This window comes from Pinus tabuliformis, chromosome X, assembly GCF_031772625.1.
Source record: "Pinus tabuliformis cultivar Carrire ecotype Pingquan chromosome X, CPIR1, whole genome shotgun sequence".
In the NCBI taxonomy this organism is placed as follows: domain Eukaryota; kingdom Viridiplantae; phylum Streptophyta; class Pinopsida; order Pinales; family Pinaceae; genus Pinus; species Pinus tabuliformis.
In genome coordinates, this window is record NC_142308.1 from 108,521,589 (window position 1) to 108,665,767 (window position 144,179).

The 144,179-nt window shown below is 39.4% G+C and overlaps 1 protein-coding gene across 1 annotated transcript; it reads right to left on the reverse strand.

Annotated features, from left to right (window-relative positions):
• Window positions 1–143,185: 143,185 nt before the first annotated feature.
• Window positions 143,186–143,629, reverse strand: LOC149138646 (hydroxycinnamoyltransferase-like). Its single transcript, XM_089450438.1, has one exon. The coding sequence runs from the start codon at window positions 143,627–143,629 to the stop codon at window positions 143,186–143,188; it is 444 nt and encodes a 147-aa protein (XP_089306564.1).
• Window positions 143,630–144,179: the final 550 nt, after the last annotated feature.

Consider the following 144,179-nt stretch of genomic DNA (forward strand, 5'->3'; position numbering starts at 1 on the left):
ATCTTGAGGTGAGGATTCGTAGGGAGGTTGTCTCTGGAATTAAATGGCCCTTCCTTGAAATCTCCACCCTCAACTCCGAGCTCAACAGGCCACCAAAACGAATCCTAAAGGCATCCGAGCAGCTTTGGGAAGAGTGACTGTATACTGGTAGTTTGAATAGCCGAGTCCCTTGAACTAAGGAGGGCTGCTAGTCCCCTCGTAGTGTATAAATAGGAAGGCCTCAGCCTTCGTAGTTTACTTTTGGAACTGTTGGGCTTTGCACTATAGTGCTGTCATTTTCTCGGCTCGTTTTCTTGTAGCTACTGTTGTATAACTTTCTTGTGATGATTATTTTTTAGTAATGAAAAGCAGCTTTACTTGGCATCAGTTCTGAGTTCTTTATAGGAGCCTGTAGCTCTTGGGGTTGGGCCCAACTCAAGTGCCAAGGCCTCCTTATGTACTGTTATTTGTTTTTTATGTCTTTGCAAAATAATTTCAGTTAAGTAGACTAAAATCTTGCTGATTAACTAGGTCACTGTTGATGATTAGAAAGATTTTTGATGTTCAGATTGAGTTGATAGGTTATTAACAGGGACAAGCTTCAGAAAAGGGCCATCAAGCACCTCTGATTTCACCTCTCCCTCAGTGGGATCAGGCGCTGGGATCAAGGTGACCTTGCTGCCAACAAAAACACTACCTTTGCTTCGCCATGAAATCATTAGTGTTTGATTTTGATTTGTAGAAGTTTGTTACATGTTCAGATTCTTGATTGCTTCGTTGCATAATTAGTATACATGGTTTCATTGCAATTAGAACTTCTGTTCATTCTCTTTACTGTTAGCTAGATCAGATTAGGTCAACGTAACTAGGTCTCTGATTTTACAAGTCTTCATTGGTTCAGTTGGAAAAACAACTTGCAGAGCACCTATACCACTTCTCTATCTGCCCATACTCCATCAATCCCATCTCCTCCATCCCCTAACTCGGATTCTTGCCTCACGTTTGCCACACTTTCTCACATAACCCTAATTTTTGTGCAACATTGCTTCATTCCTCCTTGAACAAATCCAACCATATTCATCTTTCCTCAACTCCATCCACCAAGTCCTGGACCTCCTCACACCCCTGTCCTACCTCCATACTCACTCCTTCACCTTTCTCTCTCCATCCATCCTCCAAAATCCCATTTCTGAACAACCTGTAGAAAATTACAGACATCCTGTAGAAATTCCAGAACATCCTGTAGAACCTCTGCAGACTTCCTGTAGAGGCTCATGAATGAGGTTTCTTGATAGCCAAACTCTGTGAAACTCTCTGGAAGGGTGTTAGGGATCCATTAGGCCCTCTCTGAACCTTCCCGACCTCCTCCAAGCATTTCCTCTCACCAATCCACCTCTGCACAGTAAAAAACATTTAAATCGCATGCATGATAATTCTGGCAACTTATTCAAAAATACAAAAAGATGTTTTTTTTTTTTTTTCAGATGTTACTATAGAAGTAGCTTAGACACATGTATTTTACCTTCCTAGAATTCAATGGCATCTCTTTAAGTAGCTTGCATCCTCTTTCTTGCATCAGTAGGGCTAGCTGGTAAAATTAGGGTTTGCTAGGGTTTACGTTTCCTTTCAGCTTTCCAGTTTCTTTCTGCAAGTAGATCAGCCTTCTTTGAGTTAGCTTTCGTCCATCAGATAAAAAGCTTCTTCTTAAAGCTCATAGAAGTTGGCTTAAGCTCCTAGCGGACTTGTGCCAGCTGACCAAGTGACAGCTGCGGCAAGAGCTATTACTTGTGCATACAACACCGTCGCTTCCAAGTTTGTTACGAACCACCGGGTTGATAAAAGTAAAGAAGGGAGTCCCAGGAGTTGGAGCATTATTGCTGCAATACTGGAGCCCACCAGATAATTTGCCAAAAATAACTTGAAGCATGCTTAGTTGGATAGTTCTCTTGCAGAATGTTCCAACAATATATGAAATGATATGATTCCCAAGGAATGTAGAGAAAACTAAGGTTGAAGTTATGAAATTTCAAGCATGGTTCTAGCTGGTCATGGTTCTAGCATGGGTCCTTTCCCACCAGTTTGATGCCACACCATAGAATAAAAGCTCAAAGAGGAAGAGCGTTGGGATGGAAGCCTAAGGTCACAACCATTATTCACAAAGTGATAGCAGTTAATGCCCAAGTGCTTATCAGATTGCTCAGTCCATTCGATGCACAAACAACTAAAAGTGTGGTGAGAAATAACTAAGAAGCCCTCGGTCCCACTCTTTGGTTATAAGGTGCTAGACTAAAGGGCCTAAGTGTTTAGCAACCCCCAAGCCAATTTGAGTGCACAAAGTAGTAATAAGCATTGAGTGTAGGTCAAGATGACGTGTCTAGCCACGTAGTTATGACATGGGAAACATGAGTTGGCAAGCCATGTAACAATGAGGTGATGTGGTAGCGGTGATAGATTGTGTGGCCTCGACTCCATAACCCTGGCTAGCTAACAAAGGAATGGCTAAAATATTCACCTAGGGACACTAGATCAAATTAATGTGGCACTCAGGTGACATGGTAGTTTGATGTAGCAGATAAGTGGCAATGATGTGGTAGGTAGCTAACATGGAAAACTGTCATCACGACATGTCGTAGGTGGATTCAACTGTTATGGGTGGAAAAGTGGTCTATTTTTGGGTGACATGTGGCATCACCCATAGGATGCCACATGATAGAATGACATCAATGATGATGTAATAGGTGAAGTGGAAACATCATGGGATTTGGATTGGGGATCAACTTTTGCAAAGGTTTTTAATGTTAATGTTTTTTGTACTTTTATGGAGGTTGGGCCATGGGCCACTACCCACTACCCATTAGCTTAGGAATGAGCATCGAGGACTCCACCAGTGGCAGACTAGTGAGTGGTGATTGATCTCATCTACTAATAATGAAGAATAGTAATATCCTTGTCTATTGAAAATATGTCCTGCTATCGGGGACCTAGGGGGAGTTAGTGGATGAAGATACTCGAGACTCAGTGGTAAGTGGTCAACCATGGAGAACTAGTCACAACTCTTAGTCATGAATGTTAGACATATAAGTTGTAACGACCCCTAGTTGATTTTCCATGTAAATAAAATAAAACCAAGGTCATGGGACATGTATCCCAAGCTGAATGGTGGGTAAACAATTTAGTGGGAATCACTTGTGGTTTCTTTATGGCTATGGAAATTGGAAAAGGCATTGGCAAAGGCAAAGTGGGAATAAATGGAATTTAATTATGAAAATAAAAGAAACTAGGAGAAAAGGAAGGTGAATAGACACAAATATGCATGCAAGGGAAATTAGAGAGAAAATGAAGGAAAACAAAATAAAAAGGAAAAAGGAAAGGAAGAGACTAGACATCAATGATAAAAAGGAACCTGAGAAACAATTGTCAACGTTTTCCCAACTTTTGATCACGTGTAGCAAAAGAGAGAGAAAAAACACTTGTACAAGCAAGGAATGGAAAGCAAGGGAGTGCAAGAGGAAGCTTGGACAACTCCAAGTAAGGATAAAAATTAGCTATGGATTGCAGGTAACAGTGTGCATGTGATACTTAGCATTCTGGGATTTGAATGCATGGTGCATGCATTGGTTATTTATTTATGTTTGCAGTCATTGGCATGATTTTTTCCTAGATTGACTGTGGTTTCAACCTTTCCTTGTCATTTCCTAGATATCCATGGTGTAGTGGGTTCCACATTTGGTTTTTTGATTAGTTCTCAGGTTTCCTATGGGTGTGGATTCGGAAAAATTCTTTGGAGCCCTGAAATAGCTTGGATTCCCTGGAGTCTATGGGTTGATATGGGAGATCTTTGGAGCCCTGTAATAGCTTGGGTTTTGTGGAGGTTATGGGTTGAGTTACTAGTTCTTGGAACCCTGGAAAACTTGGGTAGAGACCAATTTGGTTGATGCTAGTGATTTATGGACCGTATAGGTGAGATCACTATGCTTGAAGATTGAGGTGGTTTGGCCTCTAGAAGCTCTGGTTGGTTATATTTTGTTTTAACCCATATGACCCCACATTCATGCTTGGAATATGGAACATGGGTGATTGGTTGAAAGAGAGATTTGGTTCAACCCAATCTATGGTCGGGTGGTACATGGAAGTCCCTGACTTGGTTGGCATTTTCATATGTTAATATGAACTATTTCCTACTATGATCCATGAGCATTTGTATCAATTATTATGGTGATCTTATGGTTGATTTTCCATGGTTTTTATTCTCGTTATATACATGGTTCTATGATGTTCTCTAGCTATGCATCGTGTTCATGATTTGATAAATTATTGAATGGTTGATGAATGCATGGGATAAAAAGTGTTGTTGCAGCTAGCTTGAGAGGTCATAAAGTCTTCTTGGTGATTTTCAGATGAAGTTCAAAAGTTTATGATCATATATGCATTCATGACCTGTAGATTCTATGTTTACTATCTGTTTGACGAAATACCTATCCTGTAATAGGTAGGTTTTGGTTAAGATCTTGCTTAAGTGTTGATTTTTTAGCATTATTATCATCATTTGCATGATTCTGGAAAGTTACAGGCAGTAATGGGTAGTGGTCTAGAGGCTAGCTAGAAAAAGTGGCATAGATCTCGTGACCACATGCACGGAACAAGGGACTTTGGGTTATAACTACATGGAGACAAGCTTAAACAAGGGAACAAAGATAAAAGTGTAAGGGAGAAGAGATAAAATTGGAAGCAAGTATAGTGGCGGTAGCAGAGATAAACAAGGGAGCAAAGATAAAAGTGGAAGCAATTATAGTGGAGGTAGCAGTGGATGAAAGTGACAATAGGTGTAGTAGGAAGCATAAGTTAAAGTATGAATAGTATAGTTGATTTGTACTAGGGGACTGAAGACCCCTTTAGATTGAATCTGTAAACTCTTCAGGAACCACTGTGGATTCTTGTACTTCCTTCAAGCTTAAATGGAAAATTGTTGTATATAACCCATACATAATGCAAAGCCTGTTTTGAGACAAAATTCTTTGTGTAAAACACTTGATGTGATGAAGTTTCCATTTATATTAATGCTATGAATGTTGAATTAAATCTAACTAACCAAGTATGAAAATAATAGGAATTACTGATTCACACCCCTCTAAGTATTTACAACACTACTCGTGGTGCAATCCAGGTCATTTTTTCTTATTCCAACTTGAAGAAAAACCACTCATCTCCTCCTTTATTGTTACTGTTATTATCATTATTACTATCATATCTCTCCCTCAACTGTGTTGAATTAAGGGGCTCATTACAATAATGCCACATGAAAACACGTTGGTCATTGTTACCTATCATGTATAGCCACTGCAATGAAGAAAGAATCAATTGGCACTAGTTTTCACTTTTGTGCGTAAACAGGAGGCCATATGGTTGCGAAAGGAAATTCAATACAAGTTACTTGAATGTGGCTTGCTGGAGGAAGAGGACGTGGAGAAAAACTACAAGGATGTACCTATAAGTTTGAATATTTCTTTCATTGCATCCAAGGCTGAGAAGAAGAGGAATTGAATATTTACAATCTATTTTTAAAATTGTAACTAAAATAATGATATAATGAATCCAAAGGTTTTAACATCATTCAATTGAGTTGTGCTACAGGCTCTGTTAGGGTTTCTCATGGTTTCCATTCTGCACATTGCAATGGAAATGTTAGGGGGGGCTCAGACGCCCCCTCCTTTCGAGAAATAGTCATGGGAGAGTGCAAAGAGCCTGAAACCTCCTTCTTCATGAAACTTACCACCTGAAATGTATATAAATCCTCTAGGAAGTCAGCCACCAATCACTCAAAGAGGGAGGGGTAGGAAAGAACTTGGACCAGAAGGGAAACTTGCAACAAATAGGTGTAGGGGAGAAAGCACAAACTCAAACTCAAGTGGGCAGCAACAGTAAGAAAAAAACAAAGAAAATCCCAATTTTTGAAATACAATACCCAGATGTAGAAACATACATATATTTCATGCAAGAACATGCCATTATCTGCAAATTTATGGGCATCTGACACTCAGAAAAAACCCTGAACTAGTGGATACAAACCAAGTGGCATCCAAAGGGGGATATTTGGCTTTAGCTGGGATCTAAAGGATTATTTATGATAATTTTTTATCTCCTAGAGGATTAGGATCACATTTTTGAGGGAGGTCCTTACTTCCTCAACTCTACAGGACTCTACATGAGCTATTGGAAAGAAAATCGCACACCAGAAAAAGAGGACTTCACCAGGGTACCCATCTGGATGAGGCTTTACTCTCCTCCCATGGATTATTGGTCGCCCTCAATTATCAAAGGAATCATAGATGAAATAGAAGAGTATATCAAAATTTTGAGGGCACAAGAGTCGGCCATTATGTCTCATATGCCTGCATCTGTGTCTATCTAAATGTCTCAAGTGCACTTCCGGAGGCCATACAGTTCGTGTTCGTGGATGAGGTATAGCTCTAAAACATAGAATATGAACACATTCCCTTCAGGTGTAGGAATTTTCACGAAAATGAACATGTCTTCATATATTGTCCCCATAATGCCTCCCAAATTGTCAACCCTAAAGCTCAAAAATAGACTAATGAACAAGACTTCACAAGAGTAGCTACGAGAAGAAGGAATAACAAAAGAAATCAATGGAAATAAGGTCAAAAGCCTCTATCTAACAAAAAAAATTTGAATTAATAAAAGAGGAGCAAGTAGGAAAAAGCATAGAATAAATCACTGTAGAGGAAGGTGAAATGATGCATCAACAACACACTCACCATGAATAGAAATAGGAGACCACTCCCATCCAGAACCTTAATGAGAACAAAATGCACTCAGAAACTGTAGACATGTATTAAGAAAATAAAGAAGATTCATAGGAGGAACAAGTTATAGAAGACGCTCTAGGAGGTGTCAATCTCAATGCAATAAAAAAAGTTTGGGAAAAAATAGTCTCGTTACCATCCCAAAAGAATACATTGAAAAAATAGAAGGAGCATATCTAATCCAAGAGGAACTAAAACAGACCAAAACAAAGAGACATCTAGAAGATCACATCAACAATGGAATATTATCCAACATGCCAACTAACTAGTACAACCTTAAGGGACTAAGACGAAAGCAAGGCAGGAAAATAAAAATCCAACTCCTACAAGAACTAGGCACCAAATTGATCAACGAGGGAAAGGTAAGAGCCCTCACTTTAACCCCAAATATTTCTCAATGAATTGCATTTCATGGAACATCATAGGCTTAAATGGCCTTAGGAATAAAAGACTTCTAAAATAGAGGATAATGATAAACAAGCCAGAAACAATGCTCCTCTAGGAAACCAAATTGGTTATGGAAGATCTCCCATCCCTACATAAACAATGTTGCAAATGCTGCAATTATATAGCCAATGCAGCACGCGGTATGACATGAGGCCAATTGATCTTATGGAAGAATTCACTTTGTTATTTTATTTCCTTAATAACAACCATAAGATCAATTATAGTATTCTTGAAAGTCACATGAACCTCTGAAATAATACGTGTTACCAACATCTATGGACCTCGTAGAGTTGAAGAAAGAATCTAGATGTTGAATTACCTAAAGAGCATCAATGAGGAAATACCTCACCACGATAAAATCATTGGGGAGACTTTAACATGATTCTCAACCTTTCAAAGAAGAAAGGAGGACTCAACAAAATTACACAGGGACATAGAGGCCTTTCAAGAAGCCATTGACCTGATGAGACTTATGGATATGAAAATGGTGAATGGAACTTATATATGGAACAACAGACAAGGAGGGGATAGACAAATAAACTCTCAACTATATAGATTCCTCATCTCTGAATCCATCTTCCTTTCCTCTTTAGAAACATAATGTTGAATCCTTTATCAATGAAGATTAGACCATTGGCCTATAACCCTGAAAATTCACATCTCCACAACCCCTAGGAATCGGCCCTTCACGTTTGAGGATTTATGGTTGGATCATCATGATTTCCCAAACAACATGAAAAAATGGTGGGAAACTTATCCTCTTCAAACAAACACCCAAATGTACCAATTCCAACAAAAACTAAAGGATGTAAAGAATAAGATTAAACAATGGAAAAAATAGGTATTTGACAACATAATTAAGGACAAAAAGGAGTTGGAGAAGGGAATGGAGGACCTCCATCAAAAAATCATCCATCAAGGCATCACTGATCAATTGAAGTAGGAGGAAAAGAACTTGGAAAAAAGTTGGGACTAAAGGGCCAAACAAGAAGAAAAGTTGTGGTAGCAAAAAATCTAAGGTGAAATGGCTCAAGTGTGGGGAAAGAAACACCAAGTTCTTTCATCACTCCATGATTCAACATAGAAAGACTAATAGAATTATCAACTTAAGAAAAGTTGATGGGGGAATGACTAGAACTCATGAGGAGATCTCACAGGAATTAAATAGATTCTATGGTAGACTCCTAGAGGAACCCCACATAGATCAATCCTAGGATATGAGATAAATTAGTAGCAACATTCCCACCATCCTAAATAAGGACCTGTTGAAGCCCCGAAAATTGGGTCGACAACAAGGGGGATACCCACCCGGTCCGAACCTTGGTTGGCAGCTCCTTATCCGTTTGGTATAGCGGGTCCGACTGGGGATAATGGGACCAGTTTCCCAATCTAAGGGGTGTGTGTGTGTAGAGTTGGATGATGCTGATCTAGGAGTATTTAAAGCTAATTTAATTCAAACTTCTAAACTAACTCTATGCTATTGTAATCTAATGAGAAACAACACATCTAATCTACGCTAACCGGGGGTGTATTTCTTCTATTATGCGATCTAAAGAGATTTCAAACAATAACTGGTAATAAAGATCATTCAGCTATCATAAGAATAGAAATCAATTAAGATAAACCACTCTGCATAAAAAGTTAAGCAAAACAGTTGTGAACAGCATATCGCATAATAAGTTATTCATATATCAAACACAAATAAATGACTCCACCGTACAGAAGTGCCAAATGGTAACCCACATATTCATGCATTAACATATAAACAACTGAAAACTGTATATCACTTTAAGAATATAAGCAAAAATGGTCAAGAGATAAAAGTACCATTTATGACTGGTTCCACTCATAAGCTTCAAGCAACAACGATTTATCTCTACTTGTTCTAACATCTACTAAGAGTACAAAAGTGCAACATCAGTAGCAGACATCAAATGCAAACATCGATAAATCTCGATCCATCCATTCATCAAAAACCCCCTCCGAGGGTGCAAAAGTGCATGTTCTGAGGACAAGTTTTTTGACATATTTCTGGACCCTTCTCCGAATGCCTGAGAAGGGTTTAAATACTGCTAACTAATTAATCTTAATTACGTAAATTTAGGACACGGTTTTAAATGACCACCCTTCTACTAAAGCAAAATTATTTCTAAAACTTGAATCTAATTTCTAACCGTTTCTGTATTTGCTCCTTAGTGTTGTAAGAAATGCAACATCTGCCTGGGAAGAGTTGGCTGGTCGTCTTCTCCTTTTGTTTGAGCTACGAAAATAGAAATAACAAGCGTCGGCACCGCTTTCTGGCAAACTAGAAGATATTTTCGAAAATCTTCCTCTGGCTTGGTGTATTCACTGTGTGTATACTTGGTAATAACCCAAATTTCTCTCAAACTGATTGTGCTTTTGCTATTTCGGTTTTCGGCCTTGCGAATGACTGAATAAGTTAGGGACTTTGCTCTCTGAACAATTTTCTGTATTGAAAACTGCCTCCGTTCTTTGTTCCAGGATTTTCTGGTGCGTTTTCCCTCTTTAGCGCCTTTTTCTTTTTGCTTTACCAGTCTAGGCTTCAGGATCTTTTGTAAACATGCTGCTTTTGTGCACCTTTGACTCTGAGTTTTGGATGGCCTATTGACATCAGTATCTGTTGAGTGATACTCTGGAATCTGTGGTCCTATTGCATGCGGCATCCGTTTGCGAAGGCATCTCTTCTCTGTTCTCCGAGTATTGACGCTTTCCCCTTTTCCTTAGATGTTTCCTGCACATTGCATTATGTTAGTTGTTGTCTTACAGTTTACACAAAGGAAAAGAGTAATGATGAAAAGATTGACATGAAAGCTTTAAGCTCTAATGAATGCATAATCATGACACCCATAATGAACTGACTCTTCGAAAAACACAACACAAATCCTTCTTGGATACTTTGGCGTACAATCATTAATTTCTTTTCAGGCACGCGCCCAATTTTGGTCTACAGACAGCTTTCCTTGAATACTATGTTGAGGAAATTTTGCGATGGGTGATTTCTGTGACTCGCATCGCAGTGTCGAGGATTGCGTCGTCAAGATGTGTCATCGCAGGAATTGATGATCGCATACATCGCAGATCGCAACATCGCAGATCGCGATATCGCAGATCGCGCTTAGTCATCCAATCATTGTGTGCTGCTTATGCGATGTTGCGATATGCGACGTCGCATATCGGCCGTCGGAGATTCCTTAAGTTTTTTATTTAAGAGTGCTTCACCATATATGCGATGCGATGAATTTCGCGTCGCTTCTTCGCAGCTTATTATGCGCATAGGGAAACGTTTCACTCTCTTCTCGTGATGCGATACAGCTTTAGGGAGTTAAAATACAAAAATTTTGATAAAATGTTTTTTTGGATTTTTTATTAAGGGTTCCCATTTGCTTGGTGTTATCGCTAATACCAAACAAAGAGGGGGGTTGTTGGTGGCCACAACAATGGTGATTCACTGTGAAGAACCAGTTATCTCTGCTTTTCTATTGAATTTTAACTTCTGAAGCAGAAAAATTTTCATATGTCTAAATTTTGTTATGGACCGATAGAGTACATTACGCCTTATCCTATCAATGATATTTTGTCTCAACTTTTTCATATTCCAATTGTTTGTTTCCTCGGGCTTAGTCCTTGTATTCACACCAGACATTACTTGGTCTTTTAAAGATAAAATAAGGTCTTCTCTGCGTGCTGGCTTTTAAAATATGCTCATTTGTCGTAGGTAGAGCCTCTGCTGCCCGCAAGTGTCCATAGCCTCGACAGGGTTACCTGTTACCCAGCAATGATCCTTTATCCTGCTTAAGGCTATTTATAACTTTTCAGAGAAAAACCCCTTTTAACACTTTTTCCTTTTTTATTCTCTAAAGAACAATGTCTTGGTTTGGTGGCCAAATTATGACACAGTCATTCACTTGATTTACACTTTTGCTGAACAAGCTGGCTCATGATGAGACCCCTTGTCTTTTGATTGCAACAATCTTGAGTCGTTGCCCTGTTTTGGTGAACAGTATTGGCAAAGTCAGCAAGTTATAATATCTGTGATCATGATAAGCCGGCTCGTGATGAGACCTCTTATTCTTTGAGATATAGTGTTTTCTCGGATTGTTCCTCTGAATGCTGCGATTTCCTTTAGCAGGGAGGAAGTCATTGTTTTTCCTTAAGAAAGCTCTGGACGACAATAATAGAGTTTGAAAACAACGGTTTTACAGAGAATATTTATTTTATTATTGATACCTTTCATTGTGCTGATATAAAACAATTTTTTCACCAAAGGTTGCTTTCATCAAATTTTTGAAGTTGAAACTAGTATCATATTTAGGCTAAAGTTAACTCTACCTGTCAATAATAAAGATCAGATTTTTCGAAAAATTTTGCTACTTGTACAAGCGAAAAGCTCAAAATCTGATAGAGAATTGGTGTCTTTTTCATGAACCCCTTTAGTAACCATCTACAACTGGTTTTATTTATAAGAAAGAGAAAAAAAAAAAAAACAAACAAATAAACTAAAACTATCCTACAAAAATAGAAGAGTGATCTTCTATGGAAAATATATTTTAAGGATCTGTCCGTTAACAGGCAAAGAATCCCTTCTACCTGCTAAATCCTGCAACACAAACGTTGATGGGCCTATGACTTCTACAATCTGAAAAGGACCAAGCCACATTTTCTGAAATTTTGTATGTTTACCCTTTTCTTCATGAGCCTTATCCCATTTCAAAACTAAATCTCCCATCTGAAAATTCTTTCTGGTCATTATGCTTGAGTCAAAAGAGGATTTTATCAACGCTTGGTGATGAGCATGGGTTTTCTTAGCTTGTTCTCGTCGTTCTTCTAATTTAATTATTTCCATTTGTCTTAGTCGTATGGAGGAAGTAGATACCTCATCGATGTGTTGTACTAAAGACAAAGAGGGGATGACTAAGTGAGTTGGAAGAACCACTTCTTTCCCATAAACTAAATTAAAGGGAGAAGTGCGATTGAAGCTTTCTTTGTTATTCTATCTGCCCATAAAGCATTTACCAATGCTTTGTGCCAATTCTTTTGGTTCTGGTCAATTGTTCTTTTAATAATCCTGATCAGGTTTTTATTTGTTGATTCAGCCAATCCATTACCTTGCGGATAGTAGTTGGTTGAATATTTCAGTTTGAACCCTCTTTTAAGTGCAAACTCAGTCATTGTATTTCCAGAAAAGTATGAGGCATTATCAAACATTAAGGCCATTGGCAATCCAAACCTAGTGATTATAAATTGATCTATGAATTCAATAATGTTTTCAGAATTAGCTGTCTTGAGAGGGACTGATTCTACCCATTTAGTAAAATAATCTGTTGCCGTGAGGATGTACCTATGCTGCTTAGAAGAGTGAGGAACGATCTCACCTATTATGTCCAAGCCCCACTGACTGAATGGTTGCTCGATGTTTACCGGCTGTAGTGGCATGGACGGTTTCTTTTGTTTCCCTGCAGCAGTCTGGCAGATTTGGCATTTCCTCACGTAATTGTGTGAGTCTTTGAACAGCGTGGGCCAATAATATCCTGCACGTAAGATTTTATGTGCAGTAGCATCTCCAGCATAGTGTCCGCCCGCTGGTCCATCGTGGAGTTCCTGCAAAACCTTTTCGGCTTCAATTTTCTCAAGACACCTAAGAAGCACATAATCGTAATTCCTTTTAAACAGAACATCATTTATGAGCTGGTATTGTTTAGCTTTCAATCTCAGAGCTCTTTTCTTGGTGTGATCCAGGTGTGATGGAGCATACCCGTTCTTAAGAAAATAAATGGTGTAAGCATATAATGACTCTGCATCGTTTAGGCTTACCTCATACGTATGTACCTCTTCAGATGAATTCTCAGGAATTTGCGATGCTCCAGCCAACATTTTGTAGAAGCCTTGACCTCTTACAATGTTTGCTGGTTTGATCTCAAGATCGTATTCTTGTAAAGCGGTGATCCAATTTGCTCTTTTTTTGCCCACATCTTTCTGTATTAGAAGGTTTGTTACCATTGGAAACGGTACTATGACCTTAGTATGGGCTTTAAGTAAGAAAGGTCTGAAATATTTGATCGCTTTGAAAACAGCATATGCCTATTTCTCTATGTCTCAATAGTTGAGTTCAACACCTTGTAAATTCGAGCTAAAAAATGCGATTGGAGCTTCCGCTTTCTCTTGATTTGCTTGAGTTAGAATCACGGCATAAGATTTCTCTGAGGCAAATGTGTATAAGATAAAAGATTCTGAAAAATTCGGGGTTGCTAAAGATGGAGCGTTAATGATAGCTTGTTTGATCAGGTTGAATGCTTCATGCTCATCTTGACCCCATTTAAAATTTGAATTCTTTTTAATCATGTTTTGCAAAGGAGAAACAATACGTGAAAAATCTGGGACAAATCTCTTCACAAAATTGATTTGACCAAGGAAAGATTGCATGGCTTTTTTGTTATGAGGCATGGATATTTCAGAAATTTCTTTGATTCTGTCAGGTTCAATGTGAATACCAGATTTTGACACTATGAATCCTAGAAGTTTTCCTTCACTTAATGCAAAAAAAGATTTCTTTAGGTTAAGTGAAATCCCATACCTTAAACATCGTTGAAAGATTTGTTTCAAGTCTTTGAGATGGTCGCTTCGCTTCTTGGAGTACACTGTTATATCATCCAGGTAAATCACTACAGATTTATTGACTAAACCTTTGAATGCGATGTCCATGGCTCTCTGAAATGTAGCGTCGGCATTGATCAAACCAAATGGCATCTTCCGATATGCGTATGTGCCCCATTTAGTTTGGAATGTGGTTTTTAACTGATCATCGGGATGTACCAGCACTTGATTGTATCGTGAAAATCCATCCAAAAAAGACATTAATTCTGAGCCTGCTACTGCCTGTAATATCTGCTCCATAGGTGGGAGGGGAAAATTGTCTTTTTGACAGGCTTTGTTGAGATTCCGGAAATCGATACAATTCTAATATCTCCGTTTTTCTTTCTAACGGGTACCATATTGGAGACCCATTTGGAATGTCTGACGGGGAAAATTATTCTGGCTCTCAATAACTTATTTAGCTCAGTTTTTATCTGATTTTCTAAATTGGGGTGGATTTTTCTGAGTTTCTGTTGGACAGGTTTTTCATTGTTAATCATAGGGATAGTATGTTGAATGATAGAAGTGTCGTATGTCTTCAGCTCATCGTAATTCCAGGAAAAAAAAAAATTGTATTGTCTCAAAAGACGGATATACGCTAATTTTTCTTCAGGGGCTAGGTCGTGGCCTAGATTAACGTTTTGTGGTTTATCGTCGGTTCCTAGGTTTACTAATTCGTAGTTCAGAGTTGAACTGTAGAGCTTAGAATTGGTAGACCTTTTAAATCGACTTTTCAAATCATATAAGTCTTCTAACTTAACCACCGATTTAGGTATAGCATTATCAGTGCTATTTTGTTGTATTTGTCGATCATGATGGTCTTCGTCTATTATTTGATTGGAGTAGGATCCTTCAGAAGTGAGGAAATTTACAATGTCGGGATCGTCATTGAATACTCTCCAGTTTGTAATGTTGTCAGGGATGGACGATCTAAAGATTAATTCTATTGAGAATCTATCTGGACTAAAATCTTCGGAGGGAATAAGTCTAGAGGCTACGTTAGCTAACAGGTCTGCGCTCGCATTTTGGAGTCTTGGGATTGACGAAATATTGAATGCTATGAAATGTGCAGTCAGATCTTGTACTAAAGATTGATAGTGTTTCAAATGACCTGATAGGCAATGTATGGTGTTACGTACCTGTTTGACGACAATCTCAGAGTCTCCGAAGAATCGAAGGTACTTAACGTTCAACCCGATTGCTTTGTATAGGCCTTGCACCAAGGCCTCGTATTCCGCTGTATTGTTTGTGCAATCGAATTCAAGTCTGCACGTAAGCATGGTCTTATTTCCGTCTGGGCTAATCAGAATGCATCCTGCTCCTGCTCCCTCGTTAGATTTAGAGCCATCAAAATATAATTTCCAAAACAAAGATGTATTTACAGGTTTATCTAAAAAATTAACACACTTTGAATTATCAGTTTGGGAAAAATTTTCGACTTGGGACAAAACTGAATTTTCTAAGTAAGGTGAGGTATGAGCATTGAAATTGCCGAGGAAAGAATCTACCGAGTAATTGCCTATGATACTGTTGTTGTATGCTATTGCTTCATTTTCTCCCTCCAATTCCATTACTATGTACTTCTGATGTAACTCTCGTTCAACCTTTATTTGATTCGGTTTACCATTGTAGGGTAACCACATGTGCGACCAGTCGGTTGAGAAATATCCATGGAGCTTTTCAGATCAATCCCTGCTAAGAATCAAGCCATAGAATTCTGGGATATCAGCTACTAGAATGTCAATAACTTGACATACCTTCGGGTTAGACGACAATCTTATGGTCACTTGATTAAGTTCACCAATCACTTCGACTTGAGATCGATCAAGCTCAACTATGCGCACTGTGGATTTTTGTGGTTGAACATTCAACTTGGCACATTTTGATCTGGGTAAAATATTCGTTGAAGCACCAGAATCTACCAAACAATTGTGCACATTTTTATTGAAAATTTCATAAGTGAGAAGAAAAGGGGGAGTGTGAGACCTTGATCTTCCTCCAATCAAGGCGATGTCATTTGGTCAACTTTATTGATCGTGTTGGTTGGAGGTCTTCCCATGTTGTGGGAAGCTACAGCTATAGGCAAAGATGTAGTAGGCACGGCATGTAATTCTTTCATCATTATCCTCTGTTGATGTTTCAATTTTTTCAATTCATAAAGAGTGATATTAGCCCTAGTCTTTTTCATGTCATCAATAATATTGTACTCCATTTCATCCGACACAATCAGTGTTCTTGATGGAGGTGTTTGATCTGATTGGACTGGGCTAGATTGAGTCGCTTTAGCGGTCGTTTTCTTTGTTGCGACTTTATCTTTTGCTGCAGGGCTTGCACCCTTCTGCTTAGGGGTAGTTTGGGGAGGATCAAGTTGATTTTTGCTTCGTGTGCTAACCGGAAATGCTTCTTGATCTTCTTCTTGCGGGAGGATGAAATCCCACATTCCTTGTAGTTCCACAACTTCTTCGTCATCGGTCTGCCCTTCAGTGGTATTCTCTTCTTCTTCCTCTTCTTCGGATTCGACGTTTGAGATAGCGTTGGGTGGTTTCACATCCATTGAAGGACTTCTTTTAAAAGCTCTGTAGGGCTTTTTTGAAGAAGTTTCTGCCACTTGTTTTTTTATGTCAATCATCTCATTGGACATGGTTTTTAACACTTTTTGTAATCCTTCCAAATCGAAAGGGTCTTTCGTTTGTTTCTTCTTGGGTTCTTCCTTGAAGGAGACTTTCTTAGATTTGCGTTCCTCTATCGCAGATCTTTTTTCCAGGGCTACTACGCGTTTCTCTACTGCTATCGCCTCTGTCAAGTTTTCAACTAAGGTTGTCTTATTTGTCCTATCCACGAAGATTGCCAAGTTTGATGGTAAGGCTGTAATATACCATTCACATCTTACTTCTTCGCTGGGCTGGGAAGCAGCGGGAATTTTGTTGAGGATTTTATTGAACCGTAAATTAAAATCTTTGATGGGTTCTCTAGCCTCGGCTTTAAGATTGGATAGGTCATTGATTAATGTTGTTGTTGATCTGTCATCACCAAACTTGGTAAGGAATTGACTTTGAAAAATGTCCCAACTTGTGATAGACCCGAAAGGTAATGAAAAGTACCATGACCCGGCTGTTCCTTGCATTGTATAGGGAAAAAGCCAGACGACAGCATCCTCGTTGGTAACTCCGTTGAGATTGACAGAAAGCATGAAATTATTAATATGCTCTTCAGCTAGCATGCCTGCTTCTGGATTGAATTTGGGTAGCCATTTCTCAGGATGGGCCGGTATTTGGCTCAGGGGTGGAGGCATTAAAACTGCCCCAGGATTGTTCCATGGAGACTGGGCCATCGTTGAGCTGCTGGTAAATGAAAGTGCAGAGGATGTTCCCTGATGTTGGGAAGATGAAGATATTATGATCTTTGATGATTGAAGAGGAGAGGTTGTGGAAGATGGATGAGTGGTTTGGAATGAAGATGTGGGTGGCTGACTTCGCGGTGAGGGAGTTGAAATGGACGACGTAGATGAAAGAGTCTCACTGTCAGACTCTGGAGGTGTTTTCCTTGCTCTTTTCCTGGTGGGGAGAGGGAATTCAGTTGGCTGGATGCCAAATTTTTCACTCTTTAATCTGGTCAGGGGATGAGCAAGATTGTACTGCGAAGTCACGCTGCTTTGAGATTTATCAGACCTCTGTGAAAGAATAGAAAATCCCTGGAGTTTGCGAATCAGAGTTTGAACTTCAGGGGGTCAATGGTAAATTGGTCTGAAATATTAGGGTATGTAGCAGCGGTTGATACTCGAGCGACTTCTGACTCTGGATTGAAACGTACTGGGGAAGTCGGGGGAGTTGATGAGGGCGATTTACTCTCAGAATGGTATTTAGATTTTGATTTAGGTGTCATTCATAGTTCGGGCCCTCCTTCTAGCGCCAAATATGTTGAAGCCCCGAAAATCGGGTCGACAACAAGGGGGATACCCACCCGGTCCGAACCTTGGTTGGCAGCTCCTTATCCGTTTGGTATAGCGGGTCCGACTGGGGATAATGGGACCAGTTTCCCAATATAAGGGGTGTGTGTGTGTGTAGAGTTGGATGATGCTGATCTAGGAGTATTTAAAGCTAATTTAATTCAAACTTCTAAACTAACTCTATGCTATTGTAATCTAATGAGAAACAACACATCTAATCTACGCTAATCCGGGGTGTATTTCTTCTATTATGCGATCTAAAGAGATTTCAAACAATAACTGGTAATAAAGATCATTCAGCTATCATAAGAATAGAAATCAATTAAGATAAACCACTTTGCATAAAAAGTTAAGCAAAACAGTTGTGAACAGCATATCGCATAATAAGTTATTCATATATCAAACACAAATAAATGACTCCACCGTACAGAAGTGCCAAATGGTAACCCACACATTCATGCATTAACATATAAACAACTGAAAACTGTATATCACTTTAAGAATATAAGCAGAAATGGTCAAGAGATAAAAGTACCATTTATGACTGGTTCCACTCATAAGCTTCAAGCAACAACGATTTATCTCTACTTGTTCTAACATATACTAAGAGTACAAAAGTGCAACATCAGTAGCAGACATCAAATGCAAACATTGATAAATCTTGATCCATCCATTCATCAAAAACCCCCTCCGAGGGTGCAAAAGTGCATGTTCTGAGGACAAGTTTTTTGACAAATTTCTGGACCCTTCTCCAAATGCCTGAGAAGGGTTTAAATAATGCTAACTAATTAATCTTAATTACATAAATTTAGGACACGGTTTTAAATGACCGCCCTTCTACTAAAGCAAATTTATTTCTAAAACTTGAATCTAATTTCTAACCGTTTCTGTATTTTCTCCTTAGTGTTGTAAGCAATGTAACATCCACCTGGGAAGAGTTGGCTGGTCGTCTTCTCCTTTCGTTTGAGCTACGAAAATAGAAATAACAAGCGCTGGCACCGCTTTCTGGCAACTAGAAGATATTTTCGAAAATCTTCCTCTGGCTTGGTGTATTCACTGTGTGTATACTTGGTAATAACCCAAATTTCTCTCAAACTGATTGTGCTTTTGCTATTTCGGTTTTCGGCCTTGCGAATGACTGAATAAGTTAGGGACTTTGCTCTCTGAACAATTTTCTGTATTGAAAACTGCCTCCGTTCTTTGTTCCAAGCTTTTCTGGTGCATTTTCCCTCTTTAGCGCCTTTTTCTTTTTGCTTTACCCAGTCTAGGCCTTAGGATCTTTTGTAAACATGCTGCTTTTGTGCGCCTTTGACTTTGAGTTTTGGATGGCCTATTGACATCAGTATCTGTTGAGTGATACTCTGGAATCTGTGGTCCTGTTGCATGCGGCATCCATTTGCGAAGGCATCTCTTCTCTTTTCTCCGAGTATTGACGCTTTCCCCTTTTCCTTAGATGTTTCCTGCACATTGCTTTATGTTAGTTGCTGTCTTACAGTTTACGCAAAGGAAAAGAGTAATGATGAAAAGATTGACATGAAAGCTTTAAGCTCTAATGAATGCATAATCATGACACCCATAATGAACTGACTCTTTGAAAAACACAACACAAATCCTTCTTGGATACTTTGGCGTACAATCATTAATTTCTTTTCAGGCGCGCGCCCAATTTTGGTCTACAGACAGCTTTCCTTGAATACTGTGTCGAGGAAATTTTGCGATGGGTGATTTTTGTGACTCACATCGAAGTATCGAGGATTGCGTCGTCAAGATGTGTCATCGCAGGAATTGATGATCGCAGATCGCAACATCGCAGATCGCGATATCGCATATCACGCTTAGTCATCCAATCATTGTGTGCTGGCTTATGCGATGTTGTGATATGCGACGTCGCATATCGACCGTCGGAGATTCCTTCAGTTTTTTATTTAAGAGTGCTTCACCATATATGCGATGTGATGAATTTCACGTCGCTTCTTCGCAGCTTATTATGCGCATAGGGAAACGTTTCACTCTCTTCTCGCGATGCGATACAGCTTTAGGGAGTTAAAATACAAAAATTTTGATAAAATGTTTTTTTGGATTTTTTATTAAGGGTCCCCATTTGCTTGGTGTTATCGCTAATACCAAACAAAGAGGGGGGTTGTTGGTGGCCACAACAGGACCACAACGCGATGCTTCTCAAGGAAATATTTGTGCAAGAAGTGGAGGAAATGGTGATGATTATGCCATTAGGTAAGGCCCCCGGGCCTGAAGGGTTTACTATAGAATTATTCAAATTCTAGGGCCTATTATAAAAGAAGAGTTCCATGCAATAGCGAAAGAATTGAGCATAAACAAAATTGTGTTGGGAGCCTTCAATCCCTAAGGAAGAAGAAGCGGATTCTCTGGATCGTTTCAACCCTATAGCCCTCTGCAATGTTATCTACAAGATCATCTTGAAGGTTTTAGCTATCAGACTCAAGTCACTAATACCTCTCCTGATATCATCCAACCAAGAAGGGTATGTTGAAGGAAGGCATATTCTAGATACAATCATCTTCTCACATGAAACCATCCATTCGTTCCAATCCTTAAAGAAGCCTAGAATGCTGATGCAACTTGACATATTGAAATCTTTCAAAAAAATAAGTTAGAAATATACGTAGGAGGTACTCAAGGCCTTCAGATTCCACTAGGATTGTATTGACTAGATTATGGCCCTAGTCATAGGTGCCTTATTTTCCATCCTACACCCCCAGCCAACCATTTTTTCCCACAAGAGGAATCTGAAAAGGTGATCCTCCTTCCCCATTCCTTATTATCCTCATGGTGGAAGGCCTGGGAAGGTCTCTACAAGTTTCTCGTGTCAACCACAACCTAGCTGGTCTCAAGCTTCACACATCTTCCCCTCGTTCTACCCACTAGAAATTTGTAGATGACACCCTTATTATGGGTATACCAACAGTTGATGAAGCTTAAGTCTTCAAATGCATTCTAAACCTATTCTATGAAGCATATGGAGCCTCAATCAACCATCAAAAATAAAAAAATTCATTTTCAATACCCCATTACCTATCCAAATAAATTTCATAAGAATATTGGGATTCCAGAATTTCTCCTTGCCCTCAAAATACCTAGGTGTGCCCCTAACACATAAAGCCCTAAGAAAAACAACCTCAGAGGACCTCCTCAATAGGTTGCACAAAAAATTATCAAATTGCATGTTCTGGTCTCTCAACTAAGTTGGTTGTCTCATTTTGGTCAATTCCATCCTATAAGTTATGCCCCTCTACCTCTTCTATTCTCTTACAACCCCAAAAATTGTTACAAATTCCATCCACAACATCCAAAGGATATTATTCTGGAGGGGTTCTGAAAAAAGGAGGAAATGGGCCTTAATTGGATGGGACTAGCTATGCAAGCCAAAAAATGTAGGAGGGTTTGGTCTCAGGGATCATGATCTCTTAAGGAAGTACCCAAGGGTTAAAACATTGTGGAGGTGGCTAGATAACCCCAACAACCCTTGGACCCAGCTTTGGAAAGTGAAATATGCCCCCAACCACAACCACAAATATCTTATCATGCTCTCAGGTCAGGCTTTGGGTTTTGCCATATGGAATCAAGCTTGGAAGAACAAAGAAGTGATACAGAGGCACAACTTATGGGAGATACACAATGGGGAGAGTGCCTTATTTTGGGAGGATGCTTGGTAGAAGCTCTCAACCCTCAGTGATGAACAACATGCCCCTCTCTAAAGTTCCATGCAAGCAAAAGGAAAAATTCAAGTAGCTCACTACTGGAAACCAACTACTCAAGCCAGTAGATGGAGAGAATGGCTGAATAGGTAGGAATGGTAGCCCTTTCCTAAAACTCTAGATTGGGACTCTTTTGATGAGCTCCTTAAGGAATGTCAAATTCTAGTCGATCACGAGGAGAAAAAATTAAGGTGGGGGGAAAAATATGTAAGACTTTTCAAGCTGAAGGAGGCATATGGGTGCATTGAAAATCACAAACATATGGATTAGAATCAAATATGGATCACTTTATGGGGAAAACAACAATGGCATAAAATTACCCTCTTTATTTAGCTTGTCCTCCATAGTAAAATCCTTACTTAGGACAATCTTTAGCGAAGAGGTTTCTCGTGACCTTCCAAATGTTGTCTGTGTGAAACACAAGAAGAGTCCATCAGTCACCTTTTGAATACCTGTGACTTTACTTCCAAGCTCTGGGAATGGGGGCCTAAAATATTTAGGAAGATTGATATGAACATGGCCTCAATTCATATCACCCTAGACAATTGGAGAACTAACATGTCCCCTCACCCGGTAGTCAACTGGGCTTGGAATCTCTTACCATGATCCATTTTCTAGGTCACCTGGAAAGAGAAAAATGCTAGAATATTCAAAAATGTTAAAATTTCATGGGACATTATTCTCTTTGTGGTCAAGTAGATAATTCAAGAAACCGTTTCAATATCTAAACTTCCTACTGTGCAAGGCCCTCCTTATGTAACCGATATTCATATCCTACAACTTTTGGATCTTGAAAACATCTCCACTGCTACTCCCACGCCCCTTGCCACCCTCTCTTGAAATTCCTAATACCTGGGCTCCAGTGGAAGGAAATGTGTTGAAACTAAAATATGATAGAGCCTCTAAAGGAAACTCGGGCATGGCATGCTTTGGGGGATTCTACAGAAATCATAAGGGTGATCGCCTATGGGTCTTTCATGGTAAATTAGGAATCACCACCAACACCGTGGCGGAGCTCCAAGCCATGGAGTATGGGCTAGAAATAGTGAAATATGAACGCTTAATCCCACTAATCATGGAATGAGACTCCAAAATGGCTGCTCTTGTTGCTCGCAAGCTCCATCATGGACCCTTGGTCAGCAAAGTAATTGAAAATTGGAGGTTGGAAAAAACTCTACACCGCATCCAACAACACATCAACGATTTGGGTGGGATCCACTTCCAGGTGGTCCGAAGGAAAGATAATTCCATGGAAGACCATATTTCAAATGAAGGAACAATTGGTGTTAGAAAATTATATATATTATGGAGAAATGGAACACATAAATATTGCAGAAGTATAAACACAGAAAACGCATAAAACAAGAGAGACATAGATATACGTGGTTCACCCAGTTTGGGCTACATCCACGGAGAAACAGCCAGTCCTTATTTTATTATATTATCCAGTAAACTGAAGAGATACAACCTACAAGAGATCCGCTGTAACACCCTCTTCGCTCTCAATCTCCTCTCTCTTCCTCACTCAGAATACAGATCTACATAGACGCAATAAAATTCCCTCATATATAGTGAGGGGTTGCCTTCTAGGGCAAAAAAACCCTAAATTAAACATAACTTATACCATCAGATCATCTTCCTAATGAACGAACCAGATTGACTAGAAATTACTAGACTTTTACAAGGCAATTTTACATCTATTTTTAGCTTCGGGGGTGCTGCCCCCGAACCCCTGCCGAGGGACCGTTGCCCTCAAACCCCTGCCGGGGGACCGCTGGCCCCCGAACCCCCCAGCCAGGGGGGGGATCTACCTCCCCGGACCCCCGCGGGGGGGACAAGTCTCCCCTGCGTCAAGGGATGTACAGTCTTCTTGGGGTATACATCCGACTGAAACCTTTGAATACAGAAGATAATCAGGCTACACACCCAACAATCTCCCACTTGGAGACTGATTATAGCAACTCCACCACTACTTCATTTGCTAGACAATGGCTCCACTTTGGACCTAGCCGTTTCTTATCTTCTTCATCATTTCTCAGTTCTCTCTCCTGGTTACAACTTTTGTTAACATATCTACAGGATTTTGGCTAGTGTGTATCTTTTCCAACTTCAACTGTCCATCTTCCAATGTTGACCATATGAAATGGTACTTGAGCTGTATATGCTTAGTCTTGGAATAAAATGTAGAGTTCTTTACAAGATGTATGGCACTCTGGCTATCACTGTATAACCTGCCCAACTCCTGCTTCTTACCTAATTCATCTAGAAACTGTTGTAACTAAATCATTTCTTTACTAGCCTCTATAGCAGCAACATACTCTGCTTCTGTTGTTGAAAGTGAAACAACACTTTGGATTTTTGAAACCCAATTGACAGTTGTTCCACCTACAGTAAATACATATCCTGTAGTTCTCCTCCTATTATCTCTATCACCTGCCATATCTGCATCAACATATCCCTGTAGAGCAATGTTTGAACCACCAAAACATAATGCTTGATTTGTGGTACCTCTCAAATACCTGAGAATCCACTTCACTGCCATCCAATGTTCTTTTCATGGATTGTTCATGTACCTGCTTACAACTCCCATTGCATGTGCAATATCAGGCCTTGTGCAGACCATTGCATACATTAAGCTTCCAACTGCTGATGCATATGGAACTTTAGACATATGAGCCATTTCTTCCTGAGTCTTGGGACACGCCTCCTTACTTAATTTGAAATGGATAGCCAAAGGTATACTAAATGCTTTTGCATTCTTCATATTAAACCTTTTCAACACCTTTTCTATGTACTCACTTTGAGACAATGTTAATTTGCGATTCTTCCTGTCTCTAGTTATTCTCATACCAAGGATTTGTTTTGCAGCACCCAAATCCTTCATTGGAAATGAGTTTTCCAATTTCCTTTTGAGCACATTTATTTCCTGCATGTTAGAACTTGAAACAAGCATGTCATCTACATACAATAACAATATAATATAGCTTCCATCTTTTTGCCTTTTGAGATAAACACAATGATCACAGTGACATCTAGTATAACCTTGTTTAGACATAAACCTGTCAAATTTTAGATACCACTGCCTTGGAGCCTGTTTTAATCCATACAAGCTCTTCTTCAACCTGCACACTAGTTTCTCCTTCCCTTTTACCTCATATCCCTGTGGCTGTTGCATATATATCTCTTCCTCCAAATCCCCATGGAGAAAAGTTGTCTTTACATCTAACTGCTCAAGATGCAAATCTTCAGCTGCTACTAGACTTAGAATAGTTCTGATTGAAGTAACTTTCACAACAGGAGAAAATATTTCATCAAAATCAATACCTTTCTTCTGTGCAAACCCCTTCACCACAAGTCTAGATTTGTACCTTTTTCTACCTCCATCTTCTTCCTTCAACTTGTAAACCCATTTATTCTGTAATGTTGTTTTACCTGCAGGCAACCTGACTAAGTCCCAAGTCTGGTTATGTGCTAAGGAGTCCATCTCTTCTTTCATGGCTTGCTCCCACTTCTTCCTGGTTTCTACCTGCACTGCTTCTTCATAACATTCTGGTTCACCAGAATTAGTCAACAATACATAATATAATGAAGGAGTATCGTTCAGGGGGTCTACTTATCCTGGTAGATCTTCTAACACCACTTTCAGGTGTTTGAAGTGCTTGTTACTGTTGTGGTTGTTGTTCTAGCTGTTGATCATTATGATTTTCAGGCACCATCACTTTTCTTATGATATCATCAAGCACTGTGTATTCTCTGTTTTCTTTTTCCTGTTTCTTTTCTTGCAGCTGATCCTTATACAAAAAATTTTCGTTGAATATTACATCTCTGCTCCTAATGATTTTGTGATTCTCATAATCATATAAGTGATAACAAAAATCATTAACACCATATCCAATAAAGGTACATTTCTTTGATTTTGCCTCAAGCTTTGTTCTATTTTCTTTATTAATGTGGACAAAGGCTTCACAACCAAAAGTATTTAAAAATGAGTAGTTTACCTTTTTACCTGTCCATGGCTCCTCTGGAATACCACCATCCAAGGAAATTGAAGGCCCTCTGTTTATTAGATAAACAACAGTGTCTATAGCATCTGCCCAAAATTGTAAAGGCAATCCTACATGCAATCTCATGCACCTTGCACGCTCCATGATTGTCCTGTTCATCCTTTCTTACACACCATTTTCTTGTGGTGTTCCTGGAACTGTCTTCTCTCTGTGAATTCCATTCTCTAAACAGTATCTATCAAACTCTTTGCTGCAATATTCACTTCCATATCTGATCTGAGACACTTCAACCTTTTTCCTATCTCATTTTCAACCAAAACTTTCCATTTCTTGAAAGTATCAAATACATCATATTTATTTCAAATACAATAAATCTAGGTTTTTCTGGTTGCATCATCAATAAAAGTAACATAATAATGAGAGCCACCAAGAGATGATACCTGAGAAGGTCCCCATACATCTGTATGCACAAGCTCTAATTTTCCGCTCTTCTTTTCTTTCCCAACTCTAAGGAATCTGACTCTCTTCTGTTCTCCATAAACATAATTCTCACAAAATTTTAAATCAACATGCTTCAAACCTGGCAACAAATTTCTTGAGTGAAGAATCTGCATCCCCTTCTCACTCATGTGCCCGAGCCTATGATGCCATAATGCCATATCTTCTCCTGTAGAGGTTAAAGCATTAAAAGAATTAGAAATACTATTACATAAATACAATGTACCAACCTTTGCTCCTTTCGCTATTACCAGGGATCCTTTAGTGACCTTCCAGGTTTTATCTGTGAAATAACTACACAACCTTCACCTCTCAACTGCCCTATTGAAATCATATTTTTCTTCAAAATTTGGAACATGCCTTACCTCCTTCAATAGCCATTGATTTCCATTCTGTTGTTTTATGAAAACTGTACCCATTCCAATGGTTTTACAGGGTTTATCATCACCCAATCGAACCTGTCCAAAATCTCCTTGAACATAATCATGAAAATGTTTCCTATCAGGTGTGGCATGGAATGAGGCCCCTGAATCTAACACCCAGGCATCAATAATATTTTCTAAAGAAAGAATCAAAGCATCTTGCAACACATCAGCTGTTACATTTGCTTCATGATTAGTTTCTTGCTATGCGTCTCCCTCTTTTCCCTTCCGAGACTTGCAGTCTTTCTTCAGGTGCCCTTTCTTCTTGCATTTCCAGCACACTATCCCCAATCTGGACTTGGATCTACCTTTTATTGACTTACTATGATATCTTGGGCTCTTGCCTCTTTCCATTTTTCTTCCCCTAGTCTCTACAGTCAAAGCATTACCTGATGTCTCACCGAAGCTTTTCCAATGCATTTCCTCACTAAGGATTGCACCGAAAACATCATCAAACTTTAAAGTACTAGATCTAGAGACAGAGTTACTAATGTCCATAACTAAACCATTCCAACTTTCTTGCAATGAGCACAGAAATAACAGAGCCCTAACTTCATCATCAAAAGTTACCCCTACAGAACTTAACTGACTTGTAACTGTATTAAAATCATTTAAATGATCTACAACAGATCCACCTTCTGACATCTTCATATTAAATAAACGCTTGATAAGAAATACCTTATTTGAGGCTGAGGGATTTTCATATAGTTTGGCCAATGCCAAAATTAAACCCTGTGTTGTCATTTCATTTGAAATATTAAACGCTACCGACGCCGCTAGGCGCAGTTGTATTGTTCCAAGTGCCTTTTTATCGAGAATATCCCATTTTGTGTCTGTCATACTCGTCGATGTCTTTGTCTTTCCACTCAATGGTAGATACAGATCTCTCTGATACTGATAATCTTCCATCTGCATCTTCCATAGCTGGTAGTTTTGGTTGTTGAATTTTTCGACCCTAAACCTACCATCTTCCACCATTGCTTCCACTCGAACCAGGAACCCTTCTCTCCTGCGAGTTTATCAGCCAAATAGACCTTTGGCACTGATACCAGTTGTTATAACATTATATCTATTATGGAGCAATGGAACACATAAAATATTGCAGAAATATAAACACAGAAAACGCATAAAACAAGAGAGACACAGATATACGTGGTTCACCCAGTTTGGGCTACATCCACAGAGAAACAGCTAGTCCTTATTTTATTATATTATCCAACAAACTGAAGAGATACAACCTACAGCAGATCCGTTGTAACACCCTCTTCGCTCTCAATCTCCTCTCTCTTCCTCACTCAGAATACAAATCTACATAGACACAATACAATTCCCTCATATATAGTGAGGGGTTGCCTTCTAGGGCAAAAAAACCCTAAATTAAACATAACTTCTACCATCAGATCATCCGCCTAATGAATGGCCCAGATTGACTAGAAATTACTAGACTTTTACAATGCAATTTTACATCTATTTTTAGCTTTGGGGGCGTTGCCCCCGAACCCCCACTGGGGACCGCTGGGGTATACATCCGACTGAAACCTTTGAATATAAAAGATAATCAAGCTCCACACCCAACAATTGGAAGGGATACGTTGTACTCCCATGCATGGAGGGATATCAGGGAAATCCCCCTTTGCCATGATTGTGAAGCAATCAACATCAAGGACATCAAGGGTTGTAGTATTAATGAGCCTTACACAGGCCTGCAAAATTCTCTTGCTCAACTCGTACAAGCCCTCTAAATCCATGCAATGCACTCTATTCCAAGAATCAAGCCTCATAATTTCTACAAATTCCCTCAGATATCAATCATGTCTTAGGTTATAAACCACCACCTTCTTGGCCCAAGTACTAGTAAGATTCTTGAATCCTCCACAAGAATTTATTGCATAGATCAAGATAGATTTCATGGTTTGATTACCATTATCATTATCCTCAGCAACCCCATCTCTCAGATTCCATATGAATACCCCTTTCCCAATTCTCTCCTCCACCATTATTTCACCCCTTGCACTCTAGCATTCCTTCCCACCTTCTCTCGCTCCCCTTGACACAAACCTCTGCATATCTCCCCTAACGACAACCCTCTCCTCTTGTATATCAGTATGGTTCGAGCCCCCTGCCCTAGCAGTGGCCCTTCTACCAACCTGCTAGAGGCCAGAACATGGAATGTTGGCACTAAGCCAACCTGAGCCTGAGAACTAGAGCATAATCAGTTGTAAGGTGAGCCACCCTGAACTACACAATCGTCCTACAAGTTACTAGGAATCAGATTGTTGACCTGGAGAACCAAGCTAGAGAAATCAAAAGAAGGACTAGTACTGAAAAAGTGGATGCCTAATTCGAGTGGATTTCTAACTGATCAGGTGCTCAAAATTAGGCTCAAAACTCAAAGTGTCAGAATCTCTATAAACATAGCTTCAGATCGAAGAGCTCATCATCCTAATTCCAATGGTGTGAATGACACTCGAATTCGAGCTCGTATGAAGAAGTTAGAGCAAGTCAAAGTTTAGGTTTGACTTGGACAGATGGTAGGAAAAGATGATGTGGCAGGGCTCTTCAACGAATGGGGAAGCGCCAAGTGTCAGGCCGCCATTTGCCCCCACATTTCGCAAATCGCATGTCGCAGGTGGGTCAGCATTAAAAACCAGCCCTAGAACAAGCCAAGGTGTGATGTGATAATCGCAATCTCACATCACAACAGGTCAGATAGAAAGGCATTAAAGAATCAGTCCCCGAGCAGGGAAGGGTTGTGATGTGATAATCGCAATCGTAGATTGCAATCACACACTGCAGAAGGCAGAGTCCTGCATTATGTTACCCTCTGGTTCTCCACCAATTACGATTTGCGAAAGGATCCTAGATGTGATCTGTCTAAGGGTTACATTTAATAGTACTGTCGGGTACGCCATATCACAATCGCACATCGCCCCACCGCATTCACAAACCATAAGACCGTCGTTTTTCCGCCAATTGAGATTTGCGATGGGATAGTTGGTGTCGATAGATTATGTACCATCGCGTCGCGAAATTTTCGTTGAGTTATCTCTTTCTGGGAGCTAATTTGTAGGATCATGCTGGAAATGGGGAAATTTGTGGAGCAAATATTGAGAAAACAAGGAGAAGTCATAACTTCTTCAGTTTTCCACCAAATTGGATGAAAAAATAGGCTAGATAGCCATTTTTGGACATTCTAGACTCACTGGAGTAGGTTTTAGAAGCATTTGAGCATTGTAAACACACTTTTTTATACTTTTGAGCATAATAGAGAGGCCCAAGCCATTGGAAGTTGGACCAAGGAGACATAGCCTAGGAGGGGTGAACTCCTTTATCATGTTCTTGTTGTGATATGTTTTTGATGATGTTCTGTACATGTTTATGTTGCTATTCAGTATCTTATTTATGTTAAATTTCTCATAAAAGTGACATAAAAACTCATTTTTCACTTGAAAAAATTCATGAATCCCTAAGCACAATGAAAGCATTTTGTTTCTAATCTGAGGAGGATCTTAGCACAACAATATAATATTCTAAATTAGATCATTTTTTGGTATTAGAGCTTTATGTTTTCTTTGTGAAAGAAGTATTTAATTGTTTGCAAGTTTATGTCATGCTTACAAGGTTAAAACTCAAAAGAGGTGAAGGAAAGCTGGTTGGAAGCCCTGAAATTGGGTCAAGGGGAAGGAGAGCAAGGTTGCCACAATCTCCCACACTAGTTCAGCCTCAAGTTATAGTTGAGACTCTAGAGATCATGTCTCATGAAGGAGAGCCTACAAACATTACAAAATATGAGAAGACCTTCAGAAAGGATTTCTTTTATATGATAGAGATAGTGAAGGTCCTCTATGAAGAGAGGAATACCAGGTTGCAAGGGGAAAGTTCCAAACCTCCCAAAGGAGAAGGTTCTTCAGGAGGAGGTAATGGAAATGGAGACAAATCTCCACCCTCTCCACCATCTTCTTCATCTTCTTCTTCACAAAATTCTTCACCCTCTTCCACTAACACAACCCTTACTCATACTCATCATCATACTTCAAAAGGAGCTGGTAAATCACCTTTTTTAAAACTTGATGTTACATTTGAGCTTCTCATGTATAATGGTGAAGTGAATGCAGAGAAGCTTGATAATTGGATTCGTCGGTTGGAGGTCTATTGCAGGATTCAAAACCTTCAAGAGGATGACATAAAGATTCAATTAGCTTCCTTGAGAATGGAGGGTGCAGCACTAGTATGGTGGGAATCAAAGACCCAAGAGGAGATTAAAAAACATGCTAAGATCTCAATATCTTAGAATGATTTCATTGCTGCAATCAAAAGACAATTCTACCCTCTAGCTTATATGTAGAAAGCCATCATGAATTGGAAGAACTTTAGACAACTAAAAGATCAAAATGTGCAAGATTACACCCAAGAATTCAGAAAAAGGTCTTTGATGTTAGGTGTAGATTTGCAATCACAAGACACATTGCTGAAGTACATAGGGGGTTTTCACAGTTACCTTAGGCATACTATCTTAATGTTTAATCCCAATAATCTAGATGATGTGTATGTGGAAGCCACTCATCTTGAGGCAAGAGGGAAAAACACCCTAGAAGAAGGTAGTAAAAATCCATTTAAGGGTAAAGAGAAAGAAAAGGGTTTCAAGGGAAAGAAAAATTTATCCATTAAAAAGGAAGGAGAGAAAGAAATATGTAAACATTTTTCCAGGGACGCTCATGATGAAGCTCATTGTTGGAAGCTTCATCCTAAATGAAACCAAAGAAATTCAACAACAAAGGAAAAGAAAAGACAACTACTATCATTCAAGAGGATTTGGGATCCGATTCGGGCGATGAAACTAAAATCACAGCCATGCAGTTAAAAGGAAAAGAATCCATTGCTAGAACTATGTCTTCAAACTCACAAAATGAAACTCTAAACGAAAAGAGGAGAATAGAACTTTTTCACATAAGGGTGATATCAAAACACAACAAGATTGATATGTTGTTCGATAGCGGCTCTCAAGCCAACCTTATCTTTGAAATCATTGTCAAAAGTTTAAATTTGGAAACCATTCCACATCATAAATCATATCCACTTGGATGGGTGTGTGACAATGCATAATTATAGGTTATGAGAAAGTGTAAACTGAAATTTTCGATTATTGCAAATTTCATAGATCAAGTGGAGCTTGACGTTAGATATCTGTGGCATAGTTTTGGGCAGCCCATACCTTTATGACAAAAAAGATATCTTCCATAGACATGAAAACAAATATAATTTATTCAAAGGTGGAGAAGAATATATTGTGAGAGCTCATAGCAAGGAAATAAATCTTTCGCTTGTAAATGCAGGGCAGATGAAAAGATTAGTGAATTCGAGCAAGAATTTTGTGCTTCTAATGATCAAACCCATGAATGATGTTAATAATGAAGCTTTTAAAGGTTGTGATTTGAATTTGAAATCTAGATTGGTTGACATAGTTAACCAATATGATGAGATGTTTCAGGAACCAAAGGGATTATACCCCAAGAGAGGAATCCAACATGAGATACAGTTGCAGCAAGATTGTCCTCTTCCTAACATTGGCATGTACAAGATGTCAGTGATGGAAAGCATAGAAATTAAGAAGAAAATCCAGGGATTGTTTAATAAAAGGATCATTCGACCTTATCCTTTACCATTTAGTGCACCTCTTGTTTTGGCACCCAAGAAGAATGGTAAGCATTTCTTTGAATAGGATTCAAGAAGTGGTTTTCATCAAAGTAGAGTTATTGAAGGAGATATATGGAAGACAACTTTCAAAACCAAGCAATTTTTGTTTGAATGGATTATTATGCTTTCCGGTCTTTTCCATGCTTCTACCACTTTCCTGCATATGAAGCAAGACGTATTGAAGCCATTTATAGACATGATAGTCTACTTGGATGACATTTTCATTTTCAGAAAATTTCATTAGGAACATGTCATGTGTGAAAAAAAAATACTTGATGTCATATGTCAAGAACATTTGTTTCTGAAGATGTCAAAGTATATGTTGGATAAAACTTCTTTGATGTACTTGAGCCATGAAATTGGTTCTTCCAAGCACGATACTATAATTCTAGTGAGTGGGATCTATGGAAGCTGTAGATCTGTCACTCTAGGCTCCGTTCCAGTAGTCTGCTTGGCTATAACAGTCTGTGGTGGTATTGACTCCATTCCTGCTAACACAAGTGAAAGAATTATACATCCTCGTGAAGCCGCAGATGCCTTTTCTCTACTCGCAATTTATGCAGGAAGGTTCAAGATAGTCATTTGGATAAGGGGTTTTTTGGGAGCAGCCCAATGTTGGAGGAGAGATTTTGTTAATTTTTGTTCTATTGTAGCTCATTTGCATTCGTTAGCAGTTGTGCAAAAGGTCTTCCAGTGGGGAGGAAAACAACGAGAGGCATTTGATGCTTTAAAACAAAATATTAGTTCAACCTTTATACTTACTCTTCTAAACTTGAAAAAGTCATTTAAGTTTCAGGTTGATGTATGTGACTATGCCATGGGCGCAGTCTTTATGCAATGTGGTAAGCCCATTTCTTTTCATTAATAAATTTTCAATGGTGAAGTGTTTAAGTTGCAGCGACAAAGGAACTTCCATTGGATGGGTTTTCTTCTACTATTCCACTCGGTCAATAGGTATAAGAAAGGTATAAGCAATAAGTTTTTTGATGTACTTTCTAGGCCTATAGTTTGTATAACTATTTTCCTCAAGCATAATTTTCTTTTACATGAAAGTTATGTTCAGAAGAATACATACTTTCAAGATGTACATTCAAGCTTGAGTCAAATGAATCAAGTGGAGGAATTTTTTTACCATTTTCATCATAATGTATTGTGTTATCTTGGTGAGAATGATGTTTCTACTAATAGTAACATGGAAAAATCGAAAGAGTTCATTGAACGACTCCAAATGGTACATCAAACAGTGCAAGAAAAACTTGAAAAGGGCAAAGGCAAGTACACAGCAAGGCATGATAACAATCATGCAGATCATAGGTTCCAACTTAGTGATAAATGGATCGAGATTGGAAAGGTGAGGGAACTGTACCCTCACCTATTGGACAATTGAGAGTGATCCTTTTGGGGTCCAAAAGGCTTCCAGTGGGGAGGAGTGATCGAGTGCTCAAAATTAGGCTCAAAAATCAAAGTGTTAGAATCTCTATAAACTTAGATTCATATCGAAGAGCTCATCATCTTGATTCCAATGGTGTGAACGACACTTGAATCTGAGCTCGTATGAAGAAGTCAGAGAAAGTCAAAGTTCAGGTTTGATTGGACAAATGGCAGGAAAAGATGATGTGGGAGGGCTCTTCAGGGAATGGGGAAGCATCAAGTGGCAGGCCACCATTAGCCCCCACATTTCGCAAATCGCATGTTGCAGGTGGGTCAGCATTACAAATAGGCCCCGAAACAAGCCAAGGTGCGATGGGATAATCACAATCGCACATCACAATAGGGTGGACGGAAAGGCATTAAAGAATCGCCCCCGAGTAGGGAAAGGTTACGATGCGATAATCACAATCGCAAATCATAATCGTACACTGCAGAAGGTAGAGTCCTGCATTATGTTACCCTCCAGTTCTCCGCCAATTGTAATTTGCAAAAGGATCCCAGATGTGATGCGTCTAAGGGTTACATTTAATAGTATCGTCGAGTACGCCATATTACATTCGCACATCGCGCCACCACATTCACAGACCATAAGACCATCGTTTTTCCATTGATTGTGATTTGTGATGGGACATTCGGTGCTGATAGATTATGGATCACTGCGTGGCGAAATTTTTGCTCAGTTAGTGATTTTTGGGAGCTAATTTGTAGGATCATGCTGGAAATGGGGAAATTTGTGGAGCGAATATTGAGAAAACAAGGAGAAGTCATAACTTCTTCATTTTTCCACCAAATTGGATGAAAAAATAGGCTAGATAGCCATTTTTGGAAATTCTGGACTCATGGGAGTAGGTTTCAGAAGCATTTGAGCATTGTAAACACATATTTTTACACTTTTGAGCATAATAGAGAGGCCCGAGCCATTGGAAGCTGGACCAAGGAGACATAGACTAGGAGGAGTGAGCTCCTTTATCATGTTCCTATTGTGATGTGTTTTTGGTGATGTTCTGTACATGTTTATGTTGTTGTTGAGTCTCTTATTTATGTTAAATTTCTCATAAAATTAACACAAAAACTCATTTTTCACTTGCAAAAATTCAGGAATCCTTAAGCATAATGAAATCATTTTGTTTCTCATCTAAGGAGGATCTTAGCACATCAATCTAATATTCTAAATCCGATCATTGACCCAGGGCTAACGAGAGCTATTGAAAATATGTATAGCAAAACAATAGATATTTCATGGAACATGAAGATAATTTTGGGTTTTCCAATGCAAGAAAATATCCAGGCCAACAAAACCATGCAGGAAAAGTTGGATAAGATGATTTGTCACCACATGTGATTTGTCACATGTGATTTATCACCAGGGACTCCATGCATTTTTCCCTGATCAAGTGGAGGACAGAGACTTCTCAAGAAGGGAAAGAGATCACACCAAAAATCAAGAGGGAGCCAGGAGGCACCTCGGCCAGCTAGCCGACCAATGAGGGAGCTCTTACAGTATGTACACCAGAGAATCCCATCACGTTGGAAGAGGACCACTCTTTTTGAATTGAAGGAAAATACCATGGGTTGATACCATGGGAAAATACCACTGTAAATACAATGGGAAGATTCCATCTATTTTGACCATATCAAGAAAGGGAATATTACAAATCCTCCCTCCTAAAGATTGCTTTCCCTCAAGGAATCCACTTCTATCCACAACAGAAGCATTTGTACATTGATACCAGGATCCCCTAAAAACCAGTGTGTTATCCCATGCCTCCATGCTAAATGATCCTGAATGGATCCTTAGATACCTAGATCCCAAACAATTCTCTAACTAATCCTACTCTCAATAGATCCACCTGGATCCCAATGCCACCTAAGTCCCAGGACCTGTGGGTTATGATACCACCTTAATTCTCCATCACTTCCTATGCTTAATGGTCCATGTTATGATAGGAACTTGGCTAAGAGTGTCCTCCTTAGAATCATCCAATAAATATAGTACCAAATCATAATCTCTTGCCAATCCATGTTGTGGGAAGGATGAATACTTGCACAAGGAATAAAATTATTATGTTGATTTTGCTCAATGCCCCACTCAAGCTACTCCACCCAATCACTCAACATGATCCATCTAAAGAATTATGCCATGTTCTCCCCAATGTATAAAGGTGGGTTGGTAGTGTTGCAAGCCTTTTCTATGCACTCATGTAGAGGGATTCTCTGGAACTCTCAACTGTATTCCTCTTGGTTCCTTGTGGGGGATTTGAGTTGTTCCTTAACACTAGACAACTTGGCCATTGACTTGACACTTACCCCTATGAGCTCTTCAATTTTCCTATTCTCTTGTAAGATAGCGTGTCGGACTTTCTAGACTCTCTACTTGAACATCATAAGATCTGTCTTGAAATGCATGATTTTTTCCCGAAAGTACTCTACTGGAAATTTTAATGCCCTGTTGAATGCCTCTAAATTTTTTTGCACCAGATTCTCAACTATCATAGCTCTAGCTTGAACCTTTGAGCGACTCTCTAGAAATGGTTCATCCTACATACTATATTGTCATGCTGCCCCTCATGATCGTGCTCATCATGCCAATTTATTAATACTGGCTCCTCATTTGATTCTCCTTGAAAGTCTTCTTCCTGGCCTTTTCCACGTGTAGGGAAAATATGTTGTTCACCCTCTCTGGTTGTCAAGCATGGACGTACTGGAGGACTGTTATCTACACCTCATTGCTCATACTCTTCATGGACGTCCTCCTGGATATATATGGACTCAATTGTACAATATTATACCACATCATCAGGAGGAATTACCTCCTTCCTTTCCCCGTGTACTTTGTCAAGCTAACTGATTATCATCGGCTTGTCCTGAAAGTCAATCTGAAAAACATTGTGATGCTGCTCACCATATGTACTTGACTGCTCAGATCCTTCATTTGTGCTCTCCTGAAAACTGATGAACCCAACTATGGATGAATCCCCATGATCTGAAGGAGTCTCCAATTGTTTTTCCCTCGTTTCCTCCTTATCACCTGGACATGAATGGTTAAGTTCCCAAGGTCCCTTGCAGAGAAAACATAGTCCTCTCCTTCTTAGTTCATTCTTTCTGCAAGTTTTACTACCTTTGTTCTTGCTTCCTCCATTAATCATTTTAAGCTCCTTCCCAGTCAACACCCTTTTGAGAAATTTTATGTTTTGCATAACCAACTTCTAGACTAGTTCATAGGCAGTTGGAGATACAATTAGTTCTTTCTCCAAATGGTCAACAATTTGGATCTCAGTTTCTTGTAGATGTCAACATATCCTTCTAAAAAAAAAGACATAATCTTCTTCATGCTTGTTGTGATACTATCTGGATGAGTTGATGTAATGTTGGTGTAAAATTTATGGAATATCTGAAAGATCAAGTTCTCACATTCCAGATTCAACATGAATGTGCCAAAGCTAAACTTTGCCATGAGTTCTAAGATTTTGTGTCACTTCTGAAAGGTAGGAAGCATGATGTTTTTTAACCCCTGAAGAGATTCTACTATTAGTTTCAATACCTCTCTCATGATATCATTATTGTAAGGCAGTAGTGGGAATATTAAAGGTATGATCCTGCTGAGACAATAAGAAATTGTAAACCTAACCTCTTCACAAGGATTTTCCCAAAGTTTGGGTTGTATCAACACACGCATGGGTGGATTGAGAGCCCAACTGAGTTTCTTCCATTCTGGATGCCCTACCCTGGATAGACACTTCTCTAATTCCTCCAAATTAAGAAGTTCTATGACTGACTTTGTTCGTTGTAATTCAGATCCAAGTTCAAATAGACACTTGCTTTTTACATCTTCCTTCTGGATATCCTTTGATTACTGAAGGATAACATGGACCTTCCGAGAGAAGGGACTGGTGTTCTACTCTTTCTTATGATCTGTAAGTTGTTTACATTTTTTATTTGCAAAAGTATTGTGGCCCAGAGAATCAACTAATGTATTACTATGTTGATTCTTGAAGCATTTCCAAAGGTAAAGTGATGACATTATGGATTGGAATCAATGGATCTTAGTGTTTAGCCTTCCTTCTCTTTCAATAAAATCAATTTACAACCCTTTGAGACACTAATATCTACTAGGATTGAAAGGAAAGAATTGATATATCTTCAATCTCCTTGCAGTTTGGCCTTTGAATATAATCTTTTCCATTAAACACAAAAATTTGTTCCCTTGAATTCACTCCCATTAATTTGAGGATGATATATGGCATACATATGTTGTGGCATGAAGAAATTAGACGAAAAATATAACAAATATCTTCCAAGATATTTTATACCCAAATTTTATTTTTATCTCACTAAGATAATAACCTCACTTTATTTTAATAAACCTCTCCAATGCATAAAACAATTAAACATATAATGTACCACACTATAAAAGGGCAATAAATTTCTTTATTTAATTATAGCGACCCACCACGACAATTCAACTTGAATTTTACCAGATTTTAAGAGCTCTGAATGGCTATGCATTCAAACCCCTTATGCCAGATGAAAGACAGACCTTGGCTGAGTGATGCGACCCTTCGCCCTGAAGCTTGACCTTCACGTCATGCCCCAACCCCTTGTCGTATCTGTGTTTTTCTTGGTATCAGTTTGGACCATGGCTCTAACTCGATCAATGGTAATAGCCCTTGGCATAACTACCACATGACTCCTTGTGGCCTCTCCATCTACCTGCACCCTTGTCTCCATGCAACGATTTCCCAATGGCTCCCGGATTTGACCCCTGTCTATGCACTGAGACATTGATCGCACTACCTCCACAATAATGCACTGATGATGGATCGGATTTCTTACGACCTTGGTGCACTCCCTTTTCCCTCAACTCCAATGTGACTATTGTATTGCTTGACCTATGCATAATTGATATGATGATTCTTATAAGACCCCTTTGTGTGTATGTACAAAAAAGAAAACCTTTCCTTGTAAATCCTAATCTTACAAAAGTGCTTCGTCCATAGGATTCTTTGTTACTGGTCCCCTAATTCAAAGCATAATGACCTCTGTGTAATTCGATTTTGGCATTAATTGTGTCAGAAGATAAGGGATTTTGTCCCCTCCCAAATAATCATGAAACTCGACCATTCAATGGAGTTCCCCAAAATACATTCTACTTTGAAAATTATTTTCTTGGCACGTTTCTCACCAGAATTAGATAGGCAACCAAACCCCTCTACTTGTGGCATGATTTGGTGGTCCCTCGGTCAATTTCAGTAGTGAAAATTGATAATCTAATGGATGTGACCTTTTGGCATTTTCACGTGACAACCAATCTGTGATAGTGATGCTTGCAGTAATGACTTTGACTTTGAAATTCCAACACGACTGACCTCTCGACCCTCCCACAGCCATCGAGCTCCTGCATGTCTGAAATTATTTCATCGGTCCAATAGTTGGCCTAGTGCTAAGAAATATGGTTCCTCAACCCTACAACCTCCACACGAGAGTTTCTTAGTGGTGACTATTATTCAATGGTCCCCCAAAACCTCACAGTCTCTCCTTTTACTAGTGCATGGTGTTATCACTTAAGAAACAATTTCTAAATTGTTCACATTAGTTCGATTGTAAAGGTTAGGTGTTAGTCCAGGTTTAATTTTTCCATGTTTGCTTTAGTGTCTAAGTCCTAGGAGTCTTGTTGGTATGTTTAAATAAAGGTCAACACTCCGTTTTCATCCATCACTGGTCTAACATCACACCTAAGCTCCATATGTCAATCCTATTTCAAAGTTCTTATGCGCTACAAAATCGGGGATTCATGCTGATCCATAGAAAATCTAATCCAGCTGTCAAATTTATCAAAATCTGTTATATTTCTACATCATCAGTTATCAGCCCATACACTTTTCCTATCAATTCAATCGCTTATCCTCATCATTGGGTCATTAGGTGTCTTGGTACGCATAGGTTGCAAGTTTTGAAAAGGAGCCGAGTGTTCACAATCATGATGATGTTTGGGTTCATACATGGGAAGAAAATTAATAGGCTTTCAATTTAAATTCTTTGAAGATCAAGCGAGGCATCTTTCCTCATATATTTGTGAAGTCAAACTACACTATAGAGACTATGGAGGCAGAGCGGATTTCTGTTGATCATGTTGCACACCTAAAACCCTCAGATGGAGGCTCAGTTGCTACTCAATTGGCTGCACATCTAACCGGAATTCATGGTGCCATAAAATTGCTTAACAGTCGTATTAGAGTTCTTTATCATTTCTTGTCAGCAATGAAAAGAGGTGAAATTCCATACGAAAATTCTTTGCTTTGGCAAGTTTCTAGTCTTCTAAGAAGGTTGTCTGCCATAGAATCCCCAAAGTTTCAAGATGATTTTCTAATGGAATATAACGATACACTCTTGATGGCTTACCTAGCTATGATCACAAATTGTTCCAGTACCATGAGCGAACTTATCGACAAGTTCAACACATATTTTGATAAACAAAGAAGAAGAGGAGGGCGAACTACTTTTCTTTAACTCTTAGTCTTAATTTAAGATTTCTATACTGAATTGAGTTGGTTTACATCTCATTCAATACCCGATGCTTTTCTTCTGCTGGCTGATCACAGATTTCATTTGGGAGGAAGTGTATGTTTACTCTGGGCGGTTTTATCTTATTTCACTAAAGTTTTTTCTAAAGGTTGCTCATGTGGATGATCAATATTTTTTCAGTTAGCTGCATGATACCTGAAACTGGCTACAATATTTTCCATATGCGATCAAAGTGTTGTCAATTGCAGTGATCATTGTCAGCGTTAACTGATTATTATCATGATATGGTTTTCTTGTTCCATGAATACCAATGAGATAGAATATTCACGTTGCGGGAATTCCATGGAGGGGTCAAAATTATGAAGAGGCAAATGGAAGATCACACAGCAAGACCAAGTCCTAAATTTTGATGAGTTACCTTTTTACTTACCTTGAATAATGGTGTCCATATATTCACTTTGAACAACTTCATCACAGTTGAAAAAGCCATTGCAGAAAAAGGAAAGACTCAAGAAAGTAAAATTTTGATCCTAAGCTATGTTTTTTAAAATTACACAGCAGTTTTGTAGCGCGGTACGAAACTACTGTAGGTGATGCCTAATGCACAGCAGTTTCGTAGCGCACTACGAAACTGCTATAGCTGCATAATATAACTCAATCGACCAATTTTGAGTGACCAAAGGGAAATATTTTTGAAAGGGAAATCTTAGAAAATGATCATTTACAATATGCAAGCATCCAACAAGGGCAAAACAAGCGGAGGAAATCTAATCTTTTTGTTATACAAATGATCACAACTAGTATTGTCCATGATATTTCAAACAGCTTTGAAGAGGTTTTGTCTTCATACGAGTCTATGGGAAGGGTCTAAAACACATGAAGAACGTGGCACTCCAATACATTTCTAGGTAATCAAAGAAGAACAGCATGGATAATTGATTTCGAAAATCCTTGAGGAGACCAAAAGCAAAAGAATAGGGGCAGTTTCCTACTTTCCAAGAGCAGTAAAGAGATGAGAAATTAAGGGCAAGAATTGAGTTTTAAACATCCACCAAAGCTAAACTGAAGGAGACCAATTGTCAGAGAACGAGTTTTGATTATAATAAATGCTATTACCAGCATGATGTGGAGTTAGACTCGTAATTGTCTTAGGTCTCTAAAACTTCCAGTTAGCAGTTTGTTGGATTTAATAGTTAGTTAAAGTTTGAGTAGGTGTCATAGCAAGCAGAATTCGAGTTCCCCTCATGTTGGAGGAGGAATCTTAGCTATGTAAAGAATTCTATATATAGGAGATAGAGCAATGTACTCAGGGGTTGGAAATTTATTGAGAAAAGCTTTGATATTTGGCTTTATGTAAAGACTCTGTTTTTAGTAATACAACACTTTGGCTTTGCTTCTCAAGAATCAGAAGGAATTTGATGCTTTGAATGTCTTGTATTATTCTCTTCCTATTATCTACAGTGGTATGAATGTGTGATTACTTAGAAATCACTAACAGTGCTCTAATTTCCTTCATGCATTTGTAAACTATATTGGCCCTATGTGTTTTTGGTATATTCTACATGCATTGAGTTCTAAATGCCCTGACTTCTATGTAAAGCTAACCTTACTGTCAATACTGAAGCATATCTGACTCCATAAGCCCAATGGATACTTTCTAATTGTGTTTCCACCACTTACACTTTTACATTTGTTTCATAAGAGTTAGCCATCTTACTCATAAGCAAAAATCATTAATCCTTTGAGAGAGCCCTCTCAGGTTGAGGAGGCTAAGCCTCAGCCAAAAGTAGGTTTGAAATAGTTACTTAAGGTCTACCTAATCAGTAGCCTATCAGGAACTGATTTTGAGATAACATTTTGGTGCGTTTGCCGGGAGTCTGAAGATTAATCATTCCCGAAATCAAGAAGATGAACTTCTGAAGGTAGCAGGAGCTCAGAAATCTTTCGAGGTTGCAAAACTACCTTGGCGACTCCATTGTTGAAGAATTTGAAATTCATATATTCATGGTGATTCCACTGGAGTTATGAAGAACCCAGATGCTACCGGTATTATTTCAAGGTATGCATGCATAAATTTTTCAGGAATTCATGGTTTCCCAAATCATTTTCCCAATGATACATATTTTCTAAGGAATGGTCCAAAATTCAATGGAGAAGATTTGAGTTAAAATTTGGAGCATATATCATATTTCTGTGATTTTACCGAGCTTCTTAGAGTCAAACATGAGGATGTTTGCATTATGTTGTTCTATGATTCATTTCAAGGGAAATGTAAACTGTGGATTGAAAGCTTTCCTGCTAAATCTATTAAGTCATTTGAAGACGTTTGGTTTATGTTTTTGGAGGAATGGATAGATAGATCAGATTTGGTGGAAAAATCTCCTTCAATTCAAGGTTTCAAACAATGGAATGATGATCATATTAATGAAGAAATAGATGAAATTTTTTCTTTGTCCTTGTCTTCTTATGTAAAACCATTTGAGTGCAAGACAGAAGATAAGATGAAATTTTTGGATGAAGTTGCTAAGGACATTGAGAAAGACATTGAAGGTTTACAAGGTCAAATTCAATCATATAGTCTTCATGGTCATGATCATTCTTTTCAAAAGATTTCTATGGCAGAACACAAGGAGAGGGTGTTGCTTCCTTTCTCTTTCATGATTGAAGAAGAATACACTGTTATTGAAAATCAGTTTGCACAACTAGAAAGTTACGAGAATCATCAAGATGATCATGTATTCTGGGATCCTATAGCTAAATACATGGAAGAGTTTTACTCTCCAGTGTTTCAGTTTTTCTATGAAGATCAGAGGCAATTTCAGTGGCAGTGGTTATCACAATATCATATTTTCTCTAAACTCCGATGCAGTCAAAAAACTCAAATATCAGATAAGACAAATGATTGGCTACATTGGAAATTTCACATTGATTGAGCTGAAAGAAGTTTGAAATTGATAGGGTAGGTAGGTAGGAAAATGTAAGTAAGCTCAAGGTTGACTGAGCGTTTTCAGTAGATATAGATTTCTTTCTCCTACAGTGATCATCAAGCTTAAGTCCGAGGTGAAGGCCCAAGAAGTTTAAAGGGAATACTTGTCAAGCAAATTTTTGTTTTTCATAAAAAGATAAAGCACTGGACCTGCGAGTTCTTAGTGTACTACAGGAGCACACTATCCCAAGTGGAGCCACTGTTATCACTTAAGAAACAATTTCTAAATTGTTCACATCAGTTCAATTGTAAAGGTTAGGTGTTAGTCCAAGTTTAATTTTTCCATGTTTACTTTAGTGTCCAAGTCCTAGGAGTCTTGTTGTTATGTTTAAATAAAGTTCAACAGTCTGTTTTCATCCATCACTGGTCTAGCATCACACCTAAGCTCCATATGTCAATCCTATTTCAAATTTCTTATGCACTACCAAATCGGGGATTCATGCTGATCCATAGCAAATCTCATCCAGCTGTCAAATTTATCAAAATCTATTATCTTTCTACATCATCAGTTATCAGCCCATACACTTTTCCTATCAATTCAACCGCTTATCCTCATCATTAGGTCATTAGGTGTCTTGGTACACACAGGTTGCAAGTTTCGAAAAGGAGCCGAGTGTTCACAATCATAATGATGTTTGGGTCATACATGGGAAGCAAATTAATAGGCTTTCAATTTAAATTCTTTGAAGATCAAGCGAGGCAGATTTCCTCATATATTTTTGAAGTCAAACTACACTATAGAGACTGTGGAGGTAGAGCGGATTTCTGTTGATCATGTTGCACACTTAAAACCATCAGATGGAGGCTCAGCTGCTACTCAATTGGCTGCACATCTAACCAGAATTCACGGTGCCATAAAATTGCTTAACAGTCGTATTAGAGTTCTTTATCATTTCTTGTCAGCAATGCAAAGAGGTGAAATTCCATATGAAAATTCTTTGCTTAATATATCATTGTGATGATGGCGCAGTCTATGGCGTAAGAGTCAGATGATGATTGGTAAGGATGACCCCTCGAATAGTTGCAAGATGAATATTGATTACGACATTTTTTTGTTCCCCTTTTGCAATCACTCCATGAAATTATGTAAGCTACCACACCCCGTGTTCTCGCAACCAGTGGATCGTCCCCCCTTCGACCAAATTATTTGATATATGTCCCAATCCTTCGTGCAACTAGTATCTTTGCCCATTCACATGATAATTATTGTCGTAGGCTTGTATGAACTCTTGGCCCTCAGATGTCAATTGATAATTATCGGATCAAACTTACCTGAGCGATCTGTGCAGCCTCTCATCGTTAGAGGAGTTGTTGCCACAACAAGTAAGTCCCCTACAAATAAATCAAAGAAAAACATGAAAACCGCAGAAGGTTTTTTATTTAATCAATCTATGCTACAAGAAGATTTTGGCCTCTTGACATTATTAACATCTTCAATCTCCCATGAGAAGGGTAAATTCAGCAAATAAATCTCCTACAGATAAAATTAATTGGCCAACTAGGGTAGTTATAGAAAACCACCAAAATTGGACAAGTTACTAGCTAGGGTTATCAATGGAGATTCATCGAAGAATAGTTTCCCTTGATCCTCGATATACAATAAAAACACCCTCAGGCTGTGATCCAAGTGGATATTGGTGGCCACCCGCCAATTCCACTTGGACCCCCATCATTGTTTCTTTCAGTTTTTTAGTTTCCTTAATAGTAGCATAGTTTACTATTTTTAGCAGCTTTTTGGGTCTTAAAACTTCGGAGCCATTTTGAGCCCCTAAATGACGTTTTATTGGAAATCTACTGCCAATTTTTTTTTTTTTCTATAATCGTCTTTTTCATCATAGTCCTAGCAGAGATCTTTCCAACGGGGTATCATGCACATCAAACGGAGATAATATGACCAAGTCGCAACCCCGGGAAGTTGGTTGTCCAACTAACCCCAACGGGGCCCACAAACTCTTGGTGTTACATCTCCTCAGGTTAGGGTTTTAGTTGTTTAGGGTTTTCTCTTATTGTTCAATAATAAAAAGGCCCTTGAGCCTCATTGTAACGTAGTTCAGAGGCATGTAGCGGCCACATCTCTTCTCAGAGATAAGCTACCATTACCCGAGCTGGTCTTATTTCCATTCTGTTTGGAAGCATATTTCAGTATTTGATATTAATGAAATGAAGTGTTATTTCTATTGCATCTTTGTATTTATGATTATATCTGTAATTTGTTGCGTTCCTGTTTAAATCCATATCAGTGGTATCAGAGCGGTCTGCTCTTTCTCTGTTTTTCTTTTCATGTCCCCGATGAGGTCGAGATATAAGGAGTTAGGGCTTGAACTGGTCGAACATTTGCAAGACCAACCTCGGAAATCGCGACGGCCTCCCATAGCAGATGAAAAGAAAGAAGAGGGGTAGGAGATCCTATCAAAATCTTTCTCGAAGAAGCCCTCAAGCGACAAAGGAATGCGATGATGGACAACTTTGCCCAAATCCTTCAGTGACTACCCAAGGGCGATGTATCTACTTCTGGCAGCTACTCTGGAAGTGCCACACCCTTTAAGGTACAAGTTAACTTTGACATTCCCATATTTGAGGGTCTGATAGATGCAGATGTTGTAGATAAATGGTTAAATTTTCTAGAAGGATATTTTTCAGTTCATGATTTTTCCAGTCAGGAAAAGATCACTTTTGCACTTCTCAAAGCAGCCCCCTACGTCAAGGATTGGTGGGAAACCTATTGTGAGCAGAAGGATGAAAGTATGAACTTGTTACAATGTAATTTGTCACCATTGGTCACCGTCCCTGTTACCCCTGTTTCTGTGCATTGGAGGACGCATTTCGGGACCTGTGAACAGTGACATAACCTAAAAACACTTGCATTATGTTCCCCTGAGTATGTACTTCATGTTCCCTGAAGACACCTTCTGCAAATTATCCCTGAAAGGTGCCCTTTTTCCATTGGCGCGGGTCCACAGTGTCTTACTCGCGCCAATCACTGAGATCCTCAAAAGGGGGTGCGACCATTGGTGCTCTGTCTTAGAACAACACCCGCGCCAACCAAGTTTGGTAATGATTTTTGACAAACGCACACCCACATGTTTTTTCCCTTCAGATCACGAAGTCTTTTGAGGATAAAATCCATCTGATAGAGGTCGAGAGTCATCATCTATCCTTGACATCTATCCGCAGCAGCTTTTCGGAGATAATGTCAATCCACAATGGGTGTCCTGGTGCATTGTATCTTCCTCCCTTCTCCATCTATAAAAGTCTGTCCTCATGCATTAGACAAGCTAGTTTTTGAGTAATGCTAGTTGTGATTATGCTTGTCTTGAGTGATAGTAAGAGTCTTGAAGCATAGGGAGGTTATGCTACCGGAAGTCTAAGAGAGAAGGTCTATTGCAAGATATACATAGCTGCTCACCCAGCCAGAGGAGAGGTTCAACGTCAGAACCTTGGTTGTATCTTTCTCTGTTGATTATTCATTGATAAACGACTACTGTTATGGTTCCAATCTCATTGTTCATCATGATAATGTTTGGTTTATTTCCTTTCTGACTGAAATATAGTTGTATTTTAGTGGATTTTATCCTTGTATTCACTTCGTTCTTTGCATGTGCAGGTATCCATACGCGGGGATCGCAAGGATTGTGACCTGCCGGAGCAAGGGAACGGGAGTATCAACTCTTCTTCGACATTAGCGTTGGACTCCAGGTTGGTTCTCGTAATCCACTTTTAGTATACAACTAGGAACTTGCATAGTAACGTGATTTAATTATTGCTAGACCGATTTTGGGCTAGTGGGATCGCCTCTGTCCGCATAGGGGATTTACCTCTCCAACAAATTTGGCGACTCCACTGGGGAGGAGCTATTCGTTGTTTGATTCATAAACCTTGGACGGAGTCTGAAGCACGGCCAGGCAGCCTTTGAAACGCTATTGCTTTGCATTAGCGGAGTAGATCAATGCCACTTCAGTCGATCTCCAGTTTGGTTTATGAACCGAACGGCTTGGAGTTTTTCTTGCATGTTAGTTTTCTCTTGCCTGCTTGTATAACTGAGCTTTCTGGGTCAGCTTTGAAGTTGTTTTCTGCTCTTAGACCTGTCTGAGTACTGTTGACCAGACCCTGGGCTGTTGTATTTATTTTTTTGGGTCAGCAAACGCGGTTGGCGCGTTTTTTCCTCTGACAGTCGCACCAGTTGGCGCAGGTTGCACCACAGCAACTCGCGCCAATTCCTTGATAGCGCAAGTTGCAGGCTGACAGTCGCGCCAGTCCTGTGAATTTTTCCAGTGTCTTTGTTGGAAGCTCATTAAACTCAGATTTTTGTCTTTGTATATCTTTTACAGCTTTTGGGAGTGTGTTGGACCTCTGTTTGACTGGTTGTTACTTTTATCCTTCAGTTTTTTGCTTATTTCTATCGATTTTGTATCCTAGCCCTAGAGTACCTAGTGGCTTTGCATGTCGAGCCTTCTGTGGGAAGTTTTGGTTTGATTATCCAGTAAACTTTTTGGTTGTTTTCCACACCCGTCTAGTAGTTGTTTAAGCTTGTTATTCTTGCTTCAGGCAATTCACTTCTAGCTTGTTTGGTTTTTGTTTGACTTCATTTGAACTTAGATCACATGGTTCGTTGAAGGTCTGTGCGCTTTTCGTTGTTTTGACAGTTCATCTTGGTATTTTAGATTTGGTTCTCCTTGCATTGAGTGAATTTTGTTTGTTCATGCTTGTTAATATCTCTTGAGATTTGTTTAAATGCATTATGCCATTTTAAAAGAAAAAAAAACAAAAGATCTTTTTGCATTATATTAGTTAGCATTTATTGTTATTCGTTGCTTTTAAAAAGAAAAGAAAAGAAAAAGTTTCATTTCTTGTTATTAGCTGCATTAGGATCTTTGTTGTTTGTTTATTGTTCATTTTGTTTGTTTGAAAATCTCAACCCTTCTGTAGTTAGAATTCATTGAACGAAATGATATAATTTTGGCATATAGTTTGAATTTAGGAAGTTTTGAGAGATCACATACGGTAGGACCAAAAACTGAAACTTAATTGAAGATCAACTGTAAAATAAACCGAATGAACCTAACAACGCATTGGAACCTAGCGCACATATTCTAGAGGTCTAGGCTAGAGACGTGTTCCGCGTCGTAAAACCTGGTAACTATTGCCTCACTGATGGTTGGGTGATTCCTCCTGAGAGACAAGTACCAGTATGGACTGAGCTCCCACGTACCGTCGCGTATAAAAGGGAGACCCCACTAGGTTATCATCCTTTATCCATAGGAAGCCGAGTCTGCCGCCTTACAAGCCGTAATGCACTGAACACAGCATTCGGGAAGATTGACTGCAGTACGGGAAGTCCTTGGTTTTCGTCTGATTGCCAAGGTGTATAAGCAGGTTTACGGATTGTTTGGTAAACCCTTTGCCTAGAGTCTCCAGAGTAGTCACTTTTGATCCTTTTCGGACTCCTTAAAAGAAAAGGTGCCAGTGAGCGTCTTGTCACTTCGTGCTCATTAAACATTCGAAGGAGACTAGAGTCATCTTTTTGTCCTTTTCTCGACTCTTAAAATATGAAAAGGTCAAGTTGTGTCTTTGCGTCCTAAAATTTATTCGGCCACGATAACATTTACCCGATTAGATTTTGTTTGCGTTAGTTTGAGTAGGGATTTTGTCTCGGTAGATTCCCTAGGTTTTGTGAAGTTTCATCCTGGCAGAATTACCAATTTCGTCTTCCGAGATACCGGTTGTGAGTGCAACTCTTTCTCTGGTTCCAAGTATACAACCAATTAGTTCTCGTGCCCCCGCGACGAGACTTACGAGTTTCATTGGAACCCTGTTTGGGAACCTTTTGAGGACAGCGTCGCTTTTTGGGACTACACTTCTCCTCGTGTGTCAGTCCCAACTTCTTCCTCTGACATGGAAGACTTGTCCCCTACTACGACCGACGAGTCCGTTGCGACGAGTGGTGAAATTCCCACCGCAACGGGCCCTACACCTATCAGTAGTACTCCTACTACTAGCGACCTACCACCAGGGTATAAAGAATTAAGGGATACTATGCCCTCTGGAACTCCTTTCACAGGTTCTATCTGGTCACCACACACTTTTCCCACCACAGAGCCTTTTACTCCGCAAAATCGCAGTGTGTCTGTTACCTCAATCACAACCGCTCCAACGATATGTGCAGCCTCTTCGACTCCTATTTTTAGTCATCCTTCGGCTTCTTTATTCGGAGTCTTTGATCCTACGTCAAATGTCCCAACAGAGGGGCCATACGAGCACTATTTGTCGTCTCAACCGATTGTTGAGGTATCAGTTCCATTTTCAATTAACTGGGGTTCCACCTCTTTTCATGGTGGCCAAGTGTCGTCTGCCCAATCTCCCAGACAACCTCCTCAAGACCAACAAGGGCAGTCCTTCCATGGAAACCCTTTTGCTTCTGGTGGTCCGTTTTTCTCTTCTTATGTTCAACCTTCTGGTAACTCAGGTCAATCTTCTATTCAACAAGTTCAACCTGGTATCCAGCAAGGTTACCCTACTGGACAAATTGGTGAATCATCTGTTAACCAAAACCAACCCAATGTCCAGTATGGTCCAATATCTGGACAAGCTGTTCAACCACATGGTCAGCCCACCGTCCAGTATAGTCAACCTTCTGGGCAAGTTGGTCAGCCTCAAATTCAATCAGGCCAACTAACTGCCCAGCCCACTCAGCCATCTGGTCCGTTGGGACAACCTTCAGTTGCACAACAACAACTCCTTTCCCAATAGATACAACCTTCTGGGCAGGGAGGTCAACCTCAATATCAACAAGGTTATCCTTCTGGCCAGATAGCCCAACCAACAGGACATCCTCCTGGCACTGCTCAACCTGGTTTGTTCCCCCAGGCTGGACCCCAGACCCCATCCGGTTTTCAAATGCAAGCTGGAATTCAATCTCAACAGACCTATCAAACTCAGCCTGTTTCTCAAACTCAGTTTGGAGTCCAGCCACCTTATGGTCACCAGCAAACTCAAGGGAAACCGTTGTTTGCCCCATATCAAAATTACTAAAAACTGCAGATGAATCCTTATCAGACTTATTCGCAACCATATGGTGCTTTTGCAGGAACGTTTGGTAATCCATGGAATGCTGGGGGGCAGAACCCAAGTCCCTATGGACCAAATCCTATGGGGCCAAATCTGTCCGGACCAAGCCCTTGGGGGCAACCACCACCTGGTTGGAACCCTGGTACTCCATCTCAACAGCAGCCCCAGATGTCCTTTAATCCTCAATTACCTTTCTTAGCAACTTTAGAATTACCGGATGTGTCTAAATTGACCAATGATCCTATTCTTCATAACCCATATTGGCCTCCCGTTCCAACAAAAATTCCCGGTGACTGTCCAAAATTCGATGGTAAAGCCAATGAAGATCCACAAGCCCATGTTATGACTTATCACCTTTGGTGCTCATCCAATTCGTGGCTTGACGATTCAATTCGGCTTCGCCTTTTTCAGCGGACTCTCACTGGCTCTGTAGCTAAGTGGTATATTGAGCTCAATTGCGGATCCTTTCAGGATTTTAACTCCTTGGCTATGGCATTTCTCACGCATTTTCAGTTACCCATTCGATATGAAACGAGTACACACCTCCTCACATCCTTAAGACAAACGACGGCTACGCATATCTCCGATCATATCCATGAATGGAGACGGCGTAGACGTATGATTAAATTTTGGATTCCTGACCAGCTTCTTACCGATTGGTTTACGACTTCGTTCGTTCCTCCAATAGCTCGGGACATTGCCATGGGGGCATGTGTCACTGAAGAGCAAGCTATCGCGCGCGCTCAGTACCTTGACTTGGTTTACTCTCAGTCAGGTACATTGTATGATTATCTGCCTGATGCCCCAAGACCAGGAACATCTAAAGCGCCGCCAACACCAACTGTTGACGGTATTATTGGTTCGGTTAGTTCATCCTCAAAAAAGAATCCCGCAAACCCTGGGAAGCAAAAATCGACTGCTTCGAATGAACAACCTTCCCAGGTAACACCCATTTCCAATGTTACTTCCGAGGTCAATGCCGTCCAATCCACCACGGCGGACAAATCCTCGAAAGCAAAGAAGAAAGGGAAAGCGAAGAATAAACCAGATCCACCTAAACAGGAAGCCCCTAAACCTCCGCCCGAGGACGGTGCTAAACGCAAACCCAAGTATCCTTGTCTTATCTGCGATGAGGATCACTATACCAAGGACTGCCCGAGGCGGTCCGAGGTTAGTCGTTTGTTGAAAGGCGCCCCCGGGACTCCTGCGGTGCTTAAAGAACCCTTTCCCTCACAACAAACTCAAAAAACTCAGATGGTGGCTGACCCTTCTCAGCCTCCCTCTTCCTTCGGTTCTCAAGTGTTTATGGCTGGAACGATACCTATCAATATCAGTACTCGAACAAAAGATTATCCGCCATCTACCGGGAAGGAGCCTGAGATACCCTCTAGTGCTCCTCCGTTCAGTTCGGGTCCTCTCCACATTGAGAGACCTACAACTGAGACGCCTCTTCGACCCCCTCCAAAAGGAGTACTCCGGAAATCTTCTTACAACCCAAATGCTCGTGCTGCACAGCACTACAATATCATTGAGGACTTAGCGCAGACTCCGTCGGCTATGTCCGCTTTAGAAGTTCTCTAGAGCTGCCCTTCTCCGAGGAAGTCTTTGCTATCCGCTATTGGTGGCATAGACCCGGCAGATTCGGATTTAATTACTTTTGACTTAGAACGCCATACCCAGAGACTGCCTCCTCAAATCGCATTCCTTATACAGGTTATCATTGATTCCAAAACAATTCATCGAACAGTCATTGATGAAGGTGCTTCTACTTGCATCATGTTTGTTGCCTGTTGGAAAGCCATCGGATCCCCGACGCTGAGCCAGTCTCCCAAAACCTTGGAAGCCTTTGATGGAAGAGCATCCCGTCCTTATGGTATACTCCAACATTTACCCATCACTTTGGAAGGGAAGACGGTCGAAATGGAAGTTGAAGTCGTTGACGCTACTCTTACCTACAACCTCCTTCTCGGACGTAGCTGGATCTACGCGATGAAAGCTGTTGCTTCATCTCTGTTTCGTATTATTCGATTCCCTCATCAAGGGAAGATTGTTACCATCGACCAGCTATCATTCTTCGCCTCCTCTTCTGAAGGTAACATCCCTTTTGTGGAGCATACCTCGCAATTATCTGAGAGTCTGGGGGCCGGACTTTTCAAAGATCCCGCTCTTATGGGTATTTTTCCGCTCCCACCTCCTAACGTCGCCTCTGTTAATATGATTACTACTTGTTCTGATCCATGGATCATTCCTCCCACCGACCAAGTAGATTCTTGGGGCGACCAGATGTCGTTAAGCCCTGCCGAGCTCAACTATGTCAAAATCATTGCTGCATCGGCTCCCTCTTCTGAAATTGCTCCATCTTCAGGGCTTCTAGAAGAGACTTCTTCGGACTCTTTAAGAGAAACCTTCCCTTCCGACGAAGCCATTATTGAGACTATGTCTCTAGAGGAACCTCCTTGGCATGATTTTCACCATCGTTCCTCGTTTCTACCTGCCTCGCAGAATTTCCTCACTTGTCTCGAGCGGTTTGCTCCTTGTCTCCCATCTCAGATCCTTCAAACACCTATTCAGATTTATCAGGTGTATTTTGAAGGGAATATGGCAAACATTACGCAAACCCAGCCCATCGACATCTCTGTGAAACCAGGGATTGTCGAGCATCTTCACATCGGAGTCACTTGTACTCCGGAGGAGATTCAACTGTATTCTAATCTTTTTCGAGAATTTCGTGATGTCTTCGCGTGGTCCTATGAAGAAATGCCCGGCATTGATCCTAGTATAGTGGTGCATGAGATAATCACGTATCCAGGTGCTAAGCCTGTTCGCCAATGTTTACGCCCTGTGCACCCCCGAAAGGGTGCAGCTATCAAGGCCGAAGTCGAAAAGCTTCTTAGAGCCGGTTTTATTTATCCTATTCCGCTCACAGATTGGGTTTAAAATATCGTCCATGTCACTAAAAAACAGGGTACAATCCGTGTTTGTGTCGATTATCATGATATAAATCGAGCCTGTCCTAAAGATAATTTTCCCACACCATTCATTGATCAAATTATTGACGAGTGTGCCGGAAGTGAAATGTATTCTTTTATGGACGGTTTTTCTGGCTATAACCAGATCAATATTGCTCCCGGTGATCAACAAAAAACTGCCTTTATCTGTCCATGGGGCACTTTTGCCTATAAGAAGCTCCCTTTCGATCTTAAAAATGCCGGTGCTACCTTCCAGCGTGCAATGTCTTATGCGTTCCATGACATTCGACACATTGTACAACCTTACCTGGATGATCTCCCTGCTCATTCGTCCAAACGTCAGGACCATCCTAAGCACCTTCGCGAAATCTTTCTTCACTATCGATACTACCGAATTAGGCTTAATCCTCACAAATGTGTCTTCTGCGTTGAATCTGGCCGACTTCTTGGGTTTGTTGTTTCCCGAGAGGGCATCCGTTTGGATCCCCTTAAATTCGAGGCTATAGTGAATCTTCCTCCCCCTGCTTCTTTGCAGCAGTTGCAGAGTTTGCAGGGTAAAGCCAATTTTTTACGTCGTTTCGTTCCAAACTATGCCGAGGTGGCCAAAGGTTTTACACGATTACTAAAACGCGATGTCCCTTTTCATTGGGATACCACTGCTCAGAAATCTTTTGAGCGTCTCAAGGGCCTCCTTGTTTCTGCTCCATTGCTCCGTCCTCCGAATTATTATCATGACTACACTCTATATTTGGCCGCCGCTGACACCACTATCGGCATGGTTCTCATTCAAGCTGACGATGATGGCACTGAACATGTTATCTATTATCTCAGCCGCAACCTTTTAGACATGGAAACTCGATATGCCTATGTCGAGAAGTTGGCTTTGGCCGTCGTTTGTGCCGTCCAACATTTCCGTCATTATATTCTGTTGCGTACCACTACTGTGATTTCTGACTGCAACCCCATGACGTATATATTGTCATGCCAGTTGCTGGGGGGCAAGTACTCAAAGTGGATTTTTATCCTCCAAGAGTTTGACTTGGAATTTACCACTGCCAAGTCTAAGAAATCCCTTGTGTTTGCTGAGTTAATTTTCTCTTTGCCATCTTCTTCCCCGACATCTCACGTCGAGGATCAAATTCCGGATGAGTCCTTATTCCTCATTAGCACCTTCGATCCATGGTACGGAGATATAATTATATATCTGCAGATGTCCTCCTTTCACCCGGGCGTGTCCAAAGATGCTCGGCGAAGGATTCGTCATCAATCTCAACCATACCGTATCATTGGGGATACATTGTATCATCTCGGCGCCGACTCTGTTCTCCGCCATTGTCTTACTCTTGAGGAGGCTGAGCGAGTCTTGAATGACTGCCACTCTGGTGCCTGTGGTGGTCATATGTCCGGATATGCTACTGCCCAAAAGATCCTTCGTGTTGGCTATGTTTGGCCCTCTATCTTCAAGGATTGCATTCTTGCCGTCCGCTCTTGTCATGAGTGCCAGATATACCAGCAGAAAATGCGAGCGCCTCCTGCTCCATTGCACCCTGTTGTTTCCGTCGGCCCTTTTGCCAAATGGGGCATTGATTATATGACCTGTAACCCTCGCTCGGCCGGGGGGCATGGGTTTATTATCGTTGCCGTCGATTACTTTACTAAATGGGCCGAGGCGATGCCTACATTAACTGAAGACGGTCACACAGCGGCGCAATTTTTATTTAATCATGTTATTTCGCGATTCAGCGTCCCTCAAGCCATCGTTACTGATCACGGGAAGCATTTCCGTAATCATATGATGTCGGAATTAACAACCCAGCTAGGCTTGCAGCACGATAGTTCAACTCCATACTACCCTCAATCCAATGGCCAAGTTGAAGCTATCAATAAGATCTTGGTTACGCTGCTTCAACGTACCGTTGGCATGCATAAGTCTAACTGGAATTTGATGTTGTTCCCTGCCTTGTGGGCCTACCGAACCTCAGTGAAGGATGCCACTGGTTCACTCCATTTCAACTAGTTTATGGACTAGAGGCTACCCTTCCAATTGAATGTGAAATCCCTTCATTAAAGTTAGCTGTCGAGCTACTTCCCAACACCACTCCGTTAGAAGAACGCCTTCTTTACTTAGAACGGCTGGATGAAACTCGTCGCCTGGCCTCCTTGGCCATTGAAACGCAAAAGAAGCGAGTCAAGACTCACTTCGATCAGACCGTACGTCCACGTTCTTTTGTTGAGGGAGATTTAGTCCTACTCTACGATCAGGCAAAGGATAAGCTAGGAGCAGGAAAGCTCGAGTCTATGTGGCTAGGCCCTTACATTGTCAAGAAAGTTCTGCAGAAAGGGGCCTACGAGCTGATTGATTATGAAGGAAACTCTCTTGGAAAGCCCCGAAATGGGCTTTACCTGAAAAAGTACTATGCGTGATGCTGGTACATTTTATTTTGTACATACATGTACTCTAGCTAGTGTGTTGTGTGTGTGTTTTAGTTTTTAAGGCATAGCTGCCACTTATTGTGTTTCTCGCTTCTTGTGCAGATGTCGGATACACCTTATGTTGGTTTCGCTGATGGTGCCTGCCGCAGTCTTGCAACTTGTCTTTTGCGGCATGGGTGATCTACGATCCTCATGGCGAGCTGATAGATTGTCAGGGTGTGTGTTTGGGTCGTACTACTAATAATGTAGCCGAATACTGTGCTGTAACCGAGCTACTTGCTGAAGCAATTAATCTCAGCGTTCGTGCATTGGTAGTGAACCTGGATTCTCAACTTGTCATCCACTAGCTCAACGGGCAATATTCCGTCAGAGACCATCGTATTCTAAGGTTGTATTTACGTGTGAGATTGTTAGAAAGGAACTTTGATTTTATCACATATCAACATATTCCACGACAATTAAACACATTATCTGATGCATTGGCCAATCATGTATTAGATAGACATTTGCGTAATTTGTAACCAAAACAGTATACAAGTAAGCACATGAAAAACACAATAATAAACCATAGGCATATGTATATATATACGTGTGTGTCATAATGTTGGCGCCCCCCGCATTACATAATCCAAAAAATAATACATGTCCAAAACTCATACAGCCGCTGACAACATGTCTCTCAAAAACGTGCAAAAATGAAACCTAGGCGTCTAATCACGGTGATGCTCATGATAGCATGTCACCGCTCGCACCAAACGTCTCAACAGATGATGGACGCGAGTAGATACTCCCACCGTGTGCCTCTGGTATGCTCTAGGCACGTCTGCCAATCTGGCATAATCTAGAATCCCTCGAGTAAGTGCCTCAAGGTTCTGTACTAGATCGTCGCCCGCATCACCCTCTGCCTGAGGGTCGGCTGCAGGTTGTGCTCTCCACGCGTTATGAGGCAAGTCAGCTGGTCGCTCTGCACCAACATATGCATACATATATATAGAGGTTGTCAGAGACAGACATGTATTACAAAAAAAACTTAAATACATAAAAACGTCAAAAACACAAAGAGTTCTTACCTAGCTCCTCGTCCCAGTCCTCTCCTGCAGGCAATGGGAGATCTGGATCTCCAGTAAAATCCGTGCCCACCTAGGGCCATTCCTCGATGAAAATCATCTGGTGACGGAGCCAGATAAAGAACTCGGGCCTCCAGGCCATCTGCTGGCCCCCTCCTCCTCTGGGCATGAGTTCTGCCCATCGATTCAATCTCGGCTCCCGTGGCACTGGATATGCCACTATACCCCCCTGTACCCGGAATATCGGCAGTCGCTCCAGGAAGAACGATAACACGATAGATCCATATCCGAACTGTTTGTTCCCATCATGCTTACACTTGGTAAGATGCCTTTTGATGTTTGTCGTCACTGTCGTCGCCCAATCAAACAGTGTAGGTTGGAGACACTCAGTTGCCAGTAGCAAATGATTCTTGCTGGCCTCGTGGGGCACCTGTACCCCAGATGCTCAGGTGATAGTGAACAAAATCACTCGTAGCACCAGGTCGGGAACCGTGATAATATCTACTTTGGCACTGTTTGATCCAAACTGTGCCCCGGGACAAACTCTTTCCATCACCTCTCCCATCTTCTCCCCGGAAGGCCTGCTACCAGTCAAGATGGGTCGTGCACCTCGCCGCGATAGACCAGTGATAAAGTAGACATCGGAAACATCTAACTCCAATGTCTGGTCTTTCAGGCGAAATACCTGATCCTCCGTATCCCAAGCATCCACGATAAATCGCAGAAACTCAGGTTGTGCACGTAAGTATGAGGTAAGGAAGAACTTTTTCAAGCCACAGTCTCTCAGAGCATCCATGCATGCATCATCTTCCATTGCCATGGCTTCCACGGCATCATCTCTCTTTCTCTCCATTCTATGGCCATTCTGACGAATCCCTGCAACCACAAAGTCGAAATTTCCATCATTAGATCATTGGTGAAATTAAAACTGAAGAAAATTTGCAATTTCAACAGCTAAATTCATGACAAATTAAGGTCGCGCGGTTGGCGCGACTGTTTCTAAAACAGTCGTGCCAAGGTCGCGACCCCTTTGGGTAGAAAATCCCATTGGCGCGATCGCGAGCGGGAAACTCGCGCCAATGGCGCAACCCTATGAAATTGCAAATCCTCTTGCAGAGGACTAATCTATGGATGAAAAACCGAAAGAATGGAATGAAAACAAAGCTAAGGATGAGGCCTCTTACCTGATTCAGACGGCGGCTCGAATGATCTCCTGGATTGATCGCAATCGGCAGTTGAAATTTGCACCCAAAACCCTCCAACGGTAAACTCACAAGGTAAAGAGTGAAAAGTAAATTTATTTTTTACCATTTCACTATTTATAGCATTTTTTTACCTAAAAATACATTAGAAATGACATTTTTTGAGTATTTTTGGAATATTTTTATGTCAAAGTGGGTTTTACATTGTTTTTGTATGATGACAGGGATTGGTGCAACTCAAGCAAACGAAATGAGCTCCTTTTTCTACTTTTTCAGGCTCAGTAAAACGTGTGAAAAGGTTACTTTAAGGTATGCTTTTAGCTCTTTTCTGACCATTTAAAGAGGAAAAGATTGTCGAGTTACTCCTCTTGACTCGTTAAACGTTAATAAGAGGCGGTCGTTTTAAGTTCTTTTTGTCGACCGTTAAAACATAAAAAGATTACCGGGTTTTTGTCGTTTCAAACTCGTTAATGGTTACGAAACGACGTGGTTTTGATCACTTTTTTACTTTTTCAGGTCGAAATCACTATTTATGAAAAGTACTCCTCGATCGTAATGGTCGGGCGGTTCTTTCGGGCATTATTTTATACTTTTTCGGGCCCGAGAGACACAACTTTACGAAAAAGGATACCTCTGGAGTTTCCTTTTCTGCTGTCTTTTCAAACTCTCTAAACTTGAAAAGACGCCGAGTTCTTCCTTTGTCAGACTCGTTAAAACCTGATGACATGGGATTTTGTCAAGATGACGCACTACAAGCATATGCTATCCCCATCAAGCTTGTTAAAAATAATTGGGGTACTCGCCAGAAATGGCGGGGGAAAAATAGGAACCATAACAACCGTCGTGTCGGCAGTATGTCGCTCTTGAACATGGCACTTCTCTGCTTTCGTGTCTGGGTGGGGATATCTCATCTCATTTTTTCACTTGCCTCCGTGGATTTGGGTAATCCTGTTTGACCGCTCATCTTCTCATTACCTCATCACCATGACCTCTGATACATTGATGTCAAATACTGCCAATTCCACTGTCGTGCCGCCGATATGTTCAAGAGAAGTTGACCTCTGCAAAGAAACAACCTCTCTCTGATAGCTCGCACAATCTTGATTCACAACATTATCTCTCTGTCTCATGTCGATGATGTGGGAAACATTATGGCCCACCTTCGATCAAGGTCACTTCCTGTCGACTTCAGCTCATTATCCAGGAAGTTGATCTAGAGACTCCCTTCCGGTGCCTTGGAGCCTGCATGCCTCAATGGCAGGTTCTTCGTGTTCGACGTGAGGTTTTCATCATTGGCCTCCGATCGAATGATTCTACGGGTGTTCGACGTCAAATCACTAATTCACACGCCGTAGATTGTACCTATAGTACCTTGAGGGCCATTGTCATTATTGGTGGTACCTCTCGCGTCTTTTAACAGTTTTCAATATTGACTGGTAATCAGACGATGTTCATGCATGTTCGACTTCAGCTCATATATTCAAATGCTTGAACTTGTACTTCTGTTCGGGTCGAGATGGAGCGCAAGACCCTGGATTGTGTCTGTTGTAATCCAGGCGTGATTCTTGATACATGACTCATTCACTGGATGGCTGCGACCATACCTGAGTCAATTCATTGATCCTAACCAGATGGCTGCGTCCATACTATGGATCTAGATTATCATGTACTCTCTTATGGATGGCTGCAACCATACCACGTACATCATGTATTTGAGCTATCAGTTGTATCTCTCAATGCAGATTCTCGGCGGCAGCTACATGTGTTCTTGTAAAGCATTTCACCCCTCTCTCTCTCGGGCCTCATGCTTTAGGGGGGATCTGTTACACAGTAATTTGTCACCATTGGTCACCGTCCCTGTTACCCCTATTTCAGTACATTGGAGGACGCATTTCGGGACCTGTGAATAGTGACATAACCTAAAAACACTTGCATTATGTTCCCTGGAGTATGTACTTCATGTTCCCTAAAGACACCTTTTGCAAATTATCCCTGAAAGGTGCCTTTTTTCCATTGGCGCGGGTCCACAGTGTCTTACCCGCGCCAATCACTGAGATCCTCAAAAGGGGGTGCGACCATTGGCACTCTGTCTTAGAACAACACCCGCGCCAACCAAATTTGGTAATGATTTTTGAAAAATGCGCACCCACATGTTTTTTCCCTTCAGATCACGAAGTCTTTTGAGGATAAAATCCATCTGATAGAGGTCGAGAGTCATCATCTATCCTTGACATCTATCCGCAACGGCTTTTCGGAGATAATGTCAATCCACAATGGGTGTCCTGGTGCATTGTATCTTCCTCCCTTCTCCATCTATAAAAGTCCGTCCTCATGCATTAGACAAGCTAGTTTTTGAGTAATGCTAGTTGTGATTATGCTTGTCTTGAGTGATAGTAAGAGTCTTGAAGCATAGGGAGGTTATGTTGCCGGAAGTCTGAGAGAGAGAAGGTCTATTGCAAGATATACATAGTTGCTCGCCCAGCCAGAGGAGAGGTTCAACGTCAGAACCTTGGTTGTATCTTTCTCTCTTGATTATTCATTAATAAACGACTACTGTTATGGTTCCAATCTCATTGTTCATCATGATAATGTTTGGTTTATTTCCTTTCTGACTGAAATATAGTTGTATTTTAGTGGATTTTATGCTTGTATTCGCTTCATTCTTTGCATGTGCAGGTATCCATACGCGGGGATCGCAAGGATTGTGACCTGCCGGAGCAAGGGAATGGGAGTATCAACTCTTCTTCGACATTAGCATTGGACTCCAGGTTGGTTCTCGTAATCCACTTTCAGTATGAAACTAGGAACTTGCATATTAGCATGATTTGATTGTTGCTAGACCCATTTTGGGCTAGTGGGATCGCCTCTGTACGCAGAGGGGATTTACCTCTCCAACAGAACTCACTGTTTTTAGCCACACCCACTTGGAACTCATTCCAGGATGCCATTAAGAAGCAGTACTACCCCGTTTGGAGCTAAGAGGATAAATACATAAAGTGGAAAGCATTGCGATAAGGAAGGGACCAAGATGTGTCAAAGTTTACCAATGTTTTTCATACCATTCACACGAAGTTCGGTATCAAGGATTCTGAGAAGCATTTGGTTCTCAATTACCACGACTTCCTACATAGGTACATCTAGGACTAGATGGAATTCTTGGACATCTCCTTGCTCAACAAGGCATACCAATATGTCGTCAAGATCGAGCAAAAGTTTAAACAGAAGAAGCGAGACTTTGGATCTGTGAATCTGAAGCAAGGGAAAGGTGCCACCAAACCGCAGAACAAAGGACAAAGCCAAGGTCGGGCAGCCCAGAACAACCCGCCAAAGCTGCAAGAAAAGAACAATGCCACGAAGCCAAAGAAGGACACGGAAAGTGGTGTGAGTTCCATAAGAGCTCCACTCACAAGACAAGTGAGTGTCAGGCCAAGTAGTAACTCGTGGTCGAGCTAAAGGCTTTGAAATCAGATGCATGTTCTGACTCTGAGTTAGAACTCGATAAGGGGAATGAAAAAGGGAAGCAGATTATCGATGTGGAGCCCAATGCCACCGTTGCCACCATGAAGATCTAGAAGGAGGAACTCAAAGATCTAGAGGAGGAGCACCTCTTCCACTCCTAGATGTGGGTAAAGGGTTCCCCGCTATAGTTCATTGTCGATAGCGGGAGCCAAAAGAACCTCATTTCGGTAGAGGTCGTGAAGCGGTTGAGCTTATCGACTAGAGCACATCCACAACAGTACACCATCTGGTGGCTTCACCAAGGATGGGATCTTCGCATGAGCCAGTAGTGCCGCATTCCATACAACATCAAGCCCTTCAAGGATGAGGTATTATGTGACGTTTCTCCCCTTGATGTTTGTGATGTATTATTAGGCCAAGCATACTTATGGAAGAGACATGCTATGTATGATTCAAGGCCTCATGTTATTATTGTTACTTTGGGAATAAGTTGTACAGGATACAGGAGGTAGCACCGTCTACCGCCATCTCTTTGGTTATTGCAAAACAATGCAGTAAGCTCATTTCCAAAACCAGGAAATTTGTTTTCCTGATGATGCGCCCTCAGGGAAAGAAGAAGACAGTGGCCACGACTTCCAGAGAGGGCCCCTCCGCACAACAACAACATATGGAAAAGGTCATGGAGGAGTATGAGGACATCTTCACCTCCCCAATAGGGATGGCTCTACACTATCAGGTCAAGCACTCCATCGATCTGACCCCAGCTGCACCGCTGCCAAATGGACCAATGTATCGACAATCCATTCTGGAGAATGACGAAATAAAGAGGCAGATTTAGGAGTTGCTACAGAAAGGTCACATACATCCAAGTTCATCACCCTGTGGGAGCCCAATCATGTTGGTACAAAAGAAGGATGGGACTTCGAGATTTTGTATTAACTATCGGGTGCTAAACAAGATCAATGTCCAAAATAGGTACCTGATCCCATGAATTGATGACCTTCTAGACCAACTGAAGGGGGCAAAATATTTCACCAAGATCGACTTGAAATCAGGATATCACCAGGTACTAATCGAACCCTCCAATGTGTGGAAGACTGCCTTCAAAGCCAAGGAGGGACTTTTTGAATGGTTGGTTATGCCTTTTGGGTTGAATAATGCTCCTGCAACCTTCATGAGGTTGATGGATGACATCTTGCGGCCATTCACCAACTCCTTTGTAGTTTTTTAGTTGGATGACATCCTAATCTTCATCCAGAGTTGGGAAGATCACCTCCACCACATTTGATAGGTTCTCCAAACACTGCGACAACACAAGCTATGTGCCAATTTGGAGAAATTCACTTTTGGCATGACCTAGGTTCAGTATATGGGATACATTATTGATGGATGGCGAGTACATTTGGATCCAGCCAAGATCCAAGTCATTCAGGATTAGCCAGCTCCAACCACTCTAACACAGCTCCGCAATTTTCCGGGTCTTGCCAATTTCTACTGTAGGTTCATGTTGGGATTCTCTCATATCACTTGGCCCTTGAGTCAAGTCACCAAGGAAGGAGCGAAAGCAAAATTCTTTTGGTTTGAATCTCAACAGAAGGCATCCACAGAGTTGAAACATCGCCTCTTCTCTGCACCAGTGCTCACATTACTAGACTTGCAACAACCATTTGAGATTGAGACAAATGCCTGTGACTATGCTATTGGGGTAATCCTTACTCAACAGGGGCATCCAATGGCATATCATAGTGAGACACTTTCAGACGCAATCCGGAAGTATCCCACTTATGACAAAGAGAAGTATCCCATTGTGCAGGCCTACCGTCAATGGAAGCATTACATTTTGGGGAAGGAAACTGTCATCCACATAGACCATCGACCCCTGCAGTTCATACAGACGCAAGAGAAGTTGCAGAATGATCTCCATTAGAAGTGGTCCACATACCTGCAACATTTCCATTTGAATATCAAGTATACGAAGGGAAGCACCAATAATTTTGCAGATTGCCTTAGCCTACCACCGATCATGGCATTAACCACCGTTCTCAACTCTTTTGGGAACAAGACTTCTTATTGGCCACTTCTCTACAAAAGCAACCCAGAATTCAGCCGCACAGACCAGATGCTCTTGGAGGGTCAGCAAATCCAGATTTTCACCTCCAGGATGCCCTATTATGCCACTTGGGACACCTTTGTGTTCCTTTAAGCGAGCGTGCCAAGATGATTTGGGAAGCACACTACAGTCGGGATGCTAGGAATTTCAGGGTCAAGAAAATGGTGGTAGTATTACAGAAGTATTTCTATTAGATGAATCTTCAACAGGATGTCGGGAAGTACATCAGATCCTGCACTGCCTACGCTATTTCCAAACTGACCATCAAGAAGCAAAGACTCTATACTCCACTACCTACCCCTAGTCGACCTTGGGAATCCATCTCCATGGATTACATGTCGGGCCTTCCTTCCACTAAGCATGGCAATGACTGTATTTTTGTGGTCGTTGACAGATTATCGAAGATGGTCATTATGGTTGCCTACAAGAAGAATATCACAGCAGAAGCCACTACTAAACTCTTCTTTGAACAAGTGTGGGTACGCTTTGGGATGCCACAGTCTATCATCTCAGATCGGGACAACATGTTCCTCAGTACATTTTGGTTCAGTCTTTGGTTCATGCTGGAAACCAATTTCACTAAGTCCACAACTTTCCATCCCCAAATTGATGGCCAGACAGAGGTCGTCAATAGGATGATCATACACATTCTACGCATGTACAACTCAAAGCATCCACGCACATGGGATGAGATCCTCTCCTGTGTCTAGCACAACTATAATCAGGCTCTCCACAGCTCGACTGGCCACAACCCTTTTCAGGTGGGCTTGGGATTCCAACCACTATGTCCCATTGATGTGGCCATGCCATTTGCAGCTACTCAAGTAGATTAGGCTCATGTCTAGTCTGAAACTGCTAAGCAAAATAGCTTCACTGAGCACATCCAACATACCTGCCAGCAGGTCAACAACATCCTGGAGAAATCAAATGCCAAGTACAAGCAACGACATGCTCAACATAAGGTGCCATACAAGTTTTAGGTGGGTGACAAAGTCTGGTTGCATTTGCAAAAGGAAAGCCTTACCGGAGCCTAGCGAAAACTCAAACCACTCTAATATGGTCCTTACGCCATTACCAAGGTTGTGGGAGACAATGCATTTGAGCTCAACATTCCTCCATTCCTTGGCCTACACCCAGTTTTCAATGTGGACTGCCTTCGACCATACTTCCCACCATTGCTAGACACATCAGACATTGCAGAACAACTCACCTACATAGTTAAATCCAGATTGCATGGAACAAGCCACAACTGATCAAATCATGGACACGCAAATCAAGCATACTCACTAGCAAAAGATCGAACTGTATCGAGTTATCAAAGAAGGCCAACTCCTTAACCAAGGCAAATGGCTCTCTAGGGACCAAGCTCAATAGAAGTTTCCTCATCTCATGGAGGAACTCAACGCAATGGGGACCATTTCTTCCTAAGGGGGGAGGAATGATCCAGGTGGATATTGGTGGCCACCCGCCAATTCCACTTAGACCTCGACCATTGTTTCTTTCAGTTTTTTAGTTTCCTTAATTGTAGAACAATTTATTATTTTTAGCAGTTTTTCGAGTCCTAAACTTCCAGAGTCGTTTTGAGGCCCTAAACAATGTTTTTTTTTGGCAATCTACCACCAACAATTTTTTTTTTAAAATGTATTTTCCGTCGTAATCCTCGGAGAGATCTTTCCAACAGGGTATCATATGCGTCAAATGGAGATAATATGACCAAGTCGCGACCCTGGGAAGTTGGCTTTCGAACTAACCCCAACGGGGCCGATAAACTCTTGGTGTTACATCTCCTCGGGTTAGGGTTTTGGTTGTTTAGGGTTTTCTCTTATTGTTCAATAATAAAAAGGCCCATGAGCCTTGTTGTAACATAGCTCAGAGGCATGTAGCCACCACATCTCTTCTTAGAGATAAGCTACCATCGCCCGAGCTACTCTTATTTCCATTCTGTTTGTAAGCATATTTCAGTATTTGATATTAATGAAATGAAGTGTTATTTCTACTGCATCTTTGTATTTATGGTTATATCTGTAATTTGTTGTGTTCCTGTTTAAATCCGAATTAGGCTGGAAACATGCACAACTTTGATACCACTGTAAGATCCCTAACAACGAAATTTTTAATAAATCTGGCACACTTGAGTGTTCTAATTAAAATGCTTGCAAATAAAAACAACGAACACCTATAGTGTTCATAATTGTCCCATTCTTACTCTTTGTTACATGATTCTATTGCAGTGTGTATCTAGTTGTAAATTTCCTTCTAATTCCATGGTGTTTGCAGTAATCATGGAATGCCTTCGAATCATATTCTCCACCACGATGTGACCTCGCTTTGAATTCTTTGAACTTTGCAAAAGTTTCTGACTTCTGCTTTGAGAAGTAAACCCAATTCTTTATGCTATAATCATCAATGAAAGTGAGGAATTAACAACTTCCACCAATTGACTTTGTCTTCATAGGTCCACATAAGTCTGTATGAACCAACTCTAGTGACTGCTTTACTCTGTATGCAACTCCTTTTGGAAAAATCTCATGATATTTCTTTCCTAAGATGCAATAATCACAAGTACTAGTAGCTTCTTTGATGGGAGGTAATCCTCTGACCATCTGTTTCTGTTGCAACAATATTAAACCATAGAAATGCAAGTGTCAAACCGAAAATGCCATAACTAGTAATCATTAGAACATGCAACTGTAAAAGAACTGACCTGATCACTCTGAAAGTGCCATAACCAATAATCATTATAACATGCAACTATAAAAGAACCAACCTGATCACTGTGATTCATGATTAGAGGAAAAAGTTTGTTCTTCATCATCTACACCTTTTCTATCAGCTGCTTGCATGGGGGCTTGTCATATATAACATATTCTTGTCCTTGAAAAATGACTATGTATTTTTTTTGCATTAACTGATAAACACTAAACAGATTATGTTTGAGACCAAGGACATAATATACTTATGAAATAGTTTTCAGTTCCCCCTACTCGGTCAGAATGTTGATCAGGTTGTGATCCAAGTGGATATTGGTGGCCACCCGCCAATTCCACTTGGACCCCCACCATTGTTTCTTTTAGTTTTTTAGTTTCCTTAATTGTAGCATAGTTTACTATTTTTAGCAGTTTTTTGGGTCCTAAACTTCTGGAGATGTTTTGAGCCCCTAAACGACGTTTTTTTGGCAATATACTGCCAATTTTTTTTTCTATAATCCTCTTTTTCATCGTAGTCCTAGGGGAGATATTTCCAATGGGGTATCATGCGCGTCAAATGGAGATAATATGACCAAGTCGCGACCCGGGAAGTTGGTTGTCCAACTAACCCCAACGAGGCCCACAAACTCTTGGTGTTACATCTCCTCAGGTTAGGGTTTTAGTTGCTTAGGGTTTGCTCTTATTGTTCAATAATAATAAGTCCCTTGAGCCTCATTGTAACGTAGTTCAGAGGCATGTAGCGGCGACATCTCTTCTCAGAGATAAGCTACCATCGCCTGAGCTAGTCTTATTTCCATTCTATTTAGAAGAATATTTCAGTATTTGATATTAATGAAATGAAGTGTTATTTCTACTGCACCTTTGTATTTATGATTATATCTGTAATTTGTTGCATTCTTGTTTAAATCCGGATCAGTGGTATCAGAGCGGTCTGCTATTTCTCTATTTTTTTTTTCATGTCCCCGATGAGGTCGGGATATAAGGAGTTAGGGCTTGAACTGGTCGAACATTTGCAAGACTAGCCTTGCAAATCCCGATGGCCTCCCATGGCAGATGAAAAGAAAGACGAGGGGGTAGGAGATCCTATCAAAATCTTGCTCGAAGAAGCCCTCGAACGACAAAGGAATGTGATGATGGACAACTTTGCCCAAATCCTTCAGTGACTACACAATGGCGACGTATCTACTTCTGGCAGCTACTTTGGAAGTGCCACGCCCTTTAAGGTACAAGTTAACTTTGACATTCCCATATTTGAGGGTCTGATAGATGTAGACGTTGTATATAAATGGTTAAATTTGCTAGAAGGATATTTTCCAGTTCATGATTTTTCCAGTCGGGAAAATATGACTTTTTCACTTCTCAAAGCAGCCCCCTACGTCAAGGATTGGTGGGAAACCTATTGTGAGCAAAAGGATGAAAGTACAAACTCACTGTTTTCAACCACACCCACTTGGAACTTGTTCCGAGATGCCATTAAGGAGCAGTACTACCCTGTTGGGAACTATGAGGATAAATACATAAAGTGGAAAACGTTGCGATAGGGAAGGGACCAAGATGTGTCGGAGTTTACCAATGTTTTTCATACCATTTGCATGAAGTTCGGTATCAAGGATTCTGAGAAGCATTTGGTTCTCAAGTACCACGACTGCCTGCATAGGTACATCTAGGACGAGATGGAATTCTTGGATAGCTCCTTTCTCAGCAAGGCATACTGATATGCCATCAAGATCGAGCAAAATTTTAAACAAAAGAAGTGAGACTTTGGATCCATGAATCTGAAGCAAGGGAAAGGTGCCCCCAAACCACAAAAAAAAGGACAAAGCCAAGGTGGGGCGGCCCAAAACAACCCGCCAAAGCCGCAAGAAAAGAACAACGCCACGAAGCCAAAGAAGGACACGGAAAGTGGTGTGAGTTCCATAAGAGCTCCACTCACAACACAAGTGAGTATCGAGCCAAGCAGTCACTGGTGGTCGAGCTAAAGGCTTCGGAATCAGATGCATGTTCTGACTCTGAGTCAAAACTCGACAAGGGGAATGACAAAGGGAAGTAGATTATCGATGTGGAGCCCAACGTCATCATTGCCACCACGAAGATCTAGAAGGAGGAACTCAAAGATCCAGAGGAGTAGGAGCACCTCTTCCACTCCCAGATGTGGGTAAAGGGTTCCCCGCTACAATTCATTGTCGAGAGCTGGAGCCAAAAGAACCTCATTTCGGTAGAGGTTGTGAAGCAGTTGGGCTTATCGACCAGAGCACATCCACAATAGTACACCATCTGGTGGCTTCACCAAGGACCGGATCTTCGCATGAGCCAGTAGTGCCGCCTTCCATACAACATCAAGCCCTTCACGGATGAGGTATTATGTGACGTTGCTCCCCTTGATGTTTGTGATGTATTATTAGGCCAAGCATACTTATGGAAGAGACATGCTATGCATGATTCAAGGCCTCGTGTTGTTATTTTTACTTTGGGAAATAAGTTGTATAGGATACAGGAGGTAGCACTGCCTACCACCATCTCTTTGGTTATTGCAAAACAATGCAGTAAGCTCATTTCCAAAACCAGGAAATTTGTTTTCCTGATGATACCCCCTCAAGGAAAGAAGAAGACGATGGCCATGATTCCAGAGAGGGTCCCTCCGCACAAAAACAACACATGGAAAAGGTCGTGGAGGAGTATGAGGACATCTTCACCTCCCCCACAAGGGTGGCTCTGTACTATCAGGTCAAGCACTCCATCAATCTGAACCTAGCTGTGCCACTGCCAAATGGACCAATCTATCGGCAATATGTTCTGGAGAATGACGAAATCAAGAGGCAGATTTAGGAGCTGCTACAGAAAGGTCACATACATCCAAGTTCATCACCCTGTGGGAGCTCGATCATGTTGGTACAAAAGAAGGATGGGAATTCGAGACTTTGTATTGACTATCAGGAGCTGAATAAGATCAATGTCCGAAATAGGTACCCGATCCCACGGATTGATGATCTTCCGGACCAAATAAAGGGGGAAAAATATTCCACCAAGATCGACTTGAAATCAGGATATCACTAGGTACTAATCGAACCCTCCAATGTGTGGAAGACTGCCTTCAAAGCCAAGGAGGGCCTTTTTGAATGGTTGGTTATGCCTTTCGAGTTGAAGAATTCTCCTGCAACTTTCATGAGGTTGATGGATAACATCTTGTGGCCATTCACCAACTCATTTGTAGTGTTTTACTTGGATGACATCATGATCTTCATCCAGAGTTGGGAAGAGCACCTCCACCACATCCGACAGATTCTCCAAACATTGCGACAACACAAGCTATGTGCCAATTTGGAGAAATTCACTTTTGGCATGACCCAGGTTTAGTATATGGGATACATTATTGATGAATGGCGGGTACATGTGGATCTAGACAAGATCCAAGTCATTCAGGATTGGCCAGCTCCAACCACTCTAACAGAGCTCCGCAGCTTTCTGGGTCTTACCAATTTCCGCCGTAGGTTCATGTTGGGATTCTCTCATATCACTTGGCCCTTGAGTCAAGTCACCAAGGGACGAGCGAAAGCAAAATTCTTTTGTTCTAAATCTCAACAGAAGGCATTCACAGAGTTGAAACATCGCCTCTTCTCTACACCAGTGCTCACATTACTAGACTTGCAACAACCATTTGAGATTGAGAGATATGCCTCTGACTATGCTATTGGGGCAATCCTTACTCAACAGGGGCATCCAGTGGCATATCACAGTGAGACACTTTTAGACACAGTTCGGAAGTATCCCACTTATGACAAAGAGATGTATTCCATTGTGCAGGCCTGCCGTCAATGGAAGCATTACATTTTGGGGAAGGAAACGGTCATCCACACAGACCATCAGCCCCTGCAGTTCATACAGATGCAGGGGAAGTTGCAGAATGATCTCCATTAGAAGTGGTCCACATACTTGCAAAATTTCCATTTGAGTATCAAGTATACGAAGGGAAGCACCAATAATTTTTCAGATTGCCTCAGCCTACCACCGATCATGGCATTAACCACCGTTCTCAACTCTTATGGGAATTAGACTTCTGATTGGCCACTTCTCTACAAAAGCAACCCAGAATTCAGCCACACACACCAGATGCTCTTGGAGGGTCAGCAAGTTCCAGATTTTCACCTCTAGGATGCCCTATTATGCCACTTGGGAAACCTTTGTGTTCCTTTAAGCGAGCGTGCCAAGATGATTTGTGAAGCACACTACAGTCGGGACGCTGGGAATTTCGAGGTCGAGAAAATGGTGGTAGTATTGCAGAAGTATTTCTATTGGAAGAATCTTCGATAAGATGTCAGGAAGTACATCAGATCCTGCACTGCTTGCGTTATTTCCAAATCGACCATCAAGAAGCAAAGACTCTATACTCCACTACCTACCCCTAGTCGACCTTGGGAATCCATCTCCATGGATTACATGTCGGGCCTTCTTTCTACTAAGCATGGCAATGATTGTGTTTTTGTGGTCGTTGACAGATTATTGAAGATGGACATTATGGTTGCCTGCAAGAAGAATATCACAGCAAAAGCCACTACTAAACTCTTCTTTGAACAAGTGTGGGTACGCTTTGGGATCCCACAGTCAATCATCTCAAATCGGGAAAACATGTTCCTCAGTACCTTTTGGTTTAGTCTCTGGTTGATGTTGGACACCAAGCTCACTAAGTCCATAGCTTTCCATCCCCAAATTGATGGCCAAACAAAGGTCGTCAACTGGATGATCATACTCATTATGCGCATGTACAACTCAAGACATCCACGCACATGGGATGAGAGCCTCCCCTATGTACAACACAACTATAATCAAGCTCTCCACAGCCCGACCGCCCACAACGCTTTTCAGGTGGGCTTAGGATTCCAACCACTATGTCCCATTGATGTGGCCATGCCATTTGCAACTACTCAGGCAGATTCGGCTCATGTCCAGTTTGAAACTGATAAGGAAAATAGCTTCATTGAGCACATCCAACACACCCGTCAGTAGGTCCACGAGATTCTGGAGAAATAAAATGCCAAGTACAAGCAGCGACATGATCAATATAGGGTGCCACACAAGTTTTAGGTGGGCGACAAAGTCTGGTTGCATTTGCAAAAGGAATGCCTTACCGGAGCCTAGCGGAAACTCAACCCACTCTGATATGGTCCTTACACCATTACCAAGGTTGTAGGAGACAATGATTTGAGCTCAGCATTCCCCCATTCCTTGGCCTACACCCAATGTTCAATGTTGACCACCTTCGACCATACTTCCCACCATTGCTAGACACATCAGACATTGCAGAACAACTCACCTACAGAGTTAAATCCAGATTGCATGGAACAAGCCACAACTGATCAGATCATGGACACATAAATCAAGCACACTCGCCAGCAGAAGATCAAACTGTATTGAGTTATCAAAGAAGGCCAACTCCTTAACCAGGGCAAGTGGCTCACTAGGGACCAAGCTCAACAGAAGTTTCCTCATCTCATGGAGGAACTCAACGCAATGGGGACCATTTCTTCCTAAGGGGGGAGGAATGATCCAGGTGGATATTGGTGGCCACCTGCCAATTCCACTTGGACCCCCCACCATTGTTTCTTTCAGTTTTTCAGTTTCCTTAATTGTAGCACAATTTATTATTTTTAGCAGTTTTTTGGGTCCTAAACTTCCGGAGCCATTTTGAGGCCCTAAACAACATTTTTTTGGAAATCTACCACCAACAATTATTTTTAGGTTGTCTTTTCCGTCGTAGTATTCGGAGAGATCTTTCCAATGGGGTATCATGCGCATCAAATGGAGATAATATGACCAAGTCGCGACCCTGGGAAGTTGGCTTTCCATCTAACCCAACGAGGCCCATCTTGGTGTTACATCTCCTCGGGTTAGGGTTTTGGTTGTTTAGGGTTTTCCCTTATTGTTCAATAATAAAAAGGCCCATGAGCCTCATTGTAACACAGTTCAGAGGCATGTAGCTACCACATCTCTTCTTAGAGATAAGCTACCATTGCCCAAGCTAGTCTTATTTCCATTCTGTTTGTAAGCATATTTCAGTATTTGATATTAATGAAATGAAGTGTTATTTCTACTGCATCTTCGTATTTATGGTTATATCTGTAATTTGTTGCGTTCCTGTTTAAATCTGAATCAGGCTGGCAGCATGCACAACTTTGATACCACTGTAAGATCCCTAACAACGAAATTTTTAATAAATCTGGCACACTTGAGTGTTCTAATTAAAATGCTTGCAAATAAAAACAACGAACACCAAAGTGATTTGAAAATGAAGCCTCTTATTTATATTAATAACTAAAAACAAGATACATGCTCATACATGACATACCGAAGCCACTACCAATGCTATACGAATGCTCAATAATGACTAATCTAAGACACTAAAGCCCACTTGTGAATCTTGGATGGATCCAATAAACAAATGTCACTGTTGGGTTTTCGTCCCGGGATCAAGTTAGAACTGACTATGCCAAGTCCTCAACAACATGCAATAAGATAGACAAACTCAGGATGGTCCAAAATCCTAGCTCCTATCCCCTTTTATAGGCTTAATGAACTCTCTAGAAACCTTATTTTATTATTTTCCCTCGAAAACCAAAGGCAAATACCATGGGATGATACCATGGGAAAATACCACGGTAAATACCATGGGCAGATTTTGTCCATTTTGACCATATCAAGAAAGGGAATATTACATCCTTTTAACATGATCCTTGTCATTTTCATAATTGTCCCATTCTTCTTCTCTGTTACACCATTCTACAACGGTGTGTATATAGTTGTAAATTGCCTTCTAATTCCATGGTGTTTGTAGTTATCATGGAATGCCTTCGAATCATATTCTCCACCACGTTTTGACCTCGATACCTTGATCTTCCAATCACTTTGGTTCTCTGCTAAGGCTTTGAATTCTTTGAACTTTGAAAACGTTTTAGACTTCTTCTTCGGGAAGTAAACCCAAGTCTTTATGCTATAATCATCAATGAAAGTGAGGAATTAACAACTCCACCAATCGACTTTGTCTTCATAGGTCCACACAAGTCTGTATGAACCAACTCTAGTGGTTGCTTTGCTCTGTATGCAACTCCTTTCGGAAAAATCTCATGATATTTATTTCCTAAGATGAAATAATCACAAGTACTAGCAGGTTCTTTGATGGGAGGTAATCCTCTGACCATCTGTTTTTGCTGCAACAATATTAAACCATAGAAATGCAAGTGTCAAAACGAAAATGCCATCTGTTCTCAACTCTTGTGGGAACGAGACTTCAGATTGGGCACTTCTCTACAAAAGCAACCCAGAATTCAGCCACACACACTAGACGCTCTTGGAGGGTCAGCGAGTTCCAGATTTTCACCTCCAGGATGCCCTATTATGCCACCTAGGACACATTTGTGTTCCTTTAAATGAGCATGCCAAGATGATTTGGGAAGCACACTACAGTCAGGACGCTGGGAATTTGGGGGTCGCGAAAACGATGGTAGTATTGCAGAAGTATTTCTATTGGACGAATCTTCGACAGGATGTCGGGAAGTACATCAGATCCTGCACTGCCTGCTCTATTTCCAAACTGACCATCAAGAAGCAAAGACTCTATACTCCACTACCTACCCCTAGTCGACCTTGGGAATCCATCTCCATGGATTACATGTTGGGCCTTCCTTCTACTAAGCATGGCAGTGACTGCATTTTTGTGGTCATCGATAGATTATCGAAATGGGCATTATGGTTGCCTGCAAGAAGAATATCACAGCAGAAGCCATTACTAAACTCTTCTTTGAACAAGTGTGGGTACGCTTTGGGATCCCACAGTCTATCATCTTAGATCGGGACAACATGTTCCTTAGTACATTTTGTTTCAGTCTCTGGTTGATGCTGGACACCAAGCTCACTAAGTCCACAACTTTCCATCCCCAAACTGATGGCCAAACAGAGGTAGTCAATAGGATGATCATACACGTTCTGCGCATGTACAACTCAAAGCATCCACGCACATGGGATGAGAGCCTCCCCTATGTCCAGCACAACTATAATCAGGCTCTCCACAGCTCGACCGGCCATAGCCCTTTTCAGGTGGGCTTGGGATTCCAACCACTATGTCCCATTGATGTGGCCATGCCATTTGTAGCTACTCAGGCAGATTCGGCTCATGTCCAGTCTGAAACTGATAAGGAAAATAGCTTCATTGAGCACATCCAACATACCCACCAGCAGGTCCACGACATTCTGGAGAAATCAAATGCCAAGTACAAGCAGCGACATGATCAACATAGGGTGCCACACAAGTTTCAGGTGGGCGATAAAGTCTGGTTGCATTTGCAAAAGGAATGCTTTATTGGAGCCTAGCGGAAACTCAAACCACTATGATATGGTCCTTACACCTTTACCAAGGTTGTGGGAGACAATGCATTTGAGCTCAGCATTCCCCCATTCCTTGGCCTACACCCAGTGTTTAATGTGGACCGCCTTCGACCATACTTCCCACCATTGCTAGACACATCAGACATTGCAGAACAACTCACCTACAGAGTTAAATCCAGATTGCATGGAACAAGCCACAACTAATCAGATCATGGACATGCAAATCAAGCACACTCGTCAGCAAAAGATCGAATTGTATCGAGTTATCAAAGCAGGCCAACTCCTTAACCAGGGCAAATGGCTCACCAGGGACCAAGCTCAACAGAAGTTTCCTCATCTCATGGAGGAACTCAACGCAATGGGGACCATTGCTTCCTAAGGGGGGAGGAATGATCCAGGTGGATATTGGTGGCCACCCGCCAATTCCACTTGGACCCCCACCATTGTTTCTTTCAGTTTTTTAGTTTCCTTAATTGTAGCACAATTTATTATTTTTAGCTGTTTTTCGGGTCCTAAACATCCGGAGCCGTTTTGAGGCCCTAAACAAAGTTTTTTTTGGCAATCTACCATCAACAATTTTTTTGCAAAATGCCTTTTCCATTGTAGTCCTCGGAGAGATCTTTCCAACGGGGTATCATGTGCGTCAAATGGAGATAATATGACCAAGTTGCGACCTTGGGAAGTTGGCTTTCCAAGTAACCCCAAAGGGGCCCATAAACTCTTGGTGTTACATCTCCTCGGGTTAGGGTTTTGGTTGTTCAGGGTTTTCTCTTATTGTTCAATAATAAAAAGGCCCATGAGCCTCATTGTAACGCAGTTTAGAGGCATGTAGCCACCACATCTCTTCTTAGAGATAAGCTACCATCGCCCGAGCTAGTCTTATTTCAATTCTGTTTGTAAGCATATTTCAGTGTTTGATATTAATGAAATGAAGTGTTATTTCTACTGCATCTTTGTATTTATGGTTATATTTGTAATTTGTTGCATTCTTGTTTAAATCCGAATCAGGCTGGCAGCATGCACAACTTTGATACCACTGTAAGATCCCTAACAACGAAATTTTTAATAAATCTGGCACCCTTGAGTGTTCTAATCAAAATGCTTGCAAATAAAAACAACGAACACCAAAGTGACTTGAAAATGAATCCTCTTATTTATATTAATAACTGAAAACAAGATACATGCTCATACATGACATACCAAAGCCACTACCAATGCTATATGAATGCTCAATAATGACTAATCTAAGACGCTAAAGCCCACTTGTGAATCTTGGGTGGATCCAATAAACAAATGTCACTGTTGGGTTTTCATCCTGGGATCAAGTTAGAACTGACTATTCCAAGTCCTCAACAACATGCAATAAGATAGACAAACTCAGGATGGTCCAAAATCATAGCTCCTATCCCCTTTTATAGGCTTAATGAACTCTCTAGAAACCTTATTTTATTATTTTCCCTCGAAAACCGAAGGCAAATACCATGGGTTGATACCATGGGAAAATACCACGGTAAATACCATGGGCAGATTTTGTCCATTTTGACCATATCAAGAAAGGGAATATTACATCCTTTCAACATGATCCTTGTCATTTTCATAGTTGTCCCATTCTTCCTCTTTGTTACACCATTCTACTGCGGTGTGTATCTAGTTGTAAATTGCCTTCTAATTCCATGGTGTTTGCAGTAATCATGGAATGCCTTCGAATCATATTCTCCACCATGATCTGACCTCGATACCTTGATCTTCCAATCACTTTGGTTCTCTGCTAAGGCTTTGAATTCTTTGAACTTTGCAAAAGTTTCAGACTTCTACTTCAGGAAGTAAACCCAAGTCTTTATGCTATAATCATCAATGAAAGTGAGGAATTAACAACTTCCACCAATCGACTTTGTCTTCATAGGTCCACACAAGTCTGTATGGACCAACTCTAGTGGCTGCTTTGCTCTGTATGCAACTCCTTTTGGAAAAATCTCATGATATTTCTTTCCTAAGATGCAGCAGGTTCTTTGATGGGAGGTAATCCTCTAACCATCTGTTTCTGCTGCAACAATATTAAACCATAGAAATGCAAGTGTCAAACCAAAAATTCCATAACTAGTAATCATTAGAACATGCAACTGCAAAAGAACTGGCTTGATCACTTTGAAAGTGCCATAACCAGTGATCATTATAACATGCAACTATAAAAGAACCAACCTGATCACTGCGATTCATGATTAGAGGAAAAATTTTGTTTCTCATCATCTACACCTTTTCTATCAGCTGCTTGCATGGGGGCTTGTCATATATAACATATTCTTGTCCTTGAAAAATGACCATGTATTTTTTTTGCATTCACTGATCAACACTAAATAGAGTATGTTTGAGACCAAGGACATAAAATACCTATGAAATAGTTTTCAGCTCCCCCTACTTGGTCAGAATGTTGACCATTCATTTGTCATCTACATCCATAGTCTTGTCAGTGCCCAACTTTACCTCTGTCTTCACAGATTGATCCAGATTTGCAACCAAATTCTTGTTGCCTATCATTTGGTTACTGTAACCATTGTCTAATAGACACACATAATTGAATTATATAAATATAAATTTAAGTTAATTATATTATAATTTAAGGCCGAGAAATACGAAGTCAACTAAAAGCAATTTTTATTAAACCTAAAAACAAATCTAAATTGAAAACACTTTTATTAACGAAACCAAATTTACTATACATAAATATTATTATTTCAATGGGAATCCTTAGATTCCCTTGCAGAGTCTTGTCTTATTCAATTTAAACATTTCCGATTACACTACGCATTTTCCTTCCATCTAAATTCTTCTGGTTTACCACACGGAATCAATCGGGGATGACCATTAATATCTGTTTCAAGGTTTCCATCTGATGGCGAGGGAGTTTGGTGGACACAGCAATACTCTTTCCCCCTTCTCTTCCGGGGAACAACATCATCCTTCCCATTGCTGCCAAGGAAGCAGCCTGCACACTCAGTGGCCTTCCCCATCCGTGGTCTATCTCGTAAACACGAAGTTTCGGAGACATCGATGCCATTACAATGTAATCATTACATAATTTTCCAAGATTTGGGTTGCCGCTACCAAGATGAGATTCAACGAAGTCTACAAAATTATTGATGTGCACATCTGTGCCACAGGCAGAGATGAGTTCTTGGATGAGAGCCGCAGCAAACACGATATCCTGCTCCAATAACTGCTTGGCTGTAGTCCTGGCAATACCGCTGCTTATGCAGTTCCCAAAATACGTTGGAGGCAATGGCGGTTTTACCCGCCCTCTGAAGTCAATTGGCACTATAAAATGAACGGGTTCGTTCTCAGGAACTTGTCGAGCTCTCATTACGCATCTCCAAAACTGCGCGGAAACTGCTACAAATGAAGTTGAAGCACCGGATCGTTCCTGTATTGACAGAAAATGAAAATGAAAAGCGAGTGAATTTTTCATACCTGTATTGACAGAAGTGAATCCTCGTAGTTTCCATGGCGGGTCTGGACAAGTTCCTTGAAGAAGTTTTTGTGCTGAAAATTATCAATTTCCACATTCTCAAATGGCATGTCAATGCTTGCTTCAACAAACTCCACTCCCTCATCGTTGCAATCAATTTGGGGCCGACCCCATTCACCACCCTTCATATCCAACCGACCTGCAAATGGATAGAAATCCACCAGAACTAACGACAGGCTTGTCTTTAGCCTCTTCACCATAGCAGGGAAAGCCTTGTCGGCTGTAACGACTGGTGTTTTATAGAAAAGAAGTATGTCCACGTTCTGATAGGGTATGGTACTAATATCAATGGCGGATAGGGTATGGTACTAATATCAATGGCAGATTTGACCATATCAAGAAAGGGAATATTACATCCTTTCAACATGATCCTTGTCATTTTCATAATTGTCCCATTCTTCCTCTCTGTTACACCATTCTACTGCGGTGTGTATCTAGATGTAAATTGCCTTCTAATTCCATGGTGTTTGCAGTAATCATGGAATTCCTTCGAATCATATTCTCCACCACTATCTGACCTCGATACCTTGATCTTCCAATCACTTTGGTTCTCTGCTAAGTCTTTGAATTCTTTGAACTTTGCAAAAGTTTCAGACTTCTACTTCGGGAAGTAAACCTAAGTCTTTATGCTATAATCATCAACGAAAGTGAGGAATTAACAACTTCCACCAATCGACTTTGTCTTCATAGGTCCACACAAGTCTGTATGAACCAACTCTAGTGGCTGCTTTGCTCTGTATGCAACTCCTTTTGGAAAAATCTCATGATATTTCTTTCCTAAGATGCAGCAGGTTCTTTGATGGGAGGTAATCCTCTAACCATCTGTTTCTGCTGCAACAATATTAAACCATAGAAATGCAAGTGTCAAACCGAAAATGCCATAACTAGTAATCATTAGAACATGCAACTGTAAAAGAACTGACCTAATCACTTTGAAAGTGCCATAACCAGTAATCATTATAACATGCAACTATAAAAGAACCAACCTGATCACTGTGATTCATGATTAGAGGAAAAATTTTGTTTCTCATCATCTACACCTTTTCTATCAGCTGCTTGTGTGGGGGCTTGTCATATGTAACATATTCTTGTCCTTGAAAAATGACCATGTATTTTTTTTGCATTAATTGATCAACACTAAACAGATTATGTTTGAGACCAAGGACATAATATACCTATGAAATAGTTTTCAGCTCCCCCTACTTGGTCAGAATGTTGACCATTCCTTTGTCATCTACATCCATAGTCTTGTCAATGCCCAACTTTACCTCTGTCTTCACAGATTGATCCAGATTTGCAACCAAATTCTTGTTGCTTGTCATTTGGTTACTGTAACCACTGTCTAATAGACGCACATTATCAAAAGGTTCAGGCATGGTATGATACACTCGAAACATGGAGTCAATATTTTTTGTAGTGACATTTGCTCTATGTTTTCCTTGATCAACTATCTTCTTCCTGCAATCACGGGCATAGTGACCAAATTTATTTGCAAAAATAACATCTCACCTTTGATTTGTCAACTTTTTTATTGTTGTTGAAGGTTTTGTTATTGCTTCCTCTTTCTTGTTCTTGATCTACTCTGCCATCTCTTTGACCACCATGTCTTCCACCTCGTCCCCTGCCCCTTGATCTACCTCTACCTCGGCCTCTGTCTTTTAAAATAGAAACTTGACTTTTCACATATAATAACACAAACTATTTTTTACAACCTGGTTCCCTGAGAATATACACGGCCATCCTGTGTAACAGGGTAGATAGCGCTCGCTTTTGTGACGCGTGAGTCATTTAGTTTCCCTGCATTAATATTTTTAATTAAATATAAATTTAAGTTAATTATATTATAATTTAAGACCGAGAAATACGAAGTCAACTAAATTGAAAACACTTTTATTAACGAAACCAAATTTACTATACATAAATATTATATTATTATTTCAATGGGAATCCTTAGATGTCTTATTCAATTTAAACATTTCCGATTACACTACGCATTTTCCTTCCATCTAAATTCTTCTTGTTTACTCAAACGAAGAATTAACCACACGGAAACATGGTGCATATATTGTGCAGCGACAAAGAAGGGCTGCACACTAATAAATCAATCAATCGGGGATGACCATTAATATCTGTTTCAAGGTTTCCATCTGATGGCGAGGGAGTTTGGTGGACACAGCAATACTCTTTCCTCCTTCCCTTCCGGGGAACAACATCATCTGTCCAATTTCTGTCAAGAAAGCAGCCTGCACACTCACTGGCCTTCCCCATCCGTGGTCTACCTCGTAAACAGGAAATTTCGGAGACATCCCTACCATTGCAATGTAACCGCTTAATACATTTCCAAGAGTTGGGTCTTTGTTGCAGCGGCGAAGTTGCGATTCTACGTAATCTACAAAATTATTGAGCTGCGCCTCTGAGGCACATGAATAGATGAGTTCTTGGATGAGAGCCGCAGCAAAGACGATATCCTCCTCCAATAACTGCTTCGCCGTAGTCCCGGCAATACCGAAGGATATGCAGTTCCCAAAATATGTTGGAGGTAATGGCGGTTTTACCCGGCCTCTGAAATCAACGGTCAATAGAAGTTCTCAGGGACTTGTCGAGCTTTCATTACGGATCTCCAAAACTGCGCTGCAACTGCTACAAATGAAGTTGATGCGCCGGATCGTTCCTTCAAAGCTTCAATTACTTTTTCGCTGAAATGAAAAGTTGAGATTTCCAGATTTGTTTCTTCTTCGACAGATTTCTGGATAATACTGTTGTTAGTGTTTTCCACTGAGCCATCACCCGTGCTTGCATTGATTTCTGAATATTTTATGGGCACTGAATTATCTGGAACAAACCTGAAAATTTGCGCCTCCTTAATCAAATCGGTGACAACTTCTTCAGCCCTCAAATAAATGTTGGGTATTGCGCGATCTTCATTGTCCCGCTGAAAGACTGTTCTCATGTGGTGAGGACTCTTGGAAATAGGAAGTTCTCTGCTACACTCTGCCCAACTGTTCATGAAATGCGAAAAAGAATTCCCGTCCGCAATAACGTGATGAAAATTGGCTCCGATGCAAAATCTGCCTCCCTGGAAAGCAGTGACCTGCAGTAGCCATCGTTACTTTTGAAACATTATCCATAGGAAAATGAAAAGCGAGTGAATTTTTCATACCTGTATTGAGAGAAGTGAATCGTCATCCTTTCCATGGCGGATCTGGACAAGTTCCGTGAAGAAGTTTTTGTGCTGAAAATTATCAATTTCCACATCCTCAAATGCCATGTCGATGGTTGCTTCAACGAACTCCACTCCCTCATCGTTGCAATCAATTTGGGGCCGACCTAATTCTCCTCCCTTCATATCCAACCGACCTGCAAATGGATAGAAATCCACCAGAACTGTTGGGTATTTTTCAATGGGGAAAATACCAAAAAACCAAATATTCAAACACACAGAGGCAATGCTCTGTTTCTTTTGCTCCAGGATCTTTTGTGCACACAGAAGACTTAAAAAAAATTTCACTGAGAGACAGAGTATTTCACCATAAAATATTTCTATTCATTAAAACAAAAAAAACACATTCACTCTGTCTCCATATGAGAATTTACACTACTGGAAAAATTCCCATTAACATTTACTGCTGTGAAAACATATTACTTACTGGTGTAAAACCTTCATTCACATTTACTGGTGTGAAACTATTTTTTTTACATACTGCTGTAAAAACAAAATTTACACGAACTTACAAATGCGCTCCACCATTTTCTTTATGCACTTGCAAAACCACACATGGTTTTCCTTCACCTCTGTTTTTCAATACCCACACAAAAACATTACAACATATTTGTGCACTGCTGTGCATACACCCTCTGGTTCTTCACGCTGCTGCGAAACACCAGATTGTATTTTTCTCCCATATGCCATGCGTAAAAATTAAAAGTCAACACACAAAACATAAAAGACTTATTACATACGTTTTTTTTACATTCAATACATGCCGTATGTAAATATAAAAAAATATTAAAACGTGCCCATATCCCATACGAAACTTAATTAATGAGCATATGCGCCCATACCTCCATAAAAAAGACTTACGTGCAATATGTGAAAACTTCAATACACTACCTACCACTATGACATTTCATTGATTAAACGTTTGGTCAACAAAACTTAGATTTACTCCACGCTATGAATTTAATATTTGCCGTATGCAGGTTTGGAGCAGCTTCGGGCAATCAACGGTTGAAGAAGGTGGAGCACATCCGACGGTGGAGGGCAATATCGGAAGACCAACAAGTGCTGAACTTTATCACCCGAGATTCTTACGTTGCGTTACGTCAGGGGTGAACCACGTGTCATCACCAAAATTTCTCGGGTTCAAACATCGGAAAAGTACCTTTGCCTGAAATCAACCCGAGAGCTTTCCGGCTGGTTGGCTGAACGTTTTCTGGCAGTGGTCTGGCTGCGTTGAAATTACATTTTCAACACTCCCCTTTAATTTCAACAGCTGGGCATTCAGTCATACCCAGACACTTTCTCAAAAATTCAAAGCTCTTCTGATCAAGTGGCTTTGTCAAGATGTCTGCAACATGTTCTTGAGTCCTGCAATGTTCTAAGACAATTTCTCCATTGTTCACCAATTCTCTGATGTAGTGAAACCTGGTATCAATGTGTTTTGTTCTCTTATGAAACACTGAATTCTTTGACAATGCAATAGCTGAGCTATTGTCACAAAAAATCACTGTCGCTTTTGCCTGCTCTTGGCCTAAGCTTCTCAACATTCTTCTCATCCAAACTCCTTGACATGCTGCTGCTGTAGCTGCGACATATTCAGCCTCTGCTGTAGACAATGCTACAATGGACTGCTTCTTAGAAGCCCATGAAATGGCTCCTGAACCCATATTAAAAACATAACCGGAAGTGCTCTTCCGATCATCTACACTTCCAGCCCAATCGCTGTCTGTGTATCCAACCAAATCTGAATGTTCTGAGGCATGATATAAAATTCCAAACATTTTGGTGCCTTTGACATACCTCAAAATTCTCTTTGCTGCCTGCCAATGTGCCTCTTTTGGCCTCTCCATAAATCTGGAAATTAAACTAACAGCATACATTAAATCAGGCCTAGTAGTTGTTAAATACATAAGGCTGCCTACAATACTTTTATACAAGCTAGGATCAAAATCCTTGCTGCTGTCCTCTCTGCTGAGCTTTAATCCCATTACTGTGGGAGTGATGGCTGCCTTGCTGTTATAGACAATTTTGTGCCTTACAGCAACAAGCATGAATTGTCAATAATCCAAGGGATCCAAAGTTCCCTAAACATGATGTTCCTACCCCTAGAGGAACAAGGTCAGCAAACCAACAGCTCTCAGATCAATTCTCCACCTGAAAACACTCAAAAACAAGCAATCCTGAAATCAAAGCAGGTGCTCCACTAGGTTTCTGCGCTGAAACTCAGTTGCTCCATGGTGTACCTGCGTTGCAAAGCAAGTGGGACAAAGGCCACCTGCGCTGAGCGAAAAGGGACAAGTGGCACAGTGAGTCATTGCTTTGGAATCTTCCAAAAATGACACTTGGATCAGGTATTTCGCCTTGTGATGAGTCAGAGGCTCTGTTTCTCCAAGTGGAAGCAAAGTTCTCCAAGTGGACTCAAGAACTGAAGATCAACTAAAGATTAACTGAAGAGAGAGAGGACACAAGGCAGCTACACATCAGTTGCAAGCTGACTCATCCTTTCTCAATTCATCTATATATTGAGCTCTCTCCTATGAGCTCAGGAGGCTGGAATTTTGTGCAAAGTAATGATATGTTGTTGGTTTCACTATTGAGTTATTGGGTGATTGTTTGAGAGAGGTGAAGAAGAGCAATTCTTTCTGCTGGGAGGTGTTGCTGGGTTGGAGCCTTCAATGGTTGTAATACTCTCAGAACCTTTATTTCTTCATTAATAAAAGCTATTGAGGTTCTTCTATGTGCTCTTGTTTCAATTATATATTGTGATGATTGCATGTTTGGTTTACACTAATCCATGAACCAGTTATGATTGCATGCCTCTTGTAGTTTCCTTCTTTGTTATTTTGCAGGATCTCATCGTAGCTGGGCGAGCAAAAGGACAAAGAGCTAGGAGCAAGTGGTCAAAGAGAAGAGTTTGGATTTGACATTAAGCGCAAGGCAACGGTTAGTGCTTTCTCCATTCTCTTTTGCTTTCATAAAGAAGTAAACCTTAAGTAGTTTGTTTTACAGTTGTTGCTAAGGAACTGTCACCCTTAGAGTGGGATAGGGTCATCCGAGTCGGATACTTTTCCCTACAACAAACTGGCGACTCCACTGGGGATCGTATCCGTTTGATTGTGTTTGTAGTATCTTGCTATTCATTTCCTGAACAAAAGAGTACCAAATCGAAAAGCTTTTGACTATATCAAAAGCGAAGTAGAGGGCAGCTACTCTTGCTCATTTTCTGAGCAAATTCATGATTTGAAGAGCTGATCTACAAGGATCCTTGTAAGCTCTTAGTGATAGCTTTGCACCTTCTTAATCATCCCTTTGAGTGTGCTTGACTGATTGCTTCTGATTTGAGCAAAAACCGTGCATTTTTGAGAAAATTATGACCCGGAAACTGTGAAAACGCAATTCTCGTTTTCCAAAGCAGGTAGTACACAGGCTACCTGCTTTGCAACGCAGGTCCCGAAGGGGCTACCTACGCTGAGAGCCAGTTTGGCTGTGCAGAGCCTGCGTTGGCCCAAATTTGCCTAGTGCATTTGGTGTTTCCTCCTTTCTCTTGCCTGTTTTCACTTAGTTTTGATGCTAGGTGTCAGTCTTGTGCCTGTTTTGAAACTAATATTACTTGCCATCATTCTGCCTCTGTTATATAACGAAATTGTACTTGTTCTTTGTATTTCTTACTCATTTACAATTTCCCATAACGAAAAGTAAGTTAGTCATGCTTTTGGCCTCTTAGATCTGAACCTGTGTTAGGCATTTTGCTGGTCTAAAGAGTTAGCTTGTTTGCTGTCCATAGCTGATTAGTCATTTTACTTTCGTTAGTATGGTTTGATTTCATGTATTTCCAGTGATTAAGCAAGTGAATCTTAAGGTGTCTTTTGATTTTGGACAAACTTGTTTACTGTCGCTTTAAATCGAAATCAAAGTTATATGACCACTTTCTTTTTGTAATCCATCCACATTAAGAAAGGGAAAAGAAAATACATGCATTGTGCATTTTGCATTTGAAAAAGTTTGCATGATGATTTAGGAGAAAGTGCATTAGTTTTTGCTGTATGAACTGTGTGAAAATAATTTGCCTTTCTTCTCCCTCAGTAGTTAAGATTTTCATCAGTCAAAAAGATTTGAAAAAGCTTGCTTCTCATCTTAGGCTGCATTTAGGAATTTGTCATATACATCTCGTGGTGAACCTTGAAAGGCAAACTTTAAAAAGTTCAACTTAAAATATACTGAATGAACCTAACAACGCATTGTAACATAACGCAAACATCTAGAGGTCTAGGTAGAGACGTGTTCCGGCGTCGTTAAACATAGTGACTGTCGATCTCTACGAAGGTGGGTGATTCCTCCTGAGAGTCGGTGGCACTAATACGGAGTTGTGCTCCCACGTACCGTCGCGTATATATTGGGAGACCCCTATAGGCAATTATCCTTTATCCATAGGAAGCCGTGTCGACCGCCCTACTGATCGCGATGCAGTGAACACAGCATTCACGAAGATCGACCACCCGTACCGTAAAACGTATTCTGTGGTTTCGCGAAAAGTTTGGCACACCCTCTGCCTAGATCTCCAGAGAAGTTTCTTTTGGCCTTTTTCAAACTCTATAACTGAAAAAGTCCATCCGAGCATTTGTCACTTCGGGCTCGTTAAAACATCGAAGGCGACTAGAGTCATCTTTAGCTTTTTCTCGACTCTTAAAACATGAAAAAGCAAGTTTGTGTCTAAAAGCGTCGTTAATAAAATTTATTTTAAGCGGAACATAATCACCTGTTATTCCCACGTTGATCTTTCAGTTGAAAAGTATGGAGCCCACCAACCAAGGAAGTAACCTTGGTGGAAGTCCAAATCCCTTCTCCTCTTGGGGAGATGTTGGTGCGCCTCATATGGCAACATTGTCACTTCCAGGATTGACAATTGGCCTACCTGTATGGCTCTTTTCAACTAATGTAGTCCAGATCGCCACTAATCCTGAGCAGTCGAATCAACAGTCAAAACAGTCTAGAGCTACCCACCAGCCTTCCACTTCTTACAATTCTTCCTCTGATCCTTCATCTTCACAAGGTAGAGCCGGCAAAAGTCAGCCTCCCATGGAGAAGAAGGAAAAGAAGAAAAGAGAAAAGAAGCAGAAGGGGTCTATGGCGAAGGCGACTGGGAGCAAGCAAAAGACAGCTGACAAAAACCCACACACTGCACCGACCGGGCCTAAATCACCATGTGTCATTTGCAAAGGGGCCCACTTCCATCGTGATTGTCCCTGTATTCCCCGGATACTAAGGGACTGGTCCCCAAGGTTGCACAATCCGGTAGCATCAACCTCTGGTAGTCATGTTGATTGCAGTCCGTCAACTAGCGAGAGTGAAGGACGAAGAGGGAGACCAAGATCACCCTGTATATTGTGTGAAGGCGATCACGCCATCCACAAATGTCCATTCTTAGATGAGGCAAAGAGAGTTTTGGAAGATCGTCCGGTTTCACCGTTACAACTTCCTCCTGGATACCAAAAACTCGCGCCTAATCCCTCGGTAGTTGAAAATCCAGCTGACCCGCTCAAGTGGTCAGCTGAAGTGTCGGTCATTGAAAATGAACCTACTGAATCCAGAACAGACGAAAGTCTAAAGGTCGAAACGGCAGTCGACCCCGTTCTTCCTTCGAAGGTTTCATCCTCCAATGACCCCGTCATTGAAGACCCATCTTCAAATGACACCCTCACTGAAGAGGATAAGGATGACACCATCCATATTCTTTTCATCAACACAGACTCTGATGAGCATCAGGGCAATACGCCCATTCCTTTATCGCAGGAAGGAACATCGTCAGGGTCGTATCCGGCCGTGTATTCGGTCCCACCACCAAGCAACCTAGTTGTATCCTTTGATTGGAATCAACTAGGCAGACCCTGGTTACCAGCCAGTATCCCATTCAGAATCATAGTCCAAATCTACAGAATGGTGATGGCTGGAACTATCATTGATGAAGGGGCATCTGTGAGTATCCTTTCCTCTGTTGCTTGGAAAGCACTGGGTTGCCCGGCGCTTTTACCTGAGATGAGAAATCTATCAGGTTTTGATAAAGGAACCAGTCACCCGTTAGGGATTCTCCCCAATGTTCCAGTTACATTGAAAGGGAAGACAGTTCATATGAACATCATGGTTGTCCAGGGACCCTTGGCATATAACTTACTCCTTGGACGAGACTATATATATTGCATGGAGGCAATAGTGTCCTAGCTCTTTAGAGTCATGTGTTTTCCGCACGAAGGAAGAATGGTCAAGCTCGTAGACCAACTTTCATTTCCAGGATCACGCATTGCAAATAGTCAAATACCATCCCTTAACGGTTTATTCACTCAAGGAATGCCACCGCCCCCGGTTCTACTTCCCGATGAATGCGAGTAATTCGGAAAGAAAAGAACTAGGACCCAGGGGGCATGCACCCTGGCCTGCTTCGGGCAGAGAAAACCTTAGGTATAAAGTTAATTTCCGCAGAAGAATGGACTAGTCCGTACCCCGTCCAAAAAAGGAAGAGAGGGTTGTTCTAGGATAAAATTCTTTTGTCAAAGTTATGTTGAAGCGGAAGAATCGCTCCCTTTGTCTAAAGAGGTGGGCTCTCCTAAGGAGGGGATCTATTTGTGGCAGCAAGAAGGCACCATCTTTGAATGTCAAGCCTCACCCATTAAAACAATATGTTTTAAAAGAGAAGTAGGGGCAGTCTTCAAAGAAAGAGAGGAAATTGCTGCAACAAGTAGTCACCATCCTTAGCAACCTAATGATAGACATCGCCGAAAAGAGAGTTTGGTTTGCGGCAGCAAACAAAACCATTTTTCGGATAATAAGTAAGAGGACAAAATCTCGAAATTATACTTTATACCTGGGGGCATGCAAACCTTTTGGAGTGCAAGCACGGGACGACTATTGATTTTTTTAAATTTTTAGGTCCTCCCTTTAAACCTGTAGGTCTAACCCGTTAAACTCGTAGGATTAGCCGTTTCCAGCTTGCATAAAGAAAGGATGAAGGGCAAAAGTTAAAACCTGCCAAATTGGAGTAATTAGTGAGGTATCGCTCCTTAAATAAGATTACCTCACCTAAAGCGTTCCTTGTATTAAGACTGGTATAAATCGAGCAGTTTTAGCAATGTTCATGCTCGTTAAAAAATAAACGCAAGAACCGAGCAGTTTTAATACATAGTTCATGCTCGTTAAAAAATAAACATAAGTTGTGAGCAATCTTCCCCTACAGTTCAAGCTCACCCAGAAAAAATGAACCGGTAAATAACCTTGAGAAATGTAACCTTTGACAGCCATATTAAAAGCCCTTGGTCGTGTTTATATGCCATCACCTCCATCCGTTCATTTGGCCAATCGTTCATCTCCATATGTTTGTTTACCCATTTTGAGGAACAGCTGCGAAGAGTGATTTCACTTAGCCATCCTTGTGACACTGCCGTGATTCGAAAATTCCAACCTGTACCTAGAATCTGCTGCTATCCCTGTTTATCACTCGTTCCTCAAAAGACGAGTCTTCTTTGAGCTCTTTTCACTGACTCGTAAAATATGAAAAGTTTGCCGAGTTTTGGCCTTCCAGCTCGTTAAAGCGACCGGAAGAGCTATCCCTCCTCTAGATTTTAATCTTTTTGGACCTGAGGGATTATTGCACAAAAAGATCGAGCGCTTGTTTTGTTCGGCTCGTTAAAGCAATCGAAAATTCATCCCTTCTGTATTGTTTTATACTTTTTCGGACTTAAGGGATTAGATGACGAAAAAGGAATTTTGGAGTTGACTTTATGTACCTTTTCAAACTCTCGAAAAATGAAAAGGACCGAGTTATCCTTGTCGTTAGACTCGTTAAATTCATTAAATAGCGACAAACTTGTCTTTAGACGAGAACGAGTTTCCCTATCGCTAGGCTCGTTAAAACATAGCGATGGGCTTGCCCGAAGGGCAGGTTATAGAACAAGCATATGTTATCCTCCTCAAGCTTGACAAAAATAAAGAGGTACTGGTCAGCAATGACTGGGGAAAAATTGGGAGAACCTCACAGCATTAATGGTAGCAAGTCGCTCTTGAACATGACACTTTGTCCTCCGTATTACATCGGGTTGGGTTGTTTCATTCACCGGTCTCATAACCATGGTCTTCGCCACACCATCCACAATTGGGGTAATGCTACCAATCCATCACATCAGTGTCGTTATATGTTCAAGAGATGTGGTTCTGTAAAGAGTCAACCGTGTTCCACCCACTGCCATACATTATCCTTCATCCACTTCATGACCGCCACCCTGAATCATACATCACAGTTTGTTTTCACCTCATCACAATCACTAGCTCCGTTCCGTGTCACTGATGTGGGATTCATTAAGGCCCTCCTTTGACGGATCGCTCCTTGTCGACATCAGCTCATTATCCAAGGAGTTGATCTAGGAACACCCCCCTCAGTACTTTGAAGCTTGCATGCCTCAATGGCAAGTTTCTCACTTCCGGCGACAGGTATACATCAATGACCTTCGACCAGAAGATTTTGCATGGTGGTCGACGCCAAGTCTTTTATTCCCACCATGTGGATTGTACTGCCGTACCTTGAGGGTCATCATCCTTATCGGTGACTCCTCTCGCGCTTGTTAACGGTTTACATCATTGACCGGTAATCAAGCGATGTCTTTCCATGTTCGACTTCAAGAAATTCTCACATGGATCGACTTGTACATCGAGTGAAGATCGGAAGAGATTGAAGACCCCGGATCTAGTTTCATCCATCCGGGCTGCGATATATATTCAGGACATAAAGACATTTGATATGTACACCATTACAGCAGATGATCATCCTTCTCAAAGGATGATAATTTCAGCAGAGAATTATCAGTCTACAATCAGACGATCGTCTGTTCTATGTACCAAAATGTATTTATAAAGCTGAGCATGGGAATGCCCGCCTCAGCTAGATCATGAAAAATGTATGAAAAATAATGTATTGTATTGTATCTTATTACAGGACACTTCTCAGCAGATTGAATGAACTTCGGATCCTCTCAATAAAGCATTTCACCCGATAAACGACCTCATACTTTAGGGGGCATCTGTTATAGACAATTTTGTGCCTTACAGCAACAAGCATGAATTGTCAATAATCCAAGGGATCCAAAGTTCCCTAAACATGATGTTCCTACCCCTAGAGGAACAAGGTCAGCAAACCAACAGCTCTCAGATCAGTTCTCCACCTGAAAACACTCAAAAACAAGCAATCCTGAAATCAAAGCAGGTGCTCCACTAGGTTTCTGCGCTGAAACTCAGTTGCTCCATGGTGTACCTGCGTTGCAAAGCAAGTGGGACAAAGGCCACCTGCGCTGAGCGAAAAGGGACAAGTAGCACAGTGAGTCATTGCTTTGGAATCTTCCAAAAATGACACTTGGATCAGGTATTTCGCCTTGTGATGAGTCAGAGGCTCTGTTTCTCCAAGTGGAAGCAAAGTTCTCCAAGTGGACTCAAGAACTGAAGATCAACTAAAGATTAACTGAAGAGAGAGAGAACACAAGGCAGCTACACATCAGTTGCAAGCTGACTCATCCTTTCTCAATTCATCTATATATTGAGCTCTCTCCTATGAGCTCAGGAGGCTGGAATTTTGTGCAAAGTAATGATATGCTGTTGGTTTCACTATTGAGTTATTGGGTGATTGTTTGAGAGAGGTGAAGAAGAGCAATTCTTTCTGCTGGGAGGTGTTGCTGGGTTGGAGCCTTCAATGGTTGTAATACTCTCAGAACCTTTATTTCTTCATTAATAAAAGCTATTGAGGTTCTTCTATGTGCTCTTGTTTCAATTATATATTGTGATGATTGCATGTTTGGTTTACACTAATCCATGAACCAGTTATGATTGCATGCCTCTTGTAGTTTCCTTCTTTGTTATTTTGCAGGATCTCATCGTAGCTGGGCGAGCAGAAGGACAAAGAGCTAGGAGCAAGCGGTCAAAGAGAAGAGTTTGGATTCGACATTAAGCGCAAGGCAACGGTTAGTGCTTTCTCCATTCTCTTTTGCTTTCATAAAGAAGTAAACCTTAAGTAGTTTGTTTTACAGTTGTTGCTAAGGAACTGTCACCCTTAGAGTGGGATAGGGTCATCCGAGTCGGATACTTTTCCCTACAACACTTGCACTCTTGCATGTTAAATCTGCCCAAAACTTGATTTACATATCTTGCTTGAGATATAAAAATTCCTTTTTCATTTTGATCTACTTCTATGCCTAAGAAGTATCTCAAGAAACCCATGTCAGTCATTTCAAATTCATCCTTCATGACTGATTTAAAATTCTCAATGAGTTGATCATCATTACCTGTGAAAATCACATCGTCAACATATAAGACAACAATTAAAATCTTACCATCCTTTTCCTTGATGTAGACTGTGGGTTCTCCTTCACATTTGTCGAATTCATTATCCAATAGATAAGAATCTATCCTGCTGTACCACGCTCTTGGCGCTTGCTTCAGCCCATAAAGAGCTTTCTTCAATTTGCACACTTTGTGCTCTTCTCCTTTCTTCTCATATCCAAGAGGCTGTTCCACATAAACCTCTTCCTTTAACACTCCATTTAGGAATGCTGACTTCACGTCCATTTGGTAGACTTTCCATTTGTTTTGTGCTGCTATGGACAGCACCGCTCTCACTGTTTCCATTCTTGCAACCGGGGCGAAAGTCTCCTCATAATCTCTCCCATACTGCTGCTTGTAGCCTTTGACAACCAGCCTTTCCTTGTGCCTTTCTATCTTGCCTTCAGCATTGCTCTTGGTCTTATAGACCCATTTCACACCAATGACTTCTTTGCCTTTTGGTAACTCAACCAAATCCCATGTTTTGTTTCTCTCTATGGCATTCATCTCCTCATCCATAGCTTCTATCCATTTCCTATCTTTAATTGCATCTTCGAAATGAATAGGATCATCAAATGACAATACAAGGCAAATAAGGAATTCATTCCTTCATCATAAATATCACTTAAATTTCTGAACTTCTTACCTCTTTCACTTGGTGTGCAAGTGCTTGAAGATGCATTTGAATTTCCTCCTTGTGGTGTGCTTGGAGAAGCACTCTCATTTATCCTCAATGGTGTTCCTTGCTGTCCTTGTGTTGGCGCTGCTATTTGGGGATGCATTTCAGCCACCTCCTCTTCATCTTCATCATGAGACAAACAGTTTTTGACATTCACTGTTTTCTCTATGCTTCCATCCCAAGCTTCCTCTTCTATGAATTGAACATCTCTGCTGACAAAGAACTTCTTGGTAGATGGAATGTATAGCCTGTAGGCTTTGGATTCATCACTGTATCCAATGAAGATGCATTTCTCCCCTTTGCTGTCCAACTTCCTCCTTAGCTGATCTGGAATGTGTGCATAGGCCACACACCCAAAAACTCTCATGTGGGTGACTCCTTGCTTTCTCCCACTCCATGCCTCTTCCGGCACTTTGTTCATGACTGCCTTTGTAGGACACCTGTTCAATATATAAACTGCACAATGTACAGCTTCAGCCCAATACTCATTTGGCAAATGCTTTGCCTTCAACATGCTCCTTGCCATATCCATGATGGTTCTGTTTTTCCTTTCAACAACTCCATTTTGCTGTGGGGTGTACCAAGTTGTGAACTGTTTATGTATTCCATTTTCTCTACAAAACTTTAGGAATTCATTTGAGATATACTCACCTCCTCTATCAGTTCTCAATACTTTTATGTGCAGCCCGCTTTGGTTCTCCACAAGTGCTTTGAAATTTTGGAATTTCTCAAAGACTTCACTTTTGTTCTTGAGAAAATATATCCAAGTCTTTCTTGTAAAATCATCAATGAATGTCAAGAAATATAGGCTGCCAGCTAATGATGGAGCTTGCATTGGTCCACACAAGTCTGAGTGGATGATCTCTAAGGGTGCCTTTGCCCTTATGCTCTTCCCTGATGGAAAACTTTCTCTATGTTGTTTTCCCAAAATGCAGCCTTCACATAGGCTGTCCGGTTTCTCTATTAATGGTAATCCCTTTACCATTCCTTTTCTGCTCAGTAAGTTTAGACCTCCAAAATTTAGATGCCCAAATCTCAAGTGCCATAACCAGTTCTCATCATTTGGCACGCTTTGGAAGGCCTCTTGGGTGACTGCTGCCATTTCCTTCTTGTTCTTCAAGTCTGCCCTGATCCGGAGAGGGAACATCCTGTTCCTTGTCATCTTCACTTCAGCAATGCATCTTTTGCTGGGTGGTATGTCCATGATGGTGCACACATCATTTACAAAGTAAACATTGTAACCCTTTTGGATAAGCTGTCCAACACTCAATAGGTTACATCTCATTCCGGGGACATAGTAGACATCTGCTATGGTTTTCCTTTCTCCTTGTTTTGTAAATATTTTTACTTCCCCTTTTCCCATAACAGACGCTTTACTATCAGTTCCTAGTGTGACCTCTGATTTCAAATTCTGATTTAAGGCTGAAAAGAGGGCTATATTCCCTGTCATATGGTTGCTGCAACCTGAGTCTAAAAACCATATGTCCTCACTGTTTGTTTCAGCCATGTTACATGCTAACAACACATTATTTTGACTGTTGTTTTCTCTAGTAACATTTGCATTTTGTCTACTGTTCATATCATGCTGTTTCTTTCTACAATCACTAGCATAATGTCCATACTTTTTGCAATAATAGCATTGAACATTAGATTTATCATACCTTTGTCCTTGAGCCTGATACTGATCTCTTTGTTGGCTGCTGCCTTGACCTTGGTTCTGATTTGGATTGCTGCCTCTTCCTTGTGCATTTGATGGGCTGTTCCTTCCACCTCTGTTCTGGCTTCTGCCTCTTCCTCTTCGGTTTCCTCTTCCTTGACCTCTTCCTCTTCCAAAGGACATCTGGGTCTTGAAGGCTTGCTCAAGAGATGTGTTTTCATTCCTACTCAACCTCTGCTCCTGTGCTATCAGTGATGGATGTAGCTCATCAACTGAATAACTTGAGAGATCCTTTGTCTCTTCGATGGTGGTGACTATGGCATCAAACTTTGAGGGTAAGACCCTCAATATTTTCTCCACTATTCTTCTATCTTCAATGGTTTCTCCATGAGTTCTCATTTGTGTGATTACTCCAATCACATGAGTGAAGAATGAGTCAATGTTTTCTGACTCCTTCATGTTCAAGTTCTCAAAATCCTTTCTCAGCAATTGTAGTTTTGCTGTCTTCACTCTCTCCATGCCTTGATAGGCTGTCTTAAGGGTTTCCCATGCTTCATTGGATGTCTTAGCTGCTGCTAACCTTGGAAACACACTCTGGTCTACTGCTAGATACAACAACACACGGGCTTTTGAATCCTTCTTCCTATTGCTCTTCAGCTGATCCTTCTCTCCCTGAGTTAATGCATTGAACTCAGTTTCATCTGCTGGTTCTTCAAAACCATCTTCAACTATTTCCCATAAATCTTGAGAGGCAAGTAGGGCTCTCATAGTTATTGACCAGTAGTCATAGTTCTTCCCATTAAACTGTGGGAGCTGGGTATTAAACATACCCATACCAGTGCTTGTGCTAGCCATTCCTTGACTGTGTATGTTTAAAAACAACTGACTGTTTCTTCAACAACACAAAAAAAACTTTTGAAATACCTGAATCCTTTGATGTCTGAGTCTTCTGTCTGCCTGAGAAGTTTTGCTGTAGCAACAACCTTCTCCCTTCAGCTTCTCTAACTTCTTTAAAGAGCCTAAGCCCGGACCTGCTCTGATACCAGTGTTGGGTATTTTTCAATGGGGAAAATACCAAAAAACCAAATATTCAAACACACAGAGGCAATGCTCTGTTTCTTTTGCTCCAGGATCTTTTGTGCACACAGAAGACTTAAAAAAAATTTCACTGAGAAACAGAGTATTTCACCATAAAATATTTCTATTCATTAAAACAAAAAAAACACATTCACTCTGTCTCCATATGAGAATTTACACTGCTGGAAAAATTCTCATTAACATTTACTGCTGTGAAAACATATTACTTACTGGTGTAAAACCTTCATTCACATTTACTGGTGTGAAACTATTTTTTTTACATACTGCTGTAAAAACAAAATTTACACGAACTTACAAATGCGCTCCACCATTTTCTTTATGCACTTGCAAAACCACACATGGTTTTCCTTCACCTCTGTTTTTCAATACCCACACAAAAACATTACAACATATTTGTGCAGTGCTGTGCATACACCCTCTGGTTCTTCACGCTGCTGCGAAACACCAGATTGTATTTTTCTCCCATATGCCATGCGTAAAAATTAAAAAGTCAACACACAAAACATAAAAGACTTATTACATACATTTTTTTACATTCAATACATGCCGCATGTAAATATAAAAAAATATTAAAACGTGCCCATATCCCATACGAAACTTAATTAATGAACATATGCGCCCATACCTCCATAAAAAAGACTTACGTGCAATATGTGAAAACTTCAATACACTACCTACCACTATGACATTTCATTGATTAAACGTTTGGTCAACAAAACTTAGATTTACTCCACGCTATGAATTTAATATTTGCCGTATGCAGGTTTGGAGCAGCTTCGGGCAATCAACGGTTGAAGAAGGTGGAGCACATCCGACGGTGGAGGGCAATATCGGAAGACCAACAAGTGCTGAACTTTATCACCCGAGATTCTTACGTTGCGTTACGTCAGGGGTGAACCAAGTGTCATCACCAAAATTTCTCGGGTTCAAACATCGGAAAAGTACCTTTGCCTGAAATCAACCCGAGAGCTTTCCGGCTGGTTGGCTGAACGTTTTCTGGCAGTGGTCTGGCTGCGTTGAAATTACATTTTCAACAAGAACTAACGACAGGCTTGTCTTTAGCCTCTTCACCATAGCAGGGAAAGCCTTGTCGGCTGTAATGACTGGTGTTTTATAGAAAAGAAGTATGTCCACGTTCTGATAGGGTATGGTGTTAATATCAAGGGCGGATAGGAACATGCTATGCTTAGCAGTGGGGATGGCTGGTGCAACAGTCGAAACCCTCGACACCTGTACTTTCATTTGGTATTCTGCCATGGCCGCAGGGTATAATCCACCAAAATCAAAATCTAAAATATGCAGATGAAGTTTAAATTGGTGAAATTGTTGATTGAAGATCTCTTATAAATTGGGAATGATGCTTTTCTTGCTTGTGAAGTTTTGATTCAAATATTTAACAATAATTGTACATTAATATATGAATAAGCGTCATATTTTATAATTGGCGATATAATTTATTATGTGATTAAGATTTAATAGTAGTTATAATTTAATAATTTAATATATGAAGAGATGTGAAATTTCATAAATGTTATCAAGAGACCGAAAGACAATGAGTTATATTACTATAATAATAAGCTCTAAATTAATATTCTATATAAATAAATTTTACTGGATAAAAAATATTTAAATAATTTATTTTTCATTAATTATATAATTAAATATAATATACGAAAGAGAAGATTTTTCCCTTTTACAAAGAGATACATTGATTGAAGTAATTCTTTTATTTAATCTTTTTCCATTAGTTGACTGTGGATTACAGGAATGCTCGATAAAATCTGGAGTTGCCTGGTTATATAATCGCCCCCTAATCGTTCTCTCAAGGATCCAATTTCTCCTCTTGCTCGCGATCAATGGTAGCTTACAAGGTCAGGGTTGTATTACAGCGGCAACACCAATCAGGGTCCTACTCATGACAATCATGGGAAAGAAAACAACACTCTGTCAGATAGTGCTAGAGTATCCCTGCCATTTCTCCTACCCACACATCTGCACACACAATATAAATTTCTCACACAACGCTCACAACTTTCACACCGACAATACACAACAATTTCTCTTGATGCTTATCAATGGCTTGAGAGGTCACCACCACTAGATAATAGCAGGCCACTCCTACAAAATAATGAAATTAGTTAACATCGAACATAGAGAAAAACATACATCAAGCAAAATCATTATTCGAAGAAAAACACAAGGGATTTCTTAAGCTCTGCACGCTGGCCACATGCAAAAGTGGTCTGATATAGGTCTTTCCCACATGCAAAATGATCCCAAGTCACACGAACAAGCAAAACGCTCCTCTGGTTATACAAAAATCTTCATATAGCAAACTTGTTCATGCCATAGATAGTCCACATGACTCTATCACTTGGTCACACTCAACATGACAAGGCCCCTTGCAGATAACTCCACATAAGACAGAGTTCTTGATCATAGTAGCCATTCTAGATTTTGTTGCATCCAGCAAAATACATTCCAAATTCAGGCTTCTGTGATCCATATTACATTAAGAAGAGTCTTTTCGGTAGAAATCACATAGGTTCGAAATGCGTCCGCAAAATTTTCTTCTATGTGATTTCTACCGAAAAGAATCTTCTTAAACTAGACTCCGTTGAACAACAACGACACACACCATCACACTGATATCCTCAGCTCTTAGACCAACTTAAATAAATATGGACCACTGATAATTGAATTATAAAGAAACTTTTTTTATTAAAACAACCAATATCCAAGCCCTTCAATCACCTCTTCTATAATCCAAGAGAAACTAAACACCCTCTCAGGCTTTCTAGCACTATTAATTTTGTAAACATATTTGCACAATTTCCTTGAAGTTGGACATTTATGAGATTTATTTTTGAAGAATTAAGGTCTATATCCTTTCTTTCCTCGCTCCAACTTGGCCCTCTTCTTGTCATCACAAGTTTTTTGGAAGGTTGGCTTATTCCTACTTTTCTCATAAAAGTACTCTGCCTTCCACAAAGATTCATTAGAAGTATTAGGCTCATTAAATTTAATTTTTTGATCACATAATGATTGCAACCCACTTACAAATATTTGTATTTTTGTGTTTTTCATCTTAATAAAACCAGCATCCCTCACTAATTAAGTGATTTTTCTTCCATATTCCTTGATCGTCACACTTCCCCACCTTAAACTCAAAGAACTCTTCAAATTTTGCTTCATAATAATGTTTTTAGAAATATTCTTCTAAGTGATTTTTCTTCCATATTCCTTGATCGTCACACTTCCCCACCTTAAACACAAAGAACTCTTCAAATTTTGCTTCATAATAATGTTTTTACAAATATTCCTTTTTAACTTCCACGAGATTTAGTCTTCTTCCACCACATAATTTCTTTTCCCTTCAAGTGGTAAATTGCAACTTAGACCTCTAATTTGGATGAGAAATTGTACAATTACAACTACTTTCTTATCTCCAACAACCAAGATTCAACTTCCTCTCTTTCCTTATGCTCACCAACAAATGTAGAAAGCTTAATCTTCCTAAGCTCTCCTTGCAAGTTATCCAAGTTAGGTTTCCTTCCTTGTTTGAAGGCATCAGCGCAGGTTTCGAAAGGAGTGAGCAGCATACTCTTCTACAGATGAATGTCCGTTGCTCAAGCTTTAACAATGTGACAATTCTGCAACTTGTTTTCTTATAAAAAAATTTGATAATTTCTTTTACTTGATCATTTGTTTTGACTGGCTTTGCAGGTTTGATCATTTTTTTACTGGTTTTATAGGTTTTGCAGGTTTCACGGATCTTGTATTTTTTCCTAGGATCTGTTACCAATTTGTTGGAAAGACAGAAGAGAAAATACACAAAATAACACAAAATTTACACCAATTTGTTGAAAAGACAGAGGAGAAAAGACACAAAAATTCACACACACTCAAACTTGATGATTACAATGACCTTTCTCAACGAGTGACTCACTTAAAATAACTTTGACATACAACCATATGCCATAGTGTAATTAGAATGCTTTTTTTGCCCTGAAAATCATGGAAATTCCGGCCATATTTTGATAAAATCCGGTAGAGATTTTTGTAAATCTATGTTAAAGTTTATGAGAGGAGTCTTCAAGGAAAATCACATCACATTTTATTTGTTGTTTCGAACCCACAAGCGATGTTCAGCACTGAATCCATTTCCACCATCAAAAACATGATTCAAACACTGCCACTACCAGATTTTTTGATTTTTTTTTTAAACTGTTTAGGCAATTCCTTTACCTTAGTAAACAACACCCAACCATATATTAAATTCAACTTTACCCGAAATATAAAACCTAATCAATTAACTAACTCTCTAATTTTAAATAATCCTACGTGCTGAAACATTTAACTATCTTAACAACCTTGTTATACTCATCACCTGTAATGGGATGGGACAACAACCTTGTTATACTCATCACCTATAATGGGATGGGACATACACGGAGTAATAGAATTTTTTTTATTTTTTTTTTCTAGTTTAAGACTAACCTAAGTACCCACGGGGATTTGAACCGGTGACTTATCGCAAGAAGTGCCTTAACAGCGCACCCATTCACCGTCAATCCAAAGCCTCGTGGGCGTAATAGAAAAAATATTTTAATAATGTAATTTTATTTAATTAAATAATAATGATAGGCTATATATAACATGATATTGAAATAAATAGAAAAATATTTTAATAATATAACTTTATTTAATTAAATAATTATTACTATAATGATAAGCTATATATAAGAAATGATATTAAAATAAATAATTTAATAAATACAAAAATTATTTTAATAATATAATTTTAATTAATTAAATAATTATAGATAAATGAGAAGATTTATATGTTTCTCTATTTAAGCACAAGGTACATTGAATGAAGCAATTTCCGTTTTCTAAACCTTTTTTCGTCACTGCTTACATCACTGCTTACATCAACGCATAACACATTATTTCGTCAAATAAAATTGAGTGAAAGTCAGTTCGTGGAAGGTGCTGTTTTTTGTGTAAATATTATTTTCGTGATAATATAAATATTTATTATTAAAATAATATAAATATTTATTATAATAATAAGGATCGAATTGGTCATCACATTTTCCTAATTAATTTACTTTATTTTTTAAATGAATGCATGATTCTTTCATTTCTGGAATTAATTTTATATATATGAATGACGGAGGAATTACATCATCAAAATTTTGTTTTCTTTATTAGTTAATGGTTTATAAAATTATAATTATAATTATTTAAATATAGATAAATATTACATTTATTTTAAAGTGAGATTTATATGGATGTTCTACAGATGTTACAATAGTTTTTCATGGGGGACATTGAAACCTAGCTAAAATTACGTTTTTCCATAGAGAGACAAAACTGAAAATTCATCTCGAGAGAATTATATAATCCAAAAAAAAAGGCCATTGAAAAAAAACAAGTTAGAATCCATAGCAATGAGCCTAAATTAGATCTCTAATATTTCTGGTGGTGTTGCAAGTCTCTAATATTTCTGGTGGTGTTGTAAGCTGGTGGAGGAATGCCCAAATAGTATTCAATGTGATTCATATGTTGATCAATGTTTTTGAGATGACCATGGAGGTGCTCTAGGGAGTGTAAGATGTTAGTCTTGTGCTCAAAATGATCTAACAAAATTCTACTTAGAGGATATTTAAGATGTAAATTCAAATCAATGGTATACATGTATTAATTAAGACAGCCATGGGTATGTCCGACATCTAGCACCGAGTCAATTAGATCTACTGGGACTTCCATATCTAAAAGTTGTTGTTGATTGGAGACCCCTTCACACTCCATGTGAGAAAGTTCCTCCTAGATGGGACCTGGGATGAGGTCTCAAAACCGAGCAGCAAATTGCTAAAGCTTGTGATTCATATATGTATCTCCCCGAGAGGCTCACTCCTAATAATAGGTAGCTCTTCAGTGGATGCATTCACCCATCAAGGCATGTACCCAAACCAAACCATACATAAATGTTGAGAAGGATAGAAGATAAGGCAAACTGCAAGGACCTTGAGAAAAGGAGTCACGTAAGGGAGGGGTGGGGGTATGAAAGCAAGAAGGAAGAGCAAGATTCAAGAGGGTGGAGTGAAAATTTGCTAGCCAATTGCAAGGTAACAGAGAGAGAAAGCAGATGGAAACAAGAATGAGTGTCGGCAAGGGAGGCTGGAAGCAAGAGGTGAGTCATTAGAGAAATTTTGAGGTCTAAAATGGGGTTCCTAAAAAATATTATAAAATAATAGTAAAAACAATAAACACTCGTTGGATGAATTTAATTTTGCATCCAAGGGGTACCCATGTTGCATACTTTCGATAATGTGAAATACATGGAAAAACGTGATTGCAATCATATTTTTCATGTAGTTTATATTTTTTGTGTAGTCAGATGCATCGAAAGTACAAAACATGGGTACTCCTTGGATGAAAAATTAAATTATACATCCAACGAGTGTTCCCGCTCAAACTTTGGGTAAAATCGTAGGGAGATAAGTTGAAAATAGGAGTTGAAAAATATTTCTTTATTTTTTATATTTTTACCTTTTTACTCCAAAAATGGTGAATCATCCCTCATGTTTGATATAATCATATTGAATCCTATTAATTCTGATAAATTTGCTTTTTGTTATAATTTTTTTTAAGGTCCATTTTTTACCTCAAAATTTCTATAATGACCCACTAGCCAAAGAGGCGGAGAGAGTTCAGATCTTCAGAGAAAAGAATTTCAAAAACACGGAGCAATAGAGAAAGAGTGGGCCAATAATAAAAAAATTCAATTCAGAAAGTCAAAACAAAAATTGGATAAGAAAACATACATAGTCTAACAATCTTTGAACCACGAAACGTTGCAGGACTCTAGCTTCCATAAAGCGTGGTGTAAAATGAGCTATTGTCACCTACGTGTGACCCGATGCTCTGACTTGCATGCAACTTATATAAGCCCAAGAGTGGAAACTGTGAACCTTGACCTACAAACTAGGAGGATGAGGAGAAAGTTCCCCAGTAATGCTCAGGGTGTTGAAGAATTCGACTAAGACTCCAACTACTAAGAACGATAATGGAAATTATAAAAGGGCCTAATAGGTTTTCACTGGATTGAACTGGCCAGAGACCCCATAGAGAAATATCTTCCATTATAAAAGGGCCTAACAAGTTTTCACTCGATTGAACTGCCAGAGACCCCATAGAGAACTATCTAAGTTGAGGATATAACAATTAAACGTACAAAGGGTTGTCTAGTATCAGAATTTAGGTAGGCTCACACTACGAGGAGAGTCGGATTTATAAAGATAGAAGTGCCACTCATCTCCCACGTGAGGACAAGGCTTTCTTGGTAGAATGACATGGCCACTGTGGTACACGGTCTTAGGATTAAGGATCCAACATACCTCTTATCTCAAGTGAGGTATTAATAACTTGATTGTCATTCAATATACTTGTGAGGGTGGGCTGCCACATCCCCATAGTGGAAACCTATCCCTACCCATTTACTTTAAAAATGCCCATATAGGATTATTTTTGTTTATAATTAAATTAAATATAGTATTGTATTATTTATTATGATTAAAAATATATTTTTATACATTTCTAAGGTTGACATATGTATTTCAAGTATCAATCATTTATTTCAATGATATATATTAAATATATCTTCTTATATATAAATATATTTTTGTTTGTTTATATTTATATTGAACTAAGATATGGTATTATATTATTTTTTTATAAGTATTAATTCTTTTACATTATATTATTATACATATATTTTAATTTGGGATTTATCTAAGTTTTAAAAGAGATCAAATCTCTTATCATGAAAATATTTTATTGAGTTTAAAATTTGAAAAAAGGTTTAGCCCTGATTTGGTTCCTCTCAAAGTGTTGTATATTTGAGATAGGATGGAACTATGCTGATTTTTAATAATATTATTTTTGTTTATATAAATTTCACATATCTATATTTAGAAATATTATTACTTTTTATTTTATTAAAAGTACATACATATATACACGTTTTATAAATTTCTTGATTTGATTTTTTTAATATCATATGTATAGCCTTGATTATATCTATATATATATATATATATATATATATGTATGTATATATATAGATTTATTTATTTATTTATTGAATTCTTAAAATATATCAAATCGATTTTAATTTATAGTTATTATTTGTATTTTATATATTTTTCACATTTCTATATTTAAAAATGTTTTTAGTTTCAATTAAATGGTAATTAATTAAATGTATTAAATTTTTACATATTTATTAATTATATGTTCTAAAATTTGATGGTTATGAATATGAATTATTATTATTTAAATTAATATTAATGTGACATGTATTAATGATTCTTCCCTATTTTTTTTTTAAATTTTTTAATAAAAAAAATTTACAATATCACAAACTTAATTGTATCAATTTATTATCTTTATGCTTTATTTTTATTAATTTTTGGCACTACAACGTCTATTAAGTTAGACATTTAAATGTTCACACTTATTTACCATATTAATATATTAAGTTCGACATTTAAACGTTCACACTTATTTACCGACATTACAACATCTCTCACATTCACGTATTGGGATGACACTATAACATTTCTCCTATATTAGGTTATAGAGTGGCTCTCAACAAGAAAAAAACATTATAACATAACAAATTTGAATTGAAAAAGTTTATTATTTTTTTAATTGATCCAACATTATGTTTTATTATTATTATTTTGATATTACAACATCTCTCCCATATTGCGCTATAAAGTGCTTCTTCCCAGAGAGAAAAAAATTATTTAAATTTAAAATAAAAAAAATATTGTTATTTGTATTTCTATTAAAACCCCCATAATACATATATCTACCAATATTATGTTTTTTTATTTATTATTTTTTGATATTACAACATTTCTCTCATATTGAACCAACATTTAAATGTTTGCACTCATTTACAAACATTAAAACATCTCCCCCATACTAAACTATAGAGTGTCTCTATGCAATTATTTCTTGTTATAAGTATTATATAATTTTTAAATTTAACATCTAATTGCAAGTATATAAAATATAGTTTTCAAAAAAGTAATGTTACAAAATAATAAAAGAAACACTTACACCACACAAATTATGCTATTAAGGCATAACAATGTGTAAAGGAAATACACATGGGCAAAAGTATGGTATTTTTAGGTAATTTGGCACATGTACATTCATTACATGAATTTCCACCCATCATAGAAACTACCACATATTTACTTGAACAAAATGTTGGTTTATACAATGTAGTTTTCTTTTAATCGTTGTCATAAATTTTAATAATTCCCACCTTGATGATACTATAATTGATACTTTGTTAGGGTCATTTTATCACTTCTTTTATAATCCAAGAGATGTTAAACACAATCACAACTTCTTTAATAATATTTGTTTTGTAAATATGTTTGCGTAATTTTCTTGAATGTGGATTGTTTTTAAATCTACCATTGAAGAATGAAGGTATGTATCGCTTCCTTCCTTGCTCCAACTTGGCCCTCTTCATGTCACCCCAATTTTTTGGAAGAGTAGCTTATTCTTACTCAAATTTATCTTTTTCACCACAGAATGACGACAACCCTTTTACAAATCATTGTATTTTTTTTCATCTTTAATTAAACAAACATTTTTCAGTAATTCGGTGAATTTTCTTCCATATTCCTCCATTTTCATACTCCCCATCTTAAATGGAAAGAACTCTTGAATTTTTCCTTCATATTAGTGTTCTGATAAATACTCATTTTTCAAGTACCTTTTAAACTTCCTCCATGAGATTTTCCTCACATTCAAGTTTTTGATTTCATTGAGTTGATTCCACCACATATTTTATTTTCATTTCAAGTGGTAAATTACAATTCAAGCCTCTATGTTGGATTAGTAATTGTACAACTAGAGCTACATTCTTATATTTAGCAATGAAGATTTAATTTCCTCTCCTTACTTATCCTCACCATCAAATGTAGGAGCCTTAATCTTCCTAAGCTTTCCTTGCAAGCTATCCAAGTCATGTTTCCTTCTTTGTTGTTTAAATAGTGATATACGTAGACTACTCCCATATTACGAGGAAACATAAGCTCACTTAGTTGAATGTATTCATGAGTGATGTTGATGGCTACCAACATTCCTATAAATCCTTAAATGTTCAACATCCTCTCTCCTAACTTTTGAATTGTGTTCCTATACTTGCCTTGAAGCAAATATCTTATCCATTCACTTTTGTAAACTATTTAAGCTTTATAGAAACCAAGTATTATTTTGATGTTGTTCCTTCATTAACCTTTCATTATTATTCTTATAGTTGAGCTCCTCCATTCTGGGAATCCTCATGGTCTCCTCTAAGTTTCTATTCTCTGACCTACCGTTCCATGTCCTTTTGACTTTGTGTCAACATTACCCATGCTAAAATTCATACCTTTAGCCTCTTCTTCATGACTATCAGTCACCTGGGCATTTGTCATACTTCCAATCCTCATAATTCTACTCCTGTAGGCCACCAATAGACCTTATTTGAAATAAAAAAATTGGGTTGAAAGATGTATTTTGCTTCTTGGTAACTCTCTATTAGCTATTTGTTTGCTCAATAATAATTTTATGGTTGATATGTATGCCATGTAAATTTTTGGCCAAATTTTCAGAATTTTTCTTATTCTACTACAACATCTTTTTGTTTCCTTGAAACATTATATGTCCAAAATTCAATTCTTTCTCCATGGTTGTGCTTTGTTCTGAAAGAGATTTCTATTGGAGTTATTTTGTGTCATAATCTAAGCTATAGTTGAAGAGTTACACATTTTGGAAGTAAATTGTTCCCTAATTTTCCCCTTATATTGTTTTAGTCATAACTTACTCTCACTAACTCACTTTCACAATTGTAATATATCGTGAGAAATCTCTTTTCGAGCTATTTTAGTTAAACTATAAACACTTTTTGTATCAATGGTACACATATCTTTCATGGATTTTCACTAGCCAAAAATGTCATTTAGTGCCCTAAATTCCTTGCAATTTGATAATGAAAAAATCAATGAAAATTTTAAAAATTTATGGGATTTTTCACTATCTTAGTACTTTAAATCAACTAAAAGTACATGTAACTCTTTTCTGTAACTATCATACAACTATACGAGTAGTATTTGTGCTCTCTCTTTGATTGGTAAGTACATGTGTGTGTATTTCTTAGTTCTCATACACACACACTTACAAAGGATTAAGATCATGTGTTTCCTCTTAAGAGGACATAGGTCATAAACTAGAGAGGGTAAAATATGTCTTCCTTCTTATACATTAGGAGTCAAATCGTTGCAAACAATTGGGTCCCTTATCCTTTAAACAATGAAGCTTCATACATCAATTTTATCTTTCGCTTAATCATAACCTTAAAATTAGATATTTTATCTTTCGCTTAATCGTAACCTTAAAATTAGATAATTATATATATGTATAGTCCTCCGTTATCATTGAAAATGCAGTGAGTTTGCACACCTTCCCTTAAACGACGAGCACACATGCAAGTACTTTTTCTTCCCTTGGGTTCTACCTTTGCTCCATGGTTCACATGGAAACTTACTAAACTCCAAAAAGATGAAGGATTCTCCCTTCAACTTCACTTTTCGTCGTGGAATTTCTTTAGTGGTTGCGAAAACAAGCAGGGTCCATTCCCCACGTCCTCCCACAACATGCGACTTACACACTTGCATATCTGATGGTTGATATTGGTGTAGATAAACAACCCATAATTCATAATGTATTATAATATACATGAATGTTTGTGGAATGTTTCACTTTTGATGGATTCAATAGCCATAGTTAACCTAATTCAACTCTCCAAGGCACAGTTTAGGCAGAGTTGCATTTTAATAGATCCAATTTCCATGATTAACTCAATCCAGTATCCCATAACTATATCAAATTCCAACATGTGTGCAAGTTAATAAGTTACATTTTCTATGTATCTAATGGCCCAAATCTATATTAGATACCAACATGTGCATGTTAATACCAAGTTACACTTTCGATAAAATATACAAAATAATAAGCGATAGCTTTTAAGTGTTTCAAGATTATTTATTTATATTCGAATTTAAAATAATTTAATATTAGTGTAATAATGAGATTAATTTTTTTTACATGGTAAACTAAAATAATATAATATTATTTTAATAAAAAATAATATTTTCTATATTATTTTAATAAAAAATAAATTTATGATGAAATAGGAATTCTAAAATATTAATTTAATTATCAATAACTATTAAGTTAATGGTAAAGATTTAAATTCTATAAAATATTATTAATAGTAATTATGGATAAAGAGTTGGGATTTATTTCAAAAGTAGTTATGTCTTTTTTATTTTCAGTTTAATTTTAAAAAATGTCATATCAACTAATTTCAAATTTAGTTTGGTTTTTGCTTATGACATTGAACTCTTATTGCATATTGTTGTTTTACTATGTTGTTCTTGTTATATCTCTATCAAATATTATTAGTAGTAATTATGGATACAAGGTTGAAATTTATTTCAAAGATAGTTATGTTTTTTTCTTTTGAATTTAATTATAAAAAATATTAAGTTTAGTTTTTATTTATGACATTGAAATTTTATTGCTTATTATTGTTGTTTTAGTATGTTGTTCTTGTTATAAAAAAATTATATATATATATATATATATATATATATATATATATATATATATATATATATATATATATATATATATATATATAACTCATTTTTGTATGTGGTTCTCAGACTGGTAAGTGCTACATTCACAAAATATTTGTACTAGGAAAATCCAGATGAAGGGATTGCTTCTTGTAGGCTTAACCATGAAGCCTAACAGTGAGAGTGTGAAGAACGACAGAAATCCAATTAAACTAACCCTTAGAACTTATATATATTTAAATCATATATTAATCTTATTTAAAGTTAATTGATAATAATAAATTCAAATAAAATAATAATATAGCTAATTGTTATAATCTTTTAAAATATTTAAATATAAAATGTATTATAAAACAAATATTTTTTATATTTATTAAAATTGACTTTTATGCAGGTTCATCATTTAATTTATATATATTCATTAATAATAGTCCATATATATAAAATAAAACATGTTTTTGATCATTTATTTTTAATCAATTATATAATTAAATAAAATATGTACATAAAGTGGATATTTATAAGCTGGAAAAATATTGATAGAAGCAATTTCTTATTTTTAATTTTTTTATTTATTTGTGGGTGTTGTTGTTCTTTTCCCTAATAATGTTTTCATTAGAATGTAAAAATAGTAGACTAAAAGTCCACTATGGTTATGGTAATATGGATGGAATTTGGATTTAATGATATTTTTTCAAATTCTATTATTGTAAAGGTGGATATAGAAAACATCATATATTTTAAATTTATTTTTTTTTTTTTTTTGAAATTGATTCTAATTTTGTTGAGTAATATTCATTATAATATCTTTTTGTGTAAATATCTTTATAATATTTTTATTATGTGTAAATTGGTTATATTTTTCTTTTATTCTTCAAGGGAAGAGTGAGGAGAAATATAAGTTATTACATTAATATTTCTCACCATCAATAATTAAACTTAGGTGGGGGAGATAACAACCATTCTTCCTATTCATGGAACTTATCTAGTGTTTATCTTTGCTTGCTTCAAAAAAGTTCTCCCATTCAATCATGGACAACATGGAAAACTAATCTTGATCTATTGTCTCAACAAGTTTCCTTTTTGTTTTAACCCTCGCATTCTTATCACCAATAATTTGATTTTAGGATGGTACTTTTGTACATACCTTGAGGGTTCTTTCGAATGGGTCTTTGTTTCCTCCACATCTTCAACATGTTCTTCCTCTCTTCATTGATTTGTTGATATAGGGTATTGATAAAGCATGTCTTCTTTTTCTTGATAGGTAGTTCCTCATCAACCTTCACATCTATATAATCAAAAATCTTATGAAGCCTTTTATTGTAGCACCTGTACCCTTTTCGTTTTGGTTAATACCTTAGGAATATTTCTTCATCTAACCTAGCATTAAATGTTCCCAATTTCTCATCGTTGTTTTTAATATAATACTTACTATTAGACACTTTGAAATGTTTCATTGATGTTGGTTTTCCATGCCATAATTCATTGGGTTTCTTATCACAGTTGGGTCTAAGATGTACCTTATTTAGTATGTGAATTGTTGTGTAAATAACTTCTTCCCAATAGGTTTAAGGAATATTCCTTTCCTACATCATCTCTCTAGCCATTTGTTGTACTAAATTGTTTCTCCTTTCATCAACTCCATCCTACTAGGGTGTGGTTGCAATCGTATACTTCCTATTTATTCCATTTTCATCATATAATTCTACAAATTGATTTGTCGTAAACTCTCCTCCTTTATCTAGGTGTATGCACTTTATCTTGTAGCTTGTTTGGTTCTTTATGGGCACCTTAAAGACTTTAAATTTCTCAAATGCTTCTGATTTATTTCTCAAGAAGGATACACATGTTAGTTAGGAATAATCATCAATCATTGGCATGAATTAACACTCACCTTCAAGTGCTTATGTTCTAGAAGGCCCACACAAATACAAGTGTATTAGTTGCAATGGCTTGCTAGTTGATAGTTGATTCTTGGTCTTGAACAGAACACAAGCTTGTTTCCCCATTTGGCATGACTTGCAAATAGGATTTTGGGGCTTCATTATCTTAGGAAAATATCTTACAACTCTCATTTTACTAAGTCTGATGATATGGTTGAAGTTTAGTTTTCCTAGTCTCCTATGCCACAACCAACACTCATCTTGTTTGCCCAAATAACATTCTTCATTGTCTTCCTTCAAAACATATACATTGTTTTCTGTTCGGATTCCTTTGGTAAATATGTTTCCTTTTGTAGATGACCTTATCTCACAATATTGAGCTCTATAGATGACACCATAACCTATATTGCACATCTGACTTACACTCAACAATTTATGTTTCAGTACATCTAAGAACAATACATCATGTGCCTTGCCTTTGCCTTTATTCAAGCTAATTGTACCCTTTCCTTTTACTTTTTTGTTGCATCATTTCCGAAGGTGACATTTCCATATTTATTTTCATCTAAAGACATGAACTTACTTTTGTCCCCAGTCATATGCCTAGAGCAACCACTGTCCACATACCATTGATTGTTTTGGTTCTAAGCATAACGAACTAAGCCACACTTACTCCTTTTCTACTCTTCCTTTTTCTTTTTCCACTACATGGGTTCCTATGTCCTATGATTTCCATGAGGTTGTGATCCAAATTTTTTGAGTTGACATTCATAAGATGTTGGGCGTGGGATCCCCCAAGGGAAGTTTTGGGGCTTAAAGCCCAAATTTTGGTCAAAAGATGTAAATCCGATGTAAAGACTCCGCATTTTGTGGGCGCGGAGCGCGAAGTTTGTACATGAGTCATAGGGTTGTCTGCCCTTAATTTTGTAATGTAATGTTGGCTTTAGAGATCTACCCATGGTTCGCGGCCCATGGGATTGTATAAATAGAGTGAGGCTCTAAGTTGTAAAAGAAGTAGAGAATGAAGGATGAAGAATTGAGTCTTGTCTGAAGTGTAGAGTTGAGTCTTTGGGTTGTAGAGTAGGAGAAGGCTCTGCAGCTGAGTGTGCAGAGGCCTAGTAGTCCGTAGCTGAGTGCATAGACCCCTGCAGCTGAGTGCGCAAGGTGAGTCGAGTTTGTAACCATTGAAGCATTAATAAAGAGAAGTTTCACATTAATTTTGTGTATCTATTTCCTGTTTTTATTCTTTGAGTATATTGGGTATGAATTGCATTTTCACTCTTTATATAGTGCACAAACTTATATGATTGTGTTGATTAAGTAAATGTGAGATAAGTATCTGTTTACGCAAAGATAACTAACAATTGCAAGAAGATAAGCAAGATCCGCAGTGTAACTTAGGGAAATAGCTTAGATTGCTGCCATAAGCAATGCGAAAGCACCTCAGCCCCTGGTGAGGGTTGCGCAAAGGTAGTTATAACAGATCGCGAAGGTATCGCAGGTCAGGATAGTGCGTGAAGTGACCTACGCGAAGGTATTCACAGTTAGACTAAATCAACCCCTCAGACATCTCGAGGGTGCAGAAACTTGGTTCCAGCATCCCCCCATACTGCTTCGGGTGAGACTTCAGTCCGCGCTCCGTGGGCTGATGCCGAAAGGGTCAGTAGTGTAGGGAGAGTTCGTGGTAGACACTTTAGTCAGCTATAGCGAGGCAGAGCGACACTTCCTTAAAGGACCGCAAGGTAAGTAAGTAAATTCTCTGAATACTTGGATTAAAATTCTATTGTGTGAAAAGAGGGTTATGCAATTACCTTGATGTTCAGAGCTACGCAAAGTGGAAAAACCTATAGAAACGAAGGAAGTAAGGGACCAGAGAATAGCCCTTTGATTTCACCTCTGCAAGGGGACGAGGAAGAGCTCGCGAAGGTCTCGCCGCGAAGTGCGATCCATCTGATAAGGCAAAGAATTCCACGAATACCACCCCCACCCACACTACCACCAGTTTCATCGCCTTCACCTCCATCTTCACCCGTACCACCTCCGCCACCACCGCGAGTCAATATGGCAAGCACAATAAAGTTTCATGTGTTCAAGGGAGTGGGAAATGAGGATCTGGACCAATTTTGGTTTGTCATAAGAGTTGTATGGGAAGCGCAGGGAGTTACAGATGATAATATAAAGAAAGCGACGCTGGTCAGTGCTCTGCAGGATCGCACACTGACCTGGTATATTAAGCATTCTATTGATAATCCAAATGCGGGAATCGCAGATATCCAAGAAGTGCTAAACAAAGAATTTAGTAGGCCGAAGTCTGAAGCACAGTCGATCATTGGATTCAAAGAAATCATGATGCTACCAGGCGAGACTCCTTGGGAGTTGGATCAAAGGTTGAAGTGTACGATTCGCGAAGCTAATATGAATATGACGGATGGACAACATCGCGAATGGTTTGTAGCATCGCTAATGCCACATTTAAGGAGCGCGTTATCGCAGCAGAAGTTAACAACTCAAGAAGAGGCCTTAAAGATTGTGATGAGGCTACATGAGACCCTAATGCAGGATCCCAACTTGGGAGTTCAGCAGATCCACACGCAGTTGAAAAACTTATGCCTTGAGATGCAGAGTCTGAAACAGGACAAGACAGCTCGACCAGAAGTACGCAAAGAGGTGTGGTGCGTAAAATGCAAGGGTCAGGGTCATGATAAGGACCACTGCCCGGTGTTCACGAATTACCTCGCGGGAGGAGGACTGATGCTGTTAAGGCCGGAAGCACAAGCAGGACCTAGTGCGGCACCTGCTTTGTGGTGTGCGATTTGTCAAATCGGTGGAAAGCATGACACACACAACTGCGATTTGTTACATAAATACACGCAAAACTCACAACAGTTGTTCGGTAACTTTTGTAGGTCGGTGGGACATGATGAGCGCATTTGTAGGAGTTATGAGTTGATGATGGATAGAACACCCACCTACAGAGTTTAGGCCAAATCGCGGCCCTAGACCTGAATGCAAGAGTGGCGCGAACAGGATTTCAGCGGCGTGGACGAGGTCAAGGTGGAGGAGGACCTGGAAGAGGTCGCAGACAGCTGATATGCTACAATTGCAGAGGGTCGAGACATTATGCCCGCGATTGTACGAAGCCAATGCGTCCATCATGTCTATATTGTACTTTTTTTATCATGAGACGGAAGATTGTCCTACACTGATAGCTAGGTTACATAAATAAAGAACAAAGCATCATCAATCAATATCGGGGATGAGCATGAGTATCTATTTCAGAGTTTCCATCTAATCGCGAGGGAGTTTTGTGGACACATCAATACTCTTTCCCCCTTCTCCTGCGGGGAACAACTTCATCCTTCCAATTTCTTTCAAGGAAGCAGCCTATACACTCAGTGGCCTTCCCCATCCGTGGTCTATCTCGTAAACACGAAATTTTGGAGACATGAATGTCATTACAATGTAATGATTACATAAATTTCCAAGAATTGGGTCTATGTTTTCGCTGCCAAGATGAGATTTGACAAAGTCTACAAAATTATTGATGTGCACCTTTGTGCCATAGGTAAAAATGAGTTCTTGGATGAGAGCCGCAGCAAACACGATATCCTCCTCCAATAACTGCTTAGCCGTAGTCCCGGCAACACCCCTGCAAACGCAGTTCCCAAAATACGTTGGAGGCAATGGCGGTTTTACTCGCGCCCTCTGAAGTCAATTGGCACTCTAAAATAAACGGACTCGTTCTCTGGAATTTGTCGAGCTTTCATTATGCATCTCCAAAACTGCGCTGAAAGTGCTACAAATGAAGTTGAAGCGCCCGATCGTTCCTTCAACGCTTGAATTATTTTTTCGCTGAAATGAAATGTTGATATTTCCAGATTCGTTTCATCTTCGACAGAATTCTGGACAATACTGATGTCAATGTTTTCAACTGAGGGATCACCAACGCTTGCATTGATTTCTGAATATTTTAAGGGCAGCGAATTATCGGGGACAAACCTGAAAATTTGCGCCTCCTTAATCAAATCAGTGACAACTTCTTCAGCCCTCGAAAAAAGGTTGGGTATTGCCTCATTCTTATTTTCCCACTGAAAGAATGTTCTCATGTGGTGAGGACTCTTGGAAATGGAAACTTATCTACTACACTCTGCCCAATTGTTCATGAAATGCGTAAAGGAATTCCCGTCAGCAATAACGTGATGAAAATTGGCTCCAATGCAAAATCCGCCTCCCTGAAAAGCAGTGACCTGCAATACCCATCGTTACTTTTGAAACTGTTATGCAATTATGCAACAACGATTCTATATGCAGAAAAACTGAAAGAATCGTTTTAATGCCCAGAAAATAAATTACCTCCTGCCATTGGTGATGTTCTTGATGCAAACCACAGTCCACTTGCTTCTTTACTTCAGCACTCCAGCTTCAATCCAAGCAAAAGAAAAGAATACAGAAAATCTGAAGGCACTTCCAAGCTCTGCTCTCTCAGCTAGATGGTGTAAAAAAACTGAAGGGGATTGAGATACAAGCTTGGGGACCAAACAGATAAATTTATAGCCAAGCTTCCATCAAGCTTCTGATGGCTATGTGTCAGGTGTTCCACAGATCAAGGTAGAGAACTCCAGATGGAGTAATGGACCACTTCAGTAGCTCCCAACAATAAATTTATTAACTGCAGTTGATTTCCTTAATTTAAGGAAATTACTGCAGTTGGTTTCCAGAAATTAAGGAAAGACTGCAGTTGGATTCCAGAATTGTAGGCAGCAGTTGTCAAAAAAATTAATGGAGCTTAACATTCTCCCACTTGGTCCATACTTCCAAACTTAATGTCTCAACTTAAAACCCATTGATAATCTGTATTAAGTAATAGATACATGAATCATGGCGATAAGTCCTCTAATGACGAGTATTATCTTCCATGTATTACTATGTATTTATTCTTATTATAATTTATGTGGCAACAATTTCTTAATGAATAAACCTTATGTTTATTCTTGGTCCTTCTTAAATGAATTTTCTCAAATCAACTTAAGGTGCACATAAATATGAGAAAAAACATCACAATAATTAAGAATTTCATTAAAATAACATTGTCCATACAATGAGAAACTACATAATGGAACCAAGTCCCATATTCATTACATGATCCTTGAATTTAAATGGTGGCATGCCCTTAGTCAAAGGATCAACGATCATCAACTCAGTGCTGACGTGCTCAATGACCACTTTCTTTTCTTTAACACGTTCCCTTATAGCTAAATACTTAATGTCGATGTGTTTATTTCGACTCCCACTTTTGTTGTTTTTAGCCATAAAAACAGCAGCTGAATTATCACAATATATTCTCAATGGCTTAGAGATAGAATCCATAATTCTAAGCGCAGAAATGAAACTCTTAAGCCATACACCATGTAGAGTAGCCTCAAAACAGGAGACGAACTCGGCTTCCATAGTGGAAGTGGCAATCAAGGTCTGCTTGGCACTCCTCCATGATACAGCTCCACCAGCCATCATAAAAATGTAACCTGATGTTGATTTGCGTGAATCAACACATCCAGCAAAGTCAGAATCTGAGTAGCCAATTACTTCCAATTTGTCCATCCGTCTATACATAAGCATGTAGTCTTTGGTTCCTTGAAGGTACCTCATTACTTTCTTTGCAGCTCTCCAGTGGTCTAAACCTGGATCACTCTGATATCGTCCCAACATTCCCACAACAAATGCAATGTCAGGTCTTGTGCAGACTTGAGCATACATTAGGCTTCCGATAGCAGAATCATATGGAATGTTCTTCATTTGTTCCCTTTCAAGGTCGTTCTTTGGGCATTGGTTCAAATTGAACCTATCACCCTTCACAATGGGAGCTACACTTGGTGAACAATCCTTCATCCGAAATCTCTCTAAAATTTTATTAATATAGGTTTCCTGTGACAAACCCAAGATGCCTCGGAATCTGTCTCTATGGATCTTAATGCCAATGACATAAGATGCCTCACCCATATCCTTCATATCAAAATTTTTAGAGAGGAATTGTTTCACCTCATGTAGCAAACCCTTATCATTGGTTGCTAGCAAAATGTCATCCACATATAAAACAAGAAAACAAATTTTACTCCCACTAACTTTCAGGTATATACATTGATCCATAATGTTTTCTACAAAACCAAAAGAAGAAATTACATTATGGAATTTCAAATACCATTGGTGGGATGCTTGTTTTAAACCATATAATGACTTCTTGAGCTTGCAAACCAATTGCTCACCATCACTAGAGGGGAATCCTTCAGGTTGTTTCATATAAACCTCCTCCTCTAGATCTCCATTAAGAAAAGTCGTTTCCACATCCATTTGTTGCAACTCCAAGTCAAAATGGGCTACTAATGCCATACTAATGCACAAGGAATCTTTCTTAGATACAGGAGAAAAGTCTTCGTGTAGTCAATTCCTTCTTTCTGAGTGAATCCTTTAGCAACAAGTCTTGCCTTGTATCTCTCAATGTTGCCCAATGAGTCTTTCTTTGTCTTAAAGACCCATTTACATCCAATGGCTTTTGCACCATTAGGCAACTCAACAAGATCCCAGACTTCGTTACTCTTTATGGAATTCATCTCTTCCTTCATGGCATTGTACCATAGTTCTGATTCTTTGCAACTCATGGCTTGTGAAAATGACTCGGGATCATTTTCGGCTCCAATGTTGTAGTCAGACTCTTGTAGATACACAACATAATCATTAGGAATTGCTGATCTCTTTGGTCTAGTAGATCTTCTTAATGTTGTACCATCATCTTCTTGAGAAGTATGTGGTTCAACTTGTTGTTCAAAAATTCTTGGCAACTCTTGAACTCCTTGATCTACTGGAATATCGTCAGCAGCTTGTGGAACTTCAACAATTGGTTGTTCAACACTAGTTTGTACTTGAGGGGTGCTATGAACAATAACCAATCTATCACTTGAAGTGGAAGGTTGAGATTCTGAATGATCCTTCTCAGAAACTATGTTTCTGGTTTGATCGCTCCCACTGATCAAGTCATTTTCAAGAAACTTTGCATTTCTTGATTCCACAATCCTAGTGCTATGAGATGGACAATAAAATCTGTAACCTTTAGACCTTTTAGCATATCCAATGAAATACCCACTAATGGTCCTTGGGTCCAGCTTCTTCTCTTGTGGATTATAAATTCTCACTTCAGACGGGCATCCCCAAACGCGCATATGTCGCAAACTTGGTTTCCAACCTTTCCATAATTCAAATGGCGTTTTAGGAACTGCCTTGGTTAGAACTCGGTTTAATATATACACTGTCGTCTTAAGTGCTTCAGTCCACAAGGATTTAGGAAGATTGGAGCTGCTAAGCATACTCCGCACCATGTCCAATAATGTTCGATTTCTTCTTTCTGCTACACCATTCTGGTCGGGTGAACCAGGCATGGTGTATTGGGCAACGATCCCATGCTCTTGAAGAAATTTAGCAAATGGCCCAGGTGCTTGTCCATCTTCTGTGTATCTACCATAATATTCTCCACCTCTATCTGATCTCACGATCTTAATTTGCTTGTCGCATTGTTTCTCTACTTCAGCCTTAAAGATCTTAAAGGCATCTAATGCTTCACTCTTTTTATGAAGCATGTAGAGATACATATATCGTGAGTAATCATCTATAAAGGAGATGAAGTATCTCTGACCATGTGAGTCCATGTCTGGACTACATATATCAGTATGTATGATCTTTAATATGTCGAACTCCTATTGGCACCTTTCTTTGACTTGTTGGTCTGCTTTCCCTTTATGCAGTCCACACAAGTCTCAAAATCAGTAAAATCCAGAGTATTAAGTACCCCTTCATTTACCAATCTTTTAATTCTTTCTATGGAGATATGACCTAGTCTCCGGTGCCATAATTTAGAAGAATCTTCATTAATAACACATCTTTTAGTGCCAGTGTGAACATGCATTGAATCATAAGTGACATTGTTTTGTAAATTAATGCAGTAAAGACCATTAGACAAAATACCATTCCCAACATAATCAGATTTATAGAATAGACTGAAAGATTTTTCTGAAAAGTTTAAGGAATATCCAAAAGGTACAAGCCTTGAAACTGAAATCAATTTTCTAGAAAAACTTGGAACATAAAAGGTCTTTTCTAATTCCAAAACAAAGCCACTTCTTAAAGTTAAATAACATGTTCCTATAGCTTCCACATGCGAGCCCATCTTGTTTCCTGATAAGATGCTTTGCTCACTTCCCACTGGCTTCCTTAGGTTTTGCAAACCCTGCAAGGAATTCGAAATGTGAATTGTTGATCCAGAATCAATCCACCATGTGTTAATATTAACGTTAACCATATTAGATTCATAAAAAACAAATGAGATTAAATTACCTTTGTCCGCAAGCCATTTCTGAAATTTGGCGCATTCCTTCTTCATGTGTCCCTTCTTTTTACAGAAGAAACACTTGGAATCCTTCTTGATATCGGCTTGGGGAGGTACTTTACCCTCCCCTTTCTGATTGGCTTGAGATTTGCCCTTTCCACGCGTTGCCAGCATTGCACTCTCTCCCAGTTCCATCACCAGTCTTTCTTCCTCTTAAACACACATGGTCATGAGTTCATTAATTGACCATTTATCTTTATGTGTGTTGTATGAGATTTTGAAAGGTCCATATTGGTGCGGAAGGGTGTTCAGGATGTAGTGCACTAGGAAGGACTCCGATATATCAACCTCGAGTTTCTTCAATTGAGCCACAGTGTCCCTCATCTGCATGATGTGCTCGCACATACCTTTCACACTGGTGAGCCTTAGGGATGAGAACTTCATGATTAGGGTGCTTGCTAGTGCCTTGTATGAAGTGACGAATTGATCATCAATGGCCTTCAACAAGTCTCAGACCTTTTCATGCTGATCAACAGAACCACGAATACCAGCTGAAATTTTAGTCTTAATGAACATCATGCTTAGACGATTGGATCGCTCCCATCGTTCATAAAGCGTGATGTCCGCTGCAGTGCTGGTATTAGTGAGTGCCGATGGTTCATCTTTCCTAATAGCATAATCTATGTCCATCCACCCTAAATGAAGGAGAATCCTCTCCTTCCAAATCTTATAGTTATCTCCCTTAAGTTCGGGAATGTCACAACGAATTTCAGAGAAATTTGCAGGTTGTACTACTGCATCAAAATTAAAAAATCACATGCTTATGTTAAAATTGAGGCTTAATAAACTTTCATGTTTTACCAATGTAAATCATGCTCAAAAATTGAATCTAATGACATAAAAATTGCCTGTGGGCTAAATTTTCAATTCAAACAGATTCAATAAAACTTTATGATAAAACTTATTAATTCATAACTCCTGTGGGTAGGTTATGAAATTTTATCCTAATTAATTACATAAATATAATAAAAATTCCTGTGGGATAAAATTTATTATATTTAGTCTAATTAATTACAATTTAATGTCTAAATAATCTTTATGTGATCTAACCAATCAAAATATATAATTTTATTTAATTAAAGATGCTGTGGCTATTCTCTAATTAATTAAAATTATATGGATCACTAGACATTAATTTTATTGCATAAACAAAACTTAACCAGAGAGAAAAAATAATGTTTACTGAAAGGAGTAAGTCAAAATGACATTTTAAATAAACTCCATATAACTGTAATAATTCTTCACAAAATCAAAATTAAGGTTAAAGCAGTCAGCATTACCGTAAATGACTGCAAATTGATTGTTCAATTTATAAACAAAACAAAAAATAGACCAGCAAACAAGCTATTTTGCTCACAAGATAAATAAAATTAAAATTAAATTTAAATTAAATTTCAATGAAGCGAATGCAGCACTGAGAACATTATTCAGTACGCGTTCGATTAAAGAAAGGTAACTAGCTTTCAAAATCTTGAATTGCAAGCAAGGTTGTTTCACGCTCATTATTCAGTCAATCGCAGTAAATTTTTTGAATAAAACTCAGTCATTATTAAACCCCTACTAAGTGCGTGTATCATAAACAAAGTCTCCCACATTCACGTTATCTCCCATCATAGGATGAGTTAACTTCAAACTTAACCAACCTTTCATAAACGTATAACTGTCGATTACTCTTAATTATATAATAAGAGGAATCTGTCCGCTAATATCTGTGTGAACAACTTATTCTACGGTCAAATGCAATTACACAACGTATTGAAAATGTCGTTTTCATGTCTTTTCTATGGGAAGAAGCTTGGCTATAATCTACAATCATGGACTTAACGGGTCTCCATCACATTCCCAAATATTTTCGGAATTCTACAATGTAATTAAATATGGGCCCGCAAATAACCAAGTTTTCAATGCTGCAGAAATAAATTATGAATAATATTTATTCCACTTCCGCGATTCTGTCAAATTCTTGTCCTCTATTTTAAATTATATACTAGTTTTTTTTTTTTAGGTTTTCATACTGTAAATATGACTGAAACGTTTAATTTTACCCACTCAGTCTTTCCGATAAGTATTGTGCTAAGAATACATCTACAAATTCATTCGCTCAACTCGAAAGGGTTGGTGTTATGATAAGAGCTACAAGTAAATGCCTGTCTTTTGATTTAATTTTTTTTTTTTTTTTAAATCCAACTCTTCGCACTCACATCACCGTAGTTACAACAGATATAAATGAAAGGTACCCAGTTCGATTCTGTACTAAGACATTCAGTCGAATAAATGAAAATAATTTTCTGTATACGGTTCAAATTAAATCATTTCAAAGTATTCGAATCGCACCAAGGCAGAGATAAATAAGATGGGCTCTGATACCAATGTTATGCAATTATGCAATAGCGATTCTATATGCGGAAAAAACTGAAAGAATCGTTTTAATGCCCAGAAAATAAATTACCTCCTGCCATTGGTGATGTTCTTGATGCAAACCACAGTCCACTTGCTTCTTTACTTCAGCACTCCAGCTTCAATCCAAGCAAAAGAAAAGAATACAGACAATCTGAAGGCACTTCCAATCTCTGCTCTCTCAGCTAGATGGTGTAAAAAAACTGAAGGGGATTGAGATACAAGCTTGGGGACCAAACAGATAAATTTATAGCCAAGCTTCCATCAAGCTTCTGATGGCTATGTGTCAGGTGTTCCATAGATCAAGGTAGAGAACTCCAGATGGAGTAATGGACCACTTCAGTAGCTCCCAACAATAAATTTATTAACTGCAGTTGATTTCCTTAATTTAAGGAAATTACTGCAGTTGGTTTCCAGAAATTAAGGAAAGACTGCAGTTGGATTCCAGAATTGTAGGCAGCAGTTGTCAAAAAAATTAATGGAGCTTAACAGAAACATCATCCAAAGGAAAATGAAAAGCTACTAAATTTTTCATACCTGTATTGAGAGAAGCGAATCGTCATCGTTTCCATGGCGAGTCTGGACAAGTTCCTTGAAGAAGTTTTGGTGCTGAAAATCACCTACTTCCACATCCTCAAATGACATGTCAATGGTTTCTTCGACGAACTCCACTCCGTCATCGTTGCAATCAATTTGGGGCCGACCCCATTCTCCTCCCTTCATATCCAACCGACCGGCAAATGGATAGAATTCCACCATAACTAACGACATGCTTTTCTTTAGCTTCTCCACTATGGTGGGGAAATCGTCGTCGGCAGTATGGTCTGGCGTGTTATAGAAAAAAAGGTTTTCCACATTATTATTGGGTATGTTACAAATATCAATGGCTGACAAGAACATGCTATGCTTGGCAGTGGGGATGGCTGGTGCAACAGTGGAAACCCTCGTTACCTTTACTTTCATTTGGACTTGTGCCATGACCGCAGGATACAAACCACCCAAATGTAAAATATGCGAATGAAATGTAGATTGGTGAAATTATGGATCGAAGCTCAACCTGTTTTCCGCGAAGCTCTCTTTTATAGATTGAGCAACCTGTTTTCCTTACTTGTGAAGTTTTAATTGAAATATTTAACTACTTTTCTTTTCTTTATGGGGAAGTTTTAATTCAAATATTTAAGAATAGTTATGCTTTTAACTATTTCTTTAATTTACTTTATTAAGTGATATTCACAGGTTTAATATTTAATTATGTTTTTTTAATTAAGTTATTTTAAATTTAATTAATTAAAGAAAATGTCATATCAACACATATTATATTAGCCATATTGTATTGATAATCCTCCGTATTGGCATATAATATTGTAACAAAAGCTATTTAGAAATTAAGAATTTCCATAATAATGTGTGCATGAATTTTTATGGCTAAAAAAATTGTTATATGCTCTTTTATATATAATAATAATAGTTTAAAATAAAGTTATAATTCAATTAATTTTGTTATTGTTCTTTTTTTTTTTAAATTTATTATTTAGAGCAATGTGAGACATATCTTTTTTTTTGTGTAAGTCAGGAAATTATATTATATAACAAAATATAGTACAAAAAATCCGCTATGGCGGATCGAAAGCAGGGAATCACAGTGAACCATATCTAAACATCTGCTCAGAGAATTCACCAAAACAGGACTGTAAACAGCACACCTCGCAGGGTGGCTTGACCTGAACTTGTTCCTATCATCCGACACAACTAAGACAGTACATAGCATGACAAATACATAGACAAACTGAAACAGAGACATAGACAAACTGTAACAGAGACATATATAAAGCCGAAGAGAGCCACACCGGGAGCAAAGCTAGATGAATTTTCCCATCTGGCTGATGGTATCCAGTCCCATCTGCCGCATATGAGTATTCATCCTGGCTTGCATTGCTTCAATAGATTCATTATCCTCTGCCTCTGTTTTGGCAGGCTGCGAGGTTCCGGGAGCAGCATTGACCGTGTCTCTCAGAATCTGGATGAGGAGGGTGAGCTTCCTGTTGACAATTTGAACGGCTTCATGAACTGTGTTGATCCGCCCTTCCAGAGAGTTGTTATAGTTGATTATCTTCCCCATCTGCTCCTCCGTAAGGTTCACTTCAGTTACTATGTGCTGCTTCTCATTCTCCACAGTTTCCAAGGCTTTGGCTATGAGCATTTTGGTGCGCCAACTTTCGGCCTTCGTCCTAACGAATTGAGTGGCCCTTTTCGAAGGTGTTCCTGGGTCCCTCAACCAATTGACCTCCGCAGCAATCTCCTCCTCCGTGCCTCTGCTTGCTTCACCTTAGCTTCCAGCTCCGCTACCTTACGCTTGTTAGCACGGGTTTCATAACCTTGCTTCGCATCAAGCAGGTCCTGATTTGCTGCATCACAACGGCAACCACTGGCTTCCATCCTGAACTCTCTATGCTTCTTCCAACCAAATTTCCTCTCGCTCACTGAAGTTAAGTCTGCACTATGAAAAGACACAGTAGTGAAAACAAAGTGAAAGCCCGCAACTTTATAGCCTTTGCGGGTGTTGATCCTCCTGAATTCGGTCTGGATCCTGCTGTAGGTAGGAGTACTGTTACCATCAAATCGATTGAGGTCCACACACGCGAGGCTGATGCCGGTCGACTTAGAATGATATATGAGCCATTGATCAATTTGCCAAGTGTGTTGTACTTCTGAGCGGTTGTTATGGAAGCTAATGGAGTCGGACAGACCCTGTTTTCCCTCCTTCCGATTCTCCATGCTCTGTACCTTGAGCCTTCCTGACTGATACACCGTGAACATAAATGTCACTGATGTCTTTTGATACGGCTTCCTTCCAAGTGTCCTGGTATTTATTCTCCTGATGCTTTGAATTTTGTGGCGCGATCTGTAATGATCGCTGGTATGGCTGGCCTGTTAAGCCATCTCCCTGTGAGTCCAGTCATGCCGTTAATCGGTTGTACTCTTCACCGAAATTATCATCCCTATGTCTAAGCCATTATCGGCTGAGACATATCATAAATTAATTGTTTTGACATTTATATGTTTAGACATTTAATTTATATGCCTACTCTAGTTATACTTATAAATTAAATAAATTAAATGTTGTTGTGTGGTTCTCAATGCATTTTTACAATGCGCTGTTATTAATATTAATTATTAAAATGCCTTCTCTTATCTTTTTCATTTTTACATAGTTTTCACACATAAAGGAGATATCTTAAGTGTGTTTCTTGTCACTTTCCCTACATAGCACAATATAGTAATATGTTAATCAAGTGAGTATATATAATAATAATGTTTTATAATTAAAAAAAAGGCCAAAGCTTAGTACACATACAAAATATTTAAAAAGTGCACAGAAGTTTCAAGCATCATGCAAATGTGCTCGATGTATTTTGATGTTACAATATGTCATGCACTTGGTGGCATTTTAAAGAGTTAATTTTTCGTGTTCTAATAAGGTATTTTTTTTTAAAATATGATATTCAAGCATGTGAACAAATTTGATGATTGTAGATATTAAGATATGCAATAACATATCATAGTGTGAGGTATTGTGAAATGTTGAATAATCCCATGATTCCTACAAAATTTCATGAACTCTCCCAATATGTATTCTCCCCTTGATCAGAGTGGAGAATCTTAATGAATTTCCCTGTCTGCTTCTCCACCATATGCTTGAATTCTCTAAAGCATTGAAATGTATGTCTCTTCTTTCTAATAAAATATACCCACGAGAATCTAGTGCAATCATCAGTAAAGAGTAGAAAATAATATGCACCACCTAGCGACCTAGTTTGCATAGGTCTGCATATATTTGTATGCACAAGCTCCAAAATATATCTTTTCTTCTTATTAGCATTCAAAGGAAACTCTTCCCTATGCATTTTCCCTAATGCACATCCATCACAATCTAAATGAACATTCTGAAAAGTAGGTAGTCCATCAACCATACCTTTTATTTGTAGCAGCATGAGATCTTGTAGGTTAAGATGACCGAATCTTTTATTCCAAAGATTCTTGGCTGTCAGTCATGTTGAAGCTAGATCTTGGTGTGGCATGCTCTTGAAATTCAACCTATACAGGCCTCTCACACGCACTCCTGATGCAATTGCTTCCTTCTTTCTGTCCTTTATGACACAATATGATCTGAATAATTTGACTTGCAGGTCTTGATCTGCCATCATTGAAACCAAGATCAAGTTATTTTTGATCCCGAGTACATACATAACATTTTTAATATATCTGATATTACCATCAGGCAACATCACCGGAATATCATTGTACCCCTTAATCTGATAACCTCTGTCATCACCTAGATATATGTTAGCTCCACAAGTAGTTTCTTCAAAAATTTTGAACCAATGCCTATTACCTATCATATGTGATGATGCGCTTGAATCTACGAACCATATTTCGGCCTCATCCTCCTCAAGAGCTAAAAGAGCATAATCAACTACGAATAATTGGAGATCATGACTGTGACCTTCATCGGCAAAGTGCCTTGTGTGTTTTCTCTGTTTATTTCTAGCCTCATATTCTTGTTTCTTAAAGTAAAACTTAGCTAAATGATCGGTTTTCCCATAGTAAAATAATTTAATGTCAGATTTGTTACCATAGTTACTTGGAGACATACCTCTAAATGGTCTCTTCTGAAAAATGCCACCGCCTTTCTGTCCCTGTGCTTGTTTCCCTTTGTATGGCTTCTTCTTCGCCATCAGAGCAAGATCAACACTCCATGGTCTCAAATTCTACTGCCTCTCTTATTCCTATATCAGGATTCCTGTTATCTCTTCAAATGCAAGGGATTTCTCCCTTGTAGACAAGCCTATGATGAACATTTGGTATTCATTCATCATCCCGTTCAATGTAATTGTGACAAGATCGGAATTAGACACCTTCCCCTGATGTCACCCAATCAGTCCTTTAGGTTCTTGACCCGTGCAATGGATCGAGTAACAGATTCATTCTCCTCCATCCTCATGGAAAACAACTTGCCTTTGAGCGACAAGACGTGATTGGTGTTCTGTGTTTGGTAAAGGTTCTTGAGTGTAGTCCATATCTCACTTGATGATTTACAATCTTTGATATGTGGAATAACGTTGTCTTTAATAGACATCTTCAATAAGACTTTCACCTTATTCTCCCTTTTATCCCAATCCTGTATTAGTGTTGTTGTACCTCCTTCTGAAATGGTCGGCTTCTACTCATCGCTGGTGACGATCGACCAAGCGCTCGATCCCTCAAGCAACGTCTGTAGCTTGAATTTCCAATTGGTATAATTGTCCCATCGAGTTTGTTAGTCATGTTGAGATAAGCTTCTGTGAAATTGTTCATTTTCGACTAATCGGATTCCAAATTCCTCGATCTTAAGTTGATTCTAACCAAGTGAACAATTACCAACTACAGTAAAAATAAATAATCTTAAAACATACAAGAACCTTTGAATTGATTACGGATCTATCTGATCTACCACCAATTCACCCAACCTGCCTCCTATCTGGTCAATCTTCCACCAATCTACCACGATCTCTACGTTTGCACCTCAAATCCACCACCACACTGACAAAATCTCAAGCTCAGAACCATAAAAAACACACCATCTCCCTTTCTCCCTGAACAAACGTGATTTTTGGGGGTGATGAAGAAATTCGCTCTAAGTAAATATCACATCATCATGGGTTTGATCTTCATATCCGCGATGATCATCGCTTCTGTCATGCTAAAAAACATGATGACTGCTTTGTGCTTAGCTGGAGGTATGTTGAGACCTATGAGAAAGAAAAATTTCTCCTGTGAGTAAGGTATGTCACTCCCGACCACCTAGACTCCGAAAATGTGAACATTGAAGCTCCTCTGTTTCCACTAGGGCACTATAGCCAGGAAGGCTCTGTAGCCACTAGGGATCTAATGTAGCCAATAAGGCTCTGCACATAAATCAGGCTCACCAGATCTAAGCTATGATACCATGTTAGAAAAACTAGAAAGAAAAGAAAGAATTGAATAAACCAACAGCTCACAGGTGAGTAAGTTGGGTCTGGAAGCTACATAAACTGGAGCATACACTCTCATATTCAATTAACCAAATATGAGACAATAAATACATCTCAAAAGAATAGGGAGGTGAGAACAAACTCCTACAACCTTGGAACTAATCCTAACTTAAGGAGTTATGTTACAACCATGTTACCATTTCTCCATTAATACAATATAATATTAATTATTTTCAACTATCATGTAGAACTAAAATCAAGCTTCTCCAACTCAAATTTACTGAGTTAACTAAGTGACAATAGCCATGTCACCTCAGTTGACTGCCTCCAAGTATTCTGCTGAAATAGAAGTTTAAACTCTAATCTAGTTTGACCAAGGAAAAGTCAAAATTATTTTTTCTTGCTTCATTTTCAACACTCCCTCTCAGTAAGAAATGGATTATCGACCACCCCTATCCTACACCTGTGGAACTTGAATTTGCCTCTTGATAAGGCCTTTGTTAAAATATTTGCATCTTGTTCCTCTGTCAAAATGCACTGCAACAACATAATCTGCCTCCGCACACAATCCCGTAGATGGTGATACCGAATATCAATATGCTTGGATCGATCATGAAAAATATGATTCTCAGAGAGTTTGATGCAACTATAATTATCACAGTAAATCATAGTAGGATCCATCATCTGAAAAAACAAGCTAACAAGTATCTTCCTTATCCAGATCACCTCACATGTTGTTGGACTTGCAGTTATGTATTCTTCTTTTGCTGAGTTGAGTGCCACTGCTCTCTGCTTCTTTTCATACCAAGAAACTTCTACATACCCAACACTGAATATTGCACCTGACGTGTTCTTTCGGTCTAGTGGACTTCCCTCCCAATTTGCATCGGTGAAGCCACATAACTTCACCCCCTTTTTCCATATGTACCAAAGTCAAAACTGGGTAGTACCTCTAAGGTACCGTAGGACATGTTTAGCTACCCTCCAAAATATTTTGGTTGGACTAACCATAGCTTGACTAAGCTGGTTAACTGCATAACATATGTTTGGTCATGTTTTCACAAGATACATGAGTGAACCCACCAACTGCCAGTAAATAGTCGCATCCACTTCCTCACCTGAAGTGACATCCTCTTTCCTCCAGTTGGCCACTAGAGGAGTCTCCATGGGTTTGCACCTGTCCATGTGGAACCTCTGAAGTATATCATGGACATATTTTCCATGAGAGAAAAACAATTCCCCATCACCTTTCCATACTTCCAATCCAAGGAAGTAGTGCATGAAGCCCATTTCCTTCATCTCTAACTCTCTTGCAAGGTATTCCTTGCAAGATCTGATCAACTACTCATCACTAATAAGGACCAAGTCATTGACATATAAAAAAATAATAAAAAATTTACTTCTACCAAAATATGATAGAGATTTGCATCTGCTTCACTTTTTTTGAAGCCCAAACTGGTGAGATAGTTATCGATCCTGGTGTATCAAGAACAAGGTGCTTGCTTGAGTCTGCACACATTGGACTCTCAGTCACAAGTCTTGAAGCCTTCTGGTTGCTCGATATACACCTCCTCCTCAATAACTCCATTGAAGAATGCTATTTTCATATCCATCTGGTGGATCTTCCACCCCACATGTGCAGCCAAAGCAAGGATTGATCTAATGGATGAGTACCTTGCTATAGGAGAAAATGTCTCCTCATAGTCAATCCCCTCCACCTAAGAGTACCCCTTGGCCACAAATCTAGCCTTATACTTTTCTGTGCTTCCATCTGGTACCTGCTTCACTTTAAAGATCCATCTCGAATCCACAATTGATTTGTCTCCTAGTCTTGGGAACACAACCCAAACATTGTTCTTCACAATGGATTTGTACTTCTCCACCATTGCATAAATCCATACTGGTTTATCTACTTCTTCCTTGAAAGATGATGGCTCAATCTCTACTAGTTCAGTCATAAGACATGTATCTAATGTACTGATCTGGTGACCTTCTTTTCTTATGCTAATTTGAAGGAGCACCCACATTCTCCCTTGCATCCTAGACAAGTCTCTCATCTTCTCTAGTTCTCTTCCTTCCTTCTCTGGATGGTTCTGCTTGAGTGGCTGTCTCCACTCTCTGTTCCTCAAGATGTGGCTGCTCCATAACATCCTGAGGCTCCTCCTTTGGAGCTAAAAGCCCCTCCTCTGGTGCGATCTAAAGCTCCCTCTTAAGAGAGCACCACATGGCTTTGTCTTCATCAAATTTGACATCCCATCGCACAAATCTCATCCAAAGGAATGGAAAATACACATAGTAGGTGTAGGGAGTGTCTTTGTAAGCCATAAATACCCCCAACTCTATTGTCGTCTCCAACTTATTCCTTGACTTTTTGGAGACATGGAAATAGACAAAGGCTCAAAATATCCTGAAGTGTGACACATTTGGCTTCCTCCTCGAGAAAGCCTCCTCCAGTGTGATCATGCCAAGAATCCGATGAGGACTCCTGTTATGCAATTACACTGTTGTGTTGCATGATTCAACCCACAAGTGTAGATGTAGTCTTTGGTCATGCAACATTGCCCATGATGCTCCCACAATTCTTTTGTTCTTCCTCTCATCCACCCCATTCTACTGTGGGTTATGGGGTGTTATAAACTCTCATTGAGTGCCTTCTTTTGTACAAATTTTTTTAAACTCATTCGACACATACTAACCTCCATTATCACTCCCGAGAGCCTTCACCTTATTATCTGTTTCTTTCTCCACCAGTGCCTTGAACTCTAAGAATGATCCAAATCTTGGGGGGAGGCCCCCAAGATCTAAAAGATTGAAATGGATCTTGTGGGGGAGGCCCTCAAGATCTAAAGAATTGCAATGCTAGAAAAAAAATGATAGAACACACAGTAAATAAAACCACAAAGAAACCTTTTATTAAAACCAATAATAACTATAAAGGCTACATTGTGGCAGACCATCTGTCCTTTTACAAAATGCGACTTGTTATTTATAGTATTTTTCAGTTACAATACCATGGGTCAATTCCATGGGTGAATGAATACCATGGGTGGATTTCACAATACCATGGGTTAATTCCATGGGTGGATGAATACCATGGGTGTATGTTACAGTACCATGGGTCAATTCCATGGGTGAATGAATACCATGGGTGGATGTCACAATACCATGGGAAAATACCATCGGTGAATGAATACCATGGGTTGATGCCATTTTCCATTTGGATCAAAGAACTTGGAGAAGGTCTCGTCCTTCTTCCACATGAAGAAGATCCAATGCTTCCACGAATAATAATCAATAAAGATAACAAAATACTTGTGCCTAGAAGTGGAGGCTATCGAGAAAATTCCACAAACATCAGAGTGGATCCTTTCAAGGACTACATGTGATCTATTGTCCCAATCATGGAAAGTGGATTTTTTGTACATCCCCAAGGTACACCCTTTAAATTTGTCATCCTTCTCTAGTGCTCCTTTGGGGATTCTTGTGGTAATCTATTGCATGATCTTTAAAGCACCATGATGTAAATGGCCAATTATTCTATACCAAAGTTCATCAACATCGTGGCTTTGCACTTTTTCTGTTTTTGTGCTCAATGCAACATAATCCTTCATATCTAACTTGTAGAGGCTCTTCACCTGAACCCCGATATGCTTCACCTGTCTAGTGGCTATGTGTCTCAAGAATGCATTTCCTTTCCTGAAGATCACATTGTAGCCATAATCTTCCAAAACTGCAACGGGGACACGATTCTTCTTTAGACGTGGTAAAACATCACATCCTTGAGCTTGAGAGGCGAGTCAGACTCCTAAAAGGTGATGATACTAATCCTGTCACATTGTACCTTTCATCATATCCCATCTTTATGTGCATTTGGAGATCCTTCTCCTCCAAATCACTGAAAAAATATTTGTTCCCCATCAAATGGAATGAGGCACCACTGTCTAGATACCACACACTTCCCATCATTGTGCTAGCCATGCATGAAATGAGAGAAAATTCAACCCCAAATTCATGACAATGAAAGCACTTGATTTGGACAAGTCCTTCTTGTTGCCCCTTTGACCCAATTTTGCTTTGGATTGGGATTTATTCCCTTTCCCTTTATTTTTCTTTCCAGCTAAGGCACAATTCTCCTCATCCTCACCCTTGGATGAAGTCTCGTCTCTGGTATTCCACCTTATTTCTTCCTGCACGAAGTCAGGCCATAAGTGTTTCGAACTTGGTCGATTGTCTCTACCATTTACCAAATCTTGATAGTTATGCCAACTATTGGGAAGGACCAAAAGGGCTAGAGCTACCAAGTCTTATACAGGGACATTAACACAGATCTTGCCAAGTTCATCACGACACTGTGTAAACCTACTCAAGTATTGTAGAATTGTGTCATTCTTTTGCATCTTTATACTTTGAAGCTTGTCCTTGAGTGCCAGCTTCCTATGGTCACTATTATTCTCGAACAACTCTGTTAGTGTCTTCCACATTTTAAATGAAGTCTCTTTTCCATGGAGATTTGAGACAATATGATCCCGTACTCCCTCCAATATGATTCTCCTCACTTTGGCCACATCTTTCTTCCATTGAGCAAGATTCTGGGCATGAGATGCTTGGGGTTTTTCTACATCTGTTTTGATGTATTCTAGTAGGCCATTATTATCCAATATTGTCTCCATGTGGTCCTTCCATGCAACAAATTTTGAGGTGCCTTCCAAGGCATACTCAAGCCTGAGTCCATTGAAATCCATCTTCTCAGTCCTGAAGAAAACCTGCAACACTGATCTTCAAATTTGAACCTCTTGCAATGACAACTTCGAAATATTTGTTCTATAGTGATTCCAACTCTAATACCATGTAGAAATTAATGTGTATATTCAATAATGCTCATGAAATTTACTAAATACCAAGACTTGAAGCTACTCTACTAATTTGCGGAAGCAAGATCACCATCTAGAACAAGAATGATAGACATGCAAAAGGAAACATCACACATGCACAAATATTTATCTAGGGGAGAGAAACTGCTCAAAACCCCTTACTATCTATATTGCATTAATAAGAGAATAAAGAAGAAATACAATGTTTTCTTAAGCCCAAGCACACCTTTCAAGTGTATAATCTTTCCCTTTATCTGACTAACTGAACCTGGACCAACACTTAGTCAATTTCAAGCCTTCCCAACCTCCTATTTCCTTGCGTTCTTCCCTTGGGAAATTGCCCCTAGTTTATAGGAATTTCACACCAAGGAATTTCGCAATAGCTTGAGGTCAATATCTAACTGCATGCACCACCTGTACACATGGGAGTATGTTACAACTGATAGTACACTATCTTGAAAACTCCATCTCAACTAGGTAACTCAAATTCTATGCATGCAAAAAATATTTTGGGTTGATTAATCGATTAACTGGTTGATCACTAAGTGTGGTTGAATTTCCACTTCCATAACTTGACCTCCACTAGTTCTTATGACAGTTACAACTAGTTAAACTGACAATAACTCAAATTAGGTGAAACAGTTTTTTACAAATTAGCAATCAATCATGTAGAACTGAACTCAAGATTCTTCAACTAGAATTTACTGAGTTAACTGAGTGACAAGAGCCATGTCACTTCTGTTAACTACCTCCAAGTATTTTGTTGGAATAAAAATTCAAATTTTAATCTAGTCTGACCAAGGAAAAGTCAAAACTAGATTTTCTTGGTGCATTTTCAACAAAACACGTCCACTCAAGTAATACCAAATGATCACATTTCTAATAATTTTCAAGCCATCGAAGGAAATTTCAATCTAATTCTGTCAACATTTTACAATATATATGAATCATTTGGAATGTGACCACCACATGGAACATTCTATCAGAACCTTGTTTGACACAACAATAAACATCAGATCACCAACAAACTACATACCTTAGCAAGAAATTTCACTACATATATGCCTTTAACATTTTCGATTGATAAAGTTTGTATCTTGATAATCACTAAAAAATTACATCAACAAGAGCTTTCACAATTTGTTATGCATTAAAAAGAAAACATCTGAAACATCTAACTATGCTAATGAATAAACGAATCTGATTTCCACAAAAAAACAAAAGAAACCTACCTAGATCCACATTACTACATGAAACTAGCATTGCTAAGAGTATTGGCTAGTAGTATGGTATTAAACTGATTAGCTTCTTTGTGGCCATAGATGGGTTTCGATTTCCATTGACTAAACGAAAATAAATTCTCTTACGAAATGCTCATTCTTTTATTAAAATAATCTAAATTACAAGGACAATGATGAATATTACGCCAGAGTTATACAAACATTGAAGGAAAAAAAAAGGCTAATGTAACCATAAACAATAGTACAAAAGATCAAGAGAAACTTACAATAATTTTTGAGACTTAAATAATAGAACATAGTCAGTGAAGTTGTGACAATTTTTATCAATTCAACAAGGTCCAAAAGTTTGAAATCCTCTCTGATACCATGTGTATGGGTCTAAAAATATATATTTCTTATCAGAGAAGCAAATTTTACATAAAATATATCAAATTAAATATAAGTATGTACCTAGTTCTCCCCTCTAATGTTGATCCTTGGCTGACGTTGCTTAAAGTCCCCTGCTTTCATTACTGAACTGAACGATGACTCCCTACCTATCTGGGATCAACCTCTCCAGTTCCTAGACTCGGAGGACTTTGAGATCAAAGTATTCTAGTCCCGTGGCCTAAACTCCAAGAAAAATTCTTAAGTTTCCAATTTCTTTTCAGTTGAAAATGAAGCTCCAGGCTTGTTCCTCAATTTGTACCACTCCTCCTTCTCTGTAACCTTTGTTTTCATCCCCTCTCCTTTCATCCATAAAAAAAAATATCCCTCCATCTTCACTCTCTTTCCTCCTTTTATCATTGATGTTTCTTCCTGCCTAAGAGATCTCACTGCCTCATAAACTAAAAAATCAATTTTATTTTAGTCATCCCCCCTTGACAACATGATCAATGGGTCTTTATCACCCTGTTGAAGGTGTTGGACTCACCAACATTAAGGTGATCTCCCTAATACGAAGTCCCAACTAGACCTCACACTATTTGGTTTAGAAGTCTCATTCGATACGATGGCCCGATTGCCATTATCTTAAATAAATGCCTTAGCTCTTGCTTGTCAACATGTGAGAGTGGTATGCTTTGTCTTTGAACAACGAGGTTTGCATGCCTCGTGAGTGCTTTGGTGCTACTTGTGTTAAAGTTCTTTCATTGCAGAGGGAGAGGGTGGAAGTGAGCCTTAGGTTGAAAGGGAATAGTCCCAACTTTGCTAGAGACACACAACACAATAGGGCATGCACAGCTTCTAGCCGAGTAGTCCACATGGATGCGGCAATCAAAAACAAAAGGTGAACAAATAGCATGTAAAACACCTAGCAGAATAGTCAACACGAGTGCGACGGGCATTATAACAAGTTTACACGAATGAATCAGTCGAGTGTCCAACGGGATAGCCCACATGGCCGAGACAACGTTAACAACTTATACAACACATTTTTGTAAGCATATGTATTAGAACAAATGAAATAGTTCAATTGTCTTAATACATGTTAAAGAAACATAAATCCAAGCATCCAAATAATAGTCTTACAAACGAATACAATACATGTGTGAAAGTGTGCTGGCCTGTTAATAGGCTTCTGAATTAAATGAAAGTTCCAAGATACATCTGTACACCATTACATCACTAACCCCGATAGCAGGGCATTGGAGCCACTGTTCGCTCCTCAAAGAAAATATTACACACTCTTAATGTTATGTGGGAGGAGCCAAGGTGAAAATTCTTTTGCATGTACAAATGAGGGGTATTTATAGCCAAGGGTAAAACTGACCCTTGTGACTGTTCGACTTCCCTCATGACTGTTTGATTTACATGACTCTTCAGATTTACATGTGGGTCTCTTGGACTTCCACGTTACATTACATTGATTACAACAGTGTGGCCCATAGTAGTGATGTGACTGAGATGACTCATGACATGATTCAACATGATAGAGCTGGTATGTTCATGCTGGTGGTGGTGTGCATGTTGAGCTGTAGTACTACTAAGTGATGGATGTACTCTTGGTGTCTCATAGATTCACCTCTTCATGGCAAGGTGTGGATATTATTCGATGGTCTTGGTTTTCACTTGATGTTGCATGTGCACGTTGTTCCATGCTTGTACTTTGGCATGCTTCATGTGTTCGTTCGTTAGCGAACAAATTGCCTCGAATGCATTCCTTGTTCGTACGTTCGCGAAACAATCTCCTCGCATGCATTCCTCATTCGTCCGTTCATAAAACAATCTACTTGCATGCATTCCTTGTTCATCTTTTTGCGAAACAATCTCCTTGGATGAAATCCTCATTCGTCCATTCGCAAACGAATCTCCTCGCATGCTCTCCTTGTTCATCTCATTCATCACTGCGTCATGTCACATCCATGTACCTGTATCTGGAATCACTCATGATGAGACGACATCAAATCCAGAAATATCCTAGTCTACCATGATGCATTGTCGTTCGATTTTAGATGCAGATGACTGAGAGAGAGGACAAGGCTCTGAAACTACGTAAGTAAGATTTCAAGCCGGGATGCGGGCTCTGGGCACTACCAGTGAAAATTGTGCAGAGGTCATTGGGAGGCTGAGATAGATAATCCAAATCAGTAGTGCCTGTTTGCAGGATTTGGCTCGGCTGGAGGGTATATATGCGCTAATTTTTCAAGGAGGCAATGTAGGTAGCATAGGGGGACTGGCAGCAAAAACTACACAATTTTCTCCAAGGAGCTGGTAGTGGGCTATAGGAGTTCTGCTGAAAAAACTGCGCAATTTTTTTGGGGAGCTAGCAGTAGGCTACGCGAGTGTTGCTATTAAATACTATGCAATGCTGGGAGGTTGGCTTGCTGTACATCCTTGTGCAATTTCTAAGTTGAGTGGGATGCTGGGAAGCTGGGGAAATGCTCATGAAAACTGCATAGTTTTCTAAGTGAGCAGTAGGTCGGTTGACTAGGTGACTAGCTGGAAAAGCTGCGCAATTTTTTGAGGGAGATAGTGACAGGAACAGGGTGTTTATCTGACATCTATACGTAGTTTCTTCAGTCAGTGGAGCGGGCATGCTTTGTAGCTTTTGTGCAATTTTTTAGGGGAGTGAGTCCCGGGGTCATTACCTGGTCAAACTCTCTGGTTAACCAGCTAGAGGCTTGGTTGATGTGCTTGTGAGAACCACAGATTGAAATGGCTTGCTGGGAAACTTCTGTGTTGTTCTGGGTGATAGTAGGTCAAGTTGATTCTAGGGTTACGCAGTGCAGACTGCCTGGGAGGCAACCTCAAGCTCTATGCAATTCTGGGCGGAAGTACATAATCACTGACAGCTGAAACTGGGCATTGCAGCTCAGTGGAAGTCTAGTTGTTGGAGGATGGTCTGATCGACAAAGCTTCAACAAAATGACCAAGTGTGTGAATGAGTGACTTCATACATGCATGACCTCACAAACACACACTCAACATGAATTGACGACAGGACACCTTGAACCAACAAGACAACATACACTTAGTGTGACTGACCAACGGTGTGAGCAACAAACGTGACACTTGTGATAGATCGTTGAATGACCGCAATGACGCTTGCACGATAGTGCATACAAATTCGTGTGTGAGTGCAACGGATGCTTACATAGCTGACACAACTTGTACACATGAAGGCAGACCTTATGCATGGCCAGAACATGACTACAAGCATGACGTTGTGACCAACAATAAAAAGATGTCCATTGAATGGTAAAGCGAGGAGGGTGCAAAGAATCAACATGAGCTCACAGGATCAGGTCGAGTGCTTGTAAACATCAAGAAAAAACCCAAGGAAGGCTTTGAAATTAGATGAAGGCCAAAGTTTTGGAGGGTGTTGCAGCCGCTACAACACTTGGCAAAACACTGGTTGAACTCCAACTTCTTTATTTTGGTCCATTGACAGCACAGGGCCTTGGTATTTAAGGGAGTATTAAATCATTGTGCGGGTTACTTTGGCTTCCCCACTTACCCAGTGGACAGACATGGTTTAGCTTTCGCCAACTCACTCAAACACAACAACAAGTTTCAACTTGATCACAATGTTTTGAAATCGATAAGGGTAGTTTGGATGGCGAGTTAAAATTTCTCGGAGTACGAGTTTTCATCACTAGTGTTGCTCCGCTACTAGCAGGCCTGGATAGTACTTCACTGGAGTCACCCATGAACACATGCTTTTCTCCACTGCCAGCGAGCCTGGTCAGTACCCCAGTGGAGTTGCATGCTTCACCTCTCTGTGCAAGAAGCCTTTCTCTTCTTTCACCTTTGTATTTTTTTAAGAAGACTATGCATAGGCACTTATTTATTTTTTGGGTGGAAGAGGCATCCCAACTTATTGAGAGAGGAAGAATTTGTTCCTTCAGAGAAGCATGTAAGACCTCTTACATAGGTTTGCTTGTTTAGATTTTCCCCTTCTCAGTTTCTACTAGTTGGATGAGCTTGAACGCACAAATCAGAAGGCTGAGTACAGGCATAGGGTTTCCCAATGTGGACACAGGTTCATGGTTGGAACCAAACTTCCCTTGCGATCGGCTCATATTTTACATCAATAATTCATCGACCAAAGGTTATAACCAATCACATAGAAGATGGACACATAACTAGCCAAGTGTTACAGTGTCACAAGACTCTTTGGATCTCTGCCACATACTCATTCAAAAGACAGAACTCAGTAGAGGGTACCATTTATTTACAAAACTAAAAATAGCATGATACTAAGAAAAAAACAAAAGGAAACAAAAATAGTAAGCAAAGCAGCCAAAACAACAAGCAAGCAAAGCAAGAAAGAAAACAAACCAAACCAAGTCAATGAGCAAACAAACATGCAAACCAGAAAACAAAGGCAAGCAAGAAAACCAAAACTTCTCCTACTCCTATGCTAAACAGTGCATGGGCCTACTCACGTGAAGTGATATTTCCAATGCAACCATCAGCGCATTGGCTGGCCCATGTTGATGAAGGCATGGTCCACAAGAAGCACAGTGAAGTGAACCAACAAACATAAAATATATAACAATGAAGACCAATGCACTCTTAGTTTACACGCATCCATAGAAAAGAAGAGAGTGAAAGCACAAGACAAACACTCTGTGGCCTTACCATGGTATTGTGACACATTGCGTACAGATGATAAGCATATGCACTCTCTTGATTGTGGCAGACAAGAAAACATGAGAAAAAGAGAAAACTTACACCTTGCAAGTGCGCTTGTTGTGAATGATTCCTCCAGTGCGCAAGCGATGTGATCATGTGATTCTAGAGGAGGAAGCGAAATATGTGTGTTGGATTGATCTTCAGTGCATATAGATGAGTGATGACGAGCCTTGGGTTTTTCATAAATTTTTTGATCGGAAGTGGAACTAACCTCAGGATAGTGAGGGCTTGACATAACCATTAGCTCAGGCTGAAGTGCCTCGACAGCCTGCGGGGTTTCCACTTTGTCAATAGATAGATCATCGAAGATCAGTGGCTTAAACAGATTAACAGTGAGTGAATCAACATTGTGATCAAATGAATAAGTACAAAGATCACGACAACCATGATTAGAAAATTCAAGATGTTTTCAGCATCTTCATGACTTGATTAATCATACAAAGGGGTAGATGAGAAGAAAGAATGTTCACCCTCTGCGCTTCTGGAAAAAGTAGATGATACGTTAAGTGGATTCTCAATGAAAGATTTGTCCTCTTCACTGTCAAATGGTGTACTGACATCTGGTGTGTTCTGCGAATGATCAGAAATGTAGAAATTTTGAATAATAAACACTTATTCACAGAGATTATTCCGATTATACACTATTGCAGAATACATGCACAATACATAATCTCCTCTACGTTGATCATCAATTTAGCAGCATTAAAAACAATGAACATCAATCGCATGCACACATTAACATAGTATGTAACCCGGGGAAAGCATATAGCTGAAAACCCACACTATCTGTATATTATAATGATTGAGAACATGTAACAATACATAGTACAATACTCCTCACAAGTACTCAGTACTATCTCCACCTATCACACACAAAACTAGCTCAGATTCGAACAAGTCACAGGTTCAAATCTCCTCCGCTGCTTTGCCTGCCTCTATTGCACAATAGCAAGTGAAAATCATGTGAGCACAGGCTATTTCACTGGGCATATACTACGCAATCTAAGTCTCTAGTGAATAAACTGTTCCTGCGGAAAAAGCTGTATAACCTGAGGATGAAAGATGGAGACTTGGTGACAGAGCATCTGAACGCATTTAGTACTGTGGTAAGTCAGTTAGAATATGTTGATATTAAAATTTTAGATGAAGATAAGTGCATCAGTTTGTTGTGTTCTCTACCAGATTCGTGGGATAGTTTGGTTATTGTAATAGGTAGAAATGCAACTGCCTTGCAGTTTGATGAAATAGTCTCATCCTTGCTGACGGAGGAGATGAGACGGAAAAATATGGAGAGCCAGAATGGTGATGCCTTGCTTGTACGAGGACAGTCCCAGAATAGAAACAAAAATAAGTCATCAAGTGGGAGATCTAAATCTAGAGGGAGATCTAAATCTCCAAGAAAACCTGTAAAGGTGGTGTGCTGGAAATGCCGAAAGGAAGGGCACTACAAAAGGGACTGTAAATCTAAAGCTCCTAATAAAGGAAAGAGATCTGATGATGCTCCTTCTGCAGAGGTGAAAACCACCTCAGATGAAGGTGGGGATGTGTACTTGGTTTCTTCAAGTACACATGTAGATCATGAGGCATGGTTGATTGACTCAGGTGCATCATTTCACTTCACTCCCCATAGAGAGTGGTTTTGTGAGTATGAGAAATATGATGGTGGTGATGTCTTCTTAGAGGATGATAGGAAGGCTAGAATCGTTGATCACGGAAAAGTAAAGTTGAAGTTGCAAGGTGGAAGGGTTAGAACACTTCCGAGTGTTCTACATATTCCTGCATTGGCCAGAAATATGATTTCTGTAAGAAAGTTGGATGATGCAGGTGTAAAAACAGTGTTTGAGAAAGACACCTGCAAGATGGTTCGGGGAGCACTGGTATTGATGCGGGGAGTTCAAATTGGAACTCTGTACAAGCTGCAAGGTAGCACGATTGTTTATGGGTGCAACAGTTCTGTGGTTCCTGAAAGTGGAGCAGAAAATCTAGTGGTCTTTGGAGAGAAGACCATGCTGTGGCATCAAAGGCTTGGACATATTGGAGAGAAGGGCCTTCGAATACTTCATGGTAAAGGTATGGTAGAAGGTATGAGTAATAGCTCTTTGGATTTTGATTTCTGTGAAAATTGTGTATATGGGAAGCAGAATCGGGTGAGTTTCCCCTCTGGTCATAAGAGGGCGAAACATATATTAGAGCTTGTGCATAGTGATGTGTTTGGACTTGTGAAGGTTCCATCATTGGGTAAGTTTGTGTACTATGTATTATTTATAGATGACTTCTCAAGGAATACATGTATATATTTCCTTAAGAAGAAATTTGAAGTCTTTGATAGGTTTAAAGAATTCAAGGCTCTAGCGGAAAACCAGACAGAGAAGAAGATAAAGGTGCTGAGGATAGATAATGGTGGAGAGTTTTGCAGTAAGGAATTTGAAGAATTCTGTAAGAAGTGTGGTATAGCATGACAGAAGACTACTCCATATACACCTCAGCAAAATGGAGTTCCAGAAAGAATGAACAAGGCGTTGACGGAAAGGGCAAGAAGCATGCTCAGTGGTGCCGGGTTAAGACAAGAATTTTGGGTAGAGGCGGTGGAGACAGCATGTTACCTGGTCAATAGATCACCTTCATCAATATTGGAGGATAAAAATTCACAAGAGGTATGGAATGGTAAGAAACCCTCTCTTTCACATCTGAGGGTATTTGGATGTGATGCATATGTACCTGTTCCAAAGGAGAAACGAACGAAGTTGGATAGTAAATCTGAAAAGTGCATCTTTATTGGGTATAAGGATGGTTTAAAGGGTTATAAGCTTTGGAACCCAGTAACAAGGAAGGTTGGGTACAGTCGAGATGTGGTGTTCAGATAGGTGAAAAATGTTATTAAACATGAATTCCAACCAAAGGAACCTGAGAAGATAGAGTTTGAGCTAAAGGAGGAAAAATCAGACTCTACAACAGAGGAGGTATTAGAAGATGAAGAGCCACAAATTCCTGGTGTGAGAAGATCGGTTCGAGAAAGAAGGCAACCAGAAAGGTATAGTCCATCTGTTTTCTGTTCAAATTTTGATTTATCTATTACTGATGATGATCCCAGAACTGTGAAGGAAGCAGTAGATTCAGAGGATGGAAAACTTTGGAAAGAGGCCATGGTTGATGAAATGACATCTTTGCACAAAAATGAGGCTTGGGATCTGGTGGAGTTGCTAGTTGAAAGGAAACCCATTGGTAGCAAATGGGTGTTCAAGAAGAAGACAAATGTCGAAGGAAAGGTGGAGAAATACAAAGCCCGGTTGGTAGCAAAAGGTTATTCCTTGGTGCCGGGAATTGATTTTGGTGATATTTTTTCTCCTGTTGCCAAGGTAACTTCTATTAGATCACTTTTATCTGTTGTTGTTGCTTTTGATTTTGAGCTAGAACAGATGGATGTGAAGACAACATTTCTTCATGGGGATTTGGAAGAGGAAATCTACATGAAGCAACCTGAAGGCTTTGTAGTGAAGGGTAAGAAAGAACTGGTATGCAAGTTAAAGAAGTCTCTGTATGGGTTAAAACAGTCACCAAGGATGTGATATCAGAAATTTGATACATTTGTACAGGGACTTGGCTTCACCAGAAGTGTAAAGTTATCTGCTGAATAGTGTCCCAAGACATAAGAAGAGGAAGAGGACATGTCCCGTGTTCCATATGAAAGTGCAGTCGGTAGCCTGATGTATGCAATGGTCTGTACTAGACTAGACATTGCACATGCAGTGGGAGTATTGAGCAGGTTTATGTCAAAACCAGGAAAGGAGAATTTGACAACAGTGAAGCGGGTTTTCAAGTATTTGCGTGGCACTAGTGATTATGGTTTGTGCTACCAAGGAAGACCAAGATTGGATAGAGTGTTGGATATTTGTGGCTTTGTTGATGCAGACTGGGCTGAAGATCTGGATCAAAGAAGATCTACAAGTGGGTATGCGTTTAACCTATTTAGAGGTGCAGTCAGTTGGATGAGTAAGAAACAATCTGTAGTGGCACTATCAACTATAGAGGCAGAATACATGGCAGCCACTCATGAAAGCAAGGAAGCAGTTTGGTTGCAGAGATTGTGTTCAAATATGGGGTTAATATAGGGAGCTATAAGGATAGACTGTGACAGCTAAAGTGCAATTTTCTTGGCAAAGAACCCTGAATATCATTCGAAGACAAAGCACATTGATGTTCAGTATCACTTTGTGAGGGATATGATAGAAGACAAAAATGTGTTGTTGGTAAAGGTGGACACTTTGAAGAATATTGCAGATGCATTGACAAAATCTGCGAGCTTTGAGAAGTTCTCTTGGTGTAGAGAAACAATGGGAGTTGCAGGGTTGGATAAATGACTAAGCTCTCTTGTGGCCCCTTGTGGAAAGAAAACAACAAGTGGGAGAATGTTGGGTTGTGTTATATTCTTTCCACGACTAGCCCACATAGTTAATCGGGGGCGGGCGGAGCCCCCCCTTCGTTGCGCCGATTGCAAGTTGATCTCAGTAAATAGTAATAATCATCATGGTTGTGGTCATCAATATTCATATAATTAGTATAATTTTGAAATAGGTAACCAAAAGATTAAGGTGAATTGAGGATGTGCATATAAGTTGAGTTGAGAAATAGCTTTTGTTATTTTCACTTATATAGTATTGCAAATTAATGACTAAATATCTCATTTGTGGTTATTGGAGAAATTGACTAGTTATCATTTAAGATCTCATCCTTAGTTGCCTTCAATGAGCTAGGACTTGAATTCACTAGAGTAAAGTGCTACCTCTATCTCTACCATCATCATCTACTTAAAGAAATAATAATATGACAAGTGAGAGATTGATGCCTTTGCTCCTAGAAAATATGTGATGAAGATGAATTTTTATAGTTAATAATGGCATATACTACACCATGGAGAGTAAGGGTGGCAAAGGGCCATGTGGTCTCATTTTTTCGTGATTTAGTTCATTAATCAAAATATATGCATTTTCCACTTGTAACATGTTCAAATAGTAGTAAAGTAAAACATGACTTACAAACAAATATCATCTACCATGATTTAATACATATACAACAAGTAGCAAGTAGCAAGTGGGGTAATGTGGCATCTATGCTTTCTGAATATTTTATGGGCAGTGAATTATTTTGGACAAACCTGAAAATTTGCGCCTCCTTAATCAAATCAGTGACAACTTCTTCAGCCCTCAAAAAAAGGTTGGGTATTGCCTCAATATTATTTTCCCGCTGAAAGAATGTTCTCATGTGGTGAGGACTCTTGGAAATGGAAAGTTCTCTGCTACACTCTGCCCAACTGCTCATGAAATGCGAAAAGGAATTCCCGTCCGCAATGACGTGATGAAAATTGGCTCCGATGCAAAATCCGCCTCCCTGAAAAGCAGTGACCTGCAATACCCATCGTTACTTTTGAAACATCATCCATAGGAAAATGAAAAGCGAGTGAATTTTTCATACCTGTATTGAGAGAAGCGAATCGTCGTGGTTTCCATGGCGGGTCTGGACAAGTTCCTTGAAGAAGTTTTTGTGCTGAAAATCGTTTACTTCATCCTCAAATGGCATGTCAATGGTCGCTTCGACGAACTCCACTCCGTCATCGTTGCAATCAATTTGGGGCCGACCCCATTCTCCTCCCTTCATATCCAACCGACCTGCAAATGGATAGAATTCCACCATAACTAACGTCAGGCTTTTCTTTAGCTTCTCCACTATGGTTGGGAAATCCTTGTCGGCAGTAAGGTCTGGCGTTTTACAGAAAAAAAGGTTTTCCGCGTTATTATTGGGTATGTTACTAATATCAGTGGCTGACAAGAACATGCTCTGCTTGGCAGTGGGGATGGCTGGTGCAACAGTGGAAACCCTCGTTACCTTTACTTTCATTTGGACTTGTGCCATGACCGCAGGATACAAACCTCCCAAATGTAAATAATGCCAATGAAGTGTAGATTGGTGAAATTATGGATCGAAGCTCAACCTGTTTTCCGCGAAGCTCTCTTTTATAGATTGAGCAAGCTGTTTTCCTTGTGAAGTTTTAATTCAAATATTTAACTACTTTTCTTTTCTTTATGGGGAAGTTTTAATTCAAATATTTAAGAATAGTTATGCGTATTTCTTTAACTATTTCTTTAATTTACTTTATTAGGTGATATTCACAAATTTAATTTATTAGGTGATATTTAAAATAGTTATGTTTATCTTTTTAATTTTAATTTTGATGGAATATGTTAAAATGTTTATAATACTATAGGAAGATCGAAGGTTAACATTTAATTAAGTTATTTTAAATTTAATTAATTAAAAAAATGTCTCATCAATACATATTATATTGGGTATATTGTATTGATAAGCTTCGGTATTGGTTTATAATATTGTAACAAAAGCTATTTATAAATTAAGAATTTCCATAATAATGCGTGCATGAAATTTTATGGCTAAAAAAATTGTT

Coding starts and splice junctions, on each gene's coding strand:
- LOC149138646 (XM_089450438.1), bottom strand. CDS start 143,629: ATGGCACAAGTCCAAATGAAAGTAAAGGTAACGAGGGTTTCCACTGTT.